The sequence below is a fragment of the Acipenser ruthenus genome, chromosome 7, assembly GCF_902713425.1.
Source record: "Acipenser ruthenus chromosome 7, fAciRut3.2 maternal haplotype, whole genome shotgun sequence".
NCBI classification, from domain to species: Eukaryota; Metazoa; Chordata; class Actinopteri; order Acipenseriformes; family Acipenseridae; genus Acipenser; species Acipenser ruthenus.
The window spans coordinates 22,034,367-22,166,866 of record NC_081195.1 but is presented as its reverse complement, the minus strand read 5'-3'; the positions used below and the strand labels follow the sequence as shown (position 1 = coordinate 22,166,866).

Sequence of the window (132,500 nt, the reverse complement as noted above, 5' to 3'; positions counted from 1 at the left end):
CCAGACCTCTCTGTGCTTTACAATGCTTCCCTGTGCTTTACCAGACCTCTCTGTGCTTTACAATGCTTCCCTATGCTTTACCAGACCTCTCTGTGCTTTACAATGCTACCCTGTGCTTTACCACACCTCTCTGTGCTTTACAATGCTTCCCTATGCTTTACCAGACCTCTCTGTGCTTTACAATGCTTCCCCGTGCTTTACCTCTGCTTAATCCCATCCCTGTTTTATATCCCGTTGTTTTACAAGGCAGACTGTGCCTAAGAGCCTGCTGAGCTGGCTATCTCTTGTATCCCGCAGGAGTGGGAAGAGAAGCGGCGACTGAACATCGAGAAAATGAACGAGGAGATGGAGAAGATCGCAGAGTACGAGAGAGGCAACAGGGTAAGGTCACTGCTGGGGATACAGTGGGGATGGCTGTAAGACTCCCATTGCATAGCAGATTGATCCATTCCTGATTTTACTGCAAGTTTAATATCAAGACTCACACACAGCTGAGCTTGTTATCCACACACACTGGGGGCTGATCAAGCTGGTAGTAAAACCTGGACTGGGTGACACTGCTGTGCAACAGGAGACTTATTCCCATCCCTGTGATAAATGTCAACCCCGATCTACCGCTGAGCGTTCAACTCATTTGAACATATTGGACGGTATTGTGGTTTGATGCATGTCATTTCTTTATGGTTTTAAAGCTTGGTACTAAAATAAGATTTTTCTCTTCCAGAGTGACGGGCAGGGAGAGAAGAATCCGGGTCGGAATTTCCTGGATGACTATCGGCGTTCCGGGCCTGTTCCTGACGCAGATCGCAAGGAGGGGAGCCGACGGCACGTCAGAAACTGGGGGGGGGTCGACTTCGAGAGGGTCAAGACTGGGGGTCCCGAGTGGGACAAGGAGTGGCAGGTATCTGACCGACCGACCCACCCACCCTGTCTCAATGAATTCACCTTTCTCCACATATCTCAATGGACAGCTATGGCCAAATAGCATCTCTAATCGTGCTTCATGAAGTCGAAAGAAACCTGCTGAATAATGTTATTTTAATATATTGAATTGCACACCGCTTTGTAGTTTTCCCATCTACTTTAATGAAAAACTGACACATTGAAAAATATGGCATTTCAAAATCTAACATGAAATACTACTGCACTATTATTATGGCTTCCGGTAGACTTGCAAGATCATCTTGTAGTTTCTTTGATAACATGCTGTTAAATAAAATACCTAAATTTTTTTCCTATAGTTTATTTTTATTTTTATTATGTATCAAACTTCAATTGTAGGTGATGCAAAACTTTTGGCCATAGCTGTAGTTATTTTATTTTTTATATGTGATTGTTTTCACAAAACAGCATCAATAAATCAATCGCCAAAGTATAATCTGCATAATCTTCTGATTAAAATCCCCAGAGTAAGAGAAGGATGTAGTTTGTACGTTCTGTAAAATCTGTTTATCTAAGTAATCCATTGCGAATTTCCAAATTAATAATTTCTAAAACAATTTTTATTTTTCTCTCTCTCTCCCCTCTCTCTCTCTTCTCTCCTCTCTCTCTCGGCTGTTTGTGTGTGTGTGTGTGTCTGTCTGTCTTTCTTTCTCTCTCTCTGTGTTTCTCTCTCTGTGTCTGTGTGTGTGTGTCTCTCTCTCTCTCCCCCCTTTCTCTCTCTCGGCTGTCTGTTTGTGTGTGTGTGTGTCTGTCTCTCTGTGTTCGTGTGTCTCTCCCTCTCTCTCTCTCACACACACTCTCCGTCTCTCTGTCCCTCCCTCTCTCCTCTCTCTCTCTCCCTCTCCCTCTCTCCCCCCTCCCCCCTCTCCCTCTCTCTCTCCCCCCTCTCCCTCTCCCTTCCCCATCTCCCTCTCCCTCCCTCCCCCCTCCCTATCTCACACTCTCTCCCCCCTCCCTCTCTCACACTCTCTCTCTCCTCTCTCCCCCCTCCCTCCCCCGTCTCCCTCTCCCTCTCTCACACTCTCTCCCTCTCTCTCTCTCCCCCTCTCCCTCACTCTCCCTCTCCCTCCTTCCCCATGTCCCTCTCCCTCTCCCTCTCTCTCACACTCTCTCCCTCTCTCTCACACTCTCCCTCCCTCTCTCTCCTCTCCCCCCCTCTCTCCCCCTCTCCCCCCCTCTCTCTCTTTCTCTAGGGCCGGCGGGCGGGTGGTCCTAAGGGCCCCGTTGACATGACGATGTCGATGACGGGTCGGGAACGCTCAGAGTACGAGCGCTGGAAGCAGGAGCGCGAGCAGATCGACCAGGACAGGCTGGCGCGGCACCGCAACGCCACGGGCCAGTGGAGGAGGGAGTGGGACGCACAGAAGACCGAGAGCATGTAGGGACACGGGCGCTGCTGCCATTACATTGAGAAGAAGCCCATATACAGCACAAAGTCTCGGAAATCCCAGTGCAATTACAGCACTAAAAGTACTGCTCCACAGCTGTGGGCAAAGGTTTTGCAACTTGAGAAAGAAAAATGAGAGAGAGAGAGAGGCAGGCTGACTTCAGGGGGTTTGAGTGAAAAAGAAAGTGCATCAGTGAGATACAGAGAAAGGAGAAAAACCAACGAGCTATCTGGAGCAGTAGCAGTGTGTACAGCTGTGGGCAAAGGTTTTGCATCACCCTGTAGAATGAACTTGTTTTGCTTCATAAAGTCGAATGAAACCTGCTGTATAATGTTATGTTAACATATTGAATTGCACACCGCTTTGTAGTTTTCCCATATACTTCACGAAGAACTGACAAAAACTGAAAAATGTGACGTTTTGAAATCTAACGTGAACTACTATTATGGCTTCCGGTAGAGACTACTTGTAATTTTCTTTGATTACAGGATGCTAGCTCTTATATTGGGTGATTGTACACTGATAATATCAGGATGGAAATAAGAATCCTATTGTGTAGCAGTTTTCATCCAGTCCAGGTTTTGCTTGAACTTGATCAGCCCCAGAGTGTATAGGCAACAAACTTGGTCTGATTAAACTCGCAGTAAAACCAGGACTGGATCAAACTGCTATGCAATCTGTATTTATATAATGTATTTATTATACAATATATTTGCTTACCAGGTTTAAAGAGGCGGGCGCTGCAATGCAGGAACAAGGAGAGACAGACAGCAGGAGAGGTGAGGAGGAGAGTGCACAGACTGAACGGGATGGAAAACGAGACTCCCGCTGCACAACAGTGTGATCCATTCCTGGTTTCACTAGGAGTTTAATACTAAGACACAGCTGATCTTGTTACCTAGACAACCTGGGGCTGATCAAGCTGGTAGTAAAACCTGGACTGGGTGACACTGCTGTGCAACAGGAGTCTCATTCCCATCCCTGCTGTGTATCTTGATGTTTCATCTTTTTTCTTTTCTGAATGCATTTATCTACTTATCCTTGCAACTGCGTTCTGTGTTCCAGCAGGCAGGGGGCGCTATGGGAGCACCTGGTGCAGTTTCTTGCCTTCAGGTTGGAGCTTTGCGTGTTACAATTGCATTGTCGTTTCAATTACGAATTGCACAATTACAGCTGCAACTGGCCTCGGGTCTGCTGTACGGCAGTCAGTGCAAAGCCCTCATAGAGACTAAAAACAAACGTGTGTGTTTGTCTACCAGCCTCTGCATGGCAGTGCTGTTTAACTTACTGTTAAGAGGTCTGCTGTGGTCTCCCTGGTTCAGTCTGCAGCACAAACCCGAGCAGCTGTTTTTTCACAGTGGTAAATCAGCCCGATCGACACCAGCGACCCCCGCTGGATTGTCAGGGCCTGATTTCTGCAGAGATCTCCATCAGAATAATGTGTTCATGCATGCTCTAGCTCTAGACTGAAGAGACTTTCAATATGAAATGAACCAGACTTGCAACTAACGCCTGTGTTTGACCTGTATGAATTAACAGCGGGTAAGCGTTTTGCAGTTTTTACTGTGAAATAGACTTTGATTTATTGTGACTAATAAGAGATTCCTCGACTAGCCTGGTTTTCTCTCTCTCTCGCTCGCTCGCTCTCTCTCGCTCGCTCTCGCTCTCGCTCTCGCTCTCTCTCTCTCTCTCTCTCTCGCTCGCTCGCTCTCTCTCTCTCTCTCTCTCTCTCATTTGTAATCCTTTTTTTATTGTGCTTTTTTTTTTTTTTTCTTCTCCCACACTGAAGAGGAGAACAAACGCCCACCCAAGCAGCCCACATTCGGAGACTTCCTGGGCCAGGGGAAGGGGAGAGAGGCGGGGAGGGGGAGAGGCAGGGGAAAAGACAGGAACTACAGGTACCAAACCAGCTCCTGAAACAACAGAGGTGGGAATAGGACTCCCGCTGCATAGCAGTTTGATCCATTCCTGGTTTTGCTATGAGTTTAATAAGTTTGTTACCTGTACGCTGTCTAGTCAAGCTGGTAGTAAAATCTGGAATGGGTGAAACTGCTGTGCAGTAAGAGTCTTATTGCCATCCCTGCATAATCATTTTACATTTTTTAAAAACCTTTTTAAAATGTTTAATTCTTACTGTTTTTTACTTTTCCAAGATATTACATATTTAAAAAAACATAACCTTCTGGGCGTTTAAATAACTTTGCAGTAAGACTTGAGCAACCATCCTTGTGTGTGTGTGTTTTTTTTTTCTTTCTTTAGTAAATAGTTTTTCTGTATTTATTTTGTTCTGTTTCTCTGGTGAAAGCATGCATGATAACCGCTGGGAGGAGGAGGTGAAGGGAGGAGAGGCTGAAGGGAAGAAAGAAGCAGGATCTCCCAGGAATAAGGTACAGCACAGCACAGCAATGCACAGAAACACAGCATTGCAAAGGACAGCAACGCACAGAAACACAGCACAGCACAGCACAGCAACGCACAGAACCACAGCATTGCAAAGGGCAGCACAACACAGTACAATTCACAGCACAGCGCAGGATAGCACACTACAGCACAGCACAGCGCTCAATAGCACACTACAGCACAGCACAGTGCCGGATAGCACACTACAGCACAGCACAGCATAGCACACTACAGCACAGCACAGCACAGCGCAGGATAGCACACTACAGCACAGCACAGCACAGCGCTCAATAGCACACTACAGCACAGCACAGCACAGCGCTCAATAGCACACTACAGCACAGCACAGCGCTCAATAGCACACTACAGCACAGCACAGCACAGCGCTCAATAGCACACTACAGCACAGCACAGCGCTCAATAGCACACTACAGCACAGCACAGCACAGCGCTCAATAGCACACTACAGCACAGCACAGTGCCGGATAGCACACTACAGCACAGCACAGCATAGCACACTACAGCACAGCACAGTGCTGGATAGCACACTACAGCACAGCACAGCACAGCGCTGGATAGCACACTACAGCACAGCACAGCACTTGTAGCTTTACTTTCTTTTAGTTTGTCTTAATTCAGCCACGATAGTGTTTACCAGTTACAGGTGAAAAAGCTGTAACAAGTCTTGGTATGAGATTACAGTTGAGGTTTCGCTGGCAATCAAAGTTCAGATCTGTTGCAGACACTGAGAAAGACTTCTAGTCAAAACATTTATCATTGAATTCATGAAGTTTCGTTTAGTGTGTCTATTGAAGACACTGAGAAAGACTTGTAGAGGAAACGTTTGTCATTTGAATTGAAGTTTCTTTTAGTGTTTCTAAACTCGGCACTATTGCGTTCTCGTGTTTTTTTCTGTTCTGTATTGAGGGTGGCTGTGTCAAATCTCGCATATTCTCGCATGCTTTTTGCTGTGTTTCAAGAGAAAGTATGCTCTCAACTTGATTAGAGGCAGCCAGCGAACACTTACAGGCTTAGTCATTAACTCTTAACAAAAGAATTGCAGGAGACCCCAATTTGAATGTCCTTAATCTGTTTCTGTGGAACTGGTTGTGCTGTAAACATTTCAAATTCTTTGCGTTTGACACTCCCAGTGCAGATCTACGCTCTCGGTGTGATTGTAAGTGTAGCTGCTGCAGATAGCTGTCCACTGGGGATGTGACTTACGGTTTTTTTTTTTTCTACAGGATGAAGCTCAGAAGAAAAATGACGAGGAGGAGGGGGTGCCGAGCCAGGAGGCAGACGAGGACCAGTGGGAGGATGCGAGCGATGGGGAGGAGGAAGAGGGAGAGTCCGAGGAAGAGAAGGAGGAGGAAAAAGAAAAGAAGCTACCACAAAAACAGAACAAGAAGCAACAGTCTCCCCCACCAACTTCCAACCCCCCTCGCCCCTCTCGCGGGGGGAAACAACCCAAACTGCAGCTGTCCCCCAAGCAGACCACCCCAGAGCCCCCCTCCCACGAACCCAGCAAGCCACTGAGCCCCTTCTCCCCGGCGGAGGGCTACGATCCCGTCATGGACTGGGGGGAGGAGATGGAGCAGCAGTCGCCCCGCAGCAGTTTAGGAGAGCCCCCCCTGGGGCAGCCTGCCCCGGCCAACCCCAAACCCACATCCCCCAAGAGCGGACCCAGCTGTGCCAAAGTGGTGCTGGGTGAGGAGCCGGAGGTAGGGGCTGAAACGCAGAGCGAAGCTGACCCTGGAGAACGGGAGAGGGACAGGGAAACTCAGAGTCCAGCCAGAGCCGAAGGCTCCAGCGAGGAGAAGCCGAACAGCCCAGCCGACCCCCCAGCGGAGCCAGAGCCCGCAGCTCAGAGCCAAGTGGAGGCTGAGAACGTGTCTGGAGGTCTGGAGACAGGCGGTGTGTCCACTAGCATGCCGGAGAGGGAGGAGGAAGGGAGTGCAGTCTCATCAAAACTGGATTCCCAGGGTACAAGCGATGAGACTGGGGAAAGAGAGAACGAGCCAGGCTGCTCGGAGACAGGTAACACACGATGTGATGCATGCGATTGGCCCGATTTTTCAGGGATGGCAGTAAGACTCCTGTTTAGCAGTTTGAGCCAATCCAGGTTTCCCTTTCTATTCTATCTGCTCGGTTGCAGCGTGAGGTCCACGTTTTTGAACTTACACCATTTTATCATTCCGATCCACGCTGTCTTCTCAAGCTTGCAGTAAAACCTGGAGTTGTCCACACTGCTGTGCAGTAGGAGTCTGTGTTCTGTACCCACAGTAAACTGTCCTGCTTGCTTCCTCCCAGCTGCAGCCAGCAAATCTAAGGAGCCAACTGAGACCGAGCCCTCGATACAGGGAGCCCCCGCTGTGCCGGACCCCCCGATGGACACCCCCGCCTCCTCTGAAGGTACCAGGGGTCTTTTATTATCTTTGTATTATTATTAGTAGTACCGCTGTCTGTAAAATCGTATGGAAATGTTAACCTGCTTTATCGAGAGCTCCATTCAACCAAGTTTCATTTTATTTATTTATTTATTTATTTATTTATTTATTTTTTAATTTTGTGTGTGCAATTTTTATTTCTTCTCCTCCTTCCAGTGGACCCCCCCAGCCAGGTGTCGAACCCCCAGCCAGACCGGGACCTCGAACCGGCCACAGAAAGCCAGACGGCGACAGGTGCGGTTCAAATCACCGACTTTGAGAGTGTGGCTTTCAGTAAGAACCCGCTCGCCATGGCTGAGCTTTAACCACTGAGAGCCGGACTCAAAACCTCTGTCTTCTACCTTGTCTGCTCAAACTCACTGCCTGATCGGAGCCTGCATTCAATAAGAGGTGGCTCCTCTTAACCACTCACTCCTCTCTGCCTGCCTGCCTGTTTCCTGGGCTCTGTATTAAGCACAGCTTGGCCTCTCTCGCGGTCCTGAGATTCTGGGTACACGCTCGCCCGTCTGACTGTGTTGCTTTTGAATTCGGGTGCTCTTTTTTTTTTTTTTTTTTAAACTGCATGATTTTGTTTCTTTTTCTTTTTCGCAGTGATGTTTTCTTCACCGTGATTCAACTAACTGCGTTGCTGTTGTCGTGTATGACCTGTAACATTGTGCCCTGAGCTGCGTGGTACAAGCTGATAGCTACTCTAAGATTGAGAGGCAGGGTGGAGAGACACACAGGTGGGCTTTCTGTCCGCTCTGACTTTTGATTTAGGTGAAAATCAGCTTGTATCTCACACAGCACTGTGCTTTCTGTAGAACATATTTTTAAATAAGACTAACGGTGTAGCTAGTCATTTCCATCTGATGCAAACTATCTGGTATAAAGACATTTCAGAGGGCTGGATCGCATCAATATCAGGGTCTAGTGCTGTATATTATAAAGACATTTCAGAGGGCTGGATCGCATCAATATCAGGGTCTAGTGCTATATATTATAAAGACATTTCAGAGGGCTGGATCGCATCAATATCAGGGTCTAGTGCTGTATATTATAAAGACATTTCACATGGCTGGATCGCATCAATATCAGAGTCTAGTGCTATATATTATAAAGACATTTCAGAGAGCTGGATCGCATCAATATCAGGGTCTAGTGCTGTATATTACAAAGACATTTCAGAGGGCTGGATCGCATCATTATTATTATTATTATTATTATTATTATTATTATTATTATTTATTTCTAAAGTTATCACGTTATACATTATTTCACATTATACAGATATCACATTATCTTTACATACAGTTACCCATTTATACAGTTGGGTTTTTACTGGAGCACTCTAGGTAAAGTACCTTGCTCAAGGGTACAACAGCAGTGTCCCCCACTGGGGATTGAACCCACAACCCTCTGGTCAAGAGGCCAGAGCCCTAACCACTACTCCACACTGCTGCCAGGGTCTAGTGCTATATATTATAAAGACATTTCAGAGGGCTGGATTGCATCAATATCAGGGTCTACCATGTATCTATATAGATGAAATATGTATTCAAGTCTTATTTTAGTGTTCTAATGGTTTTGCAGGGGCCCGGTTGTTGATTTGATTTTTAGTAAGTAAAGTTAACAGTCGTTTTCAAGCGGTTCTGCGCTGGGTGTCGGGCTGGTAGATTTTACACCCCGCAGTCTGGTACCTGCAAAGCACTGTGTTTATAACCAGGGATGGGAATAAGACTCCTATTGCACAGCAGTGTCACCCAGTCCAGGTTTTACTACCAGCTTGATCAGCCCCAGTGTGTGCAGGTAACAAGCTCAGGTGTGTCTTATTAAGCTCCTAGTGAAACCAGGAATGGATCACACTGCTGTGCAACGGGAGTCTGATTTCCATCCCTGTTTTGTAATATAGTCCAACATGCAGGAACGAACAGGGGAAATATCAGCACACTACGTTGAATTATCTGTAATCATGTTTTCAGTGCAGTATATAATCATGCCAACTACTGTGAAATAAATTGGGGCTGGGAAAGACGACTTCTTTGTTTGACAAATATTTGAATATACTGTACTTAAATTTCGAATGAGCGATAAAATATATAGCGACACCCCCCTCAAACCCAGTTAAACACAGTTCTGTGCAACAGAATCTATAGTTATTTATTTCAGACTTAATTGGTTTCCTTCTACAGAGTTTTAAATTACTTCTGTATGAAAAATAAATAATACCAACACGGTCCTGTTATTTGCCTCTGAATCCATTTCAAGCAGTGTATGTTAAATGTGTGTCTGCACTGAAAATGTAAATCGATTATGAAGTGTGGCTCCTCCAACTTGTAAGTATATGAAAACTTTATCCAGCTGTCTGTTCTTCATTGGCAGGGTGAAGGGAGGCCCTGTGGAATGGGCTGATGGTTTCTGATTTTACAAGAAGAGAAAGAATGAAATGGAGAGGACTGTGTAATTGAGCTTATGAGTGTTCCAGGGATGAGAATCACAATTTGTAAAAATTCAAATATATATATATCACATAGTTTAAGAATTTGGGAAATGTAATAGCTTTAAAGACACTACTGTACTGTTTAGTATTTGGCAAGTGAAACTGGACTCCATAATGGCACCACCATGGTCAGCATTGTATAGGAGCGAATGGAGTTTGAACCACAATGGCGGGTAAAACCGATCCAGTTTCACTTCCCAGCCTCTGCCTAACTGCTGAAATCCTTGTGCAGATGGGTGAAGTCGATGCAGATTTTTGTTGATTTTGAGTTTCGGTCCATTTGTTCGAACGCAACCATGAAATAAAATAGTGGTGGTTTAACAAAGGGTACTTTTAAAGAATAATTGGCTGCAGCTGTGAAAACACTGAGCAGTGCTACATTTAGAAATGCAAAACGATGGTGCGTTCAACGACAAACGTTTGAACCGCAAGTCTTTTTCAGTGTGTTCAACTTGTCAAAACGTTTGTCGTTTTCATTTTTTTTAAGTTTATTTTTTTTGTATTATCAAAGAAACACTGGCAAAAGACCCCCCCCTCCCCCCCCCCCCCCCCCCCCCCCCCCCGAAAAAAAAAAAAAAAAAGTTTTTAAATAAGGTAAGCAGATACATCCTGGGGTATTATCAGAACACAAACTTCCATATTTGCTTAAGCTTGTAAATTATTAACCCGTTATGTGCTGCTGTCCTCATTTGAGGAGAGGCTACTTTGTAATTGAACTGGCAAACTCTGTTGTTATGATAGCTTACTCTAATGTTGTTAACCGCAAACGATAAGTCTATCTGTAATGTGTCACATGACATAAATGAATACTATAGTGTTCTGATTTTTTTTTTTTTTTTTTAATAATTTAATTTGGTACTTAATGGGTTAAATAATGTGGTCCCCCCCCCCCCCCCAATCGTGTTGAGTAAACTTGAAAAGACCAACTCTTGTCTACATACTTTATTATTATTATTATTATTATTATTATTATTATTATTAATCTTTGAAGTTGGTGAAGAACAATATTTAAAAAAAAAATGATCTTAAGTGAGTTTGATACATCAGGCAACAATCTTCCTTTGATTTCTGGGGGTAAGATTAGCACCCCAAATATGAAATTGCACAGAACTAAGAACAAGAGTATTATTATTATTATTATTATGATGATGATGATGTTTTTCATTTGGTTTATAACTCTAGTGCACTTTTAGAATTCACCGTTTGCAATAGGAGTGACTTTGAGTTAGATTTCGCTATCCAGTTTGGGGAAACCGTATATAAATATTTCAGACAGTGTGTGAATGACTGAAGCATGGCTTGCTATGGACAGTGCCTGTTTAATTTGGATTGATTTGCAAGGGGGAGTTTATATCTCAAACGCTTGGGCGTTGCTTGTAATTTAGACGTGTTTAATAATGACCTTTAAAAAGCTATATTGCTTGTTAAGCGTATCATTATGTAAGGTTACAAAACGGAACATTATAAAGGAATCCGTTTGATGGGAAACTTCTATTTAAAAACTTTCACCGAAGATGCTAGATTAATATTTTATTTTTAAAAATGTGGGTGGAGCAGGAGTGAGTTACTTTTATTATTATTATTATTATTATTTCTTCAGATGCATACTTTGCTGTAGTTTAGTTTTACTGTGTTGCTGTTTTAGCTCTTCAGAAGCGGATCGTTGTGTGTTTTTAGGCTTCTGTGACCGAGTGCTGATGTCATGATGTAATCAAACTGGACTAGCTGTCTGAAGAAAGACACGCTTCTTGTGAAAACTTTTCTTTTTCTTCAAATAAAGACTTTAAACCGTTTTCTGAGTTGTGTGGGTTAATTCGATGATCGGGCATTGTTCACGTATATTAAGAATCAAATATTCTTATTAATTTTACATTAATGTTGGCATTTCCACTTTTAACAAATGTTTCGGTGTTTTTTTTTTTTTTTTTTCTAGGCGAAATTTAGAATAACATTAAGGTAAGTCTACTTGAAATAATTAATTCCTACATACATACTTAGTGTTGATGTGTCCGCATGCATCCATGCACACATTTCATATGCGAATATGAAATATTCAAGGCTGGCATTTTGTAATACTAAATAACTTCGTTTCCCCTTTCTCTTAACGTAAAGCAAATGAAGAAAATAACAAAAAAAAAGTCTTTAGCCCTGACGTTAATCTGCAAACCCTTGTCAAGGGAGCTCCACATAACGATTGGGAGGACCGGCGTATCCTGGTCAGTTCTGTGTTTCATACTCGGGTAAGCTGTAAGATCTATCACAGTTTAAACGTTTATTTTTTTGCTGCTTTGAAAAGAGGAGGGGGGGGGGGGGGACGTCGATTTTTAACAACGGGGTCCTTTGGGAATTTATTTTTTAAATGCACAATTTAGTTTGAATACGCAAATGATACATTCCTAAAAAACAAAAACGTGATGTGCATTTATTAACTTAATACAACGTAACGATGAGGTTTATTTTAATGTTCCGTTTTTGTTTTTAAAAAAACGATGTGCTGAAAAAATGTGTCGACGATTATAGGGTTAAACGTTCACCTCATGTTCTTCAGCCAGAATGAACTCTTCCGTTGATTGACTGCTTGTACAGCCAATCGGGACGCTCCTGTTTCGTCGGCTCACCAATGCGCGCTGGCTGTGGGGGAACCCTGTTTGATCCGACCGCTGTAAACAAAAATGACCGAGTCTCACTTCTGCATTAGCACCTGTCTGCATCGGCCGGACTCTGGAGAGAAGACACAGCCGCGGGGTATAGATAATGGTCAGTAAATAAATAGACATGTGTGGTGTATTGATTCAGAAATGAGGCTGAAGAGTTGTCCGGAATTATAGATAATTAAAAAAAAAAAAAAAAACGTTTTATTATTTTATTTTTAAATCGACATATTTTTTTTTTGGTTTGTTTATTTTGCCCCCCCTCCCCCCTCCCCCCTTCTGGTTCAAAGATGAAAACTAACAACAACGGAGACGCAGAGAAAAACGGGAGAGCTTTCAAGGGACCCAGTTACCCGGGGGATCAGAAGGCTAAACTGAGTGCTAACGCTAATAAGAAATGGGTGAGACTCGCCACTGTGGTCGCTTATTTCCTGTGCGTGTCCTTGGCTGCAGTCATCCTCGTTATTTATTACGGGCTGATCTGGGAGCCGGTGAAAAGAATTCTAAGCGCCGGGCAAGTGGGTAACATCAGTACCCTGGACAGCGACGCGTCAATGATGAACACAAAGGACGGCAAGGACACAGCGGGGGTGGATGCCCTGGGGGCGGCGGGAGCATACACTTCACTGCACAAATCCTTTACCTTACTTCAAAATAAAAATACCACCAATGTTACTGCTGTTAGCGCAGATAACGCCAGTTCTGAACCGCTGCCGGCCCGCAGAGTTGAGGCAGCTTCTGTGTATTTCTCAAGAAGCTGGGTGTCGAGGTACAAAAGGAGGTTGGTGCCGCAATTAGGTTTGTTATCGCGGCCTCTGAAGGGTCAGCGAGTTCGGCCTGGCCGGAAGAAGAAGCGGGTGATGATGTTTTTAGTGGCGATGTGATGAACCTCCCGCTTGCAACTGGTGTCCCCCGCGGCCACCAGCCCAGCGCTGTTGTTAATTCGAGGTTTGTGAGAAGGGGGAAAAGATCGGTCCACGACGATGCATCGAGCGCAACGGCCCCAAAACCGACTTTAATAGGCGATTATGAAGATGATGTCAGCGCACCGCTTGTGACAGCAGCTGGGTCCGGGGAGCCGAGAAAGAAGATTCTTCCGTGTTTGTGGCTGAGGATTCCAATCCAACTGAGAAACCGATTAGTATCGGTTCCACTGCCGCTGTCAAAGAGGTGCGGCGATTAGTATCGATTCCACTGCCGCTGTCAAAGAGGTGCGGCGATTAGTATCGATTCACTGCCGCTGTCAAAGAGGTGCGGCGATTAGAACGCAGCGGCCGGATGAGAATTTCTTTTTTTTTTTTTTTTTAAGTTACAGTAAAAACAATGTGAAGTGGGTTGACATTCTAGACATTGAATTCTTATTGAATTTAAGAACTAAGCACCCCTCCCTTCATCTTCCACTGCGCGATTAGAGGTGATGTTTTATTGTGTTTGCCATTCAGAAAGAAAGACATTGCTGCCTGGTTAACTGGCGCAAGATCCGCTTTTAATCGGAATAATTGATCTAAAGACTTTGAACTGTTACATGGGAGGGAAAGTAACCGAGCTGTGTGGGGCGATGACATCAAAAAGGGACTGTCTTTACTTCGGTTGATCTAGAGGCGGATCGAAATACCGCCACTTTTAAAATCATAACTTAAAAAAAAGAAGTTTTCTTTTGATTTGTTTTTTCTACAGGCAGGAGTAAACCAAGGAGATGTGCGCTGTTGTGTGTTTATGATTCAAAAGCTTGTGTCCTCCATGAATTATTGAAACAGTGGCGGTAATTCGATCGACCGCCGTTTAGATCCATTGAGCTTAGCTTTGTGTTAGTGCCAAGAGTAGGCTATTACAACGTATTCTAATAATAGCACTGTCAGATAAGATGTGTAACCTGATATATAATACTGTCGAAACCGTTTGTATTACTGTTGTTGTTTTTGCAGTTTGTTTATATATATATATATATATATATATATATATATATATATATATATATAGATGTGTGTAAATGTAGTCTTTAAAAACAGTATTTACTTAAACGAGTGTGTGTATATGTGTGTGTGTGTATATATATGTGTGTGATTTTATATATATATATATATATATATATATATATATATATATATATATATATATATACTATTTTACAGACAGACAAAACCAAACTCGAAACACAAAACCTAATTAATTTTCTTAACGTTGTGTTTCACTCCAATAACTAACGTGCACTGTTCATAGACACAACCTACTGTATTTTGACTGCACTGTGAATGTTGCATAGCTATATAACTTACACCTGACACATTTTAAAATCCATAAACTAGTGTCCTTACTCCGAGATTATGTATGCCCTCGCACAATAATACTAATAATAATAATACGTTATAGAAAGATTAAAATGTATTTAACACATAGTGATTCCTGTTCAATTCTGTGCGCTCTCTTAAGAGTTCCTGGGAGCGTTCTCTATACAGAACGTGCAATTTCTTGTAAAGAGAACGAACCTTTCCATTCTGAGTTCTAGGAAAAAGAAATAACTATCGCCGCAGCGCTATTGAAAACCAGTGTTGTCAAATAAAATAAACAAAGCACATAGTAAGAATTGAAACATCCCGTGCATTTAACACGTGTAGGAAGTATAGCGGTCCACCGTTATTTACAATGCAAGAATGCCCGACTTTGTGTTAAAAGTAACACGATAGCTCTCTCTCTCTCTCTCTCTCTCTCTCTCTCTCTCTCTCTCTCTCTCTCTCTCTCTCTCTCTCTCTCTCTCTCTCTCTCTCTCTCTCTCCTCTCTCTCTCTCTCTCTCTCTCGGATTTAAAAAGCAGCAAACCTCGGTATAAATCAATTACATTCGGAGAAGCCACCAGTGCACTATGCATTGTAACACATTAAGGAGGTTATCTAAAATCTAAAATCTGCGCATGCGTGGATCTGTACTGCGCCTCGTCCTGTAAACTGAAGGTCGAAGAGGATGAGACAGAGAGAGACAGCGCTCTGCTGGAGATGGATTGGATAACGCAGGCTCGGGGCTGCTATTGTGAATGTGATGCGACACGACCCGTGTAAACTGGATTCATCCAGTTCCCCGCGTGTTTTTATTGATTAATATTAACATAGAAATCTGAATCCAACACGATACTCATCAATCACTAGAAATACTCCATGCAGAAAAGTCTTTGACAAACTTAAAAATCACAATGTATTAGTAAACGTTGTAGCTAATTGTTAAAATAGTGAGATATCAGCTTATCAGTGTGTGTATATAATGTGTGACGGAGGTTAAGAGGTTAAACGTGAGGTTTTGAGAAAAGCATCATCCACTAAAATATGTAAATATGTAATATTGCTGACTTGTAAAACTTCTGAATGTTTGTTTGTTGGAATAATTTGACGTATAAACTGTGTATAGAGGGGGTATGGGCGCTCCAGTATCAAAGGCGTATTTATCCCTGTGTTCTCATTGTAGAGTTCCTATTCTCTTGAAAAGCCGCTTCCATCTGAGGTGCTTGAATTAGTTTACAAAGCCTGTTTCAGCTGTATTTAATCATATTGATCGTGGCGTGTCGATAGTTGCTTTTAGCCGCTTGGTGATTGATTAACCTCGTCCTCTGACCACCAGACAATTCAATCGTGACCTCATCCTCAAAGCCGATATTTACAGAGAGATTTACCAGCTTCAGCGTTACACAAATGTCAGTGATCTACATCGTGTCGTTTATTTATGTAGAGACCTGTATCTATTTATTTTTATCCAAATAAAAGTTTCTTTTGAAAATACTTGGTTACGTTGTTTTTTGTTCTTTTTTTAACCACTGAGCTACTCAAACCCACTGCCTTCCACACTGCAGCCCAGCACTCTAACCACTGAGCTACTCAAACCGCTGCCTTCCACACTGCAGCCCAGCGCTCTAACCACTGAGCTACTCAAACACTGCCTTCCACACTGCAGCCCAGCTCTCTAACCACTGAGCTACTCAAACACACTGCCTTCCACACTGCAGCCCAGCTCTCTAACCACTGAGCTACTCAAACCCACTGCCTTCCACACTGCAGCCCAGTGCTCTAACCACTGAGCTACTCAAACACTGCCTTTCACACTGCAGCCAGCACTATAACCACTGAGCTACTCAAACACACTGCCTTCCACACTGCAGCCCAGCTCTCTAACCACTGAGCTACTCAAACCCACTGCCTTCCACACTGCAGCCCAGCGCTTTAACCACTGAGCTACTCAAACCCGCTGCCTTCCACACTGCAGCCCAGTGCTTGCTTTCGTTCTTTCTATCATGAACCATGTAAAGTATGGTGCTATACATACTTCCTGTCTTACACTTCTTCTGCATGTAGGAACCAATGTTGGATCAGGAGGTGGGGGTCCAATTACTTGTAACACAGTATAGAAGACAGGAAGGCTGAGGAAAACACCAAGATGCACTTCCATCAAAACTGTAACGTTAGTACTCCTGCAAGGAAAAGGATCTGATAGAAATAAAACATGTTTCAACAAGAAAACCAGATAAACTGCATATAATATTGTTATCGTCTAGCTTTATTTTAATTCAACGATTTTAAAACACATACAATCAGTTAAAAAACAAGAAAACATAAACGGTTTAGATTAAAAAAAAAAAAAAAAACATTCAAGAAAGTACGCTGTACATAGAAAAGGATCACAAGTAAATTGGTTCCTGTCAAATAGTTTCCAGAATCTATTTGCTATAAGCCCCCAATCCAGTGTCAGAGGCAGTTGGACGTCACAATAAATCAAAATCTCTAGAAAGTTCTGCAGAGAAGCTTACACCCTAGGAAGGGAATTCAGGTCATAAAAATGGCAAGCAGAGAGGGAGCAATCTCATTGGCTGATCAGTGTTCCAGTCTATGCTGATATGACATCACCATACCAGGAACTTTCAGAGCTCCTCTGCCTGATTCGCTTCACTTTGGAAGGGGTGGGGTAGGATAGCCATTTTAAAAGTGCAATAACACTATATTGGAACACCCTGCTGTGTGTTATTGCTTTTGTGTTTGCAGGCACTGTAAACACAGCAAAATGCAGTAAAGCCTGGTCATCATTTGCTGAAGTCAGTTTTCTCCAAACATTATCCTTTATTGAAGCGACCCCACAGATTTTAAAGTACAAAGTGTTTTTTGTAGATTACACAAAATCGTCTGAGAGGCCCATTTTAGTTCATATCAATATCTTCTGAAACCAGCAGAGATCCCCACTGCACATACATGTCCGGAACAACAACACAACAATGACGTCTAAGGAAGGGGGCTGTCTGTCAGAGGCCGCCTTATAAATTGCAGTGGGACAACATGTTTTTTAAAATATTGAGTTCCTGGTTGAAGCGAAAAACCTGGAGGACCAGTGTTGAAAACCACTGTCGGATTGGACTAGTACTTTACCCCACTGATGTGATCTGCCCTGATATTTATAAAGGTCTCAGACTGGGGGACCTTCCTTCCTGTGTGTTTTCCAGTCTCCCTCTCCTCGCCGGCCATCAAATTCTTCACCTCTGGAGAGGAGAATCTGCGACACAGCCCTGGAACACTGAGCCCGGGGGGCGTGGATTTGGGCTGGCCCGGAACCAGTGGGAGGGGTTTGGGGGGAATGGGGGCAGGGCTACTGTTGCTGTCAGGTACGCTCTTCCTCTTATTGCAATAAACAGAGCCGATCTGCAGCTTTTCCGCCAAGCTGCAGATGCCTTCCTCCAGAAAGCACCTGTTCCTGAGGACCATGCCCAAAGATTGTGGACTGGGAGGCTGGGAGGTTACGCAGTCGTAAACCGTCTGGTTTCGATAAAGGTTCCCAGCCGACCCCAGCCCGGATCGCAAGAACCAAAATCTGCCTGGCTTGCCTTCTCCTTCCTCTGCTTCTTCATCCTGGACGGGTCTCGGAAGCTGTTCCTGTGGTCCAGGCTTCAATCCGGGGATGATCTCTGTCGCATCTGCTTGTGGTTTGACAACTACTGGGTCGGTACTGCCATGCCGCTGCGCTTGAGACCTCCTGAACCACTTCTGGACCAAGCCGGTTCTGCCGATCGGTTCTGTCGTGGGGTTCTGTTTCAAGTTTTCTCTGAGGCAGACAGACCCGGACCGTTTCCGGTTCTGGTCGGAGTCCGTTCCTGAACCCAGGCTGGCGATCGCTGGGTTTTGGATAACCGGGACGCTCCGCGGAGTGAGGAGGAGATGCTTCGGAGCAGCCTTACGGACAGCAGAGCTCCCAATCCAAGCCTCTTCTCTGTGGCTACCACCAAAGCCACCCGGGGAAGCGTCCGTGCCTCCCGGAATACCGTCCCTCGCGTAGGGATTCCGGATGACGTGTGCCTCGCTGGGAAAACCGGAAATGGAAAGCCCTCTCCGGATCCTGGTTTTCATAGAGCTTTCCCCCGAGATCTCCCGCCCCTGGTGCTCATCGCTCTCACCCGGGATCGCCGATTCTTCCAGCAGCAGGGTCGGATCTTCAAGGTCGTTCTTTCCCAGCCTCGAAGTGCCATCTCTGGCACGCCCCGGGTCTGTCCCCGGCCGTCTATCCGGAAAAACCCTGGACAGGAACTTGGCCACGTCTTTCCTGCCGGCTCCGTACGCGGCTGCGCTTTTCCCGAGGGAATCTGGGAATCCTGGGTCCGCTCCATGCTGGACCAGGAACTTGACCGTGTCCAGGTGTCCTCTCTCGCAGGCGTGGCTCAATGCTGTCCTCCCCTGGTCATCTTGACTGTCCACTTCAGCCCCTCTGCCGAGCAGCAGCCTCACGAAACGTCGCCTCTCCGAGCGAGACGGGAGGCAGGCCGAATACACCAGCAGAGTCGTGCCGGACTCCCCCATTTTGGCATTCAGGATGGACTCATCCAGGGCTGCCAGGATGAATCTGGCCAAGTGGACTTTACCATCCGACATGGCTTGGAGGAAGGTCTCGCCGCCCGATCTCTCTTCGCAGCGACTTTCTATCCCTGTAACTTTGATCATCACTCTTTTTGATATCATCAGCAGACAAAGAGAGAGAGAGAGAGAGCTAGCACAGTGTTAGCTGTGTTGTCTTCCAGTGAACTGCTCTCTGGCTGTTTACTGTATTTCTATCAATGTGTGTGTGTCCAGTCAGCTAATAACAAATTGATTTCCATGGAGTGCCTGCCAGACAGAAATGCATGCTCGCTTTCTTTGTTCTATTTTCTTGTGTTTATTTTTGTTCCTGCGTGTGCTGGTTTTCCTGTTTTATTTTTCCTCGTTTGTGTTCCTTCCCTCCCCCCCCCCCCCCCCCCCTCCACACACACTCTAAGATGCTTCAGTCTTGGAGATGGAAGAGAGCTTTGGAAGGGTGGCAGCGGTAACCATGACGATGAGCGGCGGTGGAACTGCATTTTGAAATGAAAAATATGCAGGGGTATTGAGAGCTGAGCTGCATGAACCTGACTTAATAAACATGCTCGGCAGCATTTATTTCAGCTGCCAGCTTCTAGCAAACAATCAAATCCGTAGCACAAATAAAGGTCTAATACATTTTAATCCTGAGTTCCTGAGTAAGTGGATTTTGCTTTCAAACTGTGCAAGTGATTGATAAACTGAAAACTCACTATTTTAATAATTAGCTAGACAGATAAATAATATATCATATCCAATATAATATAATACTGCCAGATACATTGTTTATTTATATCTGAAACTGCTGGGTGTCAATACTTTTGGGTGCGATTGTAAATAGCTGGCAGGATTGATTTACCATTGTGTAGACACACACACACACACACACACACACAGACACACACACACACACACACACACACACACAGACACACACACACACACACACAGACAGACACACACACACACAGACACACACACAGACACACACACACACACACACACACACACACACACACACACACACACACAAGTTTTTGCTCAAACTTCCCAATGTTTCGGTATGTTTAACATGCCTTTGTCAAGAGGAAAGTGTTTGAGGTATTATAGGCTCTTGATGCCATGGTAACCACACGTTTATTTCTCTTTAAATCTAATGTCTTTGTGATGTCATTCAGCATGTAGCTAATGATGTAACAATCTACTGTTCCTTTCTATTTAAACCTCCAGGCATCGTGGCATCTAGTCTATTTACCCATTGATTTTCTTTTATTCTTCTATACTGTGCATTATCTAATTAAATTATCTAATTTCTAATAATCAAGTAGTTCATTCCTATTGAGTTTGTCAACGTTTCTCAATTCGCTTTCAATAATTTGTTCTTTATATCCTCTTTTCTTAATATTTATTTTTAATTCATTTCTCTGTTTTTTTGTTTTTTTTTGTAGTCATTTTCATCAGAACAGATTCTTGTTATCCTTATACCCAGGACAAGAATTGCTCTTTCAATAGATCCTTGATCAGGTTTAACCAAAATGTCTAAGAATTCAATTTCAGATTTTGTCCACCTTAAATCCACAGAAAATGTTAGGGTGGATATTATTTGCTAATTTATGAAACTTTACAAGATATTCTTCTCCATATGTCCATATTCCAAATATGTCATCCACGGTTGCTAAGGGCCCGATTTCGAGTGAAATGGAGTGCGGTTGCTATGGAGTGACTCCCGGTTTCCCGGATGTTGCGATCGGGTTTTTTTTTTTTTTTGTAAACCAACATGGCGTCTAGAAAGTGAGGTCAGAAGGAATTGGCTGAATATATTTCTCACGCTAAAAATAAATAAATAAATCAATCAATCAAAACAACTTGGTGAACTTCCTGCTTCGCACTGCAACGGTGGGACGAAGGAGTGAAAGTCACACAGGTAGGAAACCAACTGAACTTTGTGTTATTGGGAGCAACAGTTATATTTTATGTCATTCATTAATTCGTTTTTTTTTTTTTTTAGTTCGCGTCAGAATAATCTTGCGAGTTGGGTGTGCGGCGCGTTTGCTGTGTCAAAAAAAGTAAACTGAGTTTACTTAATGATCTGGGTTATCGAGAACGGAGTCGAATTTGACAGGGAACTGTTAGTATATATTAATCCAGTAAGACATAAGGTGATGCAGAGGTAATAACAAATACAAATAAACGACTCGAGTCATTAAACAAACACACACTAACTATTTATGTAGCTCAGTTCAATTCGTTGCAACGTGGTTCACTTTAAAACCAACACGATAAGCAGACTATTGTAATTAAATTCGCGTGTACCTATCTATCTGTCTATCTCTCTATCTGTCTAGATATTATTATTATTATTTATTTCTTAGCAGACGCCCTTATATCCAGGGCGACTTACAATTGTTACAAGATATCACATTATTTTTACATACAATTCCCCATTTATACAGTTGGGTTTTTACTGGAGCAATCTAGGTAAAGTACCTTGCTCAAGGGTACAGCAGCAGTGTCCCCCACCTGGGATTGAACCCACGACCCTCCGGTCAAGAGTCCAGAGCCCTAACCACTACTCCACACTGCTGTTTATACAAACATTAATAATAATAATAATAATAATAATAATAATAATAATAATAATAATAATAATAATAATAATAATAATAATAATATATATATATATATATATATATATATATATATATATATATATATATATATATATATATAAAATACTGTATATGCTTTTAATGTCATCATATTCCACTGTCAGCCTGCAGCCACACAGCTAAAATTAGAAATACTGGCACAAAAAGACGTTTATTATAGTCCTATCTTAAGGAAAATACGACAAATCCAAGTACGTTATATATTAATTTTATAAAACAACAATAAACTCCACACGCCTATTGATATAAATAGATATGCATTGTCACAGCCTAATGTTACCTAACATTTATTAATTTATTTATTTAATTTTGTATTGTCAACCTGGTTAACAGAATTGTATATATGTGTGTGTGTATATATATATATATATATATATACACACACATGGATAAAGGCTATATTTGCATCCTGAGCCATTCGGGAATAAAAATCATAATCCCACAGTAGTGAATTCAAAAAGTGATAATTTCTCTAGAGGAACATATACTTGAACTTTGACCCATTGGACTCCTCAAACATTAAATGTCTCGTTTTCAATCACTCGACAACACCCACAGTACATAAATGTTCATTAATGATCAACAAAATGAGAATACGTTAAAAAAATAAAAAGATTGTTACTGTTTTATATTAAAATCCATATTCTTACATGATGTAATGGTGTTTATATATATAGGGCAGCTGGCTCTTTGAGCTAAATATATATATATATATATATATATATATATATATATATATATATATATATTAGTTCCTTACTCTTGGAAGAAGTTTTGATAAGAGAAAAAAAAAGTAGGTTAGCTTTCTTTGACGAATGCACTTTTGATGAGCTGTGCGACACTCTTATTAAAAACGGAGATGACCTACTTGTAAAATGATTAATGAATCCTATTTTCATTTAGTTTTACATTTTCCTTTTTACTGAAAAACAATGAATATAGAAACAAAGTTAGACAGCAAGTGAGAAAGAAATGTTACTTGAGATAGTTTCTTGAAAATTTTGCCCATCTTCGGTCTTGTAATTTACAGCTCTGGACGAAAGTTTTGCGTCACCTAGAATTTCAGGATTCAGAATAATAATAATAATAATAATAATAATAATAATAATAATAATAATAATATGATGATGATGATAATTTAGATCTTTTGTTTAACATCCTGTAATCAAAGAAACTACAAAATGATCTTGCAAAAAAAGTCTACCGGAAGCCATAATAGTAATACAGTATTCATGTAAGATTTTGAAATGTCACATTTTCATTTGTTAGTTTTTCATGAAGTATATGGAAAACTACAAAGCGGTGTGCAATTCAATATGTTAACGTCACATTATTCAGCAGGTTTCATTCGACTTTATGAAGCAAAACAAGTTAATTCTACAGGGTGATGCAAAACCTTTAGCCAGAGCTGTGGAGCAGTACTTTTAGTGCTGTAATTGCATTGGGATTTCCGGTAGTCGTTGTGTTTAGGTCAGTACTTCCCAGAATTGGTGGAATAAGAGCTGTGATAAATTTGTTTGAACAAGTCTGGGGTTTAGTCACAGTGCCTTCGGATACACACACACACACACACACACACACACACACACAGCAGCCAGTGAAGCCTTTTGAGTTCCCTTTGCCTTTCCCTTTCAAGTCGCTTAGCAGTTTCTCCGGCTGTGAGCAACGAGGAGAAAATGCAATTAAAAGGCTAGTTCCTATTACTCAACTGTGCAAATTGCTATTAAAGCATTGCAGCTATTCTCTTGTTTGGGGGGGGGGGGGGGGTGGGGGGAGGGGGGGTGGGTTGTGCTGCTTTCGTTTTGACCGATTTCTGCAGGACAGGGTTTGACGCTCAGCCCCACCGATCAAGAGGAATGTTTAGTTTCCTTTTTTTTCGTTTGGGGTGGGGTGTCGGTTTGTGTGGCTCTGGATACATGCTGCCACGCCTACTGTTGAGACTACAGCAGCAGGTGGTGAAGGGCAAGGCAGTGTTGCCTTCTTCGTTAGGCTGAAGATTCAGGGGCACCAAGGTCGTTCTAGGTTGGCAAAAAAAGGCAAAGCATAAATCCAACCCAAGGGCATCAGGCCAATTTACATATGCCATTTGTAAAACAACAAACAAGAAATGCAGTCAGCCAGTTATGCTGATGAAATTTCAATTCAAACAAACACAAATCAATGTTTTCTGAGTGATTCACACACTCAATTGTTACAAAGATAAATGTATAGGTCAGTTTTCCATTGTAAAAATCAAATGGTATATTAAAAAAAAAAATCAGATTAAATTAAAAAAATACAAAGGGTAATTTTGAGAGTTAGAATGTGTATTGCACCGTCTGCAATTGCAATTTCTGTCACAATTCAATGTCATTCTGTCTAATGTCATTCTTTCTGCAGTACTGTAAGTCCACAATAATAATAATATAATTGTTATTGTCTGGGACAAATTGTTGCGCACCCATTTGTTATCTGGACATTGGGTCAATCTTAGATCACATGGCTGCTGCTATAGACAGCTCTTCTTTCTTTTTAAATGTTTTTGAGTTGGCACGGGGGCTCACAGACGGAAAGAGCACACAGCGACACTGCCAGTGAACACGTGTGATTGAAAACTCGTGTCGAGCTCTGCGTCCCTCCCTGTGTTTGCCCTTCATTAGCCAGTGATACAGTACGTCTTTCTCCAGGCTTAGTGCCGGGAGGGGAACAGCCAGAAAGAATGGTAACAATAGTACATTATGATAACGTATTCGCAGGACGAGATTAGACAGAATTCAGTTGAGTTGTGACAGAACGGATCAGGTTTGTGAACGGTTTGTAGGGTGCTGAGAGACAGTGACAGGCTGACTTACAGGCAACATTTGCATTAAGTTTTTTTTTAAAACTTGGGACTTGGGAGGCATTGCGGCAATTTCCGTTGATATTGCACACCCTGCAAGCAGTATCAGCCCTCATCTCATGCTGTCAGTTCTGCTGTCTTCTTGTCCCATCGGGAGTGAAACTGACTTCCGACAGGGCTGTGCAGCATGTGTTACAGATGTCAGGCACAACATTTCAGGGCGTGTGCCACCACACGGGCGCTTTTTGTTTGATTATTTTCTTCCTTAATGTACCCTCATGGCACGGATCAGTGAAACCTGGTCCTTGTGTCCTTTATGCTGCTTTTAACAGGGAATGCAGTTCTGGTCTAATTGCTTTAAAAAGAAGGATTTGTATGGTAATTTCACAATCTCACCCAAACGCTGATGTTTCATAGGGATTCAGATTAGCGCTAATCTCTGACCACCTGCAAGGATGGAAGCAAGACTCCTCTTGCACAGCAGTCTCGCCCAAAAAAGCCCCTCCCCCCCCTGTTGCATAGCACTTAGATCCATTCCTGGTTTCACTATGGATTTAATAGAATGGGTGAAATCGCTATGCAATTGGAGTCTTATTTCCACCCCTGCTGTGATGAAGCCTGTTTTAGTTTAAATGTACTTCACTGTATAAATGGGGCTGCATGGGCTGGTTTAACCAGGCTAAATGAAGCACATTCCTGCCTCGGAGTTTTCTCTGTGGCCTCATTAGAGAGCCGTAGTTCTGCAAACAATAAAACTTCAAGGGGACAAGCTTAACTCCAAACATGTAGTGCTTAAAACGAACAGATTGAATACAAGGGTTACCAGAGCGTTGTGAGATTCGCTCCTCTTCATAGCTCCCTTCAGGGCAATAATAGCAGGGAGTAAAACGAACATGTTCTTAATGCGTTTTGAACAAAAAACAGATACTGCACAGGTGCCTGCTTGAATAGTACCGTGTAATCATTACAAAAAACATTCACACAGCAGTTCAAACCAGACTTCCAGTGTGTGGGATAGATTTTATTGCCCTTGGTGAGCTGCACGACTGGGGTCTGTTTGTAATTAACCTCTAAATCCCCCCTGCTCTTTACTCACAGTGATGGCAATACGACTCCTGTTGCATAGCAGTTTCACCCATTCCAGGTTTTTAGGGTAGACAGAAAGGAAGGACACATTGTCAACAGTGTGGAGTAGTGGATAGGGCTCTGGACTCTTGACCGGAGGGTCGTGGGTTCAATCCCAGGTGGGGGACACTGCTGCTGTACCCTTGAGCAAGGTACTTTACCTAGATTGCTCCAGTAAAAACCCAACTGTATAAATGGGTAATTGTATGTAAAAATAACGTGTAAAAATAATGTAATTGTATTGTAAATAATGTGATATCTTGTAACAATTGTAAGTCGTCCTGGATAAGGGCGTCTGCTAAGAAATAAATAATAATAATAATTGCAGTGTGAACAGTAATGTTTCGGGGGTGTTATGCTGCCTGTGAGTATCACAAGTCCAATTTCACAACACAGCAGGGTACAGCAAAACAAATATTTGACTTTTACAAAAGGCCACCTCTGTATGGTAAATTCTTATGGGGACGGATAGAAAAAACTGTCTTCTAGTCTTTATATATATGCCTGTATGTGACTGTGTTTATGTGGTGGATGTCGCTGTGTGTGATCAGGGATTGAAATAAGACCCCTATTGCATAGCAGTTTCACCGAGCTCGATTAGCCCCAGAGTACGCTAGTAACAAGCAGAGGCGCGCCTTGATATTAAATGGATCAAAGTGTTATGCAATGGGAGCCTTGCTGCCGTCCCTGCTGATGGGGGTGATATATAAAGTCCAGCAGGGTGTCCGCTTGCAGTGTCAGTGTGCCCCTGACGGACACAGACAGGCAGAGACTGTGAAGGTTTCAGTGTGGTGGGGTGGGGATGGGGCTGTGTGGGATTCCTGTGCAGGGTACCGGTGCATTCCTCGCATGCCTGAGCCCTTCCTCACTGCTCTTCTGGCGTAGCTGCTTCTTTTATTCTCCCCCCCCGCCCCCACTGGAAACCAGTCCTGAGTAATGTGACCGGCTGTCCCGACCAGACTTAGGATCAGTTTTAACCCTATCCAGGTCGGTTTTGAATAGACAAGACAGAGGGTTGAAGGCTGGAGTGCTAAACAGCAATGTTATAACCAGCCCCAACGCACACCTTTTCCATTGCTGAAGATCTTCCCTCTGCTAGTAATGTTGTGCTGTACTTAGAAAAAAAAAACGTAAAAAAGGTAAAACTATAACAGTCTGTTTATTCTGCCACAGCAACACTGTCAGTTGGATGACACCATTTAATACATTCCTCCCCGCATTCACTTCCTTCCTGTGTTACAGATAATGCCATCCCCCCTTCACATTGTTAATCTAAGGTATAGAATGGAATAGAACTGGGGTGTGTTACGGCGTAGGTGGGGGGGCCTTAATAGCTGTGACACTGACAGGAAATGAGCTAACAGTGCTGTGACGAGTGGGGGAAAAAAAAAGAGACAAACAGTATTAAAGTGACAAAGTTTTAAACAGAAGATAAAAGATAAACAGAAAACGGTCTTGTTTGTTTTCTCTCCCCCTTGCCCGTGGCAGCAAAGCATGTCTGTTTCCAATTTGCAGGATATAAAAACAGCTACTGAGATGTTTGTGGCAAACCATCTGCCATTTAAAAAAAAAAAAATGTACTGGCCGCATGGAACTGGCACCTTTAACCCTTCAATTACTGCTCTGCATACGTTTTAGTATGTTAGCGATGGGTTGTTTTACATTCCTGATTGTAAGACTCGCTCGCCTAGAACCAGGCAGTGCTTTTACTGGAAGAGTCACTGGGGCTGCTCCAATTTATAACCTGTGTAAGGAAACTGTGAATCAGTGCACACATTAACAATTGAAGTGCTGGCAAGCTTCCCTTAGAGTCCAGTATTCACAAGTTACACACATGTAGTTTAAAAATGATCGTTAGACAAAAATAGTGTAGCACCTAGTTTATAAACAGAAATCCGATAATGATCAGGAGCCAGGAGTTTGAGCAGGGTTACAAACTCACACTAGCCCTGCTGCTGCTGCTGATGCTGCTGCACCCAGTCCTGGGGTTCAGAGCTCCCCTCAATGAAGTCTATTATTATTAATATTGAAATGATCAGGAGCCAGGAGTTTGAGCAGGGTTACAAACTCACACTAGCCCTGCTGCTGCTGCTGCTGCTGCTGCACCCAGTCCTGGGGTTCAGAGCTCCCCTCAATGAAGTCTATTATTATTAATATTGAAATGATCAGGAGCCAGGAGTTTGAGCAATAATTCTGCTCGCAATAATTCTGGTCGCTCTTCTTTGCACTCTTTGTAGAGCAGCAATATCCTTTTTGTAGCGAAGTGACCAGAACTGAACTGTTCTGCCCAGTTCTGAATGCTGTCTAGATCATTTTGAATGACCTTTGCTGCTGCATCAGTGTTTGCCTATGCCTATTTTTGTGTCGTCTGCAAATTTAACAAGTTTGCTTACTATACCAGAATCTAAATCATTAATGTAGATTAGGAATAGCAGAGGACCTAATACTGATCCCTGTGGTACACCACTGGTAACCTTGCTCCATTTTGAGGTTTCTCCTCTAATCAGTACTTTCTGTTTTCTACATGTTAACCACTCCCTAATCCATGTGCATACATTTCCTTGAATCCCTACTGCATTCAGTTTGAGAATTAATCTTTTATGCAGGACTTTGTCAAAAGCTTTCTGGAAATTTAAATAAACCATGTCGTATGCTTTGCAATTATCCACTGTCGATGTTGCGTCCTCAAAAGAATCAAGCAGCACGGGAGAGGACACAATCTCGCGTTCCTAAAACCATGCTGACTGTCTCCCATATAGGTGAGTTTCCATAAATTTACTTCGAAGAAGTTTCACCTGTAAGTGTGTAGAGCAGTGTGTTTTAACAGAAGTTTCACAAACTCTTGGCCACTGAATCATTCAAATAATATACTAATTGATGGTAGTTTTGTGAGTTTCTATTCCTGCATATATTGTTGTTAATCTGTACTTTAAGGAAGGCACAGAATTGGAACAGGGTATGTACCAACCACATTACATCATACTAATAATAATAATAATAATAATAATAATAATAATAATAATAATAATAATAATAATGGAAAGAGAGAGACTGGAAAGTAATACAGTGAGAACCAATTATACTGTAGCTTACAGTTATTGCACAGCAATGAACACTTTCTCTCCTGTGTGTGTGTGTGTGTGTGTCAATACCAGAAGCCTGTTTTTCTTGTTTGGTCCTGATCAAAAGCAAGGCTAAGAGATATTAGGTGTTTTTTTTTTTTGTTTTTTTTTTTATAAGAACAAGTAACAACGTAACAAGTTTAACAAGTTTTCTTTAGTAATCTTTTGTTGTGTCGCATTTTTGTTTGTGTCACCAGGTAGATTTTTTTTTTTTTTTTTTTGGCAGATAGCTGGTTTCTCAGGCTAGTTTTTAAATGAGCTGTGACTGTAGAGAAAGCCCCGCATACACAAGGAAACGCAGTTCTTCAAAAAAAACCTGCCGGGAAACATTATCCTGCTTGGCCAAAGGCAAAACGTGTTTTTGAAAATGTTTCTCAAAGTAGAACCTAGGTCACCGTGGGAAACATCCACAAACACGAAGAAGCGTGTTCCTGCTTCCTTGTGTATGTCTGGATTAAGGGTGGGGGTAGAGATAGCGAGACCCGCCTTTCTGATCTGAGGAAGAAGCCAAGGAGAGTCTTTCACCAAACAATGGCCAGTCAAGACAGAACTGTAAATCAGAGTGCTTCAGTGCATCATTTGACTGCGAAACGCTGTGGCCTAATGCAAAATACAAAATCGCATGGCATTTTTAAAGTGAATGGCACCTTTTTAAAAACCAGTTTTTGTTACGTCAGCCTTGTTCTGCATTGCACGCCTACCAGTGAATACAAAACAGTGTATTGTTAATCGGAAGTCTCAAACTAACAAATTGATTCTGCCTTCTCTTTGCGAATCAACTTGCCCTGGTTTTAGGATTAAAGACTTGCGGCCAGATAGATTTCCCCCAAAATGTTCCCCTTCGGTGTTCCTTGGGTTTAAGGGTGTTAAAGCATCTTGGCAGTTTTAAGTCAACACCCTTGTTAAGGGAAATGCGTCCTTAAGTGTTAAATTTAATGCTGAAGTGTTTAATGCAACCAGTCCTTGAAATTTCAAGACAAAGTAACCAAACAAATGAAGGGCACTATCCACCAGAAGAATGTACACAAACCCTCACGGCGACTATGCTGTAAAGCTCCTGGTCGTTTCTAGTGAACAGTAAAAGTAACGAGAGCAATAAATCTGCCCGGTTCCAGTGTTTTACTTTTTTTTAGATTTTGTTTTTAAAACGTTTCTAGATCTCTCTCCAAAAGACAGTATAGTTTTCATTTCCTGTTTTAATTCAAGTGTAACGAATTAAAACACATTCCTTTAACCCTCATTCAATGCAACAACATTCACACACAAGTCCCTTCTTAAGCGATCAAGGGTTTTTCCCTGTGCACCAGGTTTGAAGGGCCCTCAGTGAAGCTGCAGTTTGCTGGACTCTGTGTGTGTGTGTATTTTGTGCATAAGTAAATGATCAACAGGAAAACGATAAGGTACCGCTGTGCTAATTGGTAAATGTTTTTTAAAGGCTTGGTTAGCCAGTGGAAGAGTTACTCTTGTGGAACAATAATAAACCCAGTGTTTTCACAGTGCTCGGAAAAACTGTTAGTACCTGTGCTGCACAGCTCTGAGCATATTAACAGTTCAGCTTCCAGCTTCACCAAAGTTATGTAGAACTCTGCTTGCTTTCATTGGATTGGATTAAAAAAAAATAAAATGCTTTGTTTGAATGCAGCTTCCTGATTGGCCGGAGCCTTGGGGTCTTTTGAGTGTTCTGTCTGCTCAGTGCTCTTTGAGGGGGAGGTGGGGGGGGGGTTGGGAAATGCAGTCAGTCAGTCACTCCCAGGAAATATTTAACCCACTGAACTTGTATTTGTGACCTGCACATCAACATCAAAAGAGGAAGGAACCTATTCCTTGTCATCTATCCTATCTATCTATCTGACTTAGCTGAGCAGAGAAATGGTGTGCAACCAGCCCCATTCTGTATCGGGTTTAGTTTAGTTTAGTGTAGTGTCGAGTAGTCACTTTGTGCCCGCAGGTTCAGCACAGGTGCATCTCAGTCATGCATGACTAATACAAAGAGAGACCATGCTCAGTAAATAACAATACAATAATTCCAACGTTTTTTCTTTTTTTTTTTTTTTTTTTTTAAAGCATGAAATCGCACACGACTTAAAACCAGAAACCAGAGTTAGAAATTCCTGATGTCTTGTAAAAATTCTGAGGCCATCTGTCTGTGTGGTGATTTTTTTTTTTTTAGCACTGTGCGAATCGATCTATAGTCCTTGACCTAAATTCAGGACAAAGAAATAAAGCCTGATTTATTATCCTCTCCACTTGCGGTGAAATCCCTACAAGGATATAGTGGAGGCAGCTGTACTTCTGTGATTTTTCCATATATCTGGAGAACCTCATTCTTATGAAACGTGGTATGAGCATTATTTAGCATAAGTTATCAAAATATCAGCTTCTGGGGAATATATGGTGGTCTGTCTGTCTGTCCGTCCATCCGTCCATCTGTGTGTCAAATTTGCATGCAGATTTGTAGATGAACCCTTTTAGTCCAGACTTTGAAACTTGGAAATCATGGGACTCAGTCTTAAGGTAGTGTATAAGTCTGTGTAGAATCGTGTTGCTGTGGTCCTGCTTTCCTGACTAGTCCAGAAAGGAATTCCTTTAAGGAACTGAGTGTCGTTGTGCGCATGGTTTTCATTCGCAAGACTATCTTGGGAAGGAATGGCAAATCTTAGTGGGCACGCTCCTGATCTGAAATGCATTCAGTAAGTTGTTATTATTATTATTATTGTTTATTTCTTAGCAGACGCCCTTATCCAGGGCGACTTACAATTGTTACAAGATATCACATTATTTTTACATACAATTACCCATTTATACAGTTGGGTTTTTACTGGAGCAATCTAGGTAAAGTACCTTGCTCAAGGGTACAACAGCACTGTTACCCACCTGGGATTGAACCCACAACCCTCCGGTCAAGAGTCCAGAGCCCTAACCACTACTCCACACTGCTGAATTGCTGATTGTGACACACAGAAACTGTTACAAGTGACTTAAGTCTAAACACCAACCAGTTACAACACATCTCAGGATGTCTCAGGAAATAGAACAACCTCACCGGGTGGAAATAAGACTCCCGTTGCATAGAAGTTTGATCCACTCCTGGTTTTACTATGAGTTTGATAAGACCCCTGAGCTTGTTACCTATACACTGAGACTAATCAAGCTCTTAGTAAAACCAGGAATGGGTGAAACTGCCATGCAATAGGATTCTTGTTTCCATCCCTGCCCAGCCACCAGTAGGATCCTTGTCCTGGAATTAATGCTGCTGCCAGTAGCTGCACAAAACCAACTTCATACAACTACCCCTATCCCTTTCTCTAAATTTATACTGGTAATAAGAAGCTGTGAAAAAGCTGCTGCCAATAGATTTTCATAAATAGCCTTTTATTAGTAAATTGTTATTTTGGTACATGTTTAGCATTCCATTGTATTGCCCTAAATTGATTTTGATTACAATTGAAAAAGTTAAGGTCAAATTTTATACTGCAAGGGGTCGATTTGATCAAGCTTATACCCTGCATTTTACAGATTTGTATCGGCCAGTTCACTGGGTGATGGAAGGTGCTGAACCCTGGATAATCTATGAAAGTGGTTGGTGCAATCCAGGGCGTAATTAAATTATAATTAAATTCTAAGCTAATTGGAGTACTGTGCTTGTAATCCATGGCAGGCACGTTATGATGTGCACTGTTCCTTTAAATGTGGAAACAGAGGGGGCGGGGCATTCGAAACCCGACTCGCGGGCGTGGCTTTCTCTTTATTCTCTCTCTCTCCTCTCGACGGTGACGTCATGAAACTGGACTGATTTGTCGAAACTGTTGGAATTTGAGTGCAGAATTCTGGAGCACTTTTTTTTACTGACTTGTGTACGCGTGTGTGCATGCATGATTGTTTTAGAGCGACTTAATTCAAGTATCAATTAATTGAACAAACGATTACATTGTACTCGCTGGACAGATCTACGTAAATGCAAATCTAGATGAACAAAGCAAACAGTGGATCGGATGCGTCGCTGTGTTACTGAAAATGACAACGAGACGAACAATTTACAAGTATTAAAGGTAAGTCGTGTATTATCATTCATTCTCACACGGGTGTTTGTTAAAGTTTCACTTTATAGGTTTGGTGATTTTTAATATCTATGTACAGTAATACAAATTCAGTAGCAAACACAGCCTAGCTACAGCCGAACAAAACGCGAGCTAGTTTCGTACGCTGGTGCTTCAGCTGTAGAAAACAGAACACGCCTCTGTTTAAAATAGCTTTCAAACCAAACTATATAATAATAGTACTGTGTTTGAAAACTGGCTTTCAACCGCGTTCATTTTGAAAACGTGTCTGTAACAGATCGTGCCAGCAGCGATGCCCACATTCTTTTTGGCAGACTTTGTTTTAATTTCCGTCCTAAAGTATGTGATTTACTAAAACTCTAAAGCAAAACAGCTGTTTTTTTTTTTTAAATATATATATTTCACCCCCCACCTCCCTAAAACAGATCTTTATTTTAACTGTTTTTTTGAAACGGCTGTAATTTTGTTGTGACCAAATTCTTTTTTTTTTCAGTTTGTCTATTATTATTATTATTATTATTATTATTATTATTATTATTATTATTATTATTATTATTATTATTATTATTAATGTTTGTATAAACAGCAGTGTGGAGTAGTGGTTAGGGCTCTGGACTTTTGACCGGAGGGTCGTGGGTTCAATCCCAGGTGAAGGATACTGCTGCTGTACCCTTGAGCAAGGTACTTTACCTAGATTGCTCCAGTAAAAACCCAACTGTATAAACGGGTATGTAACGTGATATCTTGTAATAATTCTAAGTCACCCTGGATAAGGGCGTCTGCTAAGAAAGAAATAATAATAATATAGAAATAATGCTATCTTAACTTTTAGTAATGTCCATCATTGCACTAATCCCGCTCTATGAATGCCACAAGCTGCTGAACACCGCGAATCACACGGAATTCATCAAGATAACTTTTTTTTTTTTTTTTTTTGATAAAGCAAGGACGAGCAAGGAGATTAAGTTTTTTTTGTGTGCACAAGTTCCAACATGTCATTGAAAGGTGGCACTGCAGGGAGGCAAGTTGTGTGAAGTTTAAAAAAAAATAATTGTTTAATCAAATCTGTGACAAAAAGAAGCGTTTGAGAATTGATAGAAACTTTCCACACCGTTTGAATATTGTACGGTACACTGCAGCGTGCGATATTTTAACCCCCCTGGACAAGGGCGTCTGCTAAGAAATAAATAATAATAATAATATCTTGCAGGTAAGTGACAGCGCGTTTTATAGATTCTGTATCAAGCTCTGTGCAGCTGGAAACCCTGAAACAAGAGTTTACTTTCTTATACTCTGGCAATTATTTAAATCATACGTCACATGATTATTAAGTGATGTTTTATCATCGTCGTTATTATTATTATTATTATTATTATTATTATTATTATTATTATTATTATTATTATTATTATTATTATTATTCTGTGGTTTTCTGTAATGCATCATAAATCATATTTCTTAAAAATGCTTTACAAAAATAGTTAAGAATAAAACATCCTTTATCAACGTGAATGAAAAAGTGCAACGCTAATACCGGACTTCTTCAAAAGAGAGATTGCATCAGTGTAAAAACACACCGACACATCCACCAATCGATTTGTCATGCACCACGACAGCGTATTACATTGCACATGCTTTCAGCATTAAATACAAAACCATGGCAAGTTTTTAAAGCGACGGGTACATTTCTAAGTTATCATTGGGTTTGTGATGATCGCTGCTTTTCTTAAGCTCTGTGGAGGAGAACAGCGATCCACACAAACTTAATTAAAGTTTAATATTTTTGAACGATGTATGGAGGCATTTATAATACTAAAGTTCGATTTCCATTTAAAAAAAATGACTCACTAACTTGTTTCCAGCTAAACTTTATTTGAAACATTTTGAAATCGTACTAAAACAAACTTTTAAAAAGTTGTATTCCTACAAAAGTAAGTTTTTTAGTTTTTTTTTTAGCATATACTGTGTGTGTGTGTGTGTGTGTGTGTGTGTGTGTGTGTGTGTGTGTGTGTGTGTGTGTGTGTGTGTATATATATATATATATATATATATATATATATATATATATATATATATATAATATAAATTAAGCAGCTGTGTATTTATTTTCCTGAATGATGCAGGGTCAATATAGCAGCAGTGTGGAGTAGTGGTTAGGGCTCTGGACTCTTGACCGGAGGGTCGTGGGTTCAATCCCAGGTGGGGGACACTGCTGCTGTACCCTTGAGCAAGGTACTTTACCTAGATTGCTCCAGTAAAAACCCAACTGTATAAATGGGTAATTGTATGTAAAAATAATGTGATATCTTGTAACAATTGCAAGTTTCCCTGGATAAGGGCGTTAGCTAAAAAATAAATAATAATAGCTGTAAGCCCGTCCTGCTGTATCAGCAGCATAGTACTAATAGGTGTAGTTAATGACCCACAAATAACAGTAAATTACCTTTAACGCCCTCCCTGAGGGCATACCTGTCTTCCCATGTACACTAAGAGAGCGCCCAAGTGTCGTACAGATCAGCTGGCTGCTTATTTTACTGCAGAGACCTGTGCACAGGTGAGTGATCGCCTTACAGCACTCACAGTACACCTGTCTGTCGAACAGCGATGCCCTTTCTTTTGAGTAGAGCAAGAGACTTGTATTTCTTTTTCTTTTTTAAACTTCTGGTGCTCTGTCCTAAGTAATCCGTATAAGGCTGTGCCTGGGAGAAGGTTTTTAATCGAAGGTACACCTTTTATAAAGGGTAGAGAGAGAGAGAGAGAGAGAGAGAGAGGAGAGGCGCAGTCGGCCACCAGTATCGGAATGGAGTATCTGACAGGTAATAATCGACAGTCTTTGCATTCAGACCCGTATGTTGCGTAAACATAACGCAGCCCTGCGACTTTGACCTGTTCCAGTTTAGAAGACATTTATTGTAGGAAATCAAATATACATATGTGTGTGTGTGTGTGTATCATATATGCTGTATAGACACACTGTTGCCTGTACGTTCTCTTTCACTGTACAGACTAATGTTGAGAACACCCCATAATATACGTCAATCTAAATCAAGCCTGGGATGGGACTCCTGGGCTGCTGGGGAAACCGTCCGAACACAGTTCCTGGTATTGGGAGTTTAAGGCTGTTGAATGGAGACAGTCCGGGGAGGTTGCTGGGCGTTGATCAGGCTGCTTCCCCCCCCCCCCCCCCCCCCCCCCTGCAGGTCTGATGTCCGCGCGCACAGCCATGTTCACGAAGAAGAAGAAGCTTCGCATCCAGATCTCGGCGCCGTCCAACTTCGAGCACCGTGTGCACACGGACTTCGACCAGAACGAGCAGAAGTTTGTGGGGCTGCCGCGGCAATGGCAGAGCCTGATCGAGGAGTCGGCCAAGCGTCCCAAACCGCTCATCGACGCCTCCTGCATCACCACTGTGGAGCCCCGCAAGGTAAGGGGGGGGGGGGGGGGGTGAACCTGGGCTTTTCGGGGTTTTAACAGGGAGTTCTTAAAGACATATATATATATATATATATATATATATATATGAGATGGAGTTTTGAGAATAGCGAACACCTCTCTATCCAATGAGAATCAGGATCCAACAGGATATTCACTCATTGCTAGAAATACTACATGAAGAAAAGAAACTGCTTGAGTGATAACTTGCTGTTTTAATAATTAGCTACAGCGTTTTCTGCATCCGCCTTCTTCAGATAGCACGGTAGAAAATAGCCTGTGTGTGTCTTTATCTATACTGATGGACCATTTTGTTCAAAAACTAAAAAGTCAGTGAGACAGGGAGGGTATGTAAAACACACTGCTCTTTCATTCAAGAACAGCTCTGAACTACAATGAGCTGTTTTGTTTTTGTGTCACAAAATGTAAACGATACACACCCTTTCAGTAAGACACGACTTATTATGATCAAGCTGGGATCATACAAGCGAGGGATTTATAATCCCGCCTCTATTTTAGTTTTTCTTTCCAAACCCCCAACCCGCACCCCAGCAGTTTGAAAAATGTTTTTATTTTTGTCTGGGCTGTTGGAATCGGGTGTTTTTTAATATTCACATGGCGTTTTTCCAGGAGAGGGGAGAGAACAGCTTGACTGTGTCTGTAAACCAGGAAGTAAGTAAACTGAGGACAGGGAGAGAAATAAGACTCCCATTGCACGTCAGTTTGAGTCGCTTCAGGTTTTACTGCAAACTTAAGCAGATGCAATATACATGGGTAAAACCAAAACTCTAAACACAAACCTGGAATACACTGAGCTGTGCTGTGTATCTGCAAAATCCAAGAGACGCCCTTCCCATAGAAAATTACACGGCATGGAACCGCTGTTTTTAAAACGAGGGGCAAAAAATAAACCTGAGTGTTTCTGTGTTTTTTAATACCGTGTGGTTTCCACCCCCAAAAGAAACACAGTTTGAAACTGCATTGTGAGTTACCTACAGAAGGGGTGCAAACACACATTCGCCCTGCTGCTGCACCCACTTCTGGAAGAAAAACAGATCCAGCGTCCTAGATTTCAGCAAGATATCAGTTTTCAGAGACTTGAGCACGCTGGTACCAAGAGGCAGGGCACATTCCAGCGTGTGTGTGTGTGTGTGTGTGTGACCATTAGTGTTATGGGCATGTTTTTTTTTAAAAAAAGATCACAAGCTATGATTTAAACATTATGGAAAAAATTTGAGCTGTCAGATTTTGGGAGGGTCTGTCTAGCATGAGAGGGAGAGAGAGTCAGGGTGTTTTGGGTTTATTGTATAAAAATATTTAGCCTAGGTGCCTGGGGGATTATATTGTTTATTACAAACCTCATTTATGCAGTGACATCCTTTTTTGCACAATGTCTTTTTATAAATCCTGTTACGTCAGGGATAGAAACGAGACTCTCTGGTTGCATAGCAGTGTGATCCATTCCTGAGTTTCATAATAAGACACACCTGAGCTTGTTATCTAGACACATTGGGGCTAATAAAGCTTGTTGTAAAACCTGGATTGGGTAACACTACAGTCGTTGTAACGCTTCATTTAAACTTCTTCAATGCATTTCCTCAACACTGAAAACACTTACAAAATCAAACATTTTGTCTAATACTTGTCCCTCTTACATGAACATTTCATTTCTGAATACAATTCCAGCAGCGTTTAGTTCCAGTATTGGAGTATAGGTTTGTCCCGGCACTAATTTAACCTCATTTTAATCTGTTTCTCTGTCTCTCTGTCTGTCTCTCTCTCTCTCCAGGCAATCGTTCGTGGCAGTAAGATCTCAGTGGACGGTGCGTCTCTCACATGGCTGCTGGACGAATTCGAGACCATGTCTGTGACTCGCTCCAACTCTCTCCGTCGGGTCAGTCCCCCGTCCCAGCCCCGCCGGGACTCTGCCCCCGCAGGGGGGCTCGAAAACGGGGAGGCAGCCAGACCGAGACCCCCTGGAGAGAGAGGAGGGGAGATGCAGAGACCGGGACAGGGAGGCAGGGAAGATCCAGACAGGAAACCTTCCAGGACGCAGCAGCAGCCCAGAGGGCAGGAGCCCAGCCGCAACCGGGACAGACCGCCGCCCCCCCCTTCCAGAATAGAACCGAGCCGGAGGCAGGACCGGGAGGGGGGGAATCGCCACCAGAGCCAGCCAGGGGAAGAGGACAGGGTGGTGAGGCGGGACCCCGGCCAGGAGAGGAGGCCCAAGTCTAGCTACACTGGCACAAGCACCAGCCCCCAGTCCCCCCGGGACAAGCGCCCGCTCTCCGGACCCAATATCGGGGCCCCCAGCCTGCCCGGCACTGACGGGGAGATCAAGACGGCACAGCCGACCGCCAGACCCTTCAATACGTACCCCCGAGCAGAGACCGACGCAGGGAGGGGCGCAGGCACCCAGGTAGGAAGGGGCTGAGGTTTGGATTTTGTTTGTTTTGTTTCAAGCAGATTTTTAAAAAGTATTAAGTGTGGAGTGATCTAGCAATGGATGTTTTAACTACAAAACAGAGATGGAAATAAGACTCCCGTTGCACAGCAGTGTGATCCATTCCTGGTTTTGCTGTGAGCTGCTGAGCTTGTTACCTAGACACACTGGGGGCTGATCAAGCTGGTAGTAAAACCTGGACTGGGTGACACTGCTGTGCAATAGGAGTCTTATTTCAATCCCTGGTTGTGAATGAACCAGCCTTAACAAATCTGCTCCTTAGTAATGTGTTTTTTTTATTTTATTTTTTTATAATCCTCCCAAAAAAACACCAGCCCAACAGCAAACCCCATGAAGCCCCTTCTCACAACGGGCCCTCCAGCCTCGCCAGGGACCACGGGGGCCACAGCAAGCCCAGCACAGGCAGCAGAGGAGCAGGAACAGGTAGCGTCGGGGGCAAAATACCCCAGGGGCAACCGCGGGCGACCCCACCCTACCACCATTCCTCCCATCCTGGCCTGGGTCCGCACCCCACTCCCAATACCGCCACCACCTCCCCCTCCTCCTCAGACCCACACCTCCCCAGATTCAGTGGCGGAGGCGCCCCCCCTTCCCAGCCCCAGCCCCCTCCCCACACCCGCTCCCCCGGTCAGGAGCCGCAGCGCGTCTCTCATGAGCAGTTCAGGGCGGCCCTCCAGATGGTGGTGGATCCAGGGGACCCCCGGACGTACCTGGACCACTACATCAAGATCGGGGAGGGCTCCACGGGGATCGTGTGCATCGCCACGGTCAAGACCAACGGCAAGCTGGTGGCCGTCAAGAAGATGGACCTTCGCAAGCAGCAGAGGAGGGAGCTGCTCTTCAATGAGGTACAGCTGCTGCGCCTTGTATGGAGTGCAAGAGGGGAGGTATTATCATTCGTCCCTGTGTATCAGATGGCTGTAACTCTGTAGCGCTGTCCCTCTGTATGTAGTGGTTGTAACTCTGTAGCGCTGTCCCTGTGTATGGAGTGGTTGTAACGCTGTAGTGCTGTCCTTGTGTATGGAGTGGTTGTAATGCTGTAGTGCTGTCCCTGTGTCTCAGGTGGTTATAATGAGGGACTATCACCACGAGAATGTGGTTGAGATGTACAACAGCTACTTGGTTGGAGACGAGCTCTGGGTCGTCATGGAGTTCCTGGAGGGCGGGGCCTTGACTGACATCGTCACGCACACCAGGTGAGGAAAACCAGCCCAGCCAATCCTGTGCTGAGGGCAGGAAACTCACACTCACCCTGCGCAAACTCCTGACTCCTTAATAATAACAATAGACTTCATTGAGAGGAGCTCTGAACCCCAGGACTGGGTGCAGCAGCAGCAGCAGCAGGGCTAGTGTGAGTTTGTAACCCTGCTCAAACTCCTGGCTCCTGATCATTTCAATATTAATAATAATAGACTTCATTGAGGGGAGCTCTGAACCCCAGGACTGGGTGCAGCAGCAGCAGCTTCTAAGTTTCTAAACCGTGAGTTTCTAACTCCGGGTTTCATAGATCCTGATCACCACTAATCTTGATTTCATTTTTAAATTCACAAATCTGACATGACATGATGCATTCTTTTATGTGGGAGTGGGAACAGCAGTACTATTTGAGCCCTGCCAGGTGGTGCTGTTGTACAAGAAAAAGCATTCTTTAGTTTGTGATCTGAGTTTTTAAAGAGCCTACAGCTGTGGCTAAAATGTTTGCATCACCTAGAATTTTAGGATTAAGACAATTAAAACAAATACATTATTTACATATAATGTGTATTTAAATATGTGTAATTCAATATGTTCACGTCACATTATTCAGCAGGTTTCATTCCACTTTATGAAGCGAAGTGTGTTCATTCTACAGGGTGATGCAAAACCTTTGCCCACAGCTGTATGGTGCCTATTCTAATGCCAACCCCATCTCAGTGTTTTTATTCTTGTGTGCAGTAATGTGAAGAAGTTGGTTGTTAACCATTAGGATTACTGGGATGGCAATAAGACTCCTATTGCACAGCAGTGTCACCCAGTCCAGGTTTTACTACCAGCTTGATCAGCCACAGTGTGTATAGGCCACAAGCTCAGGTGTGTCTTAGTAATCTCAGGAATGGATCAAACCGCTATGCAATGGGAGTCTTATTCCCATCCCTGCCCAGTGTCAGCTGACTCTTCTGGTTTGACACTCTTTTCGGTTCTTTGACTTTCCAGGATGAACGAGGAGCAGATCGCCACGGTGTGTCTGTCTGTCCTGAAGGGCCTGTCTGTCCTTCACACGCAGGGCGTGATCCACAGAGACATCAAGAGCGACTCCATCCTCCTCACACACGACGGCAGGGTAAGAGTGCGATGTATAACGCATGGGGCCGTGTGAAGTGCCGAGAAGTGAATGCAGTGCTTTTTTTTTTTATAATCTCTGGTGAGCAAGACCGCAGCTATGCAAGGTAGGGTTGGAATTCTATCAGAATCGAAGGATGTATGGAGAGCATCTGTCCTTCGGTACGTCACCTGGCGATCCACATCGTTTCTTTCTCACGGTTTCGGCAGATTTTTGCATTGATAGCTATGGTAGAAACGGATGATAGCTATGGTAGAAACGGATGTGTGTGTGTCTCTCTCTCTCTCTGTCTCTGTGTGTGTGTCTCTGTCTCTCTCTCTCTCCCTCTGCGTGTGTCTCTCTCTGTGTCTCTCTCTCTGTGTGTGTCTCTCTCTGTCTCCCCCTCTCTCTCTCTCCCTCTCTCTCTCTGTTTTTATTAATGTCTCCTCTCTCCTGTCCCCTGTCCTCTCCCCAGGTGAAGCTGTCTGATTTTGGGTTCTGCGCTCAGGTCTCTAAAGAGGTGCAGCGGAGGAAGTCTTTGGTCGGGACCCCGTACTGGATGGCTCCAGAGCTCATATCCAGGCTGCCGTACGGGCCAGAGGTGAGTGACTCTGTTTCCTTTACTTGTGTGTAGAATTATTATTATTATTTATTTCTTAGCAGATGCCCTTATCCAGGGCGACTTACAATTGTTACAAGATATCACATTATTTTTACATACAATTACCCATTTATACCGTTGGGTTTTTACTGGAGCAATCTAGGTAAAGTACCTTGCTCAAGGGTACAACAGCAGTGTCCCCTACCAGGGATTGAACCCACGACCTTCCAGTCAAGAGCCCAGAGCCCTAACCACTACTCCACACTGCTGCCCTATGCATCGCCTCTTGTATCCTTCTGCACCCAGGTACCACGTTCTATAGAGCAGGGGTGTCAGACCGTTCCTCGGACGTACTTTCTCCGTGTTTTAGCTTTTGTATAGAAGCAGCACACACACACAAACACCCCCACACACACACAGGATTAGACACTCCGGGATTTCAGAACTACCCGCATTTAGGTACATTATTTAAATCACCAGGAGCCTGCAGATTGATGTTATATAAATCTGCTTATTTAACAACTCCTATTAGTAAACACAGAGACATCTACGGGTATGACTTGCTCACACTGTGATGAGAATCCGTTCATTCGGAGCAGATTTCCCAGGGCCCTGATTGTTCAAACGCCTGCACCTGCCTGCTCGTTTCAATCAATCCCGTTTTTTTATTATTATTTATTTATTCATTTGGCAGACGCCTTTATCCAAGGCGACGATACAGGTGTTACAGGGCAATACAAGGTTACAATGCAAAATGAATATTTAAACACAGTGTAGTTTACAGCAAGTGCAAATAATAATAATACAATATGAACTAGGATGCAGCCAGTTAGAATTACAGAAAGTTATATCAATGACGGATTAGCAATGCAATAGTGCATCAGCTGAGAGTCCAGTAATGTGGTGCGCAGGTAAGTCAATCAATCAATCAATTAATCAATGAATCCTCCCATAGGGTAGGGAGTGATTGTCCTGATCACTGTAGTGTTTCTGTACCCTTGTATCAACGCTGCCTTCTGCTTTCTCCTGGCCCCTCTGTTCACTGTTCACTCCTGGTGTGTGTGTGTGTGTTTGCTGCCCCCTGAAGGTGGATATCTGGTCCCTGGGGGTGATGGTAATCGAGATGGTGGATGGGGAGCCCCCCTATTTCAACGAGCCCCCCCTCAAAGCCATGAAGATGATCCGCGACAACCTTCCCCCCAAACTGAAAAACCTTCACAAGGTGGGTAGAGATTCAGTGCGCGTGTGTGTGTGTGTGTGTGTGTGTGCGTCTCTGTCTGTGTGTGTGTGTGTGTGTGTGTGTGTCTCTGTCTCTGTGTGTGTGTGTGTGCGTCTCTGTCTGTGTGTGTGTGTGTCTCTGTGTCTGTGTCATTAGAAGGGATATTTTAATACACAGCTTTGGCCAAAAGTTTCTCACCTAAAATTTTAGGATTGAGACATTTAAAAAAAAAATATATATATATATATATATATATATATATATATATATATATATATATATATATATATATATATATATATATAAAAATAAAACTATATGAACATCATTTTAGATATTTTATTCAACATCATGTAATCAAAGAAACTACAAAATGATATTGACAGTCTACCGGAAGCCATAATAGTAGTACAGTATTTCATGTTAGGTTTTGAAATGTCAAATATTTCCTTAAGCATATGGAAAAACAACAAAGTGGTGCTGTGTATATTCAATATGTTAACGTCACATTATTCAGCAGGTTTCATTCGGCTTTATGAAGCAAAATGAGTTCATTCTACAGGGTGATGCAAAACTTTTGTCCAGAGCTGTACATTAATATAAAAGGCATTTCATATTTAACATAAAATTAGCTTCCAAACACACAGACTGCACATGTGTTGTCTTGTACTGAATTCCAGGTTCTTGTAGCATTTCTAAGTCCAGCAGAGTGTTTAGCAGTTCCTCTGCAGTCTGGCACACAGATTTGTTGCAGTTATCTGAGTGTCTGTGTGTCATGTGTTGCAGGTCTCTCCTTTGCTCAAAGGCTTCTTGGACAAATTGCTGGTTCGAGACCCCGCCCAGAGAGCCACAGCCGATGAGCTTCTGAAGCACCCGTTCCTGACCAAGTCGGGCCCGCCTTCCTGTATCGTGCCACTAATGAGGCAGAACCGCCGGTGAGAGGGGCGGAGCTGGACGTGACATCACTGACCTCTCTGTGAGATGATGGGGCTGCCTCAAAACTGTCAGACACACGTACGATAGGTGCCAAAACGACTTTGGGAGGGGGTGGGATAAGAGATACAAATAGGAATTCAGGTAGCTCAGATAGACTGGATCTCTAAGCAGTTTCAGCTACCACTATTCTCTGGCTTTTTCCTAGAGATTTTTCATTCCTTTCATATTTTGTTTTTCCACTTTTTTTTTTTTTTTTTTTAAATTTTGTGCTGACCAGCCCACACAGACTGCTGTCCTTCCTTCTGTCTATCCCATAATACATGGGCTTGAAGAAATGTAAAACCCAAGCGCTACATTGGAGAGGTCCGTGGTGATCCAGCGTGGGTCTTTGTCATGCCTAGGATCCCCACTGAAGCAATCGCAAGGAAAAAGGAAGCCTTACTTTAACGTACACGTTTCGGACACGTCCATAAAGCTGGAAGATCCTCGACAAAGGGAGGATTGGTGGTCGTTTTTACTGCGACTGTCTGGGAAACCTACAGAACTCTCTCGGTTATTAAAAATGACAGTACTTTTTATCGTAAGGACAGCTGCATATATCTCTTGAGGGATTTTTCTGTACTACTGTCTTTTTATACAGAGGGACAAAGCCACTGAAATAAAATTAAAAATATATATATATATATACTACTGACTGCAAAAGTAAGACCACGATTTTCAAAGATTTTCTATATAGACACTGCTGTGCAAAAGTCTTGGACACATTCAGGAGTTACAGGGCGTAGCGATGTTGTAGCGTCTCCGGGCCTCTGCGGGTGTTTTGTGCTGTTGTGCAGCTTTGTCTGTTGTTGATGCAGCTTGGTTTGGGTGGGGGGGGGGGGGGGAGGCCAGACCTGTCGTTTTAGAGGTCTTTGGTTCGCGTTCATCGGGGTCTTCAAGAACTTGTGATCACAGCAAATCACGGTGAACTGTGCATGGGCAGCTGGTGGGAGGTGTTGGGGTGGAGTCCATCACATTTACCCAGTGGTTCTCAATGGGGGGGGGCGCCCCCTAGAGGGGGGAGCAAGAAGCATCCAAAAAAAAAAAAAAGGTTTCTTTATATATATATCAATAGAAAGGCCATTAAAATCATTTAAGTTGATGTAAGGCGCAGCAAGGTCAGGTAAACAAACAATGTGCGATTGAGACATGAAAAATGCCAAGAGTGGAAACATGCAAAAATGTCTCAGACTTTTGCACAGCAGTGTATACACACACACACACACACACACACACACACACCCATCATAAGTACATTTATATTTTAGGAATAGTTTTGTTGTGTTAAGGAAAGAACACTAAGGAAGATCAACACTGGAATTGTGTTTATGTGGGGTTTTATATATATATATATCTATATATATAAATCTGTGTTGTTGTTTTTTTTCTTATCTAGCAAGCACTGTTTGTTTTAGAGGTAGGTGCTGCACGTGTTTTTGCGTGAAACGCATGACGGGGTGAGCTAGTTTGAATGCATTTTCTTTTCTTACAGAGACACGTTAGTTTTTAATAGAAATAATGATCCTTCACCAGTGTCAGTACCAGTTTCCTTTAGAGAAACTGTCACTAAAGTCGCTCTGGGTGTGCCCCTTTTTCCTAGACGGTTATGAAATAAGACTCCCGTTGCACAGCAGTGTGATCCATTCCTGGTTTCACTGAGTTTTATCAGACACACCTGAGCTTGTTACCTAGACACAGTGGCGCTGACCAAGCTGGTAGTAAAACCTGGAATGAGTGACACTGCTGTGCAACAGGAGCCTTATTCCCATCCCTGCTTCTCCCAGTCGCCTCTATTTAGGGCTTCTTGTTTGGGGGTTTTATTTTTGATCACGTGATGTCCCTTTTAAACATTTTGAGCTGATTCGCTTTCTTAATCAAACACTAATTACCAAAGGAAGTTGTTTCTTTTTACCCTCATATCTTGATTGAGTTCACAATCGACGTGCCTTGATCTGACCTGATTCTATTTGGACCTGCATTTCGTTCTGCCTCTCATCGCCGAATTCATCTTATTAATTTCCACTGCGTTAGTTTATAGTAGTGCGTCTCTAATTTAAACAATCTGGTATTCAGTTAAGGCTTAACAACTATTAACTAAGGTTTAAAGGGAGGGAGAGAGATGGAAAATAAAAACCTAAAACCGGAAGCCCTACGTATATTTTACAGAGGAGGCTTGCTCCCCGTTAGACCCACAGTGACACCAGGTTCATTCAATTGGTACTTTACCCTCAAGAGCACAAGGGGGGGGGGGGGGGGGTCCAGTTCAGGGTGACTGTGTTAGGTACGATCTGAGTTTTTGTCCTCCTTTCCTTTAGTGAGCCTGAATCAAGAGAGCCAAAGAAGTTCCTCTCGCGGACTGCCCCTCCCCACTGAAACGAGCCCCCCCCCCCTTCCTGTAGCTGCCGAGTTCGCTTCGTTCAGCCTGTCTGTGTGAACCTTGTTTTAGTATTTGGAGTCCCAGAAGTTTTTAGTGATCCTATTGCACAGCAGTGTGATCCATTCCAGGTTTTACTGCTACCATCTTGATCAGCCCCACTGTGTGTGCAGGTAACAAGCTCAGGTGTGTCTTTAATATTAAACTCATAGTCTAAACAGGAATGGATCACACTGCTGTGCAACGGGAGTCTTGTTTCCATCCCTGCCCCTTTCTTTAATAAAACTGTCTTAGGAAATCCCAGACTGTGGTTCTGTCGTGTCCAATCAAATATATAGACAATCGGATGTGCCTTACCAAACCCCTGCATGCTTTCTCATTGATGATATATATATCTAGATAGATAGATAGATAGATAGATAGATAGGCATTTCTTTTTTACATTGCATTGAGGGGTTCTTGCAACACCATAACCCAAAAGAGCAAAGCTAAATTCACCAGAAACCCTTGCGATAGAATTGCAACCTAAACTAATTAACTTCAGCCTCATTTGTAATACATTATTTTATAACATAAGGATTCCACGACTTCGAAGGCAGTATTTTTCGTTGTGTGTTGTGTTTTTTTTTTTTTGGTTTTTTTTTTGGATCTTGAACGATTCTTCTTTTTTTTTTTTTTTTACATTAACTATATGGGGGAACAAAGCGCTATGTAATTCAATATGTTCACGTAACATTATTCAGCAGGTTTCATTCTACAGGGTGATGCAAATCCATAGCTGTACTTCTCTCACTGGGTGATGTGGACTCCCTCACCCCAACTAGGTAATTGTCAAGTGTCTTATCATGGTACCAGTAAGAGGGGTGGGGGTGTGCTGGTTTTGAATCGCCCAGTTACACAAATTTGTGAAACTAAACCTTATGTCGTCCATTGAAGGCATTGAAAAAGACTTCTGGGCTAAACCTGTTGAATTTATTCGGTTTCTTTAGTGTTTCTGAATTGAAAACGTCTTTTTTTTAACACTACAGCATTTTTTTTTTGTTAGTAAAATATATTCTTGGCAATGTATGGCTCTTAGGAATGCTGTGATTCCAATGCAACTTTAAGAGGAGCGCAGTTTTATTAGGTCTGAGGTCACTACTGACGTGTCACGCTTCAAGGCTGATTTAAAATATATATATATATATATATATATATACAAATGTAAATAATGGGTGATTTTTTTTTTAATCGCTTACAATTCCAACAGTATTGTTTTGATGATCTTATTCTGAGTGCAGTGACACGAATGATCGATTGATTAATTAATTGATTGATTAATTGATTGCTTGATTGATTGATTGGTTGGTTGGTTGATATGTGAACGTTTTGGGGTTTTCTTGTTTTCCCTGAAATATTGAAATTTACTCCTGGTTTTAGAAAGAATGCTGAGCTATGTTTTGTTTTGTTTTTGTTTTGTTTTTTGCAGATTTTAAATAGTTTTTACAAATACAGTGTTTTTAAAGTAAACTTTGGTTCCGATGTGATTTGTATATGCCTCGTTGAAAAATGTCTGTTTGTCTTTCTGCGAGTGTCGTGTTTGCACAGTAAAGCGTGTCTAATCCGGCATTGCTTGGGACCGGAATATTGTGGCGGATTTTGCAGTACGGTATGACTATACTGTATGTGAACACAGCAAAAGTACAGTCTAGATATAACCTCATTCAAGGGTTGTATTCATTTGTATTTTACTTTCTCCACTATGTAAGCAAGGGTTTTACTGTATTATTATTGATGGTAAACTAAGAAAGCAAAAGTCACATAACTTGGTGCTGGACTTCAGTCAAATGTCCATTGACTTTAGGCAGACAAGACTTGCACGCACGCACGCACACACATAACCAACACATACGATCTCGTGAAACCAGTTTAATTCCAAATGGCATGCTGACAAGAGGTTATCGTGCATTTGCGCCTGCATATAGACTAGAAGAGATTTTAATTTTAATTTTTTTGTATCCATCCCCGTGTGTCGCTAATACATGAAAGTGTTAATTCCGAAGCTCGCACGCATGTGCTGGTCAAGTTTACTGGAAGCCCGTGGCAGCGACTCACACCCGGTTTATTTTTATATTCTAGTCTCGCAGGCCAGGTTTTCGTGGTTTGAGAAAAGGAAGCTGCTTGTGGGCGGGTAGAAGTTTTCTTTTTTATTTTAATGTTTATTAGCTTCGATCATAGATCTCGGTTTATTAACTAGCTGAAAAAGCGGTTTCCTGTTTTGCCTCGATTTTGAAAAACCACCACCAGCAAAAAAAAAAAGTCTCAAAGCCTGACCTAATTTCAGCACCGTCTGGTCCAAGTTGATCTCTTCACTTTCTGCTGGTTCCAATGACCCCGATTCGCACTAATCTTGTACTATATACATGCAACCTTTGAGCTAATCAGGATCCGTGAAACCAGAAATTAATGATGCAAAAAAAAAAAAAAACACTGTCGCTTGCCGAATTTGTCAAACCTCCTTGCAAGCTCGTCTTTGTTACGCACGCTTGAAGTGGTGCTTCGATCTTTTGCAGAACTTCGGATACAAACCCGACCACATCCTTTATCAGTGCGATACCAGGAGGTTCAATCCAGACTCATCCATTGACTCACTGTGTGCGTGCGTGTGACCCTGAGCAAGTCACTTCACCTGCTTGTGCTCCGTCCTTCAGATGACACGTAAAACAAACGGGGTCCTATCGGAAGTGACTCTGCAGCAGCAGTTGTTAGTGATGCATAGCTCACCCCCATAGTCTCTACGTCGCTTTGGATAAAAATGTCTGCTAAATGACTAATAATAATAATAATAGAGAGGGGTGGTCGGAAATCTTACAATCAGAAGAATTGGATCCACGAACACCCAGTCAGATCGAAGACAGAAGCCAGCTCGGTGCCATCGTGGTGTGGAAAGGGTTAATTACCTTCGCTGTTCTCCAACCGGTTTGTTTGAACCCTTTCATGTATGGTGACCTCATATGGGGACGGATTAAAAAAAAAGGTCTCTTCCAGTCTTATCAACACAGTATAAACATTTCATATGCTTCAACTTACCTAGCTGTTCTTTACAATAACTCCAGAACATTTAGAAGTTAACCATGTATTTGTATTGTAATATGGCTGGACTTGCACGAACTGGCTGAGCTTTGAACTGCGAATTCCCCTAATTCTCAGTATGTAGGGCGGAGTTTCAAACGTTGAAACTTAATTTAAAAAAAAAAAAAAAAACACCCTTCTATCTCTCGTCCCCGATTGCCTTATGAAGATTTTTATTTCTGGATTGTCTCGAGGGCAACAGGATATGACGGCAAATCTCACAAATGCACAGGAATAGGTTATACTGTAATGCTATTAATAAGATGATTTACTCATAACGAGAGAGAGAGAGAGGTAGGTTGGTTGATTCTTGCGACGACTGGTACTGTACAACGATCTGAACTTATCTGTAGCACCTTACCGAAGAATTTTGAACTATTAAATTATTTCTCCTGGGTTTTTTGGTAAGTTTAGTAAATGCTTGTATACCGTTGACTGATCTGCCTATGTGCGTGTGTGTGTTTGTGTTTATGGTGTTTCTGTTGAGTGTAAAAGTGAACTGTAAATAAAAATTCAGAGGCGTATTTAAAAAAAAAAAAAAAAAAAAAAAAAAAGTCGATTACGTTTTAAATATGTAACTGTATTCACTTGTCGTCCACACTGTTCATTGCATTTCTATTCAGGGCTGCCATACAGCTTATTGTCGGAGGCTTTGATGTCTTTTTCATTTCAATTACTTGGAAGTGCTTTATCAACTGGTTTTGAAATATTCTCTTGAATCGTTTTAACTAACACATGTCCCGTCCCGTTTAAAAAAGAGTTATTTCAAATTAGTTCAATAAATTACGCCCGGCGATAATGCGTGGTTCTGTATGCGATCATTAGTATAACATTATTATTATTATTATTATTATTATTATTATTATTATTATTATTATTATTATTATTATTATTATTATTAACGCACCAATGTTAGTTATTCTGGTCCGTGTGATACAATGTATTATTACACGAGGTAAGGTATCGATCCATGTATTATTATTATTATTTTTTTTCTACAGCATAGTGTAACGCTGCCTGTGTGCTATTTTTACAGCTAGACTCCGTGGAGCTATGCAAGTCAGAAAATGATTTGTAAGCACCGAAACTTGCAACTCTGTCAGAACCTGCTACCTGGTGCGTTGCTTGTGGGTGTTGTATTAATCTGGTGTTGCAACAGGTTCCACATTTATAACGGATAGTTTGCACAGGGAGAAATCCCAAAAGACAGTGCGCAAAAAGACAGTGCGCAAAAACGCATGCCGGTATGAGAACTTTTTAAAACCATGCTATATGCCAATATGTTTGTTTTTTTTCTTCTTCTTAATATTATGTTCATGTTTTCATTAAACATTTAGTTTTTTATTTGTATTGTGAAAAACACAACTCCTAGGAGAATGGGTCTAACAGGCTACAGTCGCCGATCCATTCCAAGGACAAATCATCGACCATTTGAATCGGTGTGCCGCTTTCAAACATTCAAACCTAAATAACATCCGTCTACTTGGCTATTTCTACCACGGTACCTGTTTCGATTGATTGATTGCTTGATTGATTGATTGATTGAACAGTGGCTGTAACAATCTTCTTACGTCTTTACCGATCTCGTGTGTCTGCAGTGTGAACCCACTGCTGGGTTCGTCGGATCATGCCTGCCCACCCGATGACGTCAGTGACCGGCTGCCTCGGATCCCTGCTGTGCTGTGGGTCGATTGTGCTGCTTCTCTTGTGTGATGACGCAATGGGGGCTGAAGCCAACTCGACTGCAGGTAACCATGGAAACCTGGGGCTACACTACAGTACTACAGGGATGGAAATAAGACTCCCCAGTGAAAAGCTATCCCTGTGCCTGTGTGTGTTGGCATGCTCTGTGCTTCCAAACTACCATACACGAAGTATAATGTTTAAATGATTCAGTAGCCAGAATATTGAGCAAACCCTATTAAACCTACATACGTAGGTGAGGCTTCTTCAAGTGTGACCAGGACTGGGTGCAGCAGCAGCAGCAGGGCTAGTGTGAGTTTCTTATCCTGACAATGCCTCTGATCGGATCTTTCCTCTCCTCTCCGCAGGTCAGCCCTGCTCTCACCCGCTCGTCCCGGAGCACGGAGGTTTCCGCTGCGCTCCGTCTCCCTGCCGCGGCTTCGCCCCGAAACGGGTCATTGAGTATTTCTGCGAGCCGGGGTACTCTCTGCACGGCGCCGCCAGGACTGCCCACTGTCGCCATGGCAAGTGGAGCCCCACAGGTCCACCCTACTGCGCGCCCGACCTGGGTGAGTCATCCCTTCCTGTGCCACGTATTACCGTGGAGTACACACAAGAGCTTATACTGTGGAATACACGTTCTGTATATAATACTACTACTACTAATAACAATACTGTATAATTCTGCAAAGAGGCAAATGGGTTTCTGTTCAAGGTACATAAAGTCAAATGGATATTTGGATCCCAGGAACGTCAAGAAGACTCCTGTTGCACAGCAGTGTCACTCATTCCATGTTTTACAATTAGCTTGATTAGCACCAGTGTGTGTATAGGTAACAAGCTCAGGTGTCTCTCTTATTAAACTCAAACTGCTCCCCTGTGTGCTGCGCCCTGCTCCCCTGTGCTCTGCACCCTGCTCCCCTATGCTGTACCCTGCTCCTCTGTGCTGTACTCCACTCCCCTGTGCTGTACTCCACTCCCGTGTGCTGTGCCCTGCTCCCCTGTGTGCTGCGCCCTGCTCCCCCTGTGTGCTGTACCCTGCTCCCCTGTGCTGTACCCTGCTCCACTGTGCTGTACCCTGCTCCCCTGTGCTGTACCCTGCTCCCCTGTGCTCTGCCCTGCTCCCCTGTGTATCCTCACAATGCTCCCAGTATTTCTAACCTCCCCTTGTGTTACAGAGTCTAACCCGGGATCGGGCGATTCGGACACTACTGACCAGGAGTCCAGCCCTCTTCCCGCCGTTGCCACGACGGCCGTGGCAGTGTCCGTCTTCCTGCTGACCACCACGGCCTGCATACTGGTCAAACCACGGGTGCGAGTCTGCCACTGTGACAGGTACAGCCATACCCACGCTCCCTTAACAATAATTGTAATAGTTTCTGCTTCCCTGTGCTGTGCCCTGTTGATCCATTCCTGGTTTCACAATGAGTTTTATCAGACACACCCTGAACTTGTTACCTAGACACACTGGGGCTGATCAAGCTGGTAGTAAAACCTGGAATGAGTGACACTGCTGTGGAATAGGAGTCTTATTTCCATCCCTGCCTTGCATTTGCCTCGGAGTGTGGTTGGATCATGTGATCAATTCCAAACTCTCTCTTACAGCAGACGACTTTCAGACCAACTGGGCTTGATGATTGACAGCCCCCCGGTCCTCCTGCCCTCCTATGAGGAGGCTGTGTACGGAAACCAGGGCAACCTAGCCCCGCCCACACGGGGACCCACCCAGCTCCTGTGCGTCGAGGGACGACTGGATCCCGCCCACCAGCCGCCGGATAGCTTGTTGGGCGGCTTATCCAATTGCTGCGTGGAAACCCTTCCCCCTCCTTACGAAGAGGTCCAATCGCACAGCAGCCGGAATGAGCAGAGGAGGGCGGAATTCTCGCAGACGTTCCGGGTTTCCACGGCGATCGGAAAGGATGTTTAGAGTTTTAGAACGCAGTTTATAGAAACACTTTTTTTTTCTGTGTTTCCACTTGCAACTGGGACCGAATCAAAAGCGGTCTGAAACCAGACTGGTTTATTTCTAACAGCAGCAGAACTGAGATCAAACCCAGTTCAATCTGGCAGAACGCGATCTCTCCACCCTGATTGGTGGAAAAGTTAGCGCATTAGTGTCCAATGAGGAGGTGGGTTTTAAATCTCCTATTTCTATTTATAATACATCGCTTTGCTGGACCGCGGCCCGAAGGATTACTGTCTGTCAGGAAATCGCTGGTTTCCTTGGGAGAAATTGAGAGACGTTACACCCTGTATGTCTGTCACACCTCAGGTGGAAAAGGACCCCTCAAAACTGAAGCCACGGTGCTTTCACTTGAGAACCCCTCTTTTTTTTGGTTTCTGTGGCTGGAGTTTAACAGGCCCTGGGGGCCACACCTGTGTACGTTTAAACAAACGAACCCCAGAAATGTTTCCCCCGCAGTATACCCTGCTTTGCCGTGTTTAATATGCTTCACCATACCTCGCTTCTTTACAATTCAAACCTGTGCTTTACCATGCTGTCCCTTTATGAGGGATATCGCTCATGAAGACACTGGCTTGTGTGGCAGCCTGCATTGTAAAACACAAAATTCAAGTCCTTAAAGAAGGATTACTACCTACACCACTGATATCCTTTTTCCTTTTTTTAAAATGTGTAAATAACAATTAGATAATGCAATAAATGTATAACATTTTGTATATATATATATATATATATATATATATTCATATTAAAATATATTTAATAATTGCAAGAGAACTCATTTTGTATATAGTAAAATATTATTTTTACATGTGTGTTTTTTTTATTATTATTTATTTCTTAGCAGACGCCCAGGGCGACTTACAAGATATCACATTATTTTTTACATACAATTACCCATTTATACAGTTGGGTTTTTACTGGAGCAATCTAGGTAGTGTCCCCCACTAGGGATTGAACCCACAACCCTCCGGTCAAGAGTCCAGAGCCCTAACCACTACTCCACACTGCTGCCCTTTTTTTGTAAGTTTCTTCTATTTGTAATGGAACTGTGAAGCTTGCTTTTCTTGTGTTCTTGTTTGTTTTTTTGGTTATGCTAATTCTCCACCAGAAATGTACAATCAAAACCCTTCAGACATCCGGTTTCGATGAGAGAGCGAGAGACTTTTAAAAACTCTTTTGATAAATCAGTTATATAAATAAAAACAATGACATCAAAACAAAAGGAGAAGAATGAATCGATAACAAAACTACATTTTTTTCACAAATGAATACTTCAAGCCTCACTAAGCTCACATAGAGCATTGCTAATACTTCATTTTGTAAAATGTAAAATCAATTTTAAGCCTAGTAACTATCAGGCCCCTTCAAACACACACATTGTGACTGCCGACCCCTCCTCTCTGGTGTGTGTGATTTTGAAATCGTTAGTTTGGCTTGGCACATGATAAAGTTAGCCAAGCAACAGACACATCTTTCTATTTTTTTTTTTTTTTTAGCATTGTATTTTACTCCAAAAATAAATTAAAAAATGATTTTGTAAAACATAATCCAATAGCCGCTAATATATTTTTGAGCAGGTCACACAAGTCAGCTTTGAACAATCACTAAATAAATGGCACACCGTGACCTGTTCTGTACGCAAAGGGCACTCATCGATGATTTCAGGTTTGCTTCTGCTCACCTCTGCAGATTTCCACTTAAATAATTACAATCTCTCCAGTGGGAGTGCGTTGTCACCCCTGCTTGTGTAAAAGCAGAATAGAGGCTGTTGGAGGTTTAAAAATAAAATAAAATCTAAAAGAACCTGACAGGGATTTATTCTGGCGGCTTCTGGCGGCCCTGGCCTGACCTTTTCCCTGAAATGCAAGTCATTAACGTCTTGGAAACGGTGTGCGCGGTCCAGGCTCTGATCAGATACATTAGGGGAAGTGAACTGCAAATCTGCTTCCTCTAATGCTCTGTGTTGGGAAAGCGTTGAGTACCTGTTAAAGCTTTCACAACTTTACATAACGGTCAGGTTGTGTCACAATCCCTCAACCAACCCCCCCCCCCCCCACACATACACACACACATACATACATATACATACATACATACATACATACATACATACATACACACACATACATACCTCCCCACACACACATACACACACCCCCCACACACACGCAAACACACACATATACATACATACATACATACACACACACATACACACACACACCCACACAAACACACACACACACATACATACATACATACATACATACACACCTCCCGACACACACACACATACACACCCCCCCCACACACACGCAAACACACACACACACACATACATACACACCTCCCCATACACACACACTCTCACTCACACACATACATACACACACACACAGATGCACACAGACATACTCTTACACACACACACGCAGATGCACACCGTATATACAGGGTGATTCAGAATTCATCATGCACATTGTCAGAGCATCGGGTATGTGGAAGATGACATGCAAAATAGATCTGACAGAGATTTTTGATTTTAAAATGGAAACTCACTAACTCTTCATGTAGTATTTCCAGTGATTGATGGATATCTCCTGTTGGAGCTTGATTCTCCTGGGACAGAGAGCTGGGAGCTGGATTGTAATGAGCTGTAGATTATAGATGTGATTGATGGATATCTCCTGTTGAAGCTCGATTCTCCTGGGACAGAGAGCTGGGAGCTGGATTGTAATGAGCTGTAGATTATAGATGTGATTGATGGATATCTCCTGTTGGAGCTCGATTCTCCTGGGACAGAGCGCTGGGAGCTGGATTGTAATTAGCTGTAGATTATAGATGTGATTGATGGATATCTCCTGTTGGAGCTCGATTCTCCTGGGACAGAGAGCTGGGAGCTGGATTGTAATGATCTGTAGATTATAGATGTAATTGATGGATATCTCCTGTTGGAGCTCGATTCTCCTGGGACAGAGAGCTGGGAGCTGGATTGTAATGATCTGTAGATTATAGATGTAATTGATGGATATCTCCTGTTGGAGCTCGATTCTCCTGGGACAGAGAGCTGGGAGCTGGATTGTAATGAGCTGTAGATTATAGATGTGATTGATGGATATCTCCTGTTGGAGCTCGATTCTCCTGGGACAGAGCGCTGGGAGCTGGATTGTAATGAGCTGTAGATTATAGATGTGATTGATGGATATCTCCTGTTGGAGCTCGATTCTCCTGGGACAGAGAGCTGGGAGCTGGATTGTAATGATCTGTAGATTATAGATGTGTATATGAATATGAGAGAGAGATATAAATGTTCAAACTTACTGTTTTCTAATTCTAGATCAAAAGTGCAAATCATACTGCATTCAAGATTTTCAGAGGACTGGAAAGTATTAAAAACAGAAACAAATCCTATTTATTTATGCATGTATTTATTTATCAAAAGATTAAGAGAAAGAAAGAAAAAAACAGCTGTTACTCTTAGAAAACTTGGACAAAGCAAACGACGAACAGCGTTTGGACACCCAGAGTAAATAATATAATAATCAATTCAACTCCGGATCGGTCAAATTAGCCTGTGTCTCTGGCGCCACCTTGTGGATATTATTTATATTGTTTCCCTCCATATTTTTATATATATTTCTATATTTGTATATATATTTCTATATTTTATTTATCATCACGTAATCAAAGAATCAACTAAATAATATCGTTAAAGTCTACAGGAAGCCATAACAGCAGTACAGTGTTTCATGTTAGCTTTTTAAATGTCACATTTTTTCATTTTTTATCAGTTTTTCGTCATGTGTATGGAAAACCACAAAGCGGTGTCTAATTCAATATGTTAACGTAACGTTTTTCAGCACGTCTCATTCGAAGCAAAATGTGTTAATTCTATAAATGCGAAACTTGCAACCACAGCTGTAAATAGACAAATAGTCAGAGAGACGGATACTTTCTGAAAATACTTTACATTTAATACATTACCCAGAAACGCACGTGAAACCACGAGTTCTAATACAACTGTAAGTTATTCAGAGGGCTATGAAATCCTTAAGATAATATTTACTCCACACAGAATAACAGCTCGAATAAACTTTACTTAAACACGAATTGTAAATAAAATCTGGAGCTCTACCCCAAAAGAAATAAATAAATAAATAAATAAATAACTTTGAAATAACAATAAACGGCGCAGTTTCTTCTTTTTCCAAAAAAAAAAAAAGAACAAGGCGTTTCCATATAAAAGATTACAACATAATCGACTGAAGGGAGCGTCATCTCAACGGTTGGTTTATTTTGTGTTGTGAAGATCCATACGGCTTTGTGTGTGTGTGAGAGAGAGAGCCTATGGGATTAGATGTAACGCGGTATAGCTAACACACGCACGGTATATATATATACATCAATGTAAAGAACGGTGTTTATTTATTTTAATGAAATAAAAAAAAAAATTCTACACGTTTCTTTCTGTAGAGGATGTGTTTAACAATCTTCCGCTCCCCTTATGCAACGGAATTGAACACAGATCCGCGTCGTATCCCGAGCTCTCATTCGTCCGAGGTCAAACTCAGGTTTCAAGCTACAGCGGCAGTATTTATATGACTGTCTGGTATTGACTACACTATGTAACACAATTTTTGTTCCTGGGTAGTAAGTGTTATTTCCTAATTGCTTATGCCTCAAAAGTATAGAAAATGGCTATTATTCCCCACAAACTTTGCTTTTGTGACCAGGACAGTGATATTTTGAAATTTACCTATTTCCAATGAGAAAACGGGCAAATTTGTGTCTTTTCGTTCACATAAAGTCAGAAAAAAACAACATATGAATCCAAATTAACATGTATTTGTACTAAAGTAATACAAAAATGACTACAAAAGATTTAGAAGTGAGTAGTTTTTCGAGATTTACGATTATACTGTAAATCACTTTCACGAATCAGCCCCCAAATGTAGTCTCCCATCATGTTCTCGTTATACTGTCCTTGGTAGCGGCGTTCAAAGTCCAGTATATCCTGGTGGAAGCGCTCGCCTTGCTCCTCCGAGTACGCTCCCATGTTCTCCTTGAATTTATCAAGATGAGCATCAAGGATATGGACTTTGAGGGACATCCTACAGCCCATTGTGCCGTAGTTCTTCACCAGAGTCTCAACCAGCTCCACATAGTTTTCGGCCTTGTGATTGCCCAGGAAGCCCCGAACCACTGCGACAAAGCTGTTCCAAGCCGCTTTCTCCTTACTAGTGAGCTTCTTGGGGAATTCATTGCACTCCAGGATCTTCTTTATCTGTGGTCCGACGAAGACACCGGCTTTGACCTTTGCCTCAGACAGCTTAGGGAAGAAGTCTTGAAGGTACTTGAAGGCTGCCGACTCCTTATCTAGAGCGCTGACAAATTGTTTCATAAGGCCCAATTTGATGTGCAGTGGTGGCATCAGCACCTTCTGGGGGTCCCAGCCGTACTCATCATACTTCAAGGCGTCCAGCAAGGTCTTGATGCTGTTGTAATCCTCTTTGAGGTGCACCGAGTGAGCCAGGGGAAGAGACGGGTACTTGTTACCATTATGGAGCAGCACGGCTTTGAGGCTCCTGGATGAGCTGTCAGTGAAGGACAGTATAACGAGAACATGATGGGAGACTATATTTGGGGGCTGATTCGTGAAAGTGATTTACAGTATAATCGTAAATCTCGAAAAGCTACTCACTTCTAAATCTTTTGTAGTCATTTTTGTATTACTTTAGTACAAATACATGTTAATTTGGATTCATATGTTGTTTTTTTCTGACTTTATGTGAACGAAAAGACACAAATTCGCCCGTTTTCTCATTGGAAATAGGTAATTTTCAAAATATCACTGTCCTGGTCACAAAAGCAAAGTTTGTGGGGAATAATAGCCATTTTCTATACTTTTGAGGCATACGCAATTAGGAAATAACACTTACTACCCAGGAACAAAAAAAAAAAAAAAAATGTTACACGGTGCTATTCAACCTCCAAAAATCTGTGTTACACAGCAAACCAACACACGAAGGAGTCTTTTGTACTTTACCAGGATTTTTACACGAGCATCAGCATTGATGATGCAAAAAAAAAAAAAAAAAAACCACACACCGGGGACACGACCTCGGTGTCCTCACAGCTAGTTACAGCCACGCGGCAAACACGATGTGTCATCTAGGATGCTATCGGATACACCATCAAACACTGCGTGGTAAAGATACAGTACAAAGTTTTGCTCAATTTCCCGAGTTTTACCGGACCTCCCTGTGCTTTACAATGCTTCCCTGTGCTTTACCAGACCTCTCTGTGCTTTACGATGCTTCCCTATGCTTTACCAGACCTCTCTGTGCTTTACAATGCTTCCCTGTGCTTTACCAGACCTCCCTGTGCTTTACAACGATTCCCTGTGCTTTACCATACCTCTCTGTGCTTTACAATGCTTCCCTGTGCTTTACAATGCTTCCCTATGCTTTACCAGACCTCTCTGTGCTTTACAATGCTTCCCTATGCTTTACCAGACCTCTCTGTGCTTTACAATGCTTCCCTATGCTTTACCAGACCTCTCTGTGCTTTACAATGCTTCCCTGTGCTTCACCACACCTCTCTGTGCTTTACAATGCTTCCCTATGCTTTACCAGACCTCTCTGTGCTTTAGAATGCTTCCCTATGCTTTACCAGACCTCTCTGTGCTTTAAAATGTTTCCCTGTGCTTTACCACACCTCTCTGTGCTTTACAATGCTTCCCTATGCTTTACCAGACATCTCTGTGCTTTACAATGCTTCCCTATGCTTTACCAGACATCTCTGTGCTTTACAATGCTTCCCTATTTTACCACACCTCTCTGTGCTTTACAATGCTTTCACTGTGTTTACAGTTATAGGAATTAAAAAAAGAGAGAGAAATTAAATTGACTTTGGAAAATACTTTTTTGGTTGTGAGAAAATGGGGCGGGGTGAGAGGAGGCGAAAAAGGCTGCTTGCTTCATTCATGGGTGGGGCGGAGTGACGATCACTGCTCTATAAACTCATCTGACAGTCATTTTCACCGACTTAAAACCCTTCGACTGTTTAGACAGCTGCTGTGTCACGGTGCTAGCTCGGCCTGTGCGGCGCAGTCTATTTAATATTCATTAAAGAAAGAAGCTAAAACATCACGAAATGGCTGGTGCGCGTTCTTCTGAATGGAAGCAGAAATGCGAGATGATCTGGAAACTGAAGCAACGCAAGGTCCCGGCGCCGGACTCCGTGGACTGGAAGACGGTGTTTGAAAAGAAACCCATTGAACGGAACCTGATTAAAACTCCGGCGCCCGAAGGTACTGTAATAATGAACCAGATCTGTTAAAACATAGATTATCTGGGGAGAAGGGCGAGGTCGTGTTATAATTGTGAGTGGGCTGCGTGCAATAGTTTATCATTCATTTCCGAGTTCGACACAGTAACGTGTAATTACAGCACAGCAGCGTGTAATAAAGCGGATTGAAATCGTGGTCAAACATATAATAAACATGGCAAATCAGGCTAAACTATGGTAAATACATGTGGGAAAAGTGCAAAAATACCGTGGTGAACTTTTACAAGGTTAGAAGCAGTATTTTTTGGGTAGCTGTAACTTTTTTTAATTCTTATGTGAAACGTTTGACTGGCATTGTGTTTTTTAATTTTATTTCAGTATGTAAAAATGAATGGACTTACTTATAGTTGTACAATATTTCTTGGAGCCCAACCGGCCCTTTTTTTACACAGGTTAGAGGGAAGTCTAACTTTTGAAACGCATGAATGATTCATACGTGGAGTACTGCACACTAAAAGCCTACAATTTAAAGTCGTGTAAAAAAAAAATGCAATGGAAATTGATGTTCTCAGTGTAAGTAAAGTGTTTTAAAATGAATATTACTTGTTAACAGTGGTGCTTACACACACATACCAATCAACGCGGGATACGCACTAACAGTGGCAGTAATGTATGACTTGTGTTTGTTTCTGCGTATATTTCATACAGCCGCTAGATGGCGCAAATAATACGGCAATACGTGTAATATGAATTATAAACACGGTACGTTTTTTTGTTTTGTTGTGTGTGCGTTTTTTCTTTTAATAATTATGTTTAACATTTTTTAACTTTGCACCCCCCAGGTCTATCGCACACCAGCCCGCCCCCAAAGCATGAGTTTGGCGGGATGATGGGTTCCCGACCCCCCCAGTTTGAACCGGAAGGTAAAAAATACAAATTTCAGTATTCCTTACTTTTTCTCGCAGGGTCACATCTGACGCCACGGTAGAAAGGCAGCATTGTAAACTAGCTTGGTATCCCCAGGTCAAAGCACAGCACAGTGTAGTGAAGCACAGAGAAGATAATGAACCAGCCCCTTCTCAAAGTGTAGTGAAGCACAGAGAAGATAATGAACCAGCCCCTTCTCAAAGTGTAGTGAAGCACAGAGAGGAGTGAACCAGCCCCTTCTCAAAGTGTAGTGAAGCACAGAGAGGAGAGTGAACCAGCCCCTTCTCAAAGTGTAGTGAAGCACAGAGAAGATAATGAACCAGCCCCTTCTCAAAGTGTAGTGAAGCACAGAGAAGATAATGAACCAGCCCCTTCTCAAAGTGTAGTGAAGCACAGAGAAGATAATGAACCAGCCCCTTCTCAAAGTGTAGTGAAGCACAGAGAAGATAATGAACCAGCCCCTTCTCAAAGTGTAGTGAAGCACAGAGAAGATAATGAACCAGCCCCTTCTCAAAGTGTAGTGAAGCACAGAGAGGAGAGTGAACCAGCCCCTTCTCAAAGTGTAGTGAAGCACAGAGAAGAGAATGAACCAGCCCCTTCTCAAAGTGTAGTGAAGCACAGAGGGGAGTGAACCAGCCCCTTCTCAAAGTGTAGTGAAGCACAGAGAAGAGAATGAACCAGCCCCTTCTCAAAGTGTAGTGAAGCACAGAGAAGAGAATGAACCAGCCCCTTCTCAAAGTGTAGTGAAGCACAGAGAAGATAATGAACCAGCCCCTTCTCAAAGTGTAGTGAAGCACAGAGAGGATACAGCCCCCTTCTCAGTTTACTGCCCCTGGTAAAAGCACAGTTAAGCATTATAAACATTGAGACTCTCAAGTCATGTGTGTTTTGTTTTTTTTCCAGTTTGTAACATTACCATGTTTATCAATCATAAGAAAAAACAGTGCTGATAAGTTCAGTGTTCTTTATTCTTTTGCTTGGTTGAAAAAAAAGGGAACAGGTTTAGTCTTTCTTAAGACTTTCACTCTGGTTTCTGTGCAATCTGTATTGCAACAGACTGACACACATTGATACACACACTGTGACACACACACACACAATGACACTGATCGTGACACACACACACAGTGACACGCACACACACACAGTGACACGCGCACACACACACACACACACACACACTGCACAGCAGTGTCACCCAGTCCAGGTTTTACTACCAGCTTGATCAGCCCCCAGTGTGTGTGGATAACAAGCTCAGGTGTGTCTTATTAAACTCCTAGCAACACCAGGGAATGGATCACACCGCTCTGCAACGGGAGTCCTATTTCCATACCTGTGCGTAGACACTCGGTGACTCTCACTTACGTTTCCCATCTATCTCTATACCCTTTGATCAGTTTAGGACGAAACCGTCTGTAATGGAAGGGTTATTCTAACATGGCTTTGAAACCTTCCCAGTATGTTAAGATTTAAACATTAACATGCGTTTATCCATTAAAGATCAAAGTAGCGCTTGCTGTAGGAAATCTCTTGCCACCTCCCATATGAATACTGTCCTCTCCACTGGTCAGGTGACTTCACAGGCTGGAAGACCAGCAGAGAAGACCTCCCCCTGGACAGCAGTGGAATACCCCCGGGAGCTGTGGTCTGCCACCTGCCCAACTTCAGGTGAGAGAGCGTCCCGATGCACAGCTTATACTCCCCTTCGAAAAGTATCCCACAGTAAAAACACAGCTTCCCTGTGCTTTACCAGACCTCTCTGTGCTTTACAATGCTTCCATATGCTTTACCAGACCTCTCTGTGCTTTACAATGCTTCCCTATGCTTCCCCAGACCTCTCTGTGCTTTACAATGCTTCCCTATGCTTTACCAGACCTCTCTGTGCTTTACAATGCTTCCCTATGCTTTACCAGACCTCTCTGTGCTTTACAATGCTTCCCTATGCTTTACCACACCTCTCTATGCTTTACAATGCTTCCCTATGCTTTACCAGACCTCTCTGTGCTTTACAATGCTTCCCAATGCTTTACCAGACCTTTCTGTGCTTTACAATGCTTGCCTATGCTTTACCACACCTCTCCGTGCTTTACAATGCTTCCCTATGCTTTACCAGACCTCTCTGTGCTTTACAATGCTTCCCTGTGCTTTACCAGACCTCTCTGTGCTTTACACCAGAGCTCTCTGTGCTTTACAATGCTTCCCTATGCTTTACCAGACCTCTCTGTGCTTTACAATGCTTCCCTATGCTTTACCAGACCTCTCTGTGCTTTACAATGCTTCCATATGCTTTACCAGACCTCTCTGTGCTTTACAATGCTTCCCTATGCTTTACCAGACCTCTCTGTGCTTTACAATGCTTCCCTATGCTTTACCAGACCTCTCTGTGCTTTACAATGCTTCTCTGTGCTTTACCATGATTTCACTGTGCTGTATTACACTGTGCTGTGCTTTTACCATGGAACATATTTTTTATAAGGGTTGGTCTATCCTGGTTTGTTTTTTATATGCAAAACCCTGTTAACCCCTCGCTCTCCTCCCCTCAGCTGGTTCACTCTGGAGCAGAGAATTGACCTGAAGGGGGAGGGGCTGTGGGAGGAGCTACTGGATGTCTATCAGCCTAACATCAGCATCCAGGACTGGTGAGCGGGGTGTCAGAACTGTTGACACTGCAGCTTAACACATTTACGTTGTAATACCCACCCCTGGTTCCCCCTGTGTTTGTGTTTGCGTCAGTGTTTTCTGTGTGTGTTTTTCTCTTGAGGTACGAGGACAGCAAGCTGCATGAAGAGGTCTACCAGCTGCAGGTGAGGCTGCTGGGGGCGGACGGGCAGACTGTCATCCAAGAATTCAAGCTGAACCCCAAAAACGACACCGCTGGGGACCCCGAGCGCTGGCTGGAGGTACGAGGGTCACTCCATCACAGCTGTGGCGTCCAGTGATTTAATGGTTCATTATTATTATTATTATTATTGTACAGAACCACTTTTGTTTCTCTTTTTAATAACCTCTCTTTTCCTCCCTCCCTCTCTCTCTCTTTTCCTCCCTCCCTCTCTCTCTCTCTTTTCCTCCCTCCCTCTCTCTCTCCCCCCTCCATCCGTCCCTCCCTCCCTCCCTCTCTTTCTCCGTCTCTCCCTCCCTCTCTCCCCTCCCTCCCTCTCTCCGTCCCTCCCTCCCTCTCTCTCTCTCCCCCCCTCCATCCCTCCGTCCCTCCCTCCCTCCCCTCCCTCCCTCCCTCTCTCCGTCCCTCCCTCCCTCTCTCTCTGTTCCTCCCTCCCTCTCTCTCTCCCCCCTCCGTCCCTCCCTCCCTCTCTCTCTCCCCCCTCCGTCCCTCCCTCTCTCCGTCCCTCCCTCCCTCTCTCTCTTTTCCTCGCTCCCTCTCTCTCTCTCCCCCCCTCCATCCCTCCCTCCCTCCCTCTCTTTCTCCATCCCTCCCTCCCTCTCTCTCTGTTCCTCCCTCCCTCTCTCTCTCTCTCCCCCCTCCGTCCCTCCCTCCCTCTCTCTCTCTCCCCCCTCCATCCCTCCCTCCCTCTCTCTCCATTCCTCCCTCCCTGTCTCTCCGTTCCTCCCTCTCTCTCTCTCCCTCCCTCTCCCTCTCTCCCTCTCTCTCCCTCTCCCTCCCTCTCTCTCTCCCTCTCTCCCTCTCTCTCTCCCTCCCTCTCTCTCCCTCTCTCTCCCTCCCTCTCTCTCAGGTCTCCCACGTGTTTCGTGGGTACGGTCCGGGGGTGCGGCACCTTCACTTCCTGCACAGAGTGAAGACGATGAGGATGATGGATTTCATGGCTACCCGTGTGACGGACAGCTCTGTGCTCGTCAAACTGCGAGACTGAGACACGCAGCTAACGGCGTCTTCAAAAAAAAAAAAAAAACCCCTTCAATAACAAATATATTACACAAGCGGGGGAGCTCGCGACGTAGGCATAGCTGCTAATAAATTGATAAACAGACTCAGTATTACGATGCCTGGAGGTTTACATAGTAAGGAATGGTAGATCGTTACATCATTAACTGTGCAGGAAATGACATCACAAACACATTAATGGATTTGAATAGAAATTAGCGAGTGTCGTTGCCATGGCATCAAAAGCCTGCAAGTACCTTCCACGGTTTGTTTTGAAATGCAAGATGGCGCTTTTGAGCAAAAATGTGTGTGAGTGTGTATTTTATATAGAATTACACACACACACACACACAGGGATATACTGTGTAAAGCTATGCATTATTAAACTTTTCAACTAGAAACTTCTGTCACTTGTGTTTATTTTATGAAAGTGTACCCCCCTTTAGTTTGACTTAATTTCACTTTGTACAAGTTTATACAGTCCTATGGGGTCAAAAAAAAAGTCCTTCACAAAAAAACGTGCCCCTAATGTTTAAACATACCGTTGGAATGTAATGGTTTTAAAATCTTTCAATGCAAGAGTCTTTTATACCAAAGTGTCATTATAGTGTTGTGTGAATTTAGATATAGAGTTTAGAACAGGAAATCTACACTGTATGCCAGTTAATTCAAAGAAACACTAGAAACGTGTGTGTGTGTGTGTGTGTGTGTGTGTGTCTGTCACTGTCGTGTGTCACAAATGCTCGGAACCTCAGCAGAAGATGGTAAACAATGGGTGGGTCAGGTGACTGGTGATGTCACAATGCCTTATGCTTTACACCACCCATGACAGTAAAACTGCATTCAGTGCAGACTGACAGACAGACAGACCCAAAATGCTGAAGAGCAAATCGAGGAGCCCGGAGAACGACGTCGAGTCCCTGAAGCACTGGCAGTACCCCGAAAAATGTGGGCACCATATTGTCAGAGCGCCCCAACCTATCCAGGTAACTGAGACGAACCAGCCGATATAACAGAGGAGTTCAAGCCAATGTCTGCATTGAACTTAGTAATATTATTATTATTATTATTATTATTTTTAGTAGCAGTAGTAGTATTACTACTACTATTATAAATCGTTTCCAAAATGAATCACATAAAATATTTAAAAATACTAAAAGACGTCTAGTAATTTCCATGGCCCAGCTCGTCTTCCTCTCCTCCTCCTCTCTCCCCAGCTCCCAGCCCCCCTGCCCCTGGTCCCCGAGGTGGAGAGGCCGCTGTGCCAGCAGGTCTGGTTCCACGGGGCTCTGTCCCGGCAGGATGCCGAATGGCTGCTGCAGAAAGAGGGCGACTTCCTGGTGAGGGAGGGAGGAGGCAGGAGCCGAGAGGAGGTGGTGCTGTCAGTCAGGAGCATGGGGCAGGGCCGACACTTCATCATCCAGAGCATCGGAGTGAGTCAGACCCACTGCGAGAGACTGGGAGGGGCTGGGAGAGACTTGGAGGGGCTGGAAGAATGAGGGAGGGGCTGGGAGCATGTGGGAGGGGCTGGGAGCATGTGGGAGGGACTGGGATGGGCTGGAAGCATGTGGGAGGGGCTGGGAGCATGTGGGAGGGGCTGGGAGAGACTGGGAGGGGCTGGAAGCATGTGGGAGGGGCTGGAAGCATGTGGGAGGGGCTGGAAGCATGTGGGAGGGGCTGGGAGCATGTGGGAGGGGCTGGGAGCATGTGGGAGGGGCTGGGAGAGACTGGGAGGGGCTGGAAGCGTGTGGGGGAGACTGGGAGTGTGGGAGGGACTGGGAGCCTGTGGGACACTGGGGGTTAAAAGGAAAAGGACTGGGACGAATGGGACAGACTGGGGTGGTACTGGTAGGGTGTGGGATTGACTGGGAGGGAATGAGACAGAAAATGAATGGGACAGACTGGGAGTTTGTGGGACTGGCTGAGACTCCTCTCCCTCTCTCTCAGAACGCATACTGTTTCGAGCCCCAGGGCAGTTGGTTCTACACCGTGCCCCTGTTGATCGAGCACCACGTCAGGAAGAAGAAGTACCTGACAAAGAAATCCAGGGTCACGATCCGAGCGCCGGTACTCAAGGTAAATACACAACAAGAACTGCACAGCCAGAAACACTGCGCACTGAGAAACACACGAAACTTAACACACCGAAACTTAACACAACGAAACTTAACACAACGAAACTTAACACAACGAGAACTGCACAGCCAGAAACACTGCGCACTGAGAAACACACGAAACTTAACACACCGAAACTTAACACAACGAAACTTAACACAACGAGAACTGCACAGCCAGAAACACCGCGCACTGAGAAACACACGAAACTTAACACAACGAAACTTAACACAACAAAACTTAACACAACGAAACTTAACACAACGAGAACTGCACAGCCAGAAACACTGCGCACTGAGAAACACACGAAACTTAACACACCGAAACTTAACACAACGAAACTTAACACAACGAGAACTGCACAGCCAGAAACACTGCGCACTGAGAAACACACGAAACTTAACACAACGAGACCTGCACAGCCAGAAACACTGCGCACTGAGAAACACACGAAACTTAACACACCGAAACTTAACACAAAGAAACTTAACACAACGAGAACTGCACAGCCAGAAACACTGCGCACTGAGAAACACACGAAACTTAACACAACGAAACTTAACACAACGAGAAATGCACAGCCAGAAACACTGCGCACTGAGAAACACACGAAACTTAACACACCGAAACGTAACACAACGAAACTTTACAAAATGAAACTTAACACAACGAAACTTAACACAACGAGAACTGCACAGCCAGAAACACTGCGCACTGAGAAACACATGAAACTTAACACAACGAAACTTAACACAACGAAACTTAACACAACGAGAACTGCACAGCCAGAAACACCGCGCACTGAGAAACACACGAAACTTAACACAACGAAACTTAACACACCGAAACTTAACACAACGAGAACTGCACAGCCAGAAACACCGCGCACTGAGAAACACACGAAACTTAACACAACGAAACTTAACACACCGAGAACTGCACAGCCAGAAACACTGCGCACTGAGAAACACACGAAACTTAACACAACGAAACTTAACACACCGAGAACTGCACAGCCAGAAACACTGCGCACTGAGAAACACACGAAACTTAACACAACGAAACTTAATACAACGAAACTTAACACAACGAAACTTAACACAACGAAACTTAACACAACGAGAACTGCACAGCCAGAAACACCGCGCACTGAGAAACACACGAAACTTAACACAACGAGAACTGCACAGCCAGAAACACCGCGCACTGAGAAACACATGAAACTTAACACAACGAAACTTAACACACCGAAACTTAACACAACGAGAACTGCACAGCCAGAAACACTGCGGACTGAGAAACACACGAAACTTAACACAACGAAACTTAACACAACGCGAACTGCACAGCCAGAAACACTGCGCACTGAGAAACACATGAAACTTAACACACCGAAACTTAACACAACGAAACTTAACACAACGAAACTTAACACAACGAGAACTGCACAGCCAGAAACACTGCGCACTGAGAAACACACGAAACTTAACACAACGAAACTTAACACACCGAAACTTAACACAACGAGAACTGCACAGCCAGAAACACTGCGGACTGAGAAACACACGAAACTTAACACAACGAAACTTAACACAACGCGAACTGCACAGCCAGAAACACTGCGCACTGAGAAACACATGAAACTTAACACACCGAAACTTAACACAACGAAACTTAACACAACGAAACTTAACACAACGAAACTTAACACAACGAGAACTGCACAGCCAGAAACACTGCGCACTGAGAAACACACCGAAACTTAACACAACGAAACTTAACACAACGAGAACTGCACAGCCAGAAACACTGCGCACTGAGAAACACACGAAACTTAACACAACGAAACTTAACACACCGAAACTTAACACAACGAGAACTGCACAGCCAGAAACACCGCGCACTGAGAAACACACGAAACTTAACACAACGAAACTTAACACACCGAAACTTAACACAACGAGAACTGCACAGCCAGAAACACCGCGCACTGAGAAACACATGAAACTTAACACAACGAAACTTAACACACCGAGAACTGCACAGCCAGAAACACCGCGCACTGAGAAACACACGAAACTTAACACAACGAAACTTAACACACCGAAACTTAACACAACGAGAACTGCACAGCCAGAAACACTGCGCACTGAGAAACACACGAAACTTAACACAACGAAACTTAACACACCGAGAACTGCACAGCCAGAAACACCGCGCACTGAGAAACACACGAAACTTAACACAACGAAACTTAACACAACGAGAACTGCACAGCCAGAAACACTGCACACTGAGAAACACACGAAACTTAACACAATGAAACTTAACACACCGAAACTTAACACAACGAGAACTGCACAGCAGTTTGATCCATTTCTGGTTTTGCTGTGAGTTTAATAATAAGACACACCAGAGCTTGTTACCCACACACACTGGGGCTGATCAAGCTGGTAGTAAAACCTGGAATGGGCGGAACTGCTGTGCAACAGGAGTCTTATTTCTTATTTCCATGCCTGACTGTGGAAGCTGTTTCACATTAAATAGAATTACTATTTGCCTTGTCTACATACGCATTTGCATTTTCTCCTCGTATATTTCAGGTGAAATGGGAGCTGGAACATGAAGACATCGTGATGGGAGAACTCATTGGCAGTGTAAGGGTCCCTGGTTTGAAATATGATTTTTATTTTTTTATTACTGGGAGGGTGGGAGCGTGTGGGAGAGACTGGGAGCAACTGGGAGCTGTGGGAGAGACTGGGAGCGACTGGGAGCTGTGGGAGAGACTGGGAGCGTGTGTTCCGCAAGGTACAGGGTCCACTAGACATGAGATCCCATGTACGACAAGCACCATTCCGCACAGGATTGTTAACCCCTTCACTCCCGCAGGGTAACTTCAGCGAGGTGTTCAGCGGGCGGCTGGCCTCTGATAACACTCCTGTCGCTGTGAAGCTGTGCAGGGACGGCATGCCCAGCGAGATCAAGAGCAGATTCATCGAGGAGGCGCGGTCAGTGCAAAACCACCTGAAAACATGAGCATCCACTGCCAGGGTTTTAAGAGAACGGCATCCTCTGTGCCATCCTGCATTGAGGTTAAAAAAAGACGGGTTACCTCAGGGAGTCCAGGACACAACAAATCACACAGCAACGCCTGAACTCACCCTGCAAGATACGCAATAAAATACAATTTAAAATAAATACACATTTAAAAAGGGAAACGATCGCTAAATCAAACCAGTGCAAGCGACTTCCCTTCTAACAGGTGGAGGAAGAATCGAATCAGATCAGAGCAGCTCAGCTCAGCAGGAGACTGTGCAAATATCTGCTTTCTCCCCGTGCTGCACCTGTTTTATACACACACGATAACGAGATTGTTAAAGCAAATGAGCCTTTGCTGGGTCCAGTTACCCCGCCTGTTATATTCAGATTGGCTGGCTATATTTAGTTACCTTTCTAAAATGTGCATTTCCTCGTAGTACTTGTAATCTTAGATCTCAGGCTGTTCTGAGATTTATTTAGCCTAGTGTAGAATCGGGTACAGTGTTTTGAAATGAAAGTACACCCCTGTCCCCTCTCAGGATTCTCCAGCAGTATGATCACCCCAACATTGTGCATCTCATTGGGGTGTGCGCCCTGAACCCCGTCTGTATCGTCATGGAGCTCGTCACAGGTGAGACAGAACCAGGAGAAACGGAGAGAGACAGAGAGAGAGAGAGAGAGAGAGAGAGAGAGAGACTGAGAGACAGAGACACAGAGAGAGAGAGACACTGAGGCAGACACAGCTATACAGAGAGATACACAGACACACATTGAGAGACTCTCTCCTCTCTCCTCTCCTCTCCTCTCTCTAGGGGGTGATTTCCTCTCATTCCTGCGTTCTCAGGGAGGCAGCCTGTATACCTCTCTAACCCCTCTCTCCTCTCCTCTCCTCTCCTCTCCTCTCTCTAGGGGGTGATTTCCTCTCGTTCCTGCGTTCTCAGGGAGGCAGTCTCTACATCAGGGATGTGCTTAAGTTTGCAGAGCAGGCAGCAGCGGGCATGGCTTACCTGGAGAGCAAGAACTGCATCCACCGGTAAATCTCTCACTCTCAATCTCAATCTCAATCTCACTCTCAATCCCACTCTCTCTCTCAATCCCACTCTCACTCTCTCTCACTCTCACTCTCTCTCACTCTTACTTTCTCTTGCTCTTTAATCAGTCCCTGTGGTGCCAAAGAGCTTCTCTTCCTGTCTCTGTGGTGTCCCTCTCTAAGCGCTCCCCTCTTCTCTTCCTGTCTCTGTGGTGTCCCTCTCTAAGCGCTCCCCTCTTCTCTTCCTGTCTCTGTGGTGTCCCTCTCTAAGCGCTCCCCTCTTCTCTTCCTGTCTCTGTGGTGTCCCTCTCTCAGCGCTCCCCCTCTTTTCCTGTCTCTGTGGTGTCCCTCTCTAAGCGCTCCCCCTCTTCTCTTCCTGTCTCTGTGGTGTCCCTCCCTAAGTGCTCCCCCTCTTCTCTTCCTGTCTGCAGGGATCTGGCTGCGCGGAACTGCCTGGTGTCAGAGAGCAGCAGCGTTCTGAAGATCAGCGATTTCGGGATGTCCCGCGAGGTGGAGGATGGGGTATACTGTGCTACCAAGGGAGGCATGAAGCACGTCCCAATCAAGTGGACCGCTCCAGAGGCACTCAAATTCGGTAAGAAGACCCCCACCCCACTAGAAACTCACACTAGCCCTGCTGCTGCTGCTGCTGCTGCTGCACCCAGTCCTGGGGTTCAGAGCTCCCCTCAATGAAGTCTATTATTATTAATATTGAAATGATCAGGAGCCAGGAGTTTGAGCAGGGTTACAAACTCACACTAGCCCTGCTGCTGCACCCAGTCCTGGGGTTCAGAACTCCCCTCAATGAAGTCTATTATTATTAATATTGAAATGATCAGGAGCCAGGAGTTTGAGCAGGGTTACAAACTCACACTAGCCCTGCTGCTGCTGCTGCTGCTGCTGCACCCAGTCCTGGGGTTCAGAACTCCCCTCAATGAAGTCTATTATTATTAATATTGAAATGATCAGGAGCCAGGAGTTTGAGCAGGGTTACAAACTCACACTAGCCCTGCTGCTGCTGCTGCTGCTGCACCCAGTCCTGGGGTTCAGAGCTCCCCTCAATGAAGTCTATTATTATTAATATTAAAATGATCAGGAGCCAGGAGTTTGAGCAGGGTTACAAACTCACACTAGCCCTGCTGCTGCTGCTGCTGCACCCAGTCCTGTGGTTCAGAACGCCCCTCAATGAAGTCTATTATTATTAATATTGAAATGATTAGGAGCCAGGAGTTTGAGCAGGGTTACAAACTCACCAGTGCTTGCCTATGCTTGAACATGCTTTATCGCACTTTGCTATGCTTTTACTTTGGTTAACTTCTCATGAAGGGCATTGATGGTAGCGCTAGTCTTAATGAATCAGAAACATTAACCCCGTGCCTCCCAGGCCGCTACACCACGGAGAGTGACGTGTGGAGCTACGGAATCCTCCTCTGGGAAACGTTCAGCCTGGGGGCCACGCCCTACACCGGCATGACCAATCAGCAAGCCCGGGAAAAGGTTGAAAGAGGTCAGTCCACGCCCATCACGCTTTCACACTGCGTTTCCACTGCACTGTCAAAGCCAGATCCTGTTGGTTTTTCTATTTTTTTTGGGGGGGGTGTCAGGTTTCCGGATGAGGGCGCCCAGGTTCTGTCCCTCAGAGGTGTACGATGTGATGCTGCGGTGCTGGGATGAGCGCCCTGCATACCGACCAAGCTTCTTCGATATCCACTGCGAGATTGCCGTGCTGCTTCGGAAGATGAAGTCCTGTGAGCGGGGGAGTGACTGACTGGGCTGAAACTACATCTCCGTGTGGGCAGGGCACGCTCAAATAAACCACAGCTGATTTATTTACTTAAATATATTTACAAAGAGATGTGTGGTTGGTGGTGGTGTTTTTTTTCTTCACAGCGTGCATAGGCAACAGCCTCAGGTGTGTCTTATTAAACGTGTAGTAAAACCAGGAATGGATCAAACTGCTGTGCAGCGGGAGTCTCATTTCCATTCCTGTTATACTATGCATTTACCATGCTTTTTTGACTTGCTTAACAGTGCTTACCATGAATTCACTGTGCTGTATTACACTTTGCTGTGCTTTTATTATAATTTACTATTATAAGGGTTATTTTACCATGGTTTGTTTATAAATATGCTTTACCAGACCTCTCTGTGCTTTACAATGCTTCCCTATGCTTTACCAGACCTCTCTGTGCTTTACAATGCATCCCTATGCTTTACCAGACCTCTCTGTGCTTTACAATGCTTCCCTGTGCTTTACCAGACCTCTCTGTGCTTTACAATGCTTCCCTATGCTTTACCACACCTCTCTGTGCTTTACAATGCATCCCTATGCTTTACCAGACCTCTCTGTGCTTTACAATGCTTCCCTATGCTTTACCAGACCTCTCTGTGCTTTACAATGCTTCCCTGTGCTTTACCAGACCTCTCTGTGCTTTACAATGCTTCCCTATGCTTTACCAGACCTCTCTGTGCTTTACAATGCTTCCCTATGCTTTAGCAGACCTCTCTGTGCTTTACAATGCTTCCCTATGCTTTACCATACATCACTGTGTTGTATTACACTTGCTATGCTATTACAATTATACACTCTTTATAGGGGCACTGTTACAAACCGCTACAGGAATGTGTAACCAAAAAAAAAAAAGAAACTCACCTGCGTTAAAAATAAATAAATAAATAAATAAATAAATAAATAAATAAATGAATAAATCTAATCCCTCAGATGTCACTCGATTCGAATCTACCAATCACAGAGCAGCCCATTCGATTCAGCTCGACCGTGATTGGCCAGAGTCTCCGGTAAAGTTTGGACGAAAAAAAAAAGCGGGCCGGCAGCCAATCAGATTAACAGATTTTATGTTATTTTTTTTTTCCTCTCCTCCCCTTCTGCGAGTGGAAAGAGAGGTAGCCATTTTGTGTAGCTTAGCGGAGCGGGACAGCACTCCGAGAGCCGCCGAGGGAAAAAGGTAGAGTTACAGGCAAAGAAAACACGAAACATGCTAATAAACTGTACTGTAATGACGAGTCGAGGATAGCGTGTAACAATGTGCTGGCCGTTGCTTTATTTAAAACACAACACAAAATTTACAGAGTGCCTTTGTCGTCGTTGTTGTTTTTTAAAAAAAAAAAATAGTTTACTGGAGTTGCATTCAATGAAACCGATTAAATTGGCATTATTTGAAGGGAAACCGCGTTTAAAAATACTAAAACAACGAAAACGTAAATGTGGTGTGTTTTAAATAGACGTTGTTTTGTGTTTATTTATTTTTAAATTGTACAGGCCTGTCGAAGCGCTTTTTTTAATGTGCTGTTTACAAGTTGGTTGTAAACAAACAATCTAATATTGGTTTTTTTTTCTAAAAAAAACAACTATTTTCTTTATTATTTTTTGTCTCTGCAGCTGTATATATATACACATTTAAAAAAATCACAGCGATAATAATACATTAAGAATGAGCTCGGTGGACGTCAAGAAACTGAAGGTACATGAACTGAAGGAGGAGCTGCAGGCCCGGGGTCTGGAGGCTCGCGGCCTGAAAGCGGACCTCGCCGAGCGGCTGCAGGCCGCACTGGACTCCGAAGCCTTGGGTGTCGGGGTAGCACCGCCACCGGCGGCCGTGCCCGGCGAAGGATACGCCGGGGACGGCGAGGAATTGGGGTTCGGCGAGGATGAGGGGGCCGATGACGGAGAGGATAATGCTGAAGACGGTAAGTGTGTGATGTTAGTGTGGTGTCCCTTTTTGTTTGGGGGGGGGGGGGTGGGTAGACAATACAGGAATAGTCTTATTGCATTGTTGTACAACGCTAAATTGCGTGCATTTGGATGCTCTCGATGTATTTTATTCACGCAGTGCGTTCGTAGAATTCAGCGTTTATATGTATGTGTGTGCGTGAAGGGTTCGCGATAGCTGCATATAAGCTCATGAAATGCAGTTTTATTTTGTCTGCATGGTACAGGACGGATGTGTTTGTTGTGTGCTGACGAATTTGTTGCTTGAGGCCGTGCGTGCACATTTCTTTGGGCAGTATTGTATTTGATCTGTAAAACGAAACGCCCCTTTTCGTCTGTGTTTGTTTTGTATTTCTGCCTTCACACGCGGCTTGAAATTCAGTACTTTTTTTTTTATTGTTTTTTTTTTTTAACTATTGATTTTGTAACATCAATTCAAGTAAGCTTATACCACTACTCCACACTGCTTATTGGGCAGCAGTGTGGAGTAGTGATTAGGGCTCTGGACTCTTGACCGGAGGGTCGTGGGTTCAATTCCAGCTGGGGGACACTGCTGCTGTACCCTTGAGCAAGGTACTTTACCTAGATTGCTCCAGTAAAAACCCAACTGTATAAATGGGTAATTGTATGTAAAAATAATGTGATATCTTGTAACAATTGTAAGTCCCCCTGGATTAGGGTGTCTGCTAAGAAATAAATAATACACAGCAATCAGCTGTGTTTATCAAATGGCCAAAATTAAAAGGCGCTTAAATACACACTGCAAACTGAGAGATTAATATCGTGAGTAGAAGAGAGAGAAATCGTCAGATTTATTTAAGCTTCAGGGGTTTCTAAATTTAGTGCCATTGAGTGGTTTAAAATGGTTGTAAATGAAGTGCCTGTTTTTGTTTTGTTTATTGTTCTAGACTTTGAACCTCTTGTGTGTTTTTTGCAGATGAGAAGGAGCAGGACGAAGCCTTGGGGCTGGAGACCGGAGACAGCCTAGCTGACCAAGACCAGGGCTTCAGCGAGCTGTCGGCAGATGGGCTGGATGATACTTCAGTCAAGGAGGAGAGCAAGCTCCCCGCGGAGGGGGGCGAACTGCAGCAGCAGCAGGACTCCCTGGAAGAAGACCCCCACCCGGGTGAGACCAGAGCTCCGAAAAGGGAGCCCCTTATTCACAGGGGCCGGGATCAATTATTATAATTAAATACAGCAGAATTGTTTGCTGAAATTGCAATTATAATTACACAAAAAAAAGTTTGCTATTTATCAGTATGCTTTGAAAACCTGCATTTCTAAAACAAATGTAAAGTCTTTCCATCCTTAAACCACAGCTTCACTGGGGCAGCAGTGTGGAGTAATGGTTAGGGCTCTGGACTCTTGACCGGAGGGTCGTGGGTTTAATCCCTGGTGGGGGGACACTGCTGCTATACCCTTGAGCAAGGTACTTTCCCTAGATTGCTCCAGTAAAAACCCAACTGTATAAATGGGTAATTATATGGAAAAATGTAATTGTATGTAAAAATAATGTGATATCTTGTAACAATTGTAAGTCACCCTGGATAAGGGCGTCTGCTAAAAGAAATAAATAATATATGAATGATATTTTGGTATGCTAACCAGTGTTATTGAAAAGTGTGTGTGTGGGGGGTGGTGGTATTGTCTAAAATTGTGTATCTGTTTTTGTTTTGTGATGTATTTTGTGTAACTTTTTTTTTTTCTCCGTCGCAGAAGTGAAGACGGAGGTGAAAGAGGAGGAGTCTGCTCCGGTCACTGCAGAACTGGGTCAAGACGGGTCGGTGGAGCCCAAACAGGAGGAGAAGGAACGCTCCCCTCAGCACCACCAGAGCCGCAAGAGACACTACGACGAGGGCCGGGGCCGCGGCTACTACGAGCACCGCGAGGATAAGAGGTGGGGAGCGCCGGGGTTACCAATCCTGAAGGATTACTCCCGCTAGACCTGCGGTCAGTTAGAATTGCAATTACAGCACCATTTACTGAAGTTGCAGTTACAACTGCATTTGTGTTTTTGTTCAGTTTAGTTAGTTATGCTTGTCCTTGAATTTTAAAGTCCTCTTTTGGTGTTTTATCAATTCAGCACTATGGAGTGTTTTAACGTCCTTGACCTATTCAAAGCGTTTAACTGGAAAACTTGAATTGCAGGTCCAGGTCCCCCCAGCCTCCTGCAGAAGACGACGAAGAGGATTTCGATGACACACTGGTGGCCATTGACACCTGTGAGTATCAACTAGCGAGTCCAAAAAAAAAAAAAAAAAATACAGTAATAGACAAATTATTACATAAACATCTTGCTGTCAACATGGCACAAGTTATTAAATTGTGATGGAACAAGGGAGCATTGTAGACCTTGTAGCTTTGCCTCTGAGCCTTAAATTTCAAAGCTTTCTAAAGAATGTTTACAAATGTGTTTTTTTTTTTTTTTTTTTTTTATCTCCTTCTAGATAACTGTGACCTGCACTTCAAGGTAGCACGTGACCGCTACAGCGGCTATCCGCTGACCATCGAGGGCTTCGCTTACCTCTGGTCAGGCGCTCGAGTCTCCTACGGTGTCAACAAGGGCAAAGTCTGCTTCGAGATGAAGGTGAGTCTCTGTCCTTTAACCCCAGGAATTTCTGTCCCTTCAACTTTGTGTCGTATTGATGTTTTCAGGGCTGGAAACTTGGCGACACCCAGTCCTGGGTTTAAGAACGCCATTGAATTAAGTCTATTGAAATGATCAGGAGCCAGGAGTTTGAGCAGGGTTAGAAACTCACACTAGCCCTGCTGCTGCTGTACCCAGTGCTGGGGTTCAGAGCTCCCCTCAATGAAGTCTATTATTATTAATATTGAAATGATAAGGAGTCAGGAGTTTGAGCAGGGTTAGAAACTCACACTAGCCCTGCTGCTGCTGCACCCAGTCCTGGGTTTAAGGGCTCCTTTTGTTAAGTTATATTCATGAAATGACCAGGAGCCAAGAGTTTGAACAATCAGGCCCCTGGAAAATCCTATTGCACAGCAGTTTCACCCATTCCATGTTTTACTACAAGCTTGATTAGCCACAGTGTCTGGGTAACAAGCTCAGTTGTCTTATTAAACTCGTGAAACTAGGAATGGATCAAACTGCTATGCAATGGAAGTCTTATTAACATCCTTGTAGTGAGACAGAATTAACACTGTCTTGATTTCTTTGATTACATAATAAAAGGTCAATTATATAAAATTCTCAGAATCCTATAATTTTAGGTGATTCAAAACTTTTGGGCATAGGTGGAGTTCTGAAACCCAGTACTGGGTGCAGCAGGGCTGGAGTTGGCTTCCAGTGACCATATGCTGATGAAATGTATTTCTCTGTTGCCAGATCAATGAGGAGATCTCTGTGAAGCACCTTCCTTCCAGCGAGCCAGACCCACATGTGGTTAGAGTCGGCTGGTCTCTGGACTCGTGCAGCACTCAACTTGGTAACCATGCACACACAACTCTTGCAAAATAAGTTTTACATGAATGGAACTTTGTTTTTAATTAAAGCTAACAAATCCTTTTATTTAAAATATGTGTGTGGAAGGGGGGGGGGTGTTTCTCAATGCACTTTTGCTTAAGGGGTTGCAAGGTTGGAAATAACTCATGCCGGGTTTTAGTAGAAGCTTGATTAGCCACGGTGTGCATGTAACAAGCTCAGGTGTGTCTTATTCAACTTGCTATTGAACTGCTGTGCAATGTGAGTCTTATGTCCATTCCTAATAAAATCAAGTTGCAGTTCACGAAACCTTTAACAGATTAAAAAAAAGGTTGAATTTCACTATCGATTAAAAACCAGCTGGTGTTTTGCCTGCAATACATTTATTTTGTTTTATTATGTTGCTCACTAGAAAGCCTAATTTCTTATTTCCATCCCTGGAGTAGTGATTTGGCACGGAGCTTGTAAAACAGGCTGGTTGGTTCAGTCTCTATTTTGTGTCGCTCAAAGCGTTGTCTCCTTTGTGTTTTTTTAGGAGAGGAGGAGTTCTCTTACGGCTACGGAGGAACTGGGAAGAAATCCTCCAACTGCAAATTCGAGGATTTTGGGGAGAAGTTCGCAGAGAACGATGTCATCGGCTGTTTCATTGTGAGTTCTATTTGAACCTGGCACAGCAAGGGCTAGTTTGTCGGTCATGCTTTTTGAAATGAAACATTTTGTACTTTTTTTTTTTTTTTTTTTTTTTTTTTACTACAATGTTCAAAACTAATGATACAAGTACACCTAAAAAGCAGTCTTTCAGAACCTGTCAAATGTTTTACATATGTTAACTTTTCATAGATTTTGTCCATATAGTAGTGGTGTAACAGTAAGCTAAATGTTACGATACTTGTAATGGCCCTGATGGGTCGAGCGTCGCCCGAAGGGAGGGAGGGAGGGTTAGGTCGGCCAGGGTGTCCTCTGCTCACCGCGCACCAGCGACCCCTGTAGTCTGGCCGGCGCCTGCGGGCTTGCCTGTGAGCTGCCCGGAGCTGCGTTGTCCTCCAACGCTGTAGCTCTGAGGCGGCTGCACGGTGAGTCTGCAGTGTGAAAAGCGGTCGGCTGACGGCACACGCTTTGGAGGACAGCGTGTGTTCGTCTTCGCTGCTCCCGAGTCAGCGCAGAGGTGGTAACGGTGAACCAAGCTTAAGTAATAACTGGATATTCTAAATTCTGAGAATTATAAGTAATTGCCGACCTACTAAATAAAAAGGCGAGTCACTTGCCTTACTGAATGCGGCCATCGTTTTATTTTTTTATTTTATTCTCCAGGATTTCGAGGCCGGCGAGGAGGTGGAGATGGCTTACTCCAAGAACGGCAAGTGGCTGGGCGTGGGGTTCAAGGTGAGCAAAGAGCAGCTGGGGGACCGCGCCCTGTTCCCCCACGTCCTGGTGAAGAACTGCGCCATCGAGTTCAACTTCGGCCAGAAAGAGGAGCCCTACTTCCCCGTACCCGAGGGGTATACCCTGGCGCAGAGCGTGCCCCTGGAGGACCGGGTTCGGGGCACCGTGGGGCCCACCTCCAAGGCAGAGTGCGAGGTGAGAACGGGTGGACAGTCTAGGGTATGGATTAGAATATAATATAGATAGGTATCATTTTAATGCCTTGGATCGTAGTTCAGGTTTGCAGAGCCGTATAGAGGTCTATAGGAAAGAGAACTCCACTCAGCTATTACGCTAATGTTTCTCTGCCCATTTTTAAATGTATTTTCAGTATAAAATGACGCTGAAACTGTAACAACCAATTGTCCTCGGGCTTAGTTTTGAATGTAAAGGTTCCTAATAGGAATGTTTTGGGTGGGGAAAACTTCTCAATTTCAAATCCCATGATGCTATAAGAATATATTAAGGGACTGATTGTCCATATATATATATATTTTTTTGAAAGATGGTTGAGATTTAAAGTAAAGGGATGTTTTTGTGGTTGCACTGCGGCTATTAAACTCTCCTCTTGCTGTCTGTCTGTCTGCAGATCCTGATGATGGTGGGCCTGCCCGCGTCTGGAAAGACCACCTGGGCTGAGAAGCACGCAGCTGAGAACCCAGCGAAGAAATTCAACATCCTGGGAACCAACGCCATCATGGAGAAGATGAAGGTAAAAAAAAAAAAAAAACGCAAGACAAGTGCACTCCGCTTGATATGAGGCATATGACAACAGTGACAAATTTAGCAACGAAAGCACTGTAAAAAGTCATTGACAATGTTGTTGTTTCTAACGGGCAGCAGTGTGGAGTAGTGGTGAGGGCTCTGGACTCTTGACCGGAGGGTTGTGGGTTCAATCCCCAGTGGGGGACACTGCTGTTGTACCCTTGAGCAAGGTACTTTACCTAGATTGCTCCAGTAAAAACCCAACTGTATAAATGGGTAATTGTATGTAAAAATAATGTGATATCTGTATAATGTGAAATAATGTATAATGTGATATCTTGTAACAATTGTAAGTCGCCCTGGATAAGGGCGTCTGCTAAGAAATAAATAATAATAATAATAATAATAATAATAATAACGGGGATCTCGGACCCTGGTCCCGGAGATCCCTGATCCTGCAAGTGTTCTCGGTTTCTTTACATTATCAGTGGCTTCGCCCTCTGGGTTTACGTAGGAACCCTTGGGTGGGCATTAAATTCTTATCACACACTACCCCATGCATTATTCTTGATAATTGCTTATAATATTTTCCGTTGTTGTTGTTGTTATCATCATTGCTTGAGTGTTCTAGTGTATCGTTTTCCCCTCCTTACTATTGCTTGACCTATTCTTTGTATATTTCTCTGTTCAGGTGATGGGTCTTCGTCGACAGCGTAACTACGCTGGCCGTTGGGACGTGCTAATCCAGCAGGCAACGCAGTGCCTCAACCGCCTGATCCAAATCGCGGCCCGCAAGAAACGCAACTACATCCTGGATCAGGTACAGCAGTGCCTTCCCTCACACCCCCTCCCTCCCCCTCCCCTCTCCACAGCTTTCCACTGACACACCCTTTACTTCCAGCACAGCCAGCAAGACTTACAGCAACACCTTTTTCAAACACCTTTTGTTGCTGTTCCATTTTTATATAACACTTTTTTAAGTTGTGATTTATTGATTGTTGTGTTTTATAATAATCAAACCTTGTATTGTTAAAGGGAGGGGGATGTTTGTATCTTTTTTGTAAAGGAAAGGGAGCATTATTAGATGACAAAGCACTTGTTCCTTTTTCCTGTATCTGTGTTTTATTTGGGGGTTTTTAAGTGGGATTTCCCCCCCCAACACTGTAAAAGATAGTCCTCTTGAGATAATAGTGATGTTGAAAGCAAGCAAGTAAAAACACTGTCGTGACTGGTGAGTAAAGAGAAGCACTTACGTTGCTAAAGTAACATCAAATAAAATATCACTTTAGTTACATTTTATATACATTATTTTAATATACTTTTAGATATAAAGTAGAAATATTGTGGAACTGTTAATGTTTTTTATATATATATATATATATATTAAAAAAAAAAAAATGAAATAAACAGGTAAGTGATTTAACCACGGTTCACTTTTCAGGGCTGCTGTTGGCAGTTTGTATTAAGGTAAGTGCAGGTCAAATTGACATGCCTGTGTGGCATCAAAGGGAAAACTGTAAGTACTCCCAGGTAGGTATTTTATCTGTTTGTGTTTGAGGGCTGTAATGTTCTTTTCAACAAGGTGAGTAAAGGTAAGTGTTTTTTTTCTCGGTTGGGGGGACCCCTCCTTTTTTTGTTTAGGATTACATTATGAAGTTTAGATCGTTACGTCGTACAGTTCTCGTCTGTCGCAGCTGTTTTATAAATCGATTAGTAACTTACTCAAAGTTTGCTGTAGCGCAAGTGCCAGCCTCTTGGTAGCTTCGATTCTTGCTTTTTATTTTCTGTAGAAAAGAAGTTTGAAACGCAACTCGTATCCTGTAGTTTTTTAAATTGTTTGCCAAGTATTTCTTTTAAGTCTATTCTGTCATTTTCTGCCTGCATCTCTGTAGGAAGATTTATTAAAAATAAATGAAATAAACATGCACACAGGTTTGTAGGGTTGTAGTTTGGAAGACTGGCTAAATTCTTTATCGGGCACGTTCCGCAGTCTAATTAGGGGATTATAATTATTTTTTTTTATATTGGGGATAATTTGTTCAGAAACACAATGCTGGATAGCCAGCCCCATAACCCTCAAGCTACATTATTCCTTAGAATTTAAAAGAGAAAAGACGAACCGAAACGTTACTGCCAGATCACGAACCATCCATGACATACGTTTTCAAAGAAGTGTCGTGAGCTTCCAGAGGAATTCAAAGAAGCTTTTACAATTTCAGCGTTTCCTAATAAACACTACCAGCTTACACAGATCGGAAATGCAGGTCAGAGCCCCGTATTTTTTCGACATGCCAAGCAATACTGCAGTTCACAGATTGGGAGAAACGGGTGTGAGTTATCGCGACTGGAAATGAGAAGCAGCTCATAACTAACGCTCTGTGTGGTAGCAGACAACTGCAAGCTGCCTTCATGTGCGGAATATGAGGTTGTGTCTTTTGAGAAATGCAAATTTGAGGGTGGGAAATTCTGGGCTGCGTCTTTAAATTCGAAGGAATACAGTTCACTTGTCTTAGGTGCTTCACAGTGTAAACATTTTGAGTTTGTTTTTGTGGATTGCATTTTAAAATCAGTTCTTTTAAACCCTTGAAGTTTTACAAGCTGCTGTAGCTGAATGTGGCTTCTCTGTTGTGATTCAAACCCGTTGAAATATTAAAACAAAAAAATTAATACTTTTTTTTGTCTTTTTTTAAAGTTCAGGTACAGGGTAGTTGTCTATCCTCTTATTATCCACTGTTGATTTGCAAATCTCACGGGTTAACAATCTTATGAGCTTTGGTAACCTGCTTTTGGAAAATGCCGTGTGCACGCTTTTCATTAGTCGTCAGCACGAGACCAGTGTCCGAATTTAAATAAAACGTCTGGATGTTGGCTTGGTTCTTGACTTGAACCTGTTGCACGTGTTTGCTTGCTGTCTTTCTTGCATGCAATTTTCATTGGTAAACAAACAAAACTTGACGTGTGTTTTTTTTTTTTTTTTTTAATTGCGCACAAACATGTCAGGTGGTGTAACGTTCTTATGCTGAAAGACTCGTTTTTTCAAGTTTTGAATTGAAAATCACAAGTAATGTTTTTTTATTTATTAAATTAAGTAGAGAAATGGCGAACGTTGCGACGGAAATTTAAAATGTTGGATTTGTAAAATGAAATGCTGCCATGCATCGTGCTTTAGAAATTAACAATAAGGGATGAGTAGTCTTCAGTGTTGAAGAAAGCAGCTCCACAGTGAACGTGATCTCGTGGAGTCACCCACCTGACCGATGCATCGGCATTGAGCTGCACAACTTCTCCACAGAACCGCTGTGATGCGACTTGCGGACATCGATGAGCTGTTGAGTGTCGGGAGGGGCTATAAATGGAACTACCCGTCTGTATTTGTCAGTTTTGCTGGATATAGCTAATGGTGATATACTGTGTGTGCTAAATTTAATCTGGCATTGTGTGTGTGTGTGTGTGTGTGTCCTTCGTACTTCAGTGTTTTTAAATAAAAAACACACACAACGACCAGTCCCTTGCAAAAACACATCTTGCACCATGCCGATTTTGTCTTGTTTTTAACATTTTAATGTTGGTTACAGTGCGTTGTTGACTGGCAGTGGTTTAATGTGACTCTGAAGTCACTGGAGATTCGACTCTTGCTTTTTTGTATTAATGCGCGGCGTCCAGTTGCAAAGCAAATACGTTTCTGACTAGTAGCATGCTACACTGTGAAGCACTGGGTGGGGACGGTATCTTTTTATATAATGTAATTTTATGTAGTAGCCACAGCTCTGATCTTTCTTTAAATATGAGCCCCTTTATCTCGTACTAACCACCCCCCAACCCGTTTTTTTCCTTCCCAGTTAAGTGCAAAAAAAAAGCACTCTCGGTTTTCAAGGTAAGTGTGGGGTTGTGTGCTGCAACCATAGTTAGAGACAAAATAACGAAACCTTGTAAAAAAAAAACAAGAAAAACAATGTCTTATTTCATCGTTGCAGGCTTCCGAATTCCTCTCCGCTAAAGCCAAAAAAAAAAAAGGAAGCCAACCCAATAATGAACAGCTTTTGCCTCTTCTTTGTCACCATTGCTAGACAAATGTTTATGGATCAGCCCAGAGACGAAAAATGCGTCCTTTTGAAGGTTTTCAACGCAAGGCTATTGTAATTTGTCCAACGGATGAGGATTTAAAAGAGCGAACGCTAAAGCGCACTGATGAGGAGGGAAAGGATGTGCCTGATCATGCTGTGTTAGAAATGAAAGGTAGGATACTAGAAAAAAAAACAAAAAAAAACCACCTGCCACTGCCTCACACACACACACACACAACTCCAAAATCAGAAAAGAAAAAAAAAAACATGCAGATCTACAACTTTGTTTGTAGAATCAGTTGGAAGAAAAAAAAAATGGCCAGATTTTGTTTTTATCCTTCCCTCTTTTTCTTTTTTTTATATAAACTTTCACTTCTTTTTTTTTCCTGTTTCTGTTCCTTCTACTCGTTTTTTTTTTTCTTTTCTCCGTGCCCCCCAATTTTTGCGTACGACAGAAATAAACACTGCAAACCCGGAATGGAAATCCGTTCAGGCATTTGTCTGCACACGATAAGAATCTGGGGCGGACTGATTAATTGTCTGGCAATTATCGTATTGTAACGGTGCCTCCTTTGTATCGTGATACAAGTCCACAAGCACAATGACAAAGCTTGCTGTCGTTCACTGACTGGTTCTAGAATGAAGTGTGTTTTACTGTTGGTATAAAAACTCTCCTGAATTCCATTACATTTGTCTCAACGTTGCTAAACGATCACTTGATGTTATGAACTGTACAATTAATCCATCAGGACTATCACATGTATTGTGACATTTGGAGTACAGTTGCCTTCCTAGGTAAGTCTGCCTTTACATAAATCCATGTGTCGCAGATTTTTGTCATGTTAGTGTAGGCTTTAAATGTGGTTGCCACCCGCATACGTAACGTAATGCCAAGGGAATTTGGCGATCATTTTATGAAAATAATTATCGTGTAATCTTGTGACTGCTGTGCTTGCCTACATGAGGCAATGCTTTTGTGAAATATAACCAAAAGCTTCAAGTCCATTTTTAATGATGAATGAATATGATTTGCAGGCGTGTCCTGAAGACATACAAAACAGTCCATCAGTGATACCGTTCCCACTGCCTCTCTCTCTCGTTCCGTCGCTGTAGAAAAAACAGAACCCTCAAAGGGACTTGCAGATTCATGGCATTTTGAATCTGCCAGTCCAATAACAGTGCTCAAGGTTAACGCTAGAATCGTGACGCTAGGTAGGGTGGGGAGAGGATGCGTTTGGTGGTAGGTCAGATAAAAAAAAAGTCGTGATCGACAGCAGTGTCTGTGAAACAATTGAGTTTTCAGAAGCTGAAATCTTTTACCAAGAGCATTTCAAAAAATCCAGGGAGCTAGACTATGGGGTGTATCCCACCCCAACCCAAAGTAGTAATCAAAGATTGGGAAACTTCAGTTTTTTTGACAACCCCCCCCCCCTGTAATTTCACAAACCTTTTTGTACTTTGTTGCAGTTCTGCAGTATTTTGCATGTATCTAATTTAATATTTTAATTGAATTAAGTTATTTACATTTAGTAACCAGTAATGAATTCAGATTATATGAATATCATAGGAAAATTCTTAATATTGTCTTAACAATAGTCCGAGTGTGGTAAGGTTGTTAAGCCTACTGGGTTTGCAGTGCCCCTATTTCTTAATTAAAAAAAAAAAAAACTTCTTTCTACCTCTCCTTTTCCTCCTCCCTTTTTTTCAACTTTCTTCCCTTGGTGGTCTGGCTTTCCCTGGATGTAACAAAAGTTTGCTTCTCAAAATATCACATTTTATGATTTGAGAGGCAGCTTTTTTTTTTTTTTAAACCCAGTTTGTCTTCCTCCCTTTTTTATTTCTATTTTGCTCTTTTTTTTTTTTCTTGACATGATTTTTTTTTTTTTTATTAATTTTTTTCCCCTATCCCATTTTTTTTTCTTTTATTTTGATCTGTTGCTTTTCCTCTTTGCGGTGCCGGGCGCAGCTAACTTCGCTCTCCCGGAGTCCGGCGAGATTCTGGACAGCGTGACGTTCGTGGAGCTGGAGAAGGAGGAGGCGGAGAAGCTGGTGAAGCAGTACAACGAGGAGGGGAGGAAGGCAGGGCCCCCCCCGGAGAAGAGGTTCGACGGGCGCTCTGGAGGCTACAGGGGTCGCGGAGGAGGAGGGGGCTTCCAGAGATATGACAACCGCGGGGGACCCCATGGGGGGCGAGGGGGCTACCAGAGCAGAGGGGGCTCGGGAGGTGGCTACAGAGGAGGTAAGGGGCTGACTGAGGTGGATCCAACTGGGGTTTGATATATATATAATTGGAGAGAGAGAGACGGGTTCACATAACTTCTGTTAGGTTATGACATGAGTACCAGCAGAAATGGCTTGGTACTCGACAAAATTAGGGGTCTATCCAAATCGCTGTCCATAAATAACAATTTATATCGGGATATAACTGAGGTAGAGAGGGTGGAGGGGGTGAGGAGTAAAACTCCCTGTAACTACATCCCTCTACTCTGAATGGACAGCTAAATCAAGATCCCTGCTATCATTGGTTGCTTCAGGTGTCCATTTAAAGAAAATGATTGATATGAACTAATGAGTCCACCTATTGTTGGGCGTGTTTTTTTATTTTTTTTTTAAACAATTTTATATAACACCTTGAAGCAGGGATGGACTTTTTAGTCAATTGGAACCCTTGGGCCTTAAGTGAAATATGGGGACTGGTATTTAATTTATGGTCAACGAGAATAAGCTTAGTTACCCGGAGATCATGAGAAAATCGGGAGGTTTATACATACAGATATTTATTTACAACCAGTTCTATCTACAGTGACAGATTAATAGTGCAAGGATAGAGCATCAGCTGAGGATCCAGTAACGTGGTGCTGAGGTCAGGCGAGTCCAGCGCAGAGCAGGAGGGGCAGTAAATCTGTCTGTTTTATGCAGGGGTGGCAAAAGTTAGCCCTTCCACTCCTGGCTTTTGTTCCAACCTTGTTCTAAACTTTTTTTATTGAACAAATTGAAACCTCTAATCCAGGGCCAGAGGTTGGGTAGTTATTTATACTAGTGCGCGTCGGGTCCAATTTATTTTCACACGCGCAGTTAATTTGATGCGCTGTTTAAGTGTTTTTTTCCCACAGTCAAATGGGTTTAAAAGGCCCTGCATATCAACACTTACTAGGCATCTCCAGCCCTGCCCCACCCTTTCGTTCGCTATCACTTTCACATATGCTAAGAAATTAATAATAGTCGTACATACCGATCAATCATCTCCTGATCACTCGTTTTATCACCAAACTCCTCAATAATGCAATCCAAGTCATTATTTTATTATTATAACATCTCAAAAAAGTCTGTGATAGTCTCTGTGCGCTGATACACTAACAGCCAGCTTGTTTCCTTATGACCGGCCATATGGGATGCCAGGGGAAAGTATGACTATTCATGAGAGACGCCTTTTTTTTTTTTATTAATCGGCTTGTCTCGGCTCCTGTCGCTCCCACTCGGCCATTGAATGGTTTTCTCTGCTTTTTCCAGAGAAAAAACGACTAGAAACCCTTTTTTTTGATGATGTCGGACAGGGTCCGACAATGGACTGGATAGGAATAATTGCAATGTTGGACCAGGTCCGACAATGGACCGCAAAGGGTTAATGATAAAATAAATAATTAAAATAATTCTCTCTCTCTCTCTCTCTCTCTCTCTCTCTCTCTCTCTCTCTCTCTCTCTCCCCCCTTCTCCCCCCCCCCAGGCTATAACCGTGGTGGCGGCTACAATCAGAACCGCTGGGGCAATAACAGAGAAGGGGGCTCCGGAGGGCGGGGCGGATACAACCGGAACCAGCAGATGGGGGGGTACAACCGCAATTCCAACTACAGCAAGGGTGGAGGGGGAGGAGCCTCTGGGGGCTACAACCAGGTGAGGCTGATGGGACCAGAGCTGAAACCTGCTATGGAGTAGTAATCTCTGTTTTTTGGTGGAATGCAATTTTTACAGGGCTATTTGATTTTACTGTTCTTTTTTTATTGCAAGTCTGTGTTCCCTTGCAAATAGAGGTTTGTCACGCCTCCTGATTTCTCCAAAGTGATGTTTTATATGTGCGGTAGGAGGCTCCTCAAGGTTACAAAATCTGTTTTTCATGAAGTGTATGGGAAAACTACAAAGCCGTATGTAATTCAATATGTAAATGTTACATTCGGCAGGTTTCGTTTGACTTTCCGAAGCAAAATTAGTTAATTTTATAGGGTGATGCAAAACTTTTTGGAGCTCTCCAGCATCTCCTCTCCAATTCCAGCTTACGTAACCATAAATGTGTCCCCCCCTACTAGTGTGTGAGAAATACTTACAAATGTATTTCTTCTTTCTTTGTATTTCCCAGGCATACAACCAAGGTTATAACCAGGGCAACTACAACCAGGGCTACAACTACAGCAACTACCCTGGCTACAGCCAGGGCTACAGCCAGCCGGCTGCCACCACTGGGCAGAGCTACAGCCAGCAGCAGCCAACGCAGCCCACAGCACAGCAACAGCAGAGTTACAACCAGCAATACCAGCAGGTATAGACAGCCCTGCCCAGTGAGCCCTGCTGAGTCTGTGTCTGTCTGGGGGGGGGGGGGGGGTCTGCTGGGACTATAACCCATTTACCACCTCCTCCCTTCTCTTTTACAATGGTGTCCTGGGAGATGACAGACGCATGCTGTAGCACACAGTGTCCAGTCGAACTTTCTTTTTTTTTTTAAATATACTTTTTGAAAGCTCCTTTTTGTTAAATATATTCATCAACCCAACTTACCCTACCCTGATGTATTGTGATAATGTCTTCAAGTTTGGACAGATGGAAAATGATTAGGTTTGGGGGAGATTCAGAATTTTAATTTTAATCTTGCAACCCCCCCCCCCCCCCCCCCCCCCGTAGATATTATCTGGATTTATTGGTATTTTTAAACCTGTACATGCACTCATATGCTTTATCGACTCACAAGCGGTCCAAAAAGCATTGTGTCTATCACTGTACAACTGGTTATGCTGTCCCCCCCTGTATAAACCTGCTCTGGATTCACTTTCAGTTCACTGATTGATTGTTGTTATTTTTTTTTTTTCTATCTCACACCAGTATGCCCAGCAGTGGAGTCAGTATTACCAGAACCAGAGCCAGTGGAACCAGTACTACAGCAATTATCCGAACTACGGGAACTACTCTGGCAGCACAGGGACCGGGTCGGGCTCCCAGTAAACTTGTGCAAGCATCGACAAAGCAGGGTTTACTCTCCAGGAGTGAGGGGCGAGCAATCAAACTTGGCTGCCCTTTGTTTTTTTTGTTTTTTTGTTTTTACCCTTCCCCTCTCTCTCTTTCTCCCTCCCCTCTTCCCCTGAGGGGAGGGATTGGCGCGTGTGTTTACTGTGTCGTAATAAACCTGTCTTTGTTACATTTTAAGTTTTTTGTTTTTGTTTTTTATTTTATTTATTTTAAAAATAGTCAAAACCTGTACTTTTTAAATAGATCAACAAGCCTAAAAAAGAGAGTATTGGGTGTAATTGATTTGCAACTGACTTTTTTTATTTCATTTTGCTTTTTATTTTAGTTGGGGGGGAAATGCATTTTAATGCCTTTTTTTTTTTTTTTTTAAATACTTGAACTTGGCAAATGTTGTGGTGTTTAAACTATTGAATCTCGAGTCAGTGGTGGAGAGGAAAGGGGTAGGGGGAGTGTTTGCCTGCTATGTAGTTGATGCTTTTTAAAGTAGTACTGATACATTTGTAAATCTCCCCTTCTTTCTTGTGCTCCTTAAGAAAATAAGATGTTAATTTTTCAAGTCCCTCCTCTCCCCCCCCCCCCCCCCCCCCCCGTTGAATAAAAATACTTTTTTATATATATTCCAATGACGATTGTGTTTGCGAGATGTATTTAAAAAAATAAATAAATAAACTTTAAAAATCATTTTAAAGCTTTTTCCCCTACATCATAATACTTCCCTGCTGTGTCTGTTGAAACCCCGCGGTTTATTTTGCAAACATTTTTGTCAATGTGATTGTAACATAATTAAAAAAAAAAAAAAAAAAAAAATTTGAGTGGGTTTCTTTTTTCATCAGATTTATGTACACCCTTTTTTTTAAGCTGTTAATATTTTATCCTGAAACTTTGTTTTGGAGATTTGATTTTAACAGAGTGTGTGTGTGTTTTTTTTTTTTTTAAATGTATTTTATGTAAACTGCACATTGCTTCTGTGTTATCGGATGGAAACATGTTTTTGTATTTGAGAATATAATCGGAAAACTCCACTTACCCATGTGTGGGCTTGCTTGCTTTTGACCCTTTTTTGTTTAGTTTATTTTTTATTTTTTACTTGGCTAATGCCACAAGATGCAGGTTGTGGGCTACTTGTAAGATGCAGAGCAAATGATCATTTTAATAAAGGACTATTTTGTTAAATACCAAAAAATTTGGAAGTCAGCTGTGGTTTTGAACTGGAGTCATGATGCAAACCTCTGATATATTAATGTAGGTCACTGGATTTATTAAATGTGTTTTGCAGTGAAATATAACCTGACCTTTTTTCCCCCATCTCCTTATCGAAGGTGTGTTTTAAAAGACCTGTTCATTTTAGAGATGTCTCTAAATCAATTTAAGATATTGCTAAATAGCTTCCTGTATCTTTAAGGTATCTTAGTTAAATCATTCTGCAACATTTTAAAGAACCAATCGCACGAGTCCCAACAGGGCTTAAAGGAATGAGCTGTGACACTATTTAGCTTGTAACAAAGAACGCGTTGGGGGGACTTGACAAGTCTTAAATCTTAGAAGGAATTGAGTTGGTTAGACCGAACTAACATTTTAAGCACGGAAACCAGGACCAGAGGAGCACACGGTGTGCAAATTAAGTGGAGACGCTTCTATATGCAGGGAGTGGGTTACCTAGTCATGTTGATGTTAAATCACTGGGGTCCTTGGAGGAGATTGCGATCAGTCTGTAGCTAGGAACCGGACGGGCGCTGATGAACTGAATGGACTTCTCTCGTTTGTAAACTTGCGGCAGCGACATTATCCACCTACTGTACGATTTAAGGAAATTAACTCGCGGTTTTTAGATTAGACTGCCTGTTTTGCACGGTTATTTTAAAATACAAAATATTTGCACGATAAACTACAAATCTGGGATCCGTTAAGCATGTCTGCTTGGTAACTCATCGCTTCTATCTGGGATCGAGTGGGCAGTAGTTTTTGCGCCGGGATACGGAAGTCTAGTGCAGGGCGTTGTAATAATTCTACTCCATTGACTACAGATCTGTTTCCTGGTACCGTCTGACGGTTCTGATCGGAAGCCGGGATCCGGAGATCGATAAAGCGTCCCCCTAGTTGATAATGGCAGAAGAGACCGCGACGAGGCTTAGAATTCTGGGGTAGAAACTCGGTGAACTCCGGTTCTGTTATTATCAACGCAAAAAGAAGATATGCATGTTAATAATCCAAACACGCTTGACAAATGCCAACTTTTGTTCGGTATATCGACATTTTTACTTGTATTTATTTAATTAAAAACAAAACACACACACACAAAAACGGAGTCTTTAAAAAAGAAGTTGTTTTTATAGGAAGCGAAGTCCGGGATAGTTTGTTAGCAATAACGCTTATGATAATATTTACAGTGTTTTCCTGTGCTTTATTACACTTTGTTGTGCTTGTACAACGGGACACTTTCATAAGAGCCCCCCTCTCTCCGTGCTGTAGGTACCCTGGCTCGCTGGGTGAGTCCTCGGCTCTTGACGCGGCTCTGGATGCGGGTGCGAGGAGTGTAGAGTTTACTGGTCTATGCAGCTGGTTGGTTGCACAGCTGAAGAGTGTGTGTCCCTCCATTGAGGAGAGCATTAGCCCAACACAGGGTGAGAGCCAGCACTGACTACCATTACAACTACTGATATTACAGTGAAAACAGTGGCGCTGGATTTAGTGTTCCTATTGAACACTCTGAGAAAGGCGTCCAGTGGAAACGTTTGTAATTGAATTCATTACGTTTCTCTCAGTGTTTTTATTGATTTAATTATGTTTCTCTCAGTGTTCTAGTGAATTCATTAAGTTTCTCTCAGTGTTTTTATTGAATTCATTAAGTTTCTCTCAGTGTTCTAGTGAATTCATTACGTTTCTCTCAGTGTTTTTATTGAATTCATTATGTTTCTCTCAGTGTTCTAGTGAATTCATTAAGTTTCTCTCAGTGTTTTTATTGAATTCCTTATGTTTCTCTCAGTGTTCTAGTGAATTCATTAAGTTTCTCTCAGTGTTCTAGTGAATTCATTAAGTTTCTCTCAGTGTTTTTATTGAATTCATTATGTTTCTCTCAGTGTTCTAGTGAATTCATTAAGTTTCTCTCAGTGTTTTTATTGAATTCATTATGTTTCTCTCAGTGTTCTAGTGAATTCATTAAGTTTCTCTCAGTGTTCTAGTGAATTCATTAAGTTTCTCTCAGTGGTTTTATTGAATTCATTAAGTTTCTCTCAGTGTTTTTATTGATTTAATTATGTTTCTCTCAGTGTTCTAGTGAATTCATTATGTTTCTCTCAGTGTTTTTATTGAATTCATTAAGTTTCTCTCAGTGTTCTAGTGAATTCATTATGTTTCTCTCAGTGTTCTAGTGAATTCATTAAGTTTCTCTCAGTGTTTTTATTGAATTCATTATGTTTCTCTCAGTGTTCTAGTGAATTCATTAAGTTTCTCTCAGTGTTCTAGTGAATTCATTAAGTTTCTCTCAGTGGTTTTATTGAATTCATTAAGTTTCTCTCAGTGTTTTTATTGATTTAATTATGTTTCTCTCAGTGTTCTAGTGAATTCATTATGTTTCTCTCAGTGTTCTAGTGAATTCATTAAGTTTCTCTCAGTGTTTTTATTGAATTCATTAAGTTTCTCAGTGTTTTTATTGAATTCATTGTTTCTCTGTGTTCTAGTGAATTCATTAAGTTTCTCTCAGTGTTTTTATTGAATTCATTATGTTTCTCTCAGTGTTCTAGTGAATTCATTAAGTTTCTCTCAGTGTTTTTATTGAATTCATTATGTTTCTCTCAGTGTTCTAGTGAATTCATTAAGTTTCTCTCAGTGTTCTAGTGAATTCATTAAGTTTCTCTCAGTGGTTTTATTGAATTCATTAAGTTTCTCTCAGTGTTTTTATTATTATTTATTATTATTATTATTATTATTTTATTGATTTAATTATGTTTCTCTCAGTGTTCTAGTGAATTCATTATGTTTCTCTCAGTGTTTTTATTGAATTCATTAAGTTTCTCTCAGTGTTCTAGTGAATTCATTATGTTTCTCTCAGTGTTCTAGTGAATTCATTAAGTTTCTCTCAGTGTTTTTATTGAATTCATTATGTTTCTCTCAGTGTTCTAGTGAATTCATTAAGTTTCTCTCAGTGTTCTAGTGAATTCATTAAGTTTCTCTCAGTGTTTTTATTGAATTCATTAAGTTTCTCAGTGTTTTTATTGAATTCATTGTTTCTCTGTGTTCTAGTGAATTCATTAAGTTTCTCTCAGTGTTCTAGTGAATTCATTAAGTTTCTCTCAGTGTTCTAGTGAATTCATTAAGTTTCTCTCAGTGTTCTAGTGAATTCATTACGTTTCTCTGTGTTTCTAACCTCATGAGGTTGTGCTGCAGTCATAGCTGAGTGTTAAGGCAGTGTCTCAGTGCTGACCTGTTGACCCTTTGACCACTGCCCTCTGGTGTCCTGCACAGGTCCGGAGGAGGCGGACAGCTTTCAGCTTGAGGTGAGTGGCGTGGTCAGCGAGCTGCACTGCCCCTACACAGCCCTGACCACTGGAGAAGTGACCACGAGGCTGACCAGCAGGGACAACTGTCACAACCTGCTGGGTAAGTCCCTGCCACACAGCACTAGGGCTGTCTATCTATCTATATTACATTTTGTGTTTCTGTCTCTTTATTCAGTGTCTTCAAAATTAAAACATTTAGTAAAACATTTGTCATTAAAAAAAAGTTGGTTTATTTTATTGCTTCAATTTAAGACACTGAGAAAACCAGTGAAACCAGTGAAACCCCCCCGTCCCGTCCTTGCAGGGTTCCTAATTTCAGAGCTGCAGGCGGCGCGTGTCCTCAAGGCAAGAGAGCCCCTCCCAGTGGAGACAGATGGAGGGAAGGCCAGGGGGGAGATTCAACTCATCTGTCAGGCCCTGGAGATCGAACCCAAGTCCCTCCACAACCCAGCCCTGCTCACTGAGGTTCAGAACACGGTGAGCCATTAGCTGCCTGTCCCAGCTCTGTGAATATAGAGTCAGTTATTCAGCAAGTTACCTGTATATTCTAATATTCATATTTGAACCAATGGGCTGACATGCAGCATTCTGTTGAGAATAGGACGTTATTATTAGTCAGATATTGTATTATTCAGTGTACATTTCATTATGCCTATTGTAACACAGTCCGTTATCAATACAGTGGTGTGCAGGACAGAATTTATTATCCTCTGATAATAATTCTTTGTATGCCTGTGCTGTGGTGTATCTGTGTATTTGTGTGTCTGTATTTTTGTATTTGCCTGAGTATCTGTGTTGTGTATTTAGGTGTCTGTGTTGTGTATTGATGTGTGTGTCTCTGTGTTGTGTATTGATGTGTGTCTCTGTGTTGTGTATTGCTGTGTGTCTCTGTGTTGTGTATTGATGTGTGTGACTCTGTGTTGTGTATTGCTGTGTGTCTCTGTGTTGTGTATTGCTGTGTGTCTCTGTGTTGTGTATTGATGTGTGTGACTCTGTGTTGTGTATTGCTGTGTGTCTCTGTGTTGTGTATTGATGTGTGTGTCTCTGTGTTGTGTATTGCTGTGTGTGTCTCTGTGTTGTGTATTGCTGTGTGTCTCTGTGTTGTGTATTGGTGTGTGTGTCTGTGTTGTGTATTGATGTGTGTGTCTCTGTGTTGTGTATTGCTGTGTGTCTTTGTTGTGGATTGATGTGTGTCTCTGTGTTGTGTATTGATGTGTGTGTCTCTGTGTTGTGTATTGGTGTGTGTGTCTCTGTGTTGTGTATTGGTGTGTGTGTCTCTGTGTTGTGTGTTGGTGTGTGTGTCTGTGCTGTGTATTGCTGTGTGTCTCTGTGTTGTGTATTGGTGTGTGTGTCTGTGTTGTGTATTGATGTGTGTGTCTCTGTGTTGTGTATTGCTGTGTGTCTGTGTTGTGTATTGATGTGTGTGTCTCTGTGTTGTGTGTCTCTGTGTTGTGTATTGGTGTGTGTGTCTCTGTGTTGTGTATTGATGTTTGTGTCTCTGTGTTGTGTATTGATGTGTGTGTCTCTGTGTTGTGTATTGATGTGTCTCTGTGTTGTGTGTCTCTGTGTTGTGTATTGATGTGTGTCTCTGTGTTGTGTATTGATGTGTGTGTCTCTGTGTTGTGTATTGATGTGTGTCTCTGTGTTGTGTGTCTCTGTGTTGTGTATTGATGTGTGTCTCTGTGTTGTGTGTCTCTGTGTTGTGTATTGGTGTGTGTGTCTCTGTGTTGTGTGTCTCTGTGTTGTGTATTGGTGTGTGTGTCTCTGTGTTGTGTATTGATGTGTGTGTCTCTGTGCTGTGTATTGATGTGTGTCTCTGTGTTGTGTGTCTCTGTGTTGTGTATTGATGTGTGTGTCTCTGTGTTGTGTATTGATGTGTGTCTCTGTGTTGTGTATTGATGTGTGTGTCTCTGTGTTGTGTGTCTCTGTGTTGTGTATTGATGTGTGTGTCTCTGTGTTGTGTATTGATGTGTGCGTCTCTGTGTTTCCTCTGCAGGTGTCCCTGCGTCTCCACAGTCTCCCTGACAGTGCGGTGATGAACCCTCTTCTCAAGAGGCAGCTGGACCCCGAGCTCTGGGTACGAGATCACAGTCCAGGGATTCACTAGGGGGCACTCACAGATTCAATTTGCATTGATATGGGAACTCTGATCTAGACCTGTTGAGTAGCGTGCAGTAAGTGCGCAGTTTCTGTGCAGTAAGCGCGCAGTTTCTGTCCACAGGGTCAGCTGGCTGCAGTGAGCCAGGCTCTCCGGGTGGAGTACGAGTGCCGCATGCGCATGCTGATCAAACGTTTCCAGGTCACAGTGCAGTCCTTCCACTGGGGAGAGCGGGGCGAGGTGAGAGAATATACCCTCCACCCTATACACTGCACCCTATACACTATGCACTATACACTATACACTGCACACTATACACTATACCCTGCACACTATACACTGCACACTATACCCTGCACACTTTACACTATACACTGCACACTATACCCTGCACCCTGCACACTAGACACTATACACTATACACTGCACCCTGCACACTAGACACTATACACTATACACTGCACCCTGCACACTAGACACTATGCACTATGCACTATACACTGCACACTATACACTATACCCTGCACCCTGCACACTATACACTGCACACTATACCCTGCACCCTGCACACTTTACACTATACACTGCACACTATACACTGCACACTATACCCTGCACACTATACACTGCACACTATACCCTGCACCCTGCACACTATACATTCCCCCTCACTTCTCTCTCTCTCAGGCCCGCAGTCACTCCATGTCCTCAGTGGTCTTCCCTCTCGAAGCCGCTCTCTCGTCCGTCTCCCTGGTGTCTCTGTCCCACCTGCTAGCGGCTCGCGAGGACGCGTCCCGCATAGTGAAGACAAGCAGCGGGTCGTCCCGGCTGGGGACAAGCTGCGCCGTCAACAAGGTGGGCGATCTCTATGGCTCTTTATAGCCCTGCTGTCAGATCATTACAAAAGACCTCTGCAGGGATGCAAATAAGACTCCTGCTGCACAGCAGTGTCACCCAGTCCAGGTTTTACTACGAGCTTGATTAGCCCCAGTGTGTGCAGGTAACAAGCTCAGGTGTGCAACAGGAGTCTTATTTCCATTCCTGTATTATTATTATTATTATTATTATTATTATTATTATTATTATTATTATTATTATTATTACAGGAATGGATTAAGTCTATTGCATAGCAGTGTCACCTATTCCAGGATTTATTACGAGCTTGATTAGCCTACAGTGTGTCTAGGTAGCAAGCTCAGGTGTGTCTTAATAAACTCATAGTAAAAACCAGGAGTGGATCAAACTGCTGTACAATGTAGGTCTAATTGCATCCCTGGAATCCGATTCTATCTCTCTGTGTTGTCCACTCACCTCCCCCTCCTCCCCCCCCCCCCCCCCCCCCCCAGATTCTGATGGGCAGTGTTCCTGATCGGGGGGGCCGCCCCGGGGAGATCGAGCACCCCATGCCATCCTGGGAGAGGCGCAGAGAGGGAGGGCACCCGCAGCACCAGCAGAAACGCTCGGGAAAGAAGCGGAGAGACAAGTAAAGGTGCAATCCCTTTCCGAAACACCGGGTGGCAGCAGAGCCTCAGTAATGTGGTGTAAAGGGAGGGGGGGGCGTCTCAGTTAGAGAAAGTTTGAGCTCTGATGAAACCCCCGAGTGCTTAACTAAAAATAAAATTCATGCGGATCGATTATAGTAAGATTAGAAAATATATATATATTTTATATATATTTCTTTTTTTTCATTAAAAATTTTATATATAAATAATTCAAGTAAACGTTTGATCACCAAAGATAAAGAATATTTACTTGAATGTGTTTACATTTGCCTCCCTTACTGTTGAATAGAAGGAGTTTATTTTAGTAAAAGATTGTAACTTTAGTAGGGTAAATACTAGGGGTGTCGCGATTTAGTGTGTATCGGTGAATCATGATGCTTTCTTTACATGATGTACCGTATCTTTAAGCACTTTGTGATGGTGGTCCACTATGAAAGGCGCTATATAAAATAAAGATGGATTTTTATTCTAATACATTTCTGCAGTGTGTGTTTGGACTCACCTGTTTTGTAGAGTTTCAGTCAGTAAGTTGTCAAGCTACAGATTTGTCTTGCATGTTTCCCTAATAAACTTTTTGATGCATTTTCCGTGGCTATGTAGTAGCATTACATTTTTGTTTAAATTTAGGGTTACCAGAGTGAAAAACCGCAGTTAAAATAAGTATATAATAACAGAATCGAAATTAAAAAATATATATAACATTTTAAATCAGTTATAAAAACAACTCTGTTAATCAAAACACAACAGGGACTAACTAAAAGGCCAACTTGGATAACATTTAAAAAAAAATTAAAACTAGCCATGGTCCAGGAAGTTAAACAGAATATTAATTACTGAACACATCGTCAGAATGATTCAAAACAAGTAATCCATAAGTTTCTTTATTTTATTTTGGTATACTAAATTACTGTGCTGTCAACTTGCTGAGCACACTGCTACAATTTTGTGAATACAAAATAAATGTAAATTGAAAACTGAGACTACCCCAGTTTTCCCGCGAGCCTTGCTGTTGATTTGTTTACGCGCACACTGTATGGCACAACCAGGCTACGTACACGTCATATAATAAAACTTACACATCGCCCCGATAGCCAATCAGGGATTTCATTTTGGAGCAGCTGGGGCGGGAGTGGGACTCGGACTAAGAAGGAGGATTAGACCGGGAAAGAGACAGAGCGCAAGTCTGAGGGGAGATGTTGAGGCACTGAGCGCGAGTCTGAGGGGAGAAGTTGAGGCACTGAGCGCGAGTCTGAGGGGAAATGTTGAGGCACTGAGCGCGAGTCTGAGGGGAGAAGTTGAGGCACTGAGCGCGAGTCTGAGGGGAGAAGCTGAGGCACTGAGCGCGAGACTGAGGGGAGATGTTGAGGCACTGAGCGCGAGTCTGAGGGGAGAAGCTGAGGCACTGAGCGCGAGACTGAGGGGAGATGTTGAGGCACTGAGCGCGAGTCTGAGGGGAGAAGTTGAGGCACTGAGCGCGAGACTGAGGGGAGATGTTGAGGCACTGAGCGCGAGTCTGAGGGGAGAAGTTGAGGCACTGAGCACGAGTCTGAGGGGAGAAGCTGAGGCACTGAGCGCGAGACTGAGGGGAGAAGTTGAGGCACTGAGCGCGAGTCTGAGGGGAGAAGCTGAGGCACTGAGCGCGAGTCTGAGGGGAGAAGTTGAGGCACTGAGCGTGAGACTGAGGGGAGAAGTTGAGGCACTGAGCGCGAGTCTGAGGGGAGTTCAGAGCCGCAGTGAAAGCACCGTTAGAAAACCCTGAGTAAAGCCAGGTATTATTAAATCGGACTAATTTCTAGAATGTATAATATTATACATAGTTTACGTTTTTGTTTTTATAAACTCAAGTAGGAGACTGAATATCCGATTAACTGTGTTAAAATATCAATTTAGTCTGAACTAAAATGCGTGTTTGTTTATGTACGCGCGGCACTTCTAATGTCAGGCTGTGTTTTTCACGGTAACAGAGAAAAACATACAGCCTTATAGCTAGGGGTCTACTTAAATCGCGGTAAATTTACGGAATTTTTCACGGGTATGTTGCGGAATAAAATTAGGATTTCGCGGACATGTTTAAACATTAAATAAACCTAAGTAGACAGTATTTCAGAACACTATAAAGCCTAAAACAGAGTGCTGTCATTTGTTAAAGGCGAGTATGCAGCATCCCCCTGCGTTGACTTGCCCATACATTGAGACTGCACGTCTCCATCCACTGAAATGGAAGTTAAGGCAAAGCTTTGCCAAGTTATACAGATGTGAAAATCGATTAGAAACAGCCCAAAAACTTGGTTACACAAGGGCATCTGGCATACTTTAATAAAGGCAATGTATGCAGCACGTTCGATGTCATGTTATTTGTCCCATCCAATAATTTATTTTATTAGTACCGAGTCAAAACAAAGAAGACGTGGCTATTCGGGTCTAAAATTCAAACTGTAAGCAGCAGGTTGAAGCGAGGTGGCTGTGCTGGATCATTTTAGTACTACTGATTTAACTTGCAGACAGGAATACTTCTTGTCTGGGCTGACTTTCCAGTTTGTTTTCTGAAAGCTGCTGTTTATTTTACGTTCTGTTCAGCAGCCTCTGAAGTAGCCGTTTGTTTAATGTGTGATTCTGAAGCTAAATAGCGATCGATCGTATTTTCTCCAAATACACATTAAGATATGGAAAACAATTACCTCAGTCTGCATGTAGTTTATTTGGGAAATATCTTGAAACGAATATCATCAGCCGAAATATAGTTTGCTTTCTTTGTCGTCCATTTCTACTATTTTACCTCCAATGCTGAAAACTAGATTTTAGTAACCTAAATCAAAACAATGCAGAACCAACTTTGTCCCGCCCCCTCCTGCACAGTATGTCACATAAAAGCAGTAAAGACGCACTGATTAAAAGGTTGTCATTTGAATAGTAAACAAGAACGTTAACTGCTTTGGAGAATTTATTTTGTAAATGTTACTTTTGGACATTTTTTGTTTGTTTTTTGCTTAAGTGCAATGCACACGGGACGGCGAAGGAATAAAAATGGGCTATCTACAGAAGGAAGATATGTCACTTGCGTTGTGCAGTAGTTCATTTAAACAAGTTTTTTTTTTCTCTCAGTACTTGTTTGTATTCTTTGGCTGCTAAGAGGTGAATTTCGCGGTGACCCCTCAATTTCATGATTTCCGCGAAATCCGCGAACTCGCGATTTAGGTAGGCCCCTGGGGAAGGAGAGGAGACGTTTATAGGGATGTCTTTGTGGTAAAAATAAGTCGTATCCAGACCTGAATTTGAATCAGACACAGCACTCAAGTGACCGGTACCGCTGAGGACCTGAGGCTGACTGAAGAAAGCGAGGAGGACTGAACGAAAACAATTTACCTGGCCGCACAGACATTTTGTGGAAGAGACGCTGGAACAGAGTGAGTACCGAATATTGTCATTCACTAGAAACTGTACATTTTCGTTAGGTATACACTTCAGTCTGATAATGTTTTTTTTAAAAAAAATCTTAGTAACGATACGTCGCTGTATCTGCTGCATTGCATAATTTATATATTGTTTCGCTATACTGTATTTTGTAAATATGTTTTATTGATTATGTCGACCTTATAATAAAGCTTAAGGATGACATCTATTCAGACACTTATAAATGGGCTCATTTACACAATAAACTGCTTTTTTTGTTTTGTTTGGTTTTGTTTTGTTTCTGTATTGGCACAGCAAACGCCTGCAACTTATGCCATAATACCTCTCTGACTTCGTCGTTGTAGTTTCTTTAAGGTTGTGTCTGAAGCACACTGTAAACCGTTTTTTTTCCCCTGAGCTTTTCCCTAGAGTACAAACAATACCGTTACTCATTTTGCGCGTAGTATGAATGAATATGTGCCGGTGTCATGGCAAATTGTAAATTGTTAATACAACAAAACACGTTAAAATACACCAAGAGGTTTGTATCTGGCCTACTTTCAGCACGCTGAAAATGATCAAAACTTTTAAGCAACGTACTAATTGTATTAAACAAATATGGATTACGTTTATTCCTACCTTAAATTAAGTTTTCTATTACTGTTCCTGAGAATCTCTTTCATCGCTGTCACTTATTAGCAGTTCATTACGATCAAGCTGCTCCTCGGCTTCAATGGCAATGACAGAGACCCTATCTATCTATCTATCTATCTATCTATCTATCTATCTATCTATCTATCTATCTATCTATCTATCTATCTACCTACCTACCTATCTATCTATCTATCTATCTATCTATCTATCTATCTATCTATCTTAGGCATTTTTTTTATAAGGGAATGGCTGAAATGAAAACACTATCTTAGATAGATAGATAGATAATTAAACCATACTTTGTTTTATTTTGTTTACTGTAAAGGTTATGTTTTTAATCACATGCAGATCAATGTAATATAAAGCATCCAGAGATGATAAAGAACACAAGCTAGAAACGTGTCAGCATTATGATTACATACCAAAAAAAAAAAAAAAAAAAAAACGGCGCAAATATTAATAGCAAGTTTCATCACATTATAATTGATTGTGTTTATTAATGTTTATCATTATTTCTGGGTAATTACTAAATCATTCAAAGATAGTAATTTACTTTTGAATTTACCCCAGTAGTATTTCGCACAGGGTTATTTGAATACAGTGTGTAACTGGTTATAATATATAATATTCCTTGTGGTGGACAAATTAGTAGTTGGAGGCACTGAGCTCATTTATACCAGTGATATTCCTGACAACATAGAGACTGAGGCAAGGAGCTCACCTTGGCCCACGGATACACACTAACCCAGGGCCAGTCAGACACCCATTCATTAGGCTGGAAGGGGTGTTAGTTATATTATGCATTTGCCATAGTTTACCCTGGTTTGCCATGTTTTTAAATTTGCTTTGTCATACTATTCTGTGCAGTGCGTACCTGTGCTTTACCATGCTTTCGCTGTGCTTTATTACACTTTGCTGTGTTTTTACTATGGGAAACCTATATAACATAAGGGCTAGTTTACCATGGTTTGTTTTTTTAAATATGCTTTGCAATGCAGTACCATGCTTTCACTGTGTTTTCTTACACTTTGTTTTTACTGTGGGGCATTTTTTATAAGGGAATGGCTGAAATGAAAACACTTGAATACTTTTAAATTTAAATTATATCTTTTAATGTTAGGCGACCCCCCCTCCCCCTCTGACCCCCCCCCTCCATCGTACACAATTGTGTCAAAAAATAATCCCCCCTCCAAAAAAATATTAATGCAATTTACAAATAAATCTGTACAAACTTGATAAAAAATATTCCGATATCAAATATCACAGAGATATATTACTGTAGAAACAACAGCATCAGATTGTCTTTATCCTAGAGTGAGGGACACAGTTCATTGTAAATGACTGTACTATCAGCTGAATTAAGAAAAAACAAAGCTAGCTACATTCAGTAAGAGTCTGCCTTCTGGCATGCCTTAAAGACCCTGCGTTCCAAATCAGTAGGCAGGGATAGGGGGCTTGCAAGTGTGTGTCTCAGAGTGCCTGAAGGACCCCCCTTGCAAAAAATATAATAAAATAAAAAACACCAGGACTTCATTTTGGTGTCCAGTGGGGGGGAAAAATACAGTGTAGGATGAGGGAACGTTTTTTTTATTGATCAGCTGTAAGCTTTTCCTTATGCTACATTTAAAACAAACACAAAAATTGTAAACATTGTTTTTTCTCTTCTTTCCTTAATGCACGATTCAAAATAAATTAATTCAGTCGAAGGAACGTGTCTGCCTGTCCCTCTCTCACTCCACACTCTCATCTCCTTCTACCTTATCTTCCCTCACTTCCAACCCCTCTCCTCTCTCACTCCCACACACCCCTCCTCCACTCCTTCCTCTCTACCTCCTCTCTCATCTCCCTCACCCTCTCTCCTCTCCTTCTCTCCCCACTCTCCTCGCTCCCTGCTCCTCTCTCTCTCTCCCCCTTTCCCCTCTCCCCCCTCTCTCAAGTCTTGGAGTCCCTGCGCAGGTGCAAGGTCTCCATCTTTCCCAGCAGGAGTGAGACGGACGGCTCTGTGATTAACGAGGACTCCCTGGCCCTCAGCTCCCCCTGCACACAGGAGTGGGTGGTGCAGTGAGCAGCATTCTCCAGCGTGAGGCGCTCCATCACCTGGACAGAGAGAGAGAGAGAGAGAGACAGAGGAAGCTCCTTTGAATTTGAATTTGAAATTTGTTATTTTCTAAAGTAAAAATTTACAAATAATAGATTTCTTTAACCTAGTACTAGTTGCTGTGTTTTAAAATGAAATGCACGTTTGCAGTATCACGTTTTTTTTTATTTATTTTTTTTCTTCAAAACTGCACATTTCAGGCCTGTATCTGTTTTACAGCAGGTATTTTTTTCAGAGAATAATTCTTTTGCTGCAATCCCTTTGAGATTGCCTGTATATTGTAACACAACACAATACCAGATGCCTTGTAAGATACAAGCTGATTTTCACTCCACTCAAGGACAGAGTGGGCAGAAGCTATCTCTCCTCATGCTCCTTTCTCCCCTCCTGCCCTCTCTCCTCTCCCTTCTTTCTCTGCTTTGTCTTCCCCTCTCCCCCTACCTTCTCTGCTGCTTGTAGTCTGTCCAGCAGGGCTGCTGAGTCTAGCTGTGTGTCCTCACTTCCTCCTGCCTCCCTCCACACCCCTGGCTTTGTCTGAGTAGATCGGTCCGACCGCACTGGGGTCCTGAGAGCTGGGCCTCCCCCACCGGGCAGAGTGGTATGATCCCGGGGGTCCTCGCCAGGCTCTACCCCGTCTCCGTGAGGAAACACAAAGGTCTCTTCTTCGGAGCCTGAGTGAAAAAACAAAACAAGAACAGCTAGGAATGCTAAACAAACACCAACAAAAAAATTGTGTCATTTTTTTTTTTATCAAAATGTTTGTCAAAGTTTGTTTTAGAACATAAGTGATCTCCGTGCTACAAGCCTGCCCTGGACTTGAGTGAGCACCCTTTCTCTTAGGAGAGTGAAGGAGGGAGCAGTTCAGTCGCCATGCCACAAGCCTGCCCTGGACTGGAGGAGCACCCTTTCTCTTAGGAGAGTGAAGGAGGGAGCAGTTCAGTCGCCATGCCACAAGCCTGCCCTGGACTGGAGGAGCACCCTTTCTCTGTACTGCTCTGTCAGCATTGCTATCACTGCAGAGAGGAAATGTCTGGTAAACACGCTGTGGGTTTTTCTCTAATCTTTGTTGTGACATCTTCCCCATGCAGGTCGGAGTGCACAGGAAACCAGCGCTGGGCTGGTTCTTAACAAAAGCGACGCTCTCCCTCTCTCGCTTGAATGCAGTGCGGGGGACACTCGCTGATCCCTGATAGTAAAGCACAGCTCCACGCACCTCACTGTACCTTCACCGCACTGACACAGAATGGCACTGCTCTTCAGAGAGTCAGTATGTCTCTGTCAGTTAGTATACAGTAAGTGTTTGTGTGGTGCATGTGTGTGTCTGCATGTGTCTGTGCATACGTGTGTTTGTGTCATGTCTGTTTGTGTCTGTACATGTCTCTGTGTGTCTGTGTCTGTGACAGTGACTGTCTGTGAGTGTGTGGGTCTGTGTGTCTCAATGACTGTCTGTGAGTGTTGGGGTGAGCATCTGTCTGGGGAGACAATTATCTTCTGAACTCAAAGAATCCCAAGATAACAGCGAACAAGGGGACTGATTGGAGTGAGTCGGGACACTCATCACAATGGCGTTGCACAGCACAGAATCACAGAGCAGGTCCCAAAACTACCTGACTGCTCTGGACACACCAGACAAGGCAAGGGGCCTGTCAAAACAGAAACTCCAATCTGTATTTATCTCTGGTAAATTTACTAGCAGCAGCTAGTAGCACACTGCTGCTCACAGGAAGTGCTGCAGAAATCATGAGACTTCCTGTTCACTGATGGGCGATCACAGAAGAGGGTGACAGTGAGGGTGAGGGGGAGAGTGAGGGTGAGGGTCATGGAGGGAAGGAGAGAGAAAATGCAAGATATGTGCATTTAATTGTGAACCTAATTTGTTCCGTAACTGTTAAACACTCAGCAGCGATTAATTTAGTAACACTAAAATAAACTAATAAATTCAATGGCAAACGTTTAGACTAGAAGTCTTTCTCAATGTCTTCAACAGAAACGCTAAAAGAAACTTGACAGATTCATAATTCGAAGTTTAATGCAGCTTAATGCTGTTTTCAAGTTCTGCCTCTACAGTATGCATGGGCTAGTATCGTTTAGGAGGAGAGAGGGAAGAGCCAGACAGACAGAGAGAGAGAGAGAGAGAGAGAGAGAATGAGTGAGGATGTCTCTCTATACTCACTCCAGGAGTGGCTCTTGTTGTTGGTGTCAGACCCAGCGGGGGTTGAAGGGCATGATGGGAAGGAACTGTCGCTGGTTGACATCTTGAACGTCTTGCACTCTTGGGGTACCACGTCCTTGCAGTGCCGGTGACAATTCACCCCACAGTCTGAAAACAGACAGAACCTCACAACCAGCTCTGAAACCAGCCCTGAACACCTGCTCTGAAACCAGCCCTGAACACCTGCTCTGAAACCAGCCCTGAACACCTGCTCTGAAACCAGCCCTGAACACCTGCTGCTACCAACTGAACGGGACTGATGGAAACAGATCAGTACACATTTTATTGTGGGTCTAAAACACTAAATTCAGCTCATAGCAGGACAGAATGGATTCAGTTGCAGATTATTATTATTTGATTTTGTTTGTTTGTTTTATGAATTCAGCTGTCATGCTGTCGGATTACTTTGGCACGGTCTGAGAAGGCACGGTATGAACTGTTATACGGTGCTTTGTTCTGCAGTAATAATCACTGATTTCCGTTTTTTTTATGTGCAGTAAAGTATTTTGGTGTTTTAGACACATTGATGTACCTGACATTGTTAATTTATAATGCGTCGATGTTAATTAAACAACTACAATGTAGTAAAACGACTCTCTCTGAGATATTTTCACATATCCGATGGACACCCGGAACCATTTAAATCAGATATGACAGGTTCTGCTGTAATAGGAACACCAAAAGCTGGAAACCAAAAAACATTGGGGCAGCAGTGTGGAGTAGTGGTGAGGGCTCTGGACTCTTGACCGGAGGGTCGTGGGTTCAATCCCAGCTAGGGGACACTGCTGCTGTACCCTTGAGCAAGGTACTTTACCTAGATTGCTCCAGTAAAAACCCAACTGTATAAATGGGGAATTGTATGTAAAAATAATGTGATATCTTGCAACAATTGTAAGTCGCCCTGGATAAGGGCGTCTGCTAAGAAATAAAATAATTATAATTTCCAGATAGGTAGAAGCTGTCCGTACCTCTGCAGCGATATCCTTGCTTGATCACACCCCAGAGCTGAAACGCAGAGAGGAAACAGACTTTAATACTTCAGCATCATATTCTGTCCCTTTAACTTTTATGATGTTTATTAAGATGCTTTACCGTACCTTGCTATTCTTTCCAATGTTTACCTGTGCTTTACTACGCATTTACTGTGCTTCATTACACTTTACTGTGGGGAAACTTTTATAAGCGTTAGTTTACCACGGCTTATTTTTAATATGCTTTACCCCCCCCCCCCCCCACCTCCACTGACTCACAAAGCCATTGCAGGTGTCGCAGAAGGTGGGTTTCTTGTAAGTCGTCTCTTGGAAATTGTGCACGAAGTTCAGGCCCAACTTCGCACAGATGTTAATCCCGCGCATTAAGTAGCTTGTGATCTCGTCGCGGCTGATCAAACCCTCGCTGGAGAGGAGAGAAAGGAGTAAGAGGGAGGCAGTGGGGACAGGGAGAGGGAAGAAGAGGTGGGAGAGTTAGACGGTGGAGGGGGAAAGAAAGAGATGGTAGAGACATTGCTGTCGTTGCTGTGGTGGGGAGCTCTGAATTCAAAGTTTGGCGAAGCTGCTATTGTGATGTCACACTGCTACAAGGTGGCCATTGAAATATGAAAAATAAAATATGCTCTTAAAACAACTGAGATAAACAATTCAAATGAAGAGGTGTTTTATTAACACAACTTAATAAGGAAATTCAGGACTTAATCTTTCTCCTCCCCTCTCCCTCTCACCGCTCTCGATCCTGTGGGCAGTATGAGAAGGGGAAGCTGGCTGCGATCTTCTCAAAATCCTCCTGGGCGATGTAGCCGTCCTGATTGTGGTCGTAGTTCTGTATCACGGACTGCAGGTGGCGACAGACATGCATTCAGAATATATAACAATATTTTATCACTCACGAATGAGAAATCAGTTATTAAGAAATACTAAAAGTAACGTAAATTCATTGACAAACGTTTGTACTGCAAATTTCTCAGTATCTTCAGAATGTTTTAACAATCATAATAACAACAATAAGGAAAACCAAGCAGGTGTAGCACAAAGGAAATCGGGTATTATTCAGGACACCCCCAGAAGAAACGAATATAAATATAATTTCAGTCCTGTTACTGTAGTGCAATGCAGGTATTAAGACCAATCTACTTATATAGTGGTAATTCTGTTGTGGAACACTGTTTATTTGGTAAACAAGTTCGCAATAACAAGACACGTCACAGTACGTTTTATATATTTTATTTATTCATGATGGTCGTGATAATTTACAGCCAATTATAATTGAAAACTGCATTATCGTCCAACACTACTGTATATGTATGAGTATCGCAAGCTGCATTCATTACTTGTACATAAACAAGGCTTATTACTGTTCTATATAACGCATTGTTTTAATCCATTTATATGGATTACCTGTAAAATATGATTTTCAGTCAAATATAAACTAGTAGCTACGGTGACGGTTACCAGTAAATTATGCAGATGCCTGTTCGGTAATGTGTTCTGAAACTTCGAAGGTAAAAGTGTACCCTTTTTTACAGCTCTAAAATATGGCATACTTGAATTAAAATAGTTCGCTCCTCATTTAAAGTGTGTACCATGTTGGCGAGAACAAGTATAAAAATCCATCAGTGTCCCCACACCTTCAGTGAGACGATCAGAGAATCAGCTACCCAGTACCCGAGAGAGAGATTCTACTGACAGCACAATGGACTTGGAGCAGTGGCGTGATCAGGCAAGCGCCGTCTTGCACAAGTTAACAAAGGAGCAACTGCTTGAAACCGGACCACACCTCAAGTGAATCTGATGAAGGTGGGGGGGCTTTTAATTAAAATGATTGAAAAAGTGCTGGATGAAGTTGAGGAAACACTGGATCAGGAAGAAACGTGCCAGTTGAAGGACCTCCTAGACTTTGTAGGGAAGCTTCCATCTGAAGGCACGAGCAGGGGTAACACAGAAGTGGAGTTTCAACAGCTAGAGGAGCGGAGAAAGCAATACCTTCAAATGCAGAAAGCACAAGAGGAAGCTAAGGAAGCCACTGAAAAGGAGATGAAGGCTTAAGCAAGAAGCTAACACTGACAGATAAGTACAAAGGCCAATGGAGAAACCGCAACCTCTCACCCAGTTAAAGCACCAGAAGCGATGCTAAGGAGGGAGTTTCAGATCTGTGGACAAAAAGACTAATTGTCTTACACCAGATCAATGCTGGGTTAAAAAGGGACTGGGGTCTTGCTCATAAAAAGAATAACTGATAATTGGAAAGCCAAATTTAGTTGGCTCGTTATTAATTCCAATACAGAATGACAAACAGACAAGATTTCGCTGCATGGTTGGTACAAACGCAAAACTGGACAATACATTCTCTAAAGGAGGTTCAGGTTTGTGGGTTTTTAAATTTAACATTTTTGTGCCTGCTAAAGGTTGTTGTTTAAATACAGTCCGCCCGTCACAAATCCGGCTTGACCATTTATCCGCTATGATCAAGCTCTTCAGTAACGTTTATTATTGAACAGAGAAGATTAGTTCAGAGATTGTAGATCCCACCAAAGTTTCTGTAGACTGTTGTATGTGCTCCGTGTGCTACCATTGCTGGTAGTGTCACGTGAGCTGTTCAGTGTGTTGATATGTAATATAAATCCTGTTCGCCTGCGGGGGGCGTATCAACTTCAACCTCCGTCTCGATCTCCTGCCTGTCACTCAGCAGCGAATGCACGCACCCATACGGCAGACGGCTACCCTGTCACAAGCATTAATACCCTGTGTCTTTCTAAACAAGGGATTTATGGGAGCTCCCTATTAAAATCTGAATCTCAAAACAATAATGTGAATATAGTAATTGTTACAGTGGTGTATAATGGTATTTAAAACAGGATTCATTTGTCCGACGATGCAACAGATTACTGTATATAGCTAAGTAAATGTGTAGTTTACAGTAGCTTCAATTTGTCAATTTTGTACGGTGAGCTATCGAAGTACATCATAATGTATTACTTTACACATTTTTACATGTTTCTGCTATTATAGAATTAATTACTGTGATTGCTGCATTGTTTAGTATGGGATGGGAGCATATTTGCAATTCTATTTCACCACTTATCAAAGTACTGTTTGTGTGTGTTCCCGGACATTTTTTTTTTTTTTTTTTTTTAATAAGCATTTTTAAGGAAACGCAAACCCAGGGTTTGCTGTGACTACAGGGAATTGAACCACAAGTACTTCCCGGACAGATGCCCAATCCCACGGAATCAAGACCTCGTGGACGGTCTTAAGAGTCAGTCCCTGGTTTCTGGAGCGGCGTCCCTTCGGGCTCAGTTCAGCACCAGCAGAGTTTCAGCGAACTATGCAGGAGTGCTTGACGGGCCTACTACTAGATGAGATATACGATGCTGATCTACAGCCTGGAGGACATGTGCTGATCCAGAATATGACAGAGAGAGGGGTTCAAAACAAGATTTGACCATATTGGGAAAACACAGTCTGTGTAATTGCTGGAATGAGATGTAAGGACAGTCCAGTCTTGGAGGTGAGGCCAAAGAAAAAGAATCTGCCAGCTATTTCGTCCAATGTCCCTGTTAAATGTGGAGGTTACAATATTCTTCATCATTGTGACACAAAGGTTAAGTTATCTGTTGAACCGCATGATCAACACCTCCATACAGAAAGCTGGTATCTCAGGCATTCCGGGATGCTTGGAGCATGTCAGTGTGATCTGGCAACAGATTCAATCTGAAAAAAGGAGAAGGCACTCCATATGACATTCCTGGATTTAGCTAATGCATATGGTTCAGAGCCTTCACCATGGCAATGGAAGTCATTATTAGAATGTCAAGCTTAAAGGAGGAAGTTGGTAGTGACTGAAGTGCAAAAGCAGGAGAGGATGAGCTGTGTCAAGGCGGTGTCCCAGGCTAAGCAGGAGAATGGATGAGGGGGAGAATGTGGAACAGTGTAAGATTGGCTGGCGAGACCTGTGGACAGTGGAACAGAGGAGGATTAGCTTCCTGATCAGGTCCACCTATGATGTTCTTCCATCACCGCAGAACCTGAATGTGTGGGTAGGAAAGAACCCTGCATGTCCTTTGTGTTTATCACCGACTACCCTGAGCCAGGGTCACTTTTCTTGGCGTGACGACCAGGTGCTGTAATGCTTGGCATTCACACTATAAGAACGGCATAATAAGATCAACAGGTCATTGTCAATATCAGCAATAGCTGCACACAGTGAATGACATTCCGCCGTCCAGGAGAGCAACCAACAGGATTTCATCATGGCGAAAGCCAAGTCAAATATTATTATGAAGTGAACAACAGCTACACTTGTGTAATGAAGATAAAAAATAATACTAAATACACAAAAAAAAGAAAAATGGTATTACTATAATAATAATAATAATAATAATAACAGCATTAAGATTTTCAACAGCATTAATAATAATAACAATAATAATAATAACATAATGAATTCTAATAGTAATAATGTTAATAACTAACTCACATCCACCATCTGTTTCACGTGTTTCGAGATGGTTGCGGGGTTGTGCCTTGGCGCCACCCCCGATGCCCAGTCAGCGATCACGGGGGGTTTAGCAGGGGTAGCAGGCTGAGGGGAGGGGGAACACTGTTACCAAGGTGACAATATAATAGAGAATTCCATGGGATTCACTTTGCAGTGCTTTTATCATGGGGTACAGCAGTTACCATATTTACTAATCTACATCTTGTGCATTAGTTTATCTGTCTGCTGTTTTAATCTTGGGGCCCCTCACCTGTATTTTGGGGTTCCTGGGCTCCTTGGCGTACGACAGCTCGTAAATCTCATCCTCCGTGTAGTAGAGATCCAGAGACAGCTGTGGGGTCACAGGTCATGCACCTTTATATAACATCCCATAGCTGGGTGTTTTTTGACCCACTTTCCACACAGACACACTGGCACTGATACAGACATAAAAACATGCAGTCACACACTTGATGCGCAGACACAGATACACAAAGACTCTAATGCACAGAGACGCACAGATACACTGAGACACACTCTCACACACACACTCACACACTAGGATACGCACGGTGAGCAGGTGCAGCAGGTCCTTGTTTGCCTGGAAGGGCGGGGTGGCGCTCTGGACCTGCAGCAGCTCGTTCACGTTACTGTACACATGCTGCAGCTTGCTCAGGTTGATCTTGTTGTCCTCCAGATAGTCCGGCAGGGCTTCGTTCAGAGAGACCAGGTCCTTGAGGTGAACCCCCAGGATGGGGATCTTGAACCCGGAGCAATCAGCGTACACCCGTCTGTACCAGCCATAGTTACTGGAGGAAGAGAGCAGGTCCGTCATCTCGCTTAGCGCCTGGGGACATGACGGACAGGAGAGAGATCACCCATACGGTTCCCCATAGTAGCAGCACAGCAGAGTTTAGTACGGCACAGTGAAAGTATGATAAAGCATACTAAAAAAACTAACCGTGGTAAACTAACCCTTATAAAAGTTTCCAATCGTAAAAGCACAGCAAAGTGTAATACACCACGGTAAAGAACAGGTAAGCATTGTGAAGCACAGTGAGCGATGTCGCCGGACACAGATGCACAGAGAGAGGGAGGAGATTGACCGTGGTGCACGTACCTTGTTGACGTCCTGAGGCAGGATGCTGCTGGTCTCTTTGAGGCGCGAGATGGAGCTGTGACTCAGACCCCCAATCACAGCCATTAGTGTGTTGAAGTTCTGCAACTGACGCAGCTTCTGTAGAGAGAGACGCCAGTATAAAGGTATAAACTGTGAAAACTGTCGTAGTGATTGTGAAGGTAACAGTAGCAATAGCAGCAGTAATGATTGTCAGATTAGAGGTTGTAGTACAGTAGAAAGGCTGTCCTTACCTCACCTTTACAAAAACACTCAATGCGGAAGTTAATTGGTACTCGGTTGTAAAGGTGAGGGAAGGACAGCTTTTCTTGTTTGGAAATCAGCACATCAATAAGCTAATTTATTTAACACCTGCCGATTTTAAATACTTCTTAAAGGCAGTTACGAGTACGAATATCAGCACACTCCTGGTAGGTGTTACTGTTGTTGTTATTATTATGATGCTCATTGTTACCTGCGCCACACGAATGAACTTTATGAAGACCTCGGCTCTTTGCTGGGGTTTGGGTCGGCTCAGGATCATCAGCTGGACCCACTGAGAGATCCCATTGCAGAGGGAGACCGAGCGCTCCAGGGCTGGGTTATCACGAACTGAACCGTGCACCACGTAACTGCGGTAATCCAGGTACTGAGAGAGAGGAGGGATGAGGGGGGGGGGGGGGGGAGATGGTTCACAGCTCAGAGACTGCAGAAGTTACTGAACTCCAGGGAGAGTGAAGAGGAGGTAAAGGGAGAAGAGAGAGCGGGTCCATGGCTCACAGAGGCTCTGCAGAAGTTGTATAACTCCATGGAGAGAGAAGAGAGAGAAAAGAGATGGTTCATGGTTCACCGAGAGTGCAGAAGTTTTTAAACTCCAGGGAGAGAGAGAGAGATGGTCCATGACTCACCAAGACTATGCAGAAGTTCTTCAACTCCAGGAAAATGAAGAGGAGGGAGAGGGAGAAGAGAGGGGAGAGAGATGGTTCATTGTCCACTGACACTGCAAAAGTTCTTGAACTTCAGGGGAGGGAGATGAGAGAGAGATGGTCCAGGGCTCACCAAGACTGCATTAGTTCTTGAACTCCAGGGAGAGTGAAAAGGAGGGAGGTGGGAAGAGGGATGAGGGAGAGATGGTCCAGGGCTCACCGAGACTGCAGAAGTTCTTGAACTCCAGGGTGAGTGAAGACAAGGGAGAGGGAGAAGAGAGAGAGGGATGAGGGAAAGATGGTTCACTGCTCACTGACACTGCAGAATGTCTTGAACTCCAGGAGAGTGAAGAGGAGGAAAAGGGAGAAAAGAGAGAGGGATGAGGGAGAGAGATGGTTCATGGCTCACTGAGACCAGATGTTCTATAACTCCAAGGAGAGTGAAAAGGAGGGAGGTGGGAAGAGGGATGAGGGAGAGATGGTCCAGGGCTCACCGAGACTCTGCAGAAGTTCTTGAACTCCAGGTAGCTCAGATGCTCTGCCAGTTCGTCAGGCTCCAGGTGGTCGAAAAGTAGAGACACCTTGCGCTTCTTCACACAGGTCGGAGTGCCCTGCAGAGTGAACTTCCGGGACCAGTCGTGAGGGAGTCTTGAGAGGAGAGTGGAGAAGGGTGAAAGGGTTAGTGAGGGAGCAATGTCTTTCAACTTCCTGACTCCCCTACATGTTAGCAGTGTCGATCAGTTGGCATTATGTTTTCCCCCCTGCCTCCTTTACACCCCTCCTCCCCCCTGTTTTCTGGGGTCCCCCCCGCCCCCTCACATGTTGGCTGTGTCGATGAGCTGGCAGTGGGTCTCCTCTCCCTCGTTCTTCACCATTTCCCAGAAGTCTGCCATCACCTCCTCCAGCTTCGCATCACCTTTGAACGCAACGGGGAACTGAGTGATCCAGTAGCTGAGAGAGACAGCCAAAGAAAACTGTTAATACTAAACTGAGAAGAGAAGAGGAGAGGACAGACACACAGACATTACTGAGCGAGTAAAGAGCAGACACACAGACGGCACACAGTATATTGCACTGCACTGAATTGCATTACATTGAATAACATAGTATTGAATTGCTTGATGTTGCATTATATTATATTACACAGTGTTGTATTGCACCGTATTGTGTTGGTCACTCACCGGACAAAGAAGCATATTCTGGGTCGCACCTGGTCCCTCCGATCCATGGGGCAATCTCGATACGTGAGCCCGGGGTCAAGGAACTTAAACCCAGCCAGCCAACTGACTCACACTCCCCTCCCCCCTCTCCCCTTCCCCCCCCCCCCTCCAGAAGGATATAAGCTCAGAAGTTTCTTTGCCAGGACAGAGGACGGCACAACCCAGCAGTGCATCATCAGGGTCATGTGGACGACCTGCCCTACCCGGCACAGCTTCCCCTCCAAGTCTGAAAAACAGGCATTGGACAGTAGGTATGAAACCAGCCTTCAATAGGCATGAAACTGGCCTTGAATAGGAGTGGAACAGGTGTTCATTCATACCCTAGTGATTTAGGCCAGCTGGTCACCCTTGTCCCAGTGAGGTGCTGGGAACGCTTCCAAAGGAGAACAAAGCCAGCCTGTGCCTGCAGATCACTGCGCACGTACTCACCATCTCCCAGCCTCCCAGCTCCAGCAATCCTCCCGAACAACCCCAATGAACTCGCGCTCCACATTTAGGCATTGTGCAGGCATAATGGGGTGTCCCTCCCCTCTCTCTTTCCTCCCTCTTTTCTCCCTCCCCTCTCTTTCTTTCCTCTCTCCATCTCCTCTCACCGAATGACTGCACGCATCTCTCGATCAGCTCCTCCAAGCTCGCCCCCTTGGTCAGTGTGCCCATCGATGACATCATCGCCTTGGCGCGGTTGATCTCCTGGGGGCTCGGGCACGTCATCCTGCGCCTGATATTCCGGGGGACCCCCTTCCCTCTCCCGCTGCCCCCCACCACAGGGCTCGAGCATTCCTGGTGGGACTTCCTGTAAAGAGAGAGAGAGGGTAGAGGGTTTACTAAGCTTTACAATGCCTGCCTGTGCTTTACCATGCTTTCACTGTGCTGTGCTATTACTGTGGGGAAACCTCCATAAGAGTTAGTTTAATCTGGTTTGCCATGTTTATTAATATGCTTTACCATACCTCTCTGTGCTTTACAATGCTTCCCTATGCTTTACCAGACCTCTCTGTGCTTTACAATGCTTCCCTATGCTTTACCAGACCTCTCTGTGCTTTACAATGCTTCCGTATGCTTTACGAGACCTCTCTGCTTAACAATGCTTACCTATGGGTTACCATGCTTTCACTGTACTTTATTACACTTTGCTGTGCTTTTACTATGTTCAAGGAGATTGGCATTTTATATATAGATAGATTTTGAATAAGCAAAACAAAAAGGTTTATCTCGCAGTTTACACATAGGATTTTGGGTGAATTTGCTTTCACAATTTTTTATTTAAACGTGTGTTACGTGCACAGATGCATAGTGGGGAAAGCATAATTACCATGCAAAAACACTGAGTAAACTTTTACAAGGGAAGCTAAACTATTTTTTAATAAAGTGACTTTGCTGTTGTTAATGCATCAGCCTGTGGGTTTCACTAACAGATCATCGAGATGAGATTAGCACACAGGACAGGAAGCGACAGAAAGAATTCACAGAAAACCAGACCGAAGTGATCTGAATGTGCCAACACGTCCATCTCAAAAATACATCAATACAGTTTTACATCACCCTGTAGAATTAACTAATTTTTCTTCATGAAATCGAATGAAACCTGATGAATAATGTTAGATGAACATAGTGAATTACACACCACTTTGTAGTTTTCCATGTACGTAAAGGAAAACTGACAGAAATACTGTACTACTGTTATGGCTTCCGGTAGACTCTTGCGATACAATTTTGTAGTTTCTTTGATTACATGATGTTAAATAAAATATATAAATTACGTTCAAATAGTTATTTTTTATTTTTATTATGTCTCAATTCTAAAATTCTAGGTGATGCAAAACTTTTGGCCACAACTGTATATAAATACATACTCTAAAAGAAACATAATAAATTCAATGACAAACATTTCGACAAGAAGTATTTTTCAGTGTCTCAACGTTTGTTGTTGAATTTAAGTTTCTTTTAGAATCTCTCTTTTTTTTGTGGTCTTTTTACAAGTAGCACATCAGGACCATAAAGTGTATCGTGCTGTATATCGTATCATGACCTGCATTTCACGATACATATCTTGGTACTGGTGTATCATTACACCCCTGAAATGTCTTTATAATGTGTAGCAGACCCTGATATTGATGCGATCCAGCCCGCTGAAATGTCTTTATAATATATAGCACTAGACCCTGATATTGATGCGATCCAGCCCTCTGAAATGTCTTTATAATATACAGCACTAGACCCTGATATTGATGCGATCCAGCCCTCTGAAATGTCTTTATAATATACAGCACTAGACCCTGATATTGATGCGATCCAGCCCTCTGAAATGTCTTTATAATATACAGCACTAGACCCTGATATTGATGCGATCCAGCCCTCTGAAATGTCTTTATAATATATAGCACTAGACCCTGATATTGATGTGATCTAGCCCTCTGAAATGTCTTTATAACATATAGCACTAGACCCTGATATTGATGCGATCCAGCCCTCTGAAATGTCTTTATAATATATAGCACTAGACCCTGATATTGATGTGATCTAGCCCTCTGGAATGTCTTTATAACATATAGCATTAGACCCTGATATTGATGCGATCCAGCTCTCTGAAATGTCTTTATAATATACAGCGCTAGACCTTGATATTGATGCGATCCAGCCCTCTGAAATGTCTTTATAATATATAGCACTAGACCCTGATATTGATGTGATCTAGCCCTCTGAAATGTCTTTATAATATACAGCGCTAGACCCTGATATTGATGTGATCCAGCCCTCTGAAATGTCTTTATAATATATAGCACTAGACCCTGATATTGATGCGGTCCAGCCCTCTGAAATGTCTTTATAATATATAGCACTAGACCCTGATATTGATGAGATCCAGCCCTCTGAAATGTCTTTATAATATACAGCACTAGACCCTGATATTGATGAGATCCAGCCCTCTGAAATGTCTTTATAATATACAGCACTAGACCCTGATATTGATGCGATCCAGCCCTTTGAAATGTCTTTATAACATATAGCACTAGACCCTGATATTGATGAGATCCAGCCCTCTGAAATGTCTTTATAACATATAGCACTAGATCCTAATATTGATGTGATCTAGCCCTCTGAAATGTCTTTATAACATATAGCACTAGCCCCTGATATTGATGAGATCCAGCCCTCTGAAATGTCTTTATAACATATAGCGCTAGACCCTGATATTGATGAGATCCAGCCCTCTGAAATGTCTTTATAATATACAGCACTAGACCCTGATATTGATGTGATCCAGCCCTCTGAAATGTCTTTATAATTGTGAACAGGCTGGCTGGTGGTCATGTCAGGCCAGGAAGTAGACAGATGGGACTGGTGAGTGAGTGCGCTGTTGCACCGGTTTGTTATAAATAAAAGGTTTCAACAAACAAAGCACTTTACAAAACAAAAGGCACGTTGGCCATAAGAAACAGACAAACAAACAAACACACTGTAGAACCAGCACGCGTAGCTACTGTTAATTTCTTTTTAATTCTCCTCTCTCCCGTTCTCCACTCTGAACACCCAACCCTGAGTGAGTGATTCCTGCATCTATATATACAACTGTGCCGGGATTCAATTTCACTTTAATCCCCGTAATACACAGACCGCACGCTGTACGATATTCTACAAACAGATCATTTTTTTTCAAACAATCACTCTGTCCCAGTGACTGTCCTGTACTGGTTGCTTGTGGTTTCAGTCAGTCTCTGCTTTCACTTTCACATCCCTCTTTCCTCCAAACAATCAGACAATGAAATGGCTTCCTAAACCGAGCTCTGCTCCGACTTCCCTCACAGTAGGGATCACAGCTTAAGACACACGATTAAGACACACTGTCAGCTGTGGAAAATAAAGAGGAAACACCCTTATAAGGGGTAATAAAGCACAGTGAAATCATGGTAAAGCACAGAGGGGTACAGTATGGGAAAGCCCAGGTATGAATCAACGCATTAATAAACATGACAAACCAGGGTAAACTATGATTATGCATAGTATAAAATGCCTGGAGAATCCTAAGGGCCAGGTCCCTGAACAGGCTTTCTGTCTCACCTCAGCAGATCACAGTTCTGGGGGGGTTGTCTCTTATGGTTTGGTGCTTCCCACAAATATACTCACCTACCAACACAAACACCCTTTCCTTTCATTCAGAATGACCTCATTAGGTTTTGGTTTTTTTTTTAAACTGTGAGTTCTCATGTGTGTTTTAACTGAGCTCAGAGTAAAACTCTGCAATGGGAGTCTTATTGTCATTACGTTTCCTTGTTCACTTCTCCTCTCCCTGCTTTTCCCTTACCCCTTTCTCCTCTCTTCCTCTCCTCTCCCCTTCTCCCTCTCCTTATCTGCCAGATTTTCTCCTCTATCTCTCCCTTTCATTCCCTTCTCTTTCCCCCATTCCTTTCCTTTCTACCTATCTTTGCCTTCCTTTCATGCTCACACTCCCTTCCCTCCCATCCCTTCTTTCTCATTTCATCTCCCCATCCTCCCCTTCATTCCCCCTCTGTGTAGCTGGTACAAGCCCCTCTTTCATGGGCAGTCAATGGGTTATGTGTTGCCGGAGCTTGTGAATGAGTGGTGCTCACTTGTCTTAGTTGATAAAGGAGAGAGAAAGCTGAGCGTCGGACTCAGAGTGGCTTGGGGCTGGCGTGAGGCCAGGGGGTAGCCGACAAAGAACTGCCCTCTTTTCTGTCTTCGTCTTCTGTTTAATTTGTTTCTTTTTCAAATGAAAAGGCTAAAAAAATAACAGCGGAAAGAAAGATAGTATTTACTAAAATAAAAAATGTACAGATATTTCTTTAAACTATAGAACTGGATGTCATGTGCTCAATAACATGTGTTTCTTTCAAAACTGCACATTTGAGACCTGTGTGTCGAATGGATTGAAATTTAAAACAGGTGTGATTTTATGTAACTATTTTGTTCGCTGCAATCACTTTGAGATGAATATATTATAAAAGAATACAGTACAGGGTGCTGTGGAAGATACAGACTGGTTTCCACAACACTGAAGTTCACAGCGGCCAGAAAGCTGATTCTATCAAACAGCACCCTGTTATTAATATCTAAAATAAAAATTGGTTTCAGTCTATACTATGCATTTTAGAAAGAAATAAAGGCGTAATTTCTTTAAATGAATTAAGATTTATTTTTGTTGATGGCTGGATACTATTAGCAACATATTCATATTTTCTTTTGTGAATTTTTTTAGTACTCTCAAAGGGTTAAACAGTTATTTTGAAAACTGAGAATAAACTTCTGACCCTCTCTAAAACAGCTGAAACTCAACTGCAAAACATTCCTTAAAACGGTTGTGAATTGCTTTTGGCCTCCCTACTGTTTGTTCCTTGAAGCAGTGTTTTTAATATGCTTTACCAGACCTCTCTGTGCTTTACAATGCTTCCCTATGCTTTACCAGACCTCTCTGTGCTTTACAATGCTTCCCTATGCTTTACCAGACCTCTCTGTGCTTTACAATGCTTCCCTATGCTTTACCAGACCTCTCTGTGCTTTACAATGCTTCCCTATGCTTTACCATCCCTCTGTGCTTTACAATGCTTGCCTATGCTTTACCAGACCTCTCTGTGCTTTACAATGCTTCCCTATGCTTTACCAGACCTCTCTGTGCTTTACAATGCTTCCCTATGCTGTACCAGACCTCTCTGTGCTTTACAATGCTTCCTTATGCTTTACCAGACCTCTCTGTGCTTTACAATGCTTCCCTGTGCTTTACCAGACCTCTCTGTGCTTTACAATGCTTCCCTATGCTTTACCAGACCTCTCTGTGCTTTACAATGCTTCCCTGTGCTTTACCAGACCTCTCTGTGCTTTACAATGCTTCCCTGTGCTTTACCAGACCTCTCTGTGCTTTACAATGCTTCCCTATGCTTTACCAGACCTCTCTGTGCTTTACAATGCTTCCCTGTGCTTTACCATACCTCTCTGTGCTTTACAATGCTTCCCTGTGCTTTACCAGACCTCTCTGTGCTTTACAATGCTTCCCTATGCTTTACCAGACCTCTCTGTGCTTTACAATGCTTCCCTATGCTTTACCACACCTCTCTGTGCTTTACAATGCTTCCCTGTGCTTTACCAGACCTCTCTGTGCTTTACAATGCTTCCCTGTGCTTTACCAGACCTCTCTGTGCTTTACAATGCTTGCCTTTGCTTTGCCATGCTTTTACTGTGCTTTATTTTCACCTTGCTAAGCTTGACTATGCTAAACATTCCTAAGGGTGAGTACAGAAGCATTAACAAATTATTTCAGGAGCAAAAAGGCTGTTGCTGTGACTTGTTGAGAAAAAAAAGCTTGCATGCAAATCTCAAAACCAGCTGATCAGTATCACAAGTGAATGTGTTTCAGTGTGTGGGGCTCCAGTGAGGGTTATTAAACTACTGAGCAGCAAATACCATTTTCATATATTTAAAAAAGAAACCAAAAAAAAAACAACTAATTGATTCCTTTGTGCAACCACAATAAATGATACAAGTGCAAATGGTAAAGTTGCACAACACAAAGCCATGTTTTGCTCCTATGCATATCTGAATACAATACACTACACATGGAGTCCAGTGTTATTAGACACACAGTGAGTGGTTGAGCCGGGAGTAAAGACACACTGTGAGACATTACTGGTCACACAACAGAAAGTGCTGATCTTACAATGAAAGTCATAACAAGTGGTCATTACTCAATTAGCCCCAGTGTACAGGTTATAAACTCAGCTGTGTCTTATTAAATGGATCAAACCGCTATGCAATGGGAGTCTTATTTCCTTCCCTGTTATTATTATTATTTATATAAGGGATGGAAATAAGATTCCTATTGCATAGCAGTTTCACCCATTTACTACAAGCTTGATTAGCCACAGTCTGTATTATTGAACTTTGAAACCACGAATGGATCCAACTGCTACGCAACAGAAGTCTCATGTCCATCTGTGTTGGATTGCAGATCCCCCTCCCTTCTCTTCAAGCTCAGGTGCGTTATTAAACAGATTAAATGGATTGGACCGCTATGCAATGGGAGTCTTATTCCCTCCCTCTCCCCTTACCCCCCTCCCTTCCACTGTGCCTCTCACTTCCCCTTTGGAAAGCCCTATAATTCAGTTCCAAGTATTTTGTTTATTCACTCACAGAGGCTGGCACTATATTCAGAACACACAATGCAAATTTTTTTTCCCTGCAACAAGGATTCATCTGTCTTCAGTGCAGCAGTCAGACCCATGCAAATGAACAGGATTATATACAGTACAGCAGCGCTGCTCTCCTCAAACTTTTTTCTTAGGTCTCCGGTACCATACTATGCATAATAAAAGTGTGTCTGCGAAGAAATAAATAATAATACATATATACACATATACACACACACAAATAAAATATAACATGGTATGTTAGCAGTTTTCCCATGCTTTTCCCATACTTCAATTAATTTACTGTAGTTTACACTGGTTTGCCATGTATGATTTTACCACACCTCCCTAGTCTGTACAATGCTTACCTGTCCTTTACTTTGCTTTCACTGTGCTTTATTACACTCGCGATGGGAAACATGTGAGGGTTAATTTACCATGTTGTGTTTTTTTAATATGCTTAACCATTACTCTGTGCTTTACAATGCTTCCCTGTGCTTTACCAGACCCCTCTGTGCTTTGCAATGCTTCCCTATGCTTTACCACACCTCTCTGTGCTTTACAATGCTTCACCAGACCTCTCTGTGCTTTACAGTGCTTCCCTATGCTTTACCAGGCCTCTCTGTGCTTTACAATGCTTCCCTATGCTTTACCAGACCTCTCTGTGCTTTATGATGCTTCCCTATGCTTTACCAGACCTCTCTGTGCTTTACGATGCTTCCCTATGCTTTACCAGACCTCTCTGTGCTTTACAGTGCTTCCCTATGCTTTACCAGACCTCTCTGTGCTTTACGATGCTTCCCTATGCTTTACCAGACCTCTCTGTGCTTTACAATGCTTCCCTATGCTTTACCAGCCCTCTCTGTGCTTTACAATGCTTCCCTATGCTTTACCAGACCTCTCTGTGCTTTACGATGCTTCCCTATGCTTTACCAGCCCTCTCTGTGCTTTACAATGCTGCCATCATGCTTTTTTTTCTATGGGAAACTATTGTAAGTGTTTGCCTGTGTAGCACACTTGTCTGCTTTATCTTAAGTTCTGTTTTTGAAGTCACTGAGATACTTCTGCTTTCCTGTGGTTGTTGCTGAATAGCTGCACCTAAGCCTCGCACTGCTTATACAAGTCTAGCAGTGGATTTCATCACCTACCACGTGGCTTCACGCACACTTTGCAGACGAAGGGAGTTTTCTACTTGCACATTTTATTAACATGCTCCAATTTTTTGGCCAGTTCATGTACAAAGGTTTATCACAGTAAGTATGCCATCAAGGCAGTACACTTCGAGAAGGGGGCTGGTTCATTATATTCTCTGCTGTGCTTTTACCAGGGGGGTATCAAAGCAGTCAACTTTCAGAAGCAGCTTATATGTTGTGGTTATTTAATGTATTTCAGCCCAATGGAACCAACTAAGAATAAATAAATCAGTCAATAACTAAATTGAAGAACAAAATAATTTTAACCACATTTGGAACACGCTTCCAAATGAATTTATGTAACAGCTGGCATTACACTGAAGGTATGAGTCAAATATGCAATGTAAAGCTAAGCCAAAAACACTGAATTCACAGCAAGAATGAACAAGTACTAACCCTAATTCTTACAGGACAGCTAGAGCAAACCTCTACTGCAATGAGGGTTGCTTCACATTTAATCAGTCAGTTGCCTGAACACTTCCCCTCTGAGTTTCCCTTCAGCATAAAACATCAACCACAGCTCGCCAATCCTCTAAAAGATGAACAAAAAAAAGCAGCAACAGCCTTCATAAAAAACAAACAAAAAAAAACCTGCTTGTGCTACCCTAAAGCCCTTTAAAAAGAAAAATAAGCGACTAACTAAACTAAGTAATATTAACAAATCTAAAACAAAATCTGGCTGTCGACAGAAAGCAAAACCAAAAAAGAACAAAAGGTTCTCAAAATGAAACAAAACCACCACAACCTTAAAAAAAAAATAAAGAAAAGAAACCGCAAGTTTGAAGAGAACAGCGGCACAAACAGACCTGTCTCTCTCACCTCTTACTGTCTCTTCGGTTCATGATTGAAGCTTGGGACTCCTGTGCAAGCTACAACGCTTCTCTCAAGTTGTAGACTTTAACAATCCCAGCTTCCATGACTTTCTTATTCTTGCGTCTAGCTCCTGGTTCTCTCTCTCTCTCTCTCCAGCAGTTCTTATTTCCTCATTCAGAAAGATAATCTCAATTTTCTTTTTATAAAATCTGTCCAGGTTAGTATATAAAAAAAAAGGGATGCCAGGTATACAGTCAGTCCAGAGTACCCCACCCCTTTCTCTTGTGTGAGCTGTCTCTTTCAGTTACTTCACTGCAAGAGCTGCAACTCTCTGCTACCAGACAGCTGCAGAGAAATAGAGGAACTCACACACACGCAGACACACACACTGCAAGACTGATAGAGGAACTGCACATACAGACTTGCTGATAAAGAGAGAGAGAGAGAGAGAGAGACATGCGCATGCAGGCAGACAGGTATTTTAATTATCTAAATAGAGGCTGAGCTTAATACTTGTGCTCTCCTCCTTTGTAAAATATAACCACACTATTTCTGCAGTCCCGTCCCCCATGCTTTCCCAATGGTTATTATACACTATGCATTTACCATAGTTTGCCCTGGGTTTCTCAGATCTAACCCCCCTTCTCTTTCCCCCTTCACTCCTCACCCCCCTGACGTTTGCCCACTCGCAGTCATCGGCCCCCCAGACACAGGGGGCACATCTCTGGGTGTTTGTCCCAGCTGCACAAAAAAAAAAGGACCTCCTTGTTATTGGAGCTGTGATGAAGCCAGGCAAAACACAGCAGCCTGCCAACACTGATGTCCCTATATTATTATTTATTTATTTATTTAGTTGGCAGATGCCTTTATCCAAGGCAACTATACAGGTGTTACAGGGCAATACAAGGTTACAATGCAAGCTTCATATTTAAATGCAGTGTAGTTTACAGTAAGTGCAAATAATACTACTATTAAAATACAATATGACCTCTCTGTGCTTTACAATGCTTGCCTATGCTCTACCAAACTTCTCTGTGCTTTACCAGACCTCTGTGCTTTACAATGCTTCCCTATGCGTTACCAGACACCTCTGTGCTTTACAATGCTTCCCTGTGCTTTACCAGACCTCTCTGTGCTTTACAATGCTTCCCTATGCTTTACCAGACCTCTCTGTGCTTTACAATGCTTCCCTGTGCTTTACCAGACCTCTCTGTGCTTTACAATGCTTCCCTATGCTTTACCAGACCTCTCTGTGCTTTACAATGCTTCCCTGTGCTTTACCAGACCTCTCTGTGCTTTACAATGCTTCCCTATGCTTTACCAGACCTCTCTGTGCTTTACAATGCTTCCCTATGCTTTACCAGACCTCTCTGTGCTTTACAATGCTTCCCTATGCTTTACCAGACCTCTCTGTGCTTTACAATGGTTACCTATGCTTTACCAGACCTCTCTGTGCTTTACAATGGTTACCTATGCTTTACCAGACCTCTCTGTGCTTTACAATGCTTCCCTATGCTTTACCAGACCTCTCTGTGCTTTACAATGCTTCCCTATGCTTTACCAGACCTCTCTGTGCTTTACAATGCTTCCCTATGCTTTACCAGACCTCTCTGTGCTGTACAATGCTTCCCTATGCTTTACCACACTTTGCTGTGCGTTAATTTTCTTATCACTGTATTACGTGTCGGTTTTTGAAGACGTCGGCATTTAGTTTAGAGATGACTAGTTGCCACCGTTTACTGAAAAAAAAAAAAAAAAACCACCATTATCTTACTCCCTCGCTTAGTCACGACCAGTCATTTTACACCAGTCAGTACAGGAAGCGGCGTCGTCCGCCTTGCTGCGAAAACGGGGTTAAACCAGACAAACCCCCCCCCCCCCCTGAATATTACGAAATGACGTCTTTACATTTTAGCGCACAAAAAAATTGTTTTCAAAACTTCTAAAAATGTAATAATAATAAAATTAAAAAAAACTTGACAAGTGGAAATGGCTTTCAAAGTGTTTATATAAAGTGCTTCGTGTATCCACTTGTTGAACATTTACTTAAATAAATAAAGTGATTTGGTTACATAAACCAGACTTTAAAAATAAATTTGCGACCTAGTTTTTATTTTACCTCCTTTGACAATGAGACAGACAGCGCTTTTCTTTGTCCGATTCTAGTAACTATATTGAGGAGCGTGTGTGGGGGCCTTGCTCACTCATCACAGGTGGATACAAATTCGTGGAAACGGGGTTTTACGCAGTCTAGAGACGCCACAATTAATTAGTTAAAACAAAATTGATGCAAAGGTGTTTTGTTCTTCAGCGCTTTAACAGAACGGCTGCCTGTTGCTTAAATCTAAATAAGAAATTTCATGCCGTTTAAATTAAAACACACACACATACATACATACATGTGTAGGCCCAATATACCGGCATAGATTGTCAAAATCGTTTGCTTTTGCCAGTTTGTTGTTGAGAAATAAATTAAGACAATAGTTTTTAAGTTCACTTTTTAATTGTTTTGAGTTATTTTTTTGTTTGTTCATATTTTCACTTAATTATTTATATGTGGTTTTGATGCGCAGTGGGCGATTCCGCCGGCGTGGCAAAGATTTGTTTATCGTTGTGTAGTTTTTAATTTTTTTTTTTTTTTTTTTTTAAATAATAAAAGTAACATAGCCGGACCCGTAGCCAGCCTTAAAATAAAGTTCAAACAGCAAGGCACCATGAACCTGTTTGAAGACGGCGAAACGGCGGCTGCCGTTCTCCACAATCTCAAATCAGCCGGGATTAAAATAAAGAATTGGAGGAACTGTTTCATCGACGTCCATCGACATACGGAGGAATTCGCAAAGGTATTTATTAACTTATTAAAACACAACATTGCTTTGGTTTAACACTTGATGCGTGCTGGCAGTATTAGTTTCCCATCGTAGCATCTTACTGTATTTAATAAACCAACTAATCAGATTGATATTGCATAAATTATTAACAGAATGTCTTGAATTATTAGAAAATTTACTGGCAGCATCCTTGTTCGGGTTTCTTGTTTCCTGTTCAGATTCTACACCCCTCTGACTAGGCTGTTAACGATTTGCTGTTGGAGTCGACCCCTTTGTTTTCACAGCAGTGGTGTCTAAATAACGAGGACATGTCCCTGTATGCACGGCATCGGTGTAAATAACGTATGATCCTTGACTATTTACACTACCGTGTTGACGCCTGTTAATAGTGTCACCGAAGTATTATTTATGTATTTTTCTATCATAAATATGGGTATAAACAGTGTAATGGGTTTAATTTGCATATAATTAACTTTCCTTTTCTGAAATTCCAGCAGCAGCCAGGACTGGTGGTATTATTATTTATGTATTTATTATTTATTATTATTTATTTCTTAGCAGACGCCCTTATCCAGGGCGACTTACAATCGCAAGCAAATACAAATACATTCAAGTGTTACAATATAAGTCATACAATAAGAACAAGAAATACAATAATTTTAAAGTGTGACAAACCACAATTCAATAATACAGCAGATAATAGTGAAAGTTACATCAGGATATGATTAAATAGTGATAGTTACATCAGGATATGATTAAGTACAAAATACTACAGATTAAACACTTGGCAGATTACAATATTCTGAGGTACAGGATTAAATGCAGTAAAATAGGGGGCAGATAAGAGCAAAATAAAGCATATTTAAATGAAGGGTGATAGTGTCCCAGGATACAACAGAGGAGTTCTACAGGTGCTGTTTGAAGAGGTGAGTCTTAAGGAGGCGCCGGAATGTGGTCAGGGACTGGGCAGTCCTGACATCTGTAGGAAGGTCGTTCCACCACTGCGGAGCAAGGGTGGAGAAGGAGCGGGCTCGGGAGGCAGGGGAGCGTAGCGGAGGTAGAGCCAGTCTTCTAGTGCAGGCGGAGCGGAGAGGTCGAGTGGGGGTGTAGGGAGAGATGAGGGTCTGGAGGTAGCTGGGTGCAGTCTGATCAAGGCATCTGTAGGCTAGTACAAGAGTCTTGAACTGGATGCGAGCGGTGATCGGGAGCCAGTGGAGCGAGCGGAGTAGTGGAGTAGCGTGGGCGAAGCGAGGTAGAGAGAACACCAGGCGGGCAGCAGAGTTCTGGATGAGCTGGAGCGGACGGGTGGCGGACGCAGGGAGGCCAGCCAGGAGGGAGTTGCAGTAGTCTAGGCGGGAGAGTACCAGGGCCTGGACCAGGAGCTGGGTAGCATAGTTGGTGAGGAAGGGTCGGATTCTTCGGATGTTGCTCAGGAAGAATCTGCAAGTGCGTGCCAGAGTGGAGATGTGCTGGGAATAAGAGAGGCAGGGGTCCAGGGTGACTCCAAGGTTCTTAGCTGAGGAAGAGGGAGAGAGTGTGGTAGATTCCAGAGGAACAGAGATAGAGAGATCAGAGGAGGGGGAGGAGGAGGGAAAGAAAAGGAGGTCAGATTTAGAGAGGTTGAGTTTGAGGTGATGCGAGTGCATCCAGGAGGAAATAGCAGACAGACAGGTAGAGATACGGGAGGAGATGGTGGAGTCAGAGGTGGGGAAGGAGAGGAAAATCTGAGCATCATCAGCATAGAAATGGTATGAGAAACCGTAGGATGCGATGAGGGGGCCCAGGGAGCGGGTGTAGAGAGAGAACAGGAGAGGACCCAAGACTGACCCTTGGGGGACTCCAGTCAAGAGAGGGTGAGGTGTGGAGGTTGCTCCACGCCAGGTTACCTGGTAAGTGCGGTTGGAGAGGTAGGAGGAGAACCAGGCCAGAGCAGTGCCAGAGATCCCCAGGTCAGCAAGAGATGATAGTAGAATAGAGTGATCAACAGTGTCAAAGGCAGCAGAGAGGTCGAGGAGAATTAGGACAGAGGAGAGAGAGGCAGCTCGGGCACACTTAAGTGAGTTGGTGACAGACAGAAGGGCGGTTTCAGTGGAGTGAGCAGAGCGGAAGCCAGATTGGAGAGGGTCAAGCAGAGAGTGGTTGGACAGGAAAGCAGAGAGCTGGCGGTGTACAGTCCGCTCGAGGGTTTTGGAGAGGAAGGGTAGGAGGGAGACAGGACGGTAGCTCTGGAGGGAGGTGGGGTCGAGGGTAGGTTTTTTGAGGAGGGGAGTGATAGAGGCTTTTTTGAAGGCAGAGGGGAAGATGCCAGAAAGTAGAGAGGTGTTGAGGAGGGAGGAGATGAAGGGGAGTAGAGCAGGAGCAGCAGCTTGAAAGAGGTGAGTGGGGAGGGGGTCCAAGGCACACGTGGTGGGTTTGTGACCCTGGAGCAGGGAGGAGAGGTCAGAGTCTGAGAGGGGCAAGAAGGTGGAGAGGGAGGGCGAGTTAGTAGGGGATGTAGTGGGTGTAGGGGTTGGAGCAGGAGGGGGTGCGGGGGAGGGAGAGGTGTTAAAGAGTTTGCGGATATCTGAGATTTTAGAAGAGAAGAAGGAGGCAAAGTCGTCAGGGGAGATAGAGGAGGGAGGAGGAGGGGGGGGAGGGTTTAGGAGGGAGGAGAAGGTAGAGAATAGTTTACGTGGGTTGTTAGTGGAGGCTTGGATTACAGATTGGAAATAAGCACATTTAGCAGAGGAGAGAGTAGAGGAGAAGGAGGAGAGAAGAGTGCGGTAAAGGTCTAGGGCAGCAGGGAGTTTGGTTCTCTTTCATTTCTTTTCAGCAGATCGCAGTGTGATTCTTGCCGAGCGGAGCACAGAGGAGAGCCAGGGATGGGGAGGGGAGGGGCGAGCAGGTCGGGAGGTGAGGGGACAGAGGGAGTCGAGGGAGGAGGTGAGTGAGGAGAAGAGTGTGGAGGTAGCAGAGTCTACGGAGAGTTGTGAAAAGGAGTCGATAGGAGGGAGGTGAGAGAGAGCAGTGGAGGCAAGGACAGAGGGGGAGAGAGAGCGGAGGTTACGGCGAGAGGTGACAGTGGGGGTAGGAGGAGCAGGGAGAGGGGGGAGAGACAGAGAAAAAGAGATGAAATAGTGATCAGAATTATGTATTTATTTAATTATGAATTAGTTATTTAGCAGACGCTTTTATCCAAAGCGACTTAGAGACTAGTGGGGTGAGCTGTGCATCAACAACTGCTGCTGCTGCAGAGTCACTTCCAAGAGGGCCTCGGTTGTTTTACGTCCAGTCCGAGGGACAGGTGTGTGCTGGACTGGTCCAGAGCTAGTCGTTTTACTGGTTTTTGGTGCTGGTTGATCGGGGTGTAACCATAGACTGATGTCACGATACGATACGTATTGCGATATCCAGGCTGCGATACGATACGCCCCGCGATACATGCGATGGTTCTGATTGGCTACTAAGATGCATCACAAGATCAATGGGCTTTTATCAGCAAGCTCTTATTGAGAGCGTACTTTGTTATTCACTCGTTGTGTGACACAGCAAAGAGTGCGCGAGAATAAAACGCACTCTCAACTTGATTAGAGGTCGCTAACCGAACACTGAGAAACACACACTATAGGTGGAGTAGTGGTCAGGGCTCTGGACTCTTGACCGGAGGGTCGTGGGTTCAATCCCAGGTGGGGGACACTGCTGCTGTACCCTTGAGCAAGGTACTTTACCTAGATTGCTCCAGTAAAAACCCAACTGTATAAATGGGTAATTGTATGTAAAAATAATGTGATATCTTGTAACAATTGTAAGTCGCCCTGGATAAGGGCGTCTGCTAAGAAATAAATAATAATAATAATAATAATAATAATAATAATAATAATAATAATTGCAGAACACTGAGAAACACACACTGTAAGTAGCGGAACACTGAGAAACGCACACTGTAAGTAGCAGAATTTGTTGTCCTTAAAATTTTTCCCAGCTGCTTGTTTTAACCAGTGGTCCAGCAGGTTTCTGTGTGTTTGGACTCAGCACGCGGTGTCTGTTTTCATAACACTGTGCCGGGTAACTAAAGAAGTGAACCGTGTGTTATAACTGTTTGTTATTGTTGTTGGTGATACTGTACATAAACCACACGGTGTGACTGAGGCAAGGGTTCTAGGGTAGGGTTGTGTGTGTGTGTGTGTGTGCAGGGATGGAAATAGAAGTTTGATCCATTCCTGGTTTTACTGTGAGTTTAACAAGACACACCTGAGCTTGTTACATGTACACTGGCTTATCAAGCTCGTAGTAAAACCTGGAATGGATCAAAACTGGTGTGCAACAGGAGTCTTAATTTCTTTCCCTGGCGTGTGCCTCTGTGTTTGTGTCGCAGTGTTTTTAAATTACATCTTGAGATTTTGTTTTAACCCTATTACAGTATGTATTTATGTGAATTGTATGGGGTACAAGAAATTGCCATGGCAAGATTTGAAAAGCAAAAAGCAGGCATTATGAAGTATAGCAAAGATAGGAAACTTGGTATGCATGTAATGTCCATAGTGTAATAAGTCTTTAATTTAAAAAAAACAAAAAAAAAACCTCATGACTTATTTCTTCTTTTTTTCTCTCTCTCTCTCTCTCTCTCTCTCTCTCTCTCTCTCTCTCTCTCTCTCTCTCTCTCTCTCTCTCTCTCAGCCTCTTGCTAGTTTTTCTTTTGGTCGAGAGCTCCACACCCTGCCGCAGTGTTTCATTCCAGCACTAGGGGGAGATGTGCCACAGTGAGTACTAAAGGAATTCCCATTGATTCACACACACACACACGTACTGTACGACAGGAGTCTCCAGCCCTGGACCAGAGCTCTTTGCAATTGACTCCCGTGTAGTGTAGATTTTCTATTGTTGTGCACTTTGTAATTAATTGCAATCGCAATGCAATTGTATTTGTAGCTGAGCCTGTGTAATTGGAATTGGAATTATACCACATAATTGATCGATTGCAGTTCAGTTTCACATTTATTTGTCATTCGATCATTACTCTGGCATTCTCAACCACGTTTGGTAACCCCATTTGTTTGGAAATAAATACAAGTTCTAAGCATGTTTCTGTATTTGTACCTGTGGTTATTACAGCTTGACTATTTATAATATACAGACTAAACATGTTCGTGTCTGCAGTTCATGTTATTTAGTGTGATTGTAATTATTGCAGCACAATTGTAATTGTAACTAAACAGAATAGCATTGTAATTGTAATTTCAGCAGACAATTCCGCTGTAACTGAGATTATAATTATAGCTGACACCATGTCTGCTTTGGACCCTCTTAAATGTGTATTCTCTTTTTACCTCTCTGTCTCTCCCCTCCCTCTGTCTCCTCTCTCTGCTCTCTCTCCCCTCCCCTCTTTCTCTCTCCCCTCTCTCTCCCCTCCCCTCTTTCTCTCTCTCTCTCCTCCCTCTCTCTCCCCTTTCTCTCCCCAGGTTCCT

The 132,500-nt window shown here is 43.0% G+C and overlaps 10 protein-coding genes across 22 annotated transcripts in view; 9 read left to right on the top strand and 1 right to left on the bottom strand.

The window, feature by feature from the left end:
- Positions 1-10,197, top strand: part of LOC117416026 (coiled-coil domain-containing protein 9-like) — a 15,678-nt gene extending 5,481 nt beyond the window's left edge. For 5 of the 7 annotated variants that reach the window (XM_059026629.1, XM_034922116.2, XM_059026628.1 and 2 more), the window contains exons 6-16: positions 298-381; positions 725-901; positions 2,136-2,320; positions 3,054-3,109; positions 3,396-3,443; positions 4,120-4,228; positions 4,636-4,717; positions 5,975-6,767; positions 7,041-7,142; positions 7,334-7,411; positions 9,539-10,197. In XM_059026629.1, the coding sequence (XP_058882612.1) occupies positions 298-381; positions 725-901; positions 2,136-2,320; positions 3,054-3,109; positions 3,396-3,443; positions 4,120-4,228; positions 4,636-4,717; positions 5,975-6,767; positions 7,041-7,142; positions 7,334-7,411; positions 9,539-9,543 (1,719 nt within the window). In that variant the 3' untranslated portion in view covers positions 9,544-10,197. The remainder of the gene's footprint in view (positions 1-297; positions 382-724; positions 902-2,135; positions 2,321-3,053; positions 3,110-3,395; positions 3,444-4,119; positions 4,229-4,635; positions 4,718-5,974; positions 6,768-7,040; positions 7,143-7,333; positions 7,412-9,538) is intronic. The other 2 variants (XM_059026632.1, XM_059026633.1) reach the window with 2 other exon arrangements.
- Positions 10,198-12,150: 1,953 nt separating this feature from the next.
- LOC117415514 (putative transmembrane protein INAFM2) lies at positions 12,151-14,258 on the top strand. Its single transcript, XM_034025996.3, has one exon. The coding sequence runs from the start codon at positions 12,598-12,600 to the stop codon at positions 13,189-13,191; it is 594 nt and encodes a 197-aa protein (XP_033881887.2). The 5' UTR covers positions 12,151-12,597; the 3' UTR covers positions 13,192-14,258.
- Positions 14,259-20,921: 6,663 nt separating this feature from the next.
- LOC117415503 (serine/threonine-protein kinase PAK 4-like) lies at positions 20,922-47,482 on the top strand. 2 transcript variants are annotated; one of them, XM_034025982.3, is made up of 9 exons: positions 20,922-21,078; positions 36,147-36,370; positions 38,168-38,797; positions 39,157-39,690; positions 39,905-40,038; positions 41,036-41,162; positions 41,617-41,742; positions 42,830-42,964; positions 43,748-47,482. In XM_034025982.3, the coding sequence occupies exons 2-9, from the start codon at positions 36,152-36,154 to the stop codon at positions 43,898-43,900; spliced, it is 2,058 nt and encodes a 685-aa protein (XP_033881873.2). In that variant the 5' UTR covers positions 20,922-21,078; positions 36,147-36,151; the 3' UTR covers positions 43,901-47,482. The 2 variants fall into 2 exon arrangements, with proteins under 2 accessions (XP_033881873.2, XP_033881874.2); XM_034025983.3 differs by lacking the exon at positions 20,922-21,078 and adding an exon at positions 32,645-32,937.
- LOC117415519 (sushi domain-containing protein 6-like) lies at positions 47,008-53,876 on the top strand. 3 transcript variants are annotated; one of them, XM_034026005.3, is made up of 5 exons: positions 47,008-47,134; positions 51,020-51,169; positions 51,473-51,673; positions 52,283-52,439; positions 52,710-53,876. In XM_034026005.3, exons 2-5 carry the CDS (start codon positions 51,049-51,051, stop codon positions 53,029-53,031), a joined length of 801 nt encoding a protein of 266 aa, XP_033881896.2. In that variant the 5' UTR covers positions 47,008-47,134; positions 51,020-51,048; the 3' UTR covers positions 53,032-53,876. The 3 variants fall into 3 exon arrangements, with proteins under 3 accessions (XP_033881896.2, XP_033881895.2, XP_058882610.1); XM_034026004.3 differs by lacking the exon at positions 47,008-47,134 and adding an exon at positions 47,622-49,825; XM_059026627.1 differs by lacking the exon at positions 47,008-47,134 and having other exon boundaries at positions 47,622-51,169; positions 52,713-53,876.
- Positions 53,877-60,102: 6,226 nt separating this feature from the next.
- nccrp1 (P1, F-box associated domain containing) lies at positions 60,103-65,526 on the top strand. Its single transcript, XM_034026010.3, has 6 exons — positions 60,103-60,382; positions 61,203-61,283; positions 62,859-62,955; positions 63,831-63,926; positions 64,049-64,187; positions 64,977-65,526. Exons 1-6 carry the CDS (start codon positions 60,226-60,228, stop codon positions 65,112-65,114), a joined length of 708 nt encoding a protein of 235 aa, XP_033881901.1. The 5' UTR covers positions 60,103-60,225; the 3' UTR covers positions 65,115-65,526.
- A 474-nt stretch (positions 65,527-66,000) lies between these two features.
- LOC117416023 (tyrosine-protein kinase Fer-like) lies at positions 66,001-74,081 on the top strand. Its single transcript, XM_059027824.1, has 10 exons — positions 66,001-66,111; positions 66,286-66,558; positions 67,073-67,201; positions 69,844-69,897; positions 70,130-70,248; positions 70,819-70,910; positions 71,189-71,312; positions 71,741-71,904; positions 72,694-72,816; positions 72,914-74,081. The coding sequence occupies exons 1-10, from the start codon at positions 66,001-66,003 to the stop codon at positions 73,075-73,077; spliced, it is 1,353 nt and encodes a 450-aa protein (XP_058883807.1). The 3' UTR covers positions 73,078-74,081.
- Positions 74,082-74,191: 110 nt separating this feature from the next.
- Positions 74,192-90,708, top strand: LOC117415501 (heterogeneous nuclear ribonucleoprotein U-like protein 1). Its single transcript, XM_034025979.3, has 16 exons — positions 74,192-74,275; positions 74,710-75,017; positions 75,977-76,165; positions 76,756-76,936; positions 77,188-77,261; positions 77,487-77,626; positions 78,383-78,482; positions 79,014-79,126; positions 79,790-80,056; positions 80,490-80,612; positions 81,297-81,425; positions 84,673-84,841; positions 86,636-86,908; positions 88,394-88,560; positions 89,021-89,200; positions 89,758-90,708. The coding sequence occupies exons 2-16, from the start codon at positions 74,762-74,764 to the stop codon at positions 89,875-89,877; spliced, it is 2,481 nt and encodes an 826-aa protein (XP_033881870.2). The 5' UTR covers positions 74,192-74,275; positions 74,710-74,761; the 3' UTR covers positions 89,878-90,708.
- A 1,133-nt stretch (positions 90,709-91,841) lies between these two features.
- On the top strand, positions 91,842-98,588 carry LOC117415513 (protein FAM98A). Of its 3 annotated transcripts, none has more exons than XM_059026626.1 (8): positions 91,842-92,042; positions 92,371-92,522; positions 94,363-94,497; positions 94,702-94,874; positions 96,394-96,474; positions 96,606-96,735; positions 97,183-97,350; positions 97,842-98,588. In XM_059026626.1, the coding sequence occupies exons 1-8, from the start codon at positions 92,005-92,007 to the stop codon at positions 97,862-97,864; spliced, it is 900 nt and encodes a 299-aa protein (XP_058882609.1). In that variant the 5' UTR covers positions 91,842-92,004; the 3' UTR covers positions 97,865-98,588. The 3 variants fall into 3 exon arrangements, with proteins under 3 accessions (XP_058882609.1, XP_058882608.1, XP_058882607.1); XM_059026625.1 differs by having other exon boundaries at positions 91,843-92,142; positions 96,619-96,735; XM_059026624.1 differs by having other exon boundaries at positions 91,844-92,042; positions 96,619-96,735.
- A 5,351-nt stretch (positions 98,589-103,939) lies between these two features.
- Positions 103,940-124,697, bottom strand: LOC117415502 (RAS guanyl-releasing protein 1-like). Of its 2 annotated transcripts, XM_034025980.3 has the most exons (17): positions 124,232-124,684; positions 115,677-115,876; positions 115,204-115,309; positions 115,045-115,107; positions 114,683-114,814; positions 114,358-114,511; positions 113,413-113,586; positions 112,941-113,057; positions 112,392-112,667; positions 112,092-112,172; positions 111,821-111,925; positions 108,069-108,178; positions 107,602-107,746; positions 107,320-107,356; positions 106,313-106,459; positions 104,581-104,810; positions 103,940-104,138 (listed from the first exon to the last, which is right to left on the bottom strand). In XM_034025980.3, the coding sequence occupies exons 1-17, from the start codon at positions 124,252-124,254 to the stop codon at positions 103,974-103,976; spliced, it is 2,265 nt and encodes a 754-aa protein (XP_033881871.1). In that variant the 5' UTR covers positions 124,255-124,684; the 3' UTR covers positions 103,940-103,973. The 2 variants fall into 2 exon arrangements, with proteins under 2 accessions (XP_033881871.1, XP_033881872.1); XM_034025981.3 differs by lacking the exon at positions 106,313-106,459 and having other exon boundaries at positions 124,232-124,697.
- A 1,520-nt stretch (positions 124,698-126,217) lies between these two features.
- Positions 126,218-132,500, top strand: part of LOC117416021 (rho GTPase-activating protein 11A-like) — a gene marked incomplete in the record, with an annotated part of 18,821 nt that continues 12,538 nt past the window's right edge. The window contains 2 exon segments of the mRNA XM_059026619.1: positions 126,218-127,068; positions 131,713-131,795. Coding sequence (XP_058882602.1) covers positions 126,940-127,068; positions 131,713-131,795 — 212 coding nt within the window.

Coding starts and splice junctions, on each gene's coding strand:
- LOC117415514 (XM_034025996.3), top strand. CDS start 12,598: ATGAAAACTAACAACAACGGAGACGCAGAGAAAAACGGGAGAGCTTTC.
- LOC117415503 (XM_034025982.3), top strand. CDS start 36,152: ATGTCCGCGCGCACAGCCATGTTCACGAAGAAGAAGAAGCTTCGCATC. Junction 41,743..42,829: donor GGCTGCCGTACGGGCCAGAG/GTGAGTGACTCT, acceptor TGCCCCCTGAAG/GTGGATATCTGGTCCCTGGG. Junction 42,965..43,747: donor AACTGAAAAACCTTCACAAG/GTGGGTAGAGAT, acceptor CATGTGTTGCAG/GTCTCTCCTTTGCTCAAAGG.
- LOC117415519 (XM_034026005.3), top strand. CDS start 51,049: ATGCCTGCCCACCCGATGACGTCAGTGACCGGCTGCCTCGGATCCCTG. Junction 51,170..51,472: donor TGAAGCCAACTCGACTGCAG/GTAACCATGGAA, acceptor TCCTCTCCGCAG/GTCAGCCCTGCTCTCACCCG. Junction 51,674..52,282: donor CTACTGCGCGCCCGACCTGG/GTGAGTCATCCC, acceptor CTTGTGTTACAG/AGTCTAACCCGGGATCGGGC.
- nccrp1 (XM_034026010.3), top strand. CDS start 60,226: ATGGCTGGTGCGCGTTCTTCTGAATGGAAGCAGAAATGCGAGATGATC. Junction 61,284..62,858: donor CCCCCAGTTTGAACCGGAAG/GTAAAAAATACA, acceptor TCCACTGGTCAG/GTGACTTCACAGGCTGGAAG. Junction 62,956..63,830: donor TGCCACCTGCCCAACTTCAG/GTGAGAGAGCGT, acceptor TCCTCCCCTCAG/CTGGTTCACTCTGGAGCAGA.
- LOC117416023 (XM_059027824.1), top strand. CDS start 66,001: ATGCTGAAGAGCAAATCGAGGAGCCCGGAGAACGACGTCGAGTCCCTG. Junction 71,905..72,693: donor TCCAGAGGCACTCAAATTCG/GTAAGAAGACCC, acceptor CGTGCCTCCCAG/GCCGCTACACCACGGAGAGT. Junction 72,817..72,913: donor CCGGGAAAAGGTTGAAAGAG/GTCAGTCCACGC, acceptor GGGGGGTGTCAG/GTTTCCGGATGAGGGCGCCC.
- LOC117415501 (XM_034025979.3), top strand. CDS start 74,762: ATGAGCTCGGTGGACGTCAAGAAACTGAAGGTACATGAACTGAAGGAG. Junction 76,166..76,755: donor GGAAGAAGACCCCCACCCGG/GTGAGACCAGAG, acceptor TCTCCGTCGCAG/AAGTGAAGACGGAGGTGAAA. Junction 81,426..84,672: donor GCAACTACATCCTGGATCAG/GTACAGCAGTGC, acceptor CACCATTGCTAG/ACAAATGTTTATGGATCAGC.
- LOC117415513 (XM_059026624.1), top strand. CDS start 92,005: ATGGCAGAAGAGACCGCGACGAGGCTTAGAATTCTGGG. Junction 96,475..96,618: donor AGCTGGACCCCGAGCTCTGG/GTACGAGATCAC, acceptor TTCTGTCCACAG/GGTCAGCTGGCTGCAGTGAG. Junction 97,351..97,841: donor CAAGCTGCGCCGTCAACAAG/GTGGGCGATCTC, acceptor CCCCCCCCCCAG/ATTCTGATGGGCAGTGTTCC.
- LOC117415502 (XM_034025980.3), bottom strand. CDS start 124,254: ATGAACCGAAGAGACAGTAAGAG. Junction 114,815..115,044: donor AGAATATGCTTCTTTGTCCG/GTGAGTGACCAA, acceptor TGTCTCTCTCAG/CTACTGGATCACTCAGTTCC. Junction 104,139..104,580: donor GACTACAAGCAGCAGAGAAG/GTAGGGGGAGAG, acceptor CTCTCTGTCCAG/GTGATGGAGCGCCTCACGCT.